The sequence below is a fragment of the Hemicordylus capensis genome, chromosome 2 (assembly GCF_027244095.1).
Source record: "Hemicordylus capensis ecotype Gifberg chromosome 2, rHemCap1.1.pri, whole genome shotgun sequence".
NCBI lineage: Eukaryota > Metazoa > Chordata > Lepidosauria > Squamata > Cordylidae > Hemicordylus > Hemicordylus capensis.
The window spans coordinates 361,732,589-361,876,767 of NC_069658.1; the positions used below are offsets into that span (position 1 = coordinate 361,732,589).

Here is a 144,179-nt window from a genome sequence, read left to right on the forward strand (position 1 = left end):
CCCCTGCTGCTGCCTTGATGTCATCGGATCAGACCAGGTTTGGCCGAGCCTGAATCTGGGCCCAGCTGAATCAGCTTGAATCTGGTCTGGATTTGAGCCAAGCTGGCAAAACTGGTTCTGTGCACATCCCTAGTAATGAGTTGACTATCAAGAATGCTAGCTGGCCTGCTCTTTTGTTGGCCAGATAACTGGATAATAATCCAGGAAACAATGGATGCTTCTGAATGGAGAAGTAATGGCTTTGAAGTTTTCTAATGGGAGAAGCCACAACTTTCTTGTAAAATGGCACATACTCACTTCCATCTGGGCTCATCTATGTGAGTGTCAACAGCATTAAAAGCAATTAGAACCACAAACCAGTTGGTGGAGATAATCTTCTAGTCTTTCTCTGTGCTCAGATTATCTTGATGTTTAAACCAGAAACACCATTTTGTTCCCTGCTCCCTTTTAGTAGGATAGAACTTGAATCCATCCACCCACTGACTTCAGTCTTTAAATACATCCTAGCCGACCCCACACAGAGCATCTGTGCACTCTTTGGGGCCGGCAGTTACCTCTCCCCTACTTCTGCCCCAGTCTCTGCTTCTGGGCCCAGCTGCCTCTCCTCCCCACCACCACTTCTGCCTCCCCTTTCTTCCCCACTCCTGGGCCTTGCCTCCAGGGCCGGGCCGGCAACCAATCCTCCTGGGTGTGCCTCAGCCAATCAGACGTGTCTGCCACCCAGCCAATCAGCTGGGCACTGGGACGCACATTCCAAGCCACACCCAGGAGAATTATATATATAGATCAAATCTAGCCTTCCTGCAAAAAGAATGTAGCATCAAATACCTCTGACCAAAAAAAAAAAAGCAAAGGAATTGGCTGGGGAAAGAGTACAAGGTGTTTGGTTTTCCCCCTAAAGAAAGTTAAGCATTCTTTCAAAAGGAAATTTTTTGAAAAATATTTTCATGGATTCTCTGAAGAGTAGGGGCATTGCTACTACTTTAAGGGAAATATAATCAACAACAACAACCCCGCCCCAAATAAAACACCACCCCTTTTCTAAAAACCGAACAAACAGATCATTTCCTGCAGTGCCTACAGAGACATCTAAAGCAAAGCAATACTGCCTGGGCTTCAACCCCAGTCCCTACTATTCAGATTCATATGAAATGCTCTAAATCCTATCATGCAATTTATAAGTACAAGGACAGCCTCCTCAATTGATCATGAAAGAGAAATGTGAATTGGGGAGGAGTTCATTAAGAACCATTAACTGATCTTTATGCTTAACTATGTGCTTAACTACTGTAGGTTATGTAGGGGTGGTTTTTTTCCGGGGGGGGGGGGGTGTTGGTTAGGCTTCTGTTTGTAAACTGTGTGCTGATCTGTGGCTCTAATAAAGGAATTGAATTGAATTGAATCCTATCATGCAATATATAAGTACCCAAGGACAGCCTGCTCAGTTGATCTTGAATGAGAAACGTGAAGTAGGGAGCGGGAGAACGATTGCTTAGTGAGGAAAGAGAGAGCAGATTTGCTGGCAGTTTAGTGACTTAAGTCGCAATGTGTCCATTGGTTCAGAATGTTAAATGCAGCACACTGTGTGGGTGGCAGCTTAGAAGGGCAAATGCTATTAGTGAAATGAGAGTGTGGTGCTGCTGGCCCCTGGGCTCTTATAACGCTGTCTGAAGACTTGCTTTGCTTACTATAGGAGAAAAGAAGGAAATGAAGCTAATTGCTCAAGGTGTAAAAACTCTTCACCCACTCTGACAAAGGAGCAGCACTTCAGTATGCTGCTATAGAAGAACATCCACATGTGACTCTCAAAATGATGCACTATTAGTACTTCATATTATATTATTCAAAGATCCCAGTGCAATTTGCCACATAGATTGCTCACATGGCTCTGAAAGCCTTGGGTTAGCTCTCTGCTATGTAATTGTCATAAACTAATTAGTATGAACATGACTGTGTTGAGAATAACTGAAGTAAAAGCAAGGGGATATGGGGGAGGGGTGTCATCATATAATCTAGTTGGCCAGCACTTATTCTCTCTCTTGTTGTTTGTAGATATTGCTAGAAATTACCTCCCAGACTCATCCCCAAAACCAGAGACTAGTCTAAAATAACTGCATACTTTACAGGTTAAAGGGTTATATTTGGATAAGGTCAGCTTCCAAGTGCTGTTGCCTGTTATGTTTTGATGGAAAAATTTCTGGGTTCATTTAATGAGTAGCCGCCCTCGGGCCTCACCGTCCATCAGGTTCAAGCTTTTATTGATCACAACATGCTGAGTGTCTCTCTTCCAAAAGCGCACACTCAGGCTTTGGGCAAAAGTCTTTTATACTGTTTACATACAGACTATAGGACTGAGTACAAAGCCTATCAGAGGCCAAAGTTTCATGGTATATACCAATCATACTAGTACAAGCAGAATAAAGCTTAGCCATTGGTAGACGAGCTGAACCAATTACAAGGCAGAAACCAGCAATAATGCACCAATCAGCTTTTATCTGTGCTTATGCCTAGTCAGGCAGAGCAAGCTGTGGTTAATAGGTGTTTATCTCTACTCAGGCAGGGCATTGTTTCCAATAAAAGGGGCTCTTGTAATGGCAGGGTGCAGAAACTTGTGACCTTTAGGGCTTATGTAGGTAAGACAACTAGGTGAAAGGGGATAGTGGAATTTTCCTTCATCAGTATGCCGGGGGTGCTGAGTTGTTTAGTTGTGCTTTTTGTTCTTCTGCAGCTCCTGTAGTTTTTTCAGAGCTGCAGCTATTGAGTGGAGCATCTGCAGATTCTAAGTGTACCAATAAAGAGCAGTTGTGTTTTTAGGCCTTTTTGTTCCCTCTATTTTTTCTGATACCAACACAGAACTTTTGTTGACAAGGATGGGTTCTGCTGAGAGCTGAAGACCAGCAGGAAATGTGGATATGTTCTCACTGGTCTCTCTCTTCATGTGTAGAGTTGCCATGCCCCCCAGAATTACAGGTTTCAACCAGACTTTAAGCATCTCACCCAGATTGCTTAGCCCACCCGAATTTGCCCGGATTTCAGCTTTCATTTTTTAAAAGTGGGGGAGGCTAAGCTCTAGCCCTTGTAGAAGCTGAGTTATGGAGCAAAACAGGCGCGTAACAATGATAGGGCAAGGGGAGACAGTTGTCTGGGGGCCCCACTGCCTGGAGGGGCACCCCAGAGGCACCTCATGTGACTCCCCATTGCCCCCTGCCCAGCCCCATAGCCTCTCAGCCACTTGCCCTCTTCGCCGTCTCTCCTGCTTGTTCTGCTGGCTGCAATCGAAGCAGCAGGCAAGCTGCAAAGAGCTCCTTTTCTCCCGCCTCTCAGCTGATTGGCGGGTGGGCGGGGCTTCCACGGAGGCCTCCGTGTGGGCCGCAGTGAAGCCTGAACTCGAGTAAGGCCCAAGCAAGCCAGGAAGGAGGAGGCAGCCAGAGTGTTCTCTGCAGCAGAAGACCCCTTGCTGCCCTGCTTAACCCAGACCAACATTTGCCAGGTAGAGTGTGAACTCCTTTTTGTGGTTACCTTTCCCACCCCCCCACCCCCCACCCCCATATATAGGGATCTGCTTGCCATAGGGCTTGGATATGGGGGGGGTCGGGACCGAGAAGTCTCAGAATATTTATTTTGAAACAGCTTGGAAAATTTGCTGACTTAAAAAAAACTATCTAAAAAGTCCTATAAGTGGCTTGTTTCATGGCAGAAAATTGCAAAAACTTCTGGAACAGTATTTTATTAATTTTATTTATTCATTCATCCTCTCTAATAAAACGCTTGGTGTCCGTCCGTGGACGGACACCAAGCGTGCGTTCGTGCCTGGCCTGTTCTGGGCATGCCCAGAACAGGGCAAGGGAGGCACGAACGGCAGGACCCGGCGGCCATGTTGGGGCCGGGAGAAGGAGAAGTGGCCGCCGCCTACGCCAGGAGGAGAGTGCGGGAGAGGCAGCGGCGCAGCCGTGGCCACGGCTAGAGGTGGCGGTGGCCGCGACGGGGCAACTGGCGGCGGGAGTGCGGGTGAGGCGGCGGCGGGGCCAGAAGCGGCCGCCGCAAATAAAGGAGAGAGGCGCCAGGGGAAGAGGCGGCGGGGAAGCTGGCCGAGGTGGCGGCGGAGCCGCCGCCGAGGCCTGGCGCCGCCAGTAAAGCCGGGCGGGGGGGGAAACCTTGGGGCCCGATCCCACCATTCCCGTCCCCCCGCCAAATTACTAAGGGCCAAATTGGCCCTGAAAAATGCCGCCGCCGAACCGCCCTCCCAGCTGCCTGATCCCACCATTTGTACAGGAAAGAGGAGCTCGCCAGCAGAGCTCCTCTTTCTGCAAAGGCTCTTCTCAAACTGGCGCTTTGAGCGGAAAGGGCGTCCTTTCCGCTCAAAGCGCCAGTTTGAGAAGAGCCTTTGCAGAAAGAGGAGCTCTGCTGGCGAGCTCCTCTTTCCTGTACAAATGGTGGGATCGGGCAGCTGGGAGGGCGGTTCGGCGGCGGGGGCCGAAAGCATTACTAGCGCCCGTTTTTCAACGGGCTAAAATTCACTTGTTCATTTATAAATGCACTTATGTTCAAGTTGTTTTGCAACCCAGAAGGTCTGAGTGAGAACTGTGAACCATGTGTGATGCTTTTATTTTATTTTTCTTGTGTGTGAACTGCTCCCCAATAACTTGCAGGGACTTCAGGGTAAATCTGGCCAACATGTGAATGCAGCACCTCTATTCCAGAGGAGATGTGTCTTAAAGGGCTTTAAAAGCCTCCTGTGAAAAACCTCCTGCAATCAAACTTGACTGAATTTGTTCAGAATTCTGAGAAAACAAACATAGGTTCACCCTGCATGGTTGAAAGTCTCCTTTGCTAATCTGCAGCGAGGGGCCCATTTTAATAATTCATCTTTCTAGTGTGTTCTAGGCATTAAAAGTAATACAAATGTATAGTACTCAATGTATATCACTATATATTGTGACGTGTGTGTGTGTGTATTCAGTGAAATGTATTTGCAGGCAGCATACTTATTTTGGAATATCAGACTTAAATCCTTGGGGGCCTGGGGTGTGCGGAGGCCCTGGACTTTGGGCGGGGGGGGGGCATTTTAAAATCTTGTCTCTGGGCCCACTCCAACCTTGCTACGCCCCTGGAGCAAAACATGCAGTCATTATTCCGGGCAACTACTGGACTTGGATTAAGAGAGGAAGCACAGGAGGCCGAGGCTCGCTGGGAGGGTTTCACTTTCACAAGTACTGTAATCCCCTGAGGAATGTTGCCTTTGTTTTTGTATCAGCAGGGGATCTCTATCAGGCAGTTGAGAGGATAGTTTGCTTTTGATGTAAATCACTGCCTGCCTACCAGGCTGTGTATTTTAATATTTAAGGACTTTCTTGGCTTTATGTTCAATGCATGCCTATTTAGTAGTAAGCACCGTTGGTTTCAATCAGATCTTCTCTCAAGAATTTCAGCCTTAATTAAAAAGCTGTCCTTTGTTTGTTTGTTCTATTGCTACTGTTAACATGTCAAGCAAAATGGTCAGGCAAAGATTTCTTCCCCAACTATTGTTGGTAGATATCCAGAGCAAATACAAGTCAACCGGAAAGTGCAGTTAACTGAGGACTTACAAGACAAACAGGAACATGCTCTGCATGCTGCTCTGTCAGCACCTACTCTCTGTTCATTTGTGCCATGTGTACAGGTTTTTGAAAGGATCTCTAGATCTGGACCAATGTGGGGATCCCTCCACTATTATTGAGGTCACTGGACCTGTATTATATGAGGCTCAATATGCAAATGCAGGGGCAGGGCCACCATTGTGCGGATGGGTTCAAAGAACCCAAGCCGCCAATGGGAAAGGCCACCGAAGCCCACAGAGTGTCATGGCTTGGTCTCCAGAGAGCCCCAAATGAGCTCTCCCCCTCAATTTCAGGCAGCGTTTCTGCCTGACAACCTTTATTTCCCTTTCTCTTCCTCCAGTGAGGGAGACTTTTGTTTTTCTCTCCCTCCAGTGAGTAGTTTTTGGTTTTAGGTTTGTGTGTTCCCTCCATTTTTCCTGCTATCAACACAGCACTGCCAATATAGTTATTGGAGGACTGAATCATTCTGCTGCCTAGCAGCCATAACCAGGCTCCTCCATTTTCTCGCAGGCCAGGCAAAATGTCTGAGCCAAGGCTGTGTGGCAGCCACCTGGAGACAGAAGCAGGAGTGGAGTAAGAGAGAAAGATATGATAATGAGTCAGCTCAGCTAGACATACCTAGCCAGAGCATATAGCACAAGTGGTCAGTTGCTTTCAAACCCAGAGAGCATGATATGGTGCAAATATGTTCTTCTGTCTCATGAATTCTAAGTCTGTTCCCTCCCCCCTTTTTGATAGGATGGCATATGGTTGTTTTTTCTTATTGGAATTATCTGTTTCTGGTTATGAGCACTATTTACCAGCTATTTAGTCTGTCATGGGATTTACTAAGTTAATTCAAATGATATTAAGAATGAAAATTGATTAGAATGTCAATCTTTTTTGTTTCCTTTTCAGTGTCAGACAGCTAAATATGGCTGATAGACATAGCCCACCTCTCTCACTGAAGTATTTTTTTAGTGCTAACTGGGCAAAGAGGCACCTTTTTAGCATGGTGATTCTCTTTATTTTGCAGAGGGAGAGTAACTGGCCAGGCCCTATCCACCCCCAGCACAGCACCCTTCCAGTGACTGTTGCTGGTGTCTACCTTATGTTTCTTTTTAGATTGTGAGCCCTTTCAGGATAGGGAGCCTTCTTTCTTTCTTTCTTTCTTTCTTTCTTTCTTTCTTTCTTTCTTTCTTATTTTTTCTCTATGTAAACTTCTTTGGAAACTTTTGTTGAAAAGTGATATATAAATATTTGCTGTTGTTATTGCTGTTGTTTATGTTGTCAGCCTCCTCAGAACTGGCTGCTGGCAGAAGTCTATTTTCTCTGACAGTGGCATGTGTGGGAGGGAAGGGGTTCATCCATCACATCCACCAGCCAATCAAATTGTGCATAGACCATTGTCTTCTCCTGAATTAATGTTAATAGTAAATAAAGTTCAGTTGAAACAAAAAATATGTTGTCACTTTCTGTAATATTCCATTAAGATGCTGGCAGTATAGTTTCAGGTTTAATTTCCTCACATTTTAGCTGTGCTGTTTGCCTGGCCTCAGTCATCACTTTCCTTAGGCAGCTTTCATTAATTAGAATCTGAGTCACTAAAATACTTAAAATGTCTTGGGAATAACAAACAGGGGATTAGTGTATCTCATAGCAATTTGCCACACCAAAAAGAGACCAATGGCCCATTTAGAATAATCTGCTGTCTAATACCAGCTCATACTGAAATACTTCTAAGGTAGATAAAATGTGCCCATAATGCATTTGGCTAGTTATACAGGATTATATCAAAGCAAAGAAGCATTTCATTCTGACCCCAGGTGAGCAGAAGCGTATACCCAAAGTATGAGGATTGATAGACCTTTTATTTTTATCCTAGTCAGAGCAATGGAGCAGGTGCTAAAGTAATTTATTTGAGTGTCTAATTCTATTTTGAGTCTGACTTTTCTTGTCAGCCCCATAGAACTTAACAGTTCACAGGTGTTCACAGGAACAGCTTCAGCACACTTTAAGGGCAGGGGGGAACCCATTAGAAGGGTACAAATTGTGACATATTAATATTCTCTGCCTAGATTGCAATTCATTGGGGAATACAGTCTTTCAAATGCAGATCTGGGGATCATTATTCATACTTTCATAACCTTGAAGCTACACTACAGCAATGTAAGGCTCTGTACATGGTGAAGTAGTGCAGAATGCAAGGGCCAACTTCTTACAAGAGTGTATTGTTTTCAGCAAATTAGGGGAGAAGCCATAGCTCAGGGTGAAGTACACCTTTTGCATGAAAAGGTACCAACCCCCAACATCACTAGTGAAAATGATCTCTGGTAATATGGCTGAGAAAGACTTCTGATCTACTGATGATACTGGCCCAGCTGGAGCTGTAATTGGACTCAGTATGAAGAAGCTTTAGTTCATATGGTCATGTATATTACACTAGTATTCTTTGATCTGTGTTAATTCCATATACTAGACAAAGGGGTTGTTCACATGACCAGGCAGGTGGGCAGTGGGGAAGGCTGGTTGAACTTGCCTTCCCCACAGACAAGCATATGACAATTACTGGGAGATGATCCAAGCAGCATGCATTTTCACGTGGTGCATTGTGGATATCCAGAGGCTGGGACGCATCGTCCCAGCCTCCGGATATCCCACAATGCACCGTGGGATATGTGTGATGCACTGGGGGATTCCCCCAGGAGATGGGCACTCTGGGCATCCATCTCTGTGTCCACTGGAGCTGCATGTAGCCCCAGTGAACACACAATTTTGGAGCCCAGGTTAAGGTCTTGCTCAAGCCCTTAACCCTGGCTAAGAGGCGGGTTTAAAAGCTGGGCTAGGTGGTGCTGCCCCATTAGGATCAAGCCCAATCCCGGTGGTTCTCACGTGCAGCCTAACTTCCTTAGCCTGGGTTAGAGTGCACATGAGAACAATCTCATAGTTAAATTAGTTATGTATACCAGGCACAATTCAGTGTGTTTGATATTATCTATTAATGCCTAAATATAAAAATAATGCCATTATGCAAATTTGAAAAATGTTACTTTAGTCACAAAAACTGAGATAACACACTGTTATGTAAGATTTTGCTCATCTTCATGCTCCCACTGCCCTCAGCTTTCTACTTAAAAATCAGAACTGGGTTGGAAGGCATCAGGCTTGTGAATGTGTCAGAAAATAATAAAATGTGCCTTTTACTGGTCTAGCTAGCATCCTCACAACCCACAAAGTTTGATGGCCCAGATTTCTCAAAAAGAAAGATGACAGATTTCTTATTAAGGTAAGGAAGAGCTTGGCCAAAGGTTTTTTGTGAAATGTATGTGCTTTCATCTCTCTTTTTTAATACATATACACTGGCAGTACAATTTCCCTATTTTTCTCCTCTTCTCTTTTTCTATATTCTATGAATGCAGGATGAACGCCAATAGTTGAATGACTTACCAAAGGATGAAGCATATCCTTGTGCATGCATGCATTGTGCCATTGCAATGTGAGCTATTTCAAATTCTGTTTCACAGCCAGAGGTGATCGTACTGAAGAATAAAGGCAGCCTGGCAATACGAACTGCTTGCCACATAAAATCAACAGGACAGTAATCAGATGGGATGGAATTAATGCCACTCTGATACTCACAAAAATGTATTAAGTAAATGCTGCAAATACACAAAACAAAAAGACAGCTGCCCAGAAGACGCAGCTGTAGAGAGATATTAAATCTGCTGTGGTATGGCTTGCAGCAGGAGCAACAAGGGAATAAGAAGAGGTCATCACAGTCATGAAAAGAAAAGTGCTGGGTCCTTAATTCTTCAAATCACCATTTTTCTTTCAGAATCAGGCAGCACAGGAACATTACATCTAGATTTCTTGATCACTAAGGATTTTCAAGTTCAACCTCTGTCACTGACTATAGTGTCTATAGAATTTTCTTTACATAAAAAACATGACATCTTGATGTATCTCCAGCCACTGTTTGCAAAGGAAGGGGATTCTATATTTTCCTAAAGCAACTGATTTCTTTGACCATCTGCTTTTACAAGTATCATTTCCTAATGAAACCTAATGTCCTAATGAAACCCTCTTTTCCTGGATAAGGCCACTGTGCAGAATGCAGATGAAGTTCTAAATTCCACTGTAGTCATGGGATTTAAGAGCTTAACCATTAAGCTTAACAAGAATGCATATTGCTTAACTGGTTAGCAGGGAATGATGTACAGAACCCATGTACTCTGCCCGTTTTTAAATTTCCAAAACTTGCCCCCTTAATATTTTTCGCTCAAGACTTAGCATTATCGAATGCTTTTAAACTTGCCTCGAGTGCCATTAAATCTGGGGATCTTTAAAAATAACAAAACAAGAACAAGCAATTGGGAATAATCACTCACATTTGGTGCAGCAAAATGTGGGTACTTGAACACCACTCACACTGCCGCATTGCATTGTTTAAACCCACCTGGAGCTGTTGCAGAACAGGGCTGTTCCACTGAAAGTTAGCAAATGCAGCTGTGTGGTGCAACATCTATGATTTCCAGTGGACTTTGTTACGGGTGTTCACGGAGCCGGCTGGCCCAGTTCGGTATGAGTGTTAACTGCACTCGAACCTGATCAGACCAGTTGGGTCCGGCCCCCCATCGAATCCCCCCCGGTCCGGTCCGGTTGGGGGGGGTGTCATGTTTTTTTTAAAAAATACAAAAAATTATTACCTTTAGCCCCTTCGGGGGGCTTCCTAAAAGCCACGAGGGGGGGGGTCCGTGAAGGTTCCCTCTCCCTCCGCCAGCCTCGTTTATCACTGTCACGGCCTCTGTAATTCAGCACGGCAGCCATTTTCCCTGTTGCCGTGCATGCACAAATGGCCTCTGCAAGGCCTGGCATGGCTCAGGGCCTCACAGAGGTCATTTGCACATGCATGGCAGCCATTTTCACATTAATGTGTCTGAAGAATGATAATTTGAGCCTGGTCATTTGTGTCTCAAGTGAAATTCTGGATTAATTTGTTCTATGATCCATTTGTTTGTTTTCCTGGCTCTCCATGGTATCCTCAAAAGTCTTATCCAGCACTTCTCCTATGGAGATCCTACCACTCTCTTTTTCTTCTTTTAAATAGAAGTTATGTTTACAATGCCATTTTTATTTTCATTTGGTCTCTATTCTTCAAACCACCACCACCACCGGATTGTGAGACCCTTGAGGACATCACTAAATTAATGTTTGGGAGGAAAAAATGCTATAAGTTTTTTCTCTCTCTCTCTGAGCACATGAGAGGACATTTTAGTAACTAACAAAATAAATCTATCTCTTATTAAATCCTTGAAAGGAATTTAGATGAAAAGACCTTTACATTACTCCAACTTCTTGTGTAGACTTGTAGAAAGGCCTGCAGCCAAGAAAGAAACTTTAAATGGTCAGATCAATCTGATTTTCATGCTAATCTTACTCTGCCAAGGCTGTAGAGGTTTTTTGGACTGGACTTACAACAAATGGCATGAAGATGTCCTTTCTTCTGGCTCCAGCGTTGAAGGAGCCTGGTCAAAATGCCTTCCAGTAGCCACTCCCTATTTGAATGAGGCTGTTCACATGAGCAGCCGTACCTGGGCTTGTGCCAGAGTAGGGCTGCTCATGTGTCCAATCCCAGCACTACTGGGGATTTTTACTGGGGCATAAGGGCATGTGCCTAGAGCACCTGGGTGAGGGGGAATCTGGAGGGATATCTGGAGGCTAGGCTGCATTCCCCTGGCCTCAAGAATGCCATGCTGCCAGGAGCAGTGTGGCTCACATGGGCGCACGAGCCACACATCCCACAGCAATACAGAGATCATTTGTGGGGAGGGAAGATCAGGGTGCCCTCCCTGGCCTGCTATAAGGTTGTGAGAATGTCCTTATTGAATGAATGAAATCTATTGTTGTAACCACCACAGGTCATAACATACATAAATCATAACACTGTGATTTTAAAAAGAGAGAGATTCCGGCTAGTGTGAGGCATAATCCCAGAAAGATCTTAGAACATACATCTGAAGAAGAGCATTTGACGCTCAAAACACATTAGGCAGTACTGAATAAATCACTTGTTAATAATAATTCAGCACCTTTGGGAACCCACCCAACCCCTCCTTTTGTCTTAGCACAGCTGAAGCCACCATTTTAATTCCTCTACAATGCCGGAGATGTAAGGTTGCTCTGAAGTGACGCTACATCAGAGGCATTGTGGGATGGGGACTCTACCTGTCCCAGTGCTTAGAGGAGTGCTGCTGCTGTCTTCTGCCCTCCACCTGTGAAACCCACAAGGGGGCCACCTAGTGCGCTTCCTGGGCAGTGGCAGGCAGCAGTGCTGAGAGAAGAAGCAGGATTACAGTGGAAGGCCAAAGGAGACCAAGTGGCAGTTCAGGTATCAGCAGCAGCGAGTCCACCCAGGGAAATACAACAAATAAGTTGAAGATTTATATACCGCTTTTCAACCGAAAGTTCCCAAAGTGGTTTACATAGATATCATACATACATACATACATACATACATACATACAATGGCTCCCTGTCCCCAAAGGGCTCACAATCTAAAAAAGAAACCAATAGAGCCCCAGCTTTTGTTTGATATATTGATGCTATGTCTTGAAGCTGAGCCTGCTCCTGTGTAAATGTGGGAATAAAGGATGAAAGGAGGCTTCAGCAGCAGACAATGTTTACCTAATTTTGACCCTCTTCAGATGTTCAGTGGAAAAGTGTGGTAGACGCTTACACATACCAAAAGTGGATTGGAGGTCCCAACCTGGCCCATCACTCACTGCCTGCTCCACCTCACTCATAGGTATGTTGGTGTTTTTCTAAAGCGGCTATTGGTGTATTCTGATGGTGGGTGCATCCATGATCGAGAGGCTCACGTGCCCAAGCATCTCGATCACAGAAGCACCTGCCATCACAAATACTGTGTTTGCCTCTTCAGCCTACAAGGGGCTCATCCCTGAGAGGCACAGAGGAGGTGGTGAGTGACAGGCCAGAGTAGGAGTTCCTACTCGCTTTGGGGCATGTAGGTGTGTACTGCATCATTTTGCTGAACATCTGAAGAGGGGCTTTTGTGTTAACATAATGAGAAAATGGCATCCCATTCTTCACCTTCATCCTAACTAGGTTTGCCAACTGACCAGGAAAAAAATTGCCCCATTTTCCTCCCCTTCTGCTTTTAAGCAGGATTAGATCTGGAGAACCAGGGTCTTTTACACACATCAGGCTTTATTGCGAGTTTACTGGGAGGCTTTACTGCAAACTCAAAGTTGTCACCAAAAACCGACACAAATAGTGGATCTTTTTACCCCCAATATAAATCGGGCTTCACTCTAATGCTCTGTGAAAAACCCGAAGTGTGTATGAACTGTTCCCCAATAACTTGCAGGGACTTTGGGGTAAATCTGGCTGCTATGTGAACATACCCCCTCCATTCTGGAGGAGATGCAAGTTAAAGGGCTTTAAAAGCCTTGTGTGAAAAATTTCCAGCAGAAGCTTGTTCACACAGGGCTTTTAGTTTGCATCTCCTCCAGAACTGAGGATGTGCATTCACATATTGGCTAGATTTACCCTGAAGTCCCTGTGAGCTATCAGGGAGCACTTCATACACAATTTGGGGTTTTCATCACACATTAGAGTGTAGTCTGATGTATGTCCAGGGTAAAAAAAATCCACTTTTTGCATTAGTTTTTTGGGGGCAACTTCAAACTCTCAGTAAAGCCTGGTGGTAAAGCCTGCTGTCTGAAAATGCTCCAGGTGAAGCACTTCACTGCATAGAGATAAACATTGTCACTTACTTATGTCTGCAGATCAAAGTTTTGTTAAAGGCATGGGAGCAGAGACACACACCCCCGCCAAAAAAAACCCCTCCAGAATCCTGATCCTAACTTATTTCCAAAGGCTCCATTAGTACAAACAAACAAAATAATCAAATGTTGAAGAGCAAAATTGTTTGTGTATCAACATTATACAATGGCCACATGAATGATGACAGTCCTTTTTTTTACTTGGTATTTAAAGGACTGCACAGATGGTGACTTCTTCATGGTAAGCAGCAGTATGTCTATTAAAATGACTCATGAAGCTAAGAGATCATTCTAATCACAGGACAAAGACAGAGCTGATTTATTATAGGGAATTTTTTGCTTTATTGAAAGGCCATTGAAAAGGAAGATGTCTTCTGAAAAGTTGACATTATAAAAACTATGCTAGTGGGATACATGATATAGTCATCATGATTGTGGTTACATGCCTGTCAAGGTAAGGGATGCTCCTGGTAAGAAAGCTGACCTTCTTATGTGACTTATGGGAAGTTTAATGTGCATTTCATTTTCTTCCTAGTATGTAACAAAGGTTCAGTAGTATTGAATCGATGTTAATATCGGTCCCTTTCAGACTCTGTTAAGGGCTAAATGAACTCAAACGGGGAGGGAGCAGCACTGTAGTGGCAGGTTCCCCTCTGACTTATGGGCATTCATTAGAACATCTACATTAGACAGACAGGGTTTTTTTTTTAAATGTGCAACCAGTCACGAAAACCAGTACAGTTCAAAAAGCCAAGTCATGCAAAAGTTGCACAGCGTCTGGTGATATACAAAGTGACTGGTAACAACGAGAAAAGTAAAGTGAATAGCCTAGACCAGGGTCTCTTAACCTTGGGCCCCCAGATGTTGTTGGACTACAACTCCCATAATCCACAAGCAGCTGAGGATTCTGGGAGTTGGAGTCCAACAACATCTGAGGGCCCAAGGTTAAGAAACCCTGGCCTAGACTCTTCTAAAACCCAGACCCTGATCAAACATGCCAATTTCTCACTCCCCCCCCCTCCACTTCATCAAATACCCTTCCTGGAGACCCCACAGAGTACCCTGGGGGTATGCAACAGAGACCACAGCTTGGGAATCACTGAATTGCTCTGATGTAAGAAACTGTTCTTAAATGCATCTTCAGGCTCCTGCCTTTAGGCTGGGATTTGAATTGCTTTGTACCATAAGCACAGATAGCCTGCAGCAACTGCCCTTTTGACAGACAAACACACAGTGGGGGGGCACACATCAGAGGAAGGGCAGTGGTTTATTCTATCTAGTAATCTTTTATGTTTGTTACTGAGAAGTTTGTCCCAGTGGGGATCAAGTAGAGAGTGTCTGGCGGGGTGGGGGGAGTGGAGTCAGAAAGGAAAAGTCGGGGGAGAGGAGGAGAAAATGGAGTTGTTTCTGAATAAACTCTTAGTTAAATCGACATAAGATTACTTTGTGTTGTTGAGGGAAGCCGCTATAAAACAGGCAGGTGTTCTGATCACATGACCCAGGAAGCTTCACTCCATAATTCACAGAGGAAAGCTTGCCTGGAGAAGCTTCCTGGGTTCCTTAGAAAAAGTGTTCCAGTCCCTGCAGAGGAGGAGCAATGACTGTGGGAAGGGAAGGCACCTTTTGCCAGAGAGGAAGAAGGGAGTCGGGAGGACAAGCTTTTAGTGATGGAGTGCCTCTTGGACATAACACAGATGAGGAGAGTCAACAAACCTCTTTGTTCCAGCAGGGCTCCTCTGCCTATGAAAGCTGCATGGAAGACAGCAGAGTAACTGATGCAGCTGTCATGATCTCTCAAGCTCCAAGCAATAGGCAGGACTGACATGGAGTGGGAGAAGCCATTCCATGTCAAGAAAGTCAGTGCCAGCCACAGAGATGCTGGACCCAGCTCCTGACACCAAGCTTGAGCCTAGGGGCATGCACGGAACCATTTTTGACAATTAGGTTTGAATTTTAACCATATTTGAACCGAATCGCCAGTCTGTGAACCGGTTTGGTCAAACCTGCCAGCAGTCCGTTCAATTGAACCAGGTTGAACTGGTTTGACAAGGGAACCAGTGGCTATGCTTGTAAAGGGGAATCAACAACTACAAAATATTTATATACTGCTTTTCAACAAAAGTTTCCAAAGTGGTTTTACAGATTGAATGAATGAATGAATGAATGAATGAATGAATAAATAAATAAATAAATAAATAAGATGGCTCCCTGTCCCCAAAAGGCTCACAATCTAGAAAGAAAGATAAGATGGGCACCATCAACAGTTGCTGCAGGTACTGTGTTGGGGGTGGATAAGGCCAGTTATTCTCCCACTGCTCAATAAAGACAATCACCACATTAAAAATGTGCCCCTTTGCCCAGTTAGCAGTTACCAGTGAGGATTCCCCTTTACAGGCAAAGGGGAATCCTGCCTTTAAAAGGTTTCTAAGGGCGGCTGTGGAGTGGGAGATGACACCTTACCAGCGCTGGCTCCTCTAAACTCCAGTGCTCACCCCAGCAGCATGGCCGACTTCCGCAGATGCATGGAGGCCAGAGCCACATCACGTCTGCCCTCTGCAGGGGTGGTGGGCTGATTAGGATGGTCCGCCCCCAGAGGCTTATGGATCCTCTTGGATTCCAGACAGCCCTCGGGGAGTTTCTAGTGTCCAGAGCTGGTGACCCTGTTGAGGCCCTGGTGCATCTCTGGAATGGAGAGATGGCTCAGGCTGTTGACACGGTTGCTCCTAAACGCCGTCTCCAGCTTGGTGGAGCCCGATCTGCTCCTTGCTTTTCCTTGTAGCTTAGGGCGATGAAACAACTCGTATGACAGCTGGAACAATGCTGGAGGAAGAGTCGTGATGAATCCGACTGAACACGGGCTAGAGCCCATTTTAGGGACTACTCCGTGGCAGTGGGGGCGGCGAAGAAACGTTTTTTCTCTGCCTCCATTGCATCTGCTCAGTGCAGACAAACACAGCTGTTTCGTGTGGCAAAAACATTGCTCCACATATCCCCCCAGGTAATGGGGGAGGAATCATCTACAGCTCATTGCGATCAGTTTGCTTGCCACTTTGCAGATAAAGTCGCTCGCATCCGAGCTGACCTGGACTCCAGAGTTTTGGCAATTCTGGCAGACGTGCCTCTGGTACCATCTGGTCCCGTTGTGTTGGATTCTTTTCAATTGGTGCAGCCTGAGGATGTGGATGAGATCCTGGGCAGTGTGCGGGCGACATCGTGTGCTCTTGACCCTTGCCCTTCATGGCTAATAAAAGCTGCCAGGGAGAGTACAGGTAGATGGTTGGAGGTGACTATTAATGCTTCATTAAGGGAGGGCAGGATGCCACCATGCCTCAAGGAGGTGTTGGTAAGACCATTATTAAAAAAGCCCTCCCTTGATCCCTCCAACTTGGATAACTATAGACCTGTCTCTAACCTGCCCTTTTGGGGCAAGGTGATAGAGCGTGTGGTGGCGTCCCAGCTGCAAAGGGTCTTGGATGATACGGATTATCTGGACCCTTTTCAATCTGGCTTCCGCCCTGGGTATGGGACTGAAACTGCCTTGGTCGTTCTAGTGGATGACCTATGCCGGGAACTAGACAGGGGGAGTGCGTCCCTGTTGGTTCTGCTGGACCTCTCGGCGGCATTTGATACCATCGGCCATGGTATCCTTCTGGACCGCCTCTCGGGTATGGGAGTCAGAGGCACTGCGTTACAGTGGTTCTGGTCCTTTTTTAAGGGGAGGGTCCAGAAGGTGGTGCTGGGGGACTACTGCTCGGCCCCATGGCCATTGGCCTGTGGGGTCCCACAGGGTTCGGTCTTGTCCCCCATGCTGTTTAACATCTACATGAAACTGCTGGGAGTGTTGGACTGAGTTGTCAGCAATATGCGGATGACACTTAGCTCTATCTCTCCTTGTCATCTGATCCTAGGGAGGCGGTGGATGTCCTGAATCGGGGGCTGGAGGCTGTGATGGGTTGGATGTGGGCTAATAAACTGAAATTGAATCAGGACAAGACAGAGGTACTGTTGGTCAGTAGGAGAGCCCAGGGGCGTAACGATAGGGGGGCAGGCAGGGCACGTGCCCTGGGTGCCACCCCAGCGGGTCATGTGGGGGGGCGCCAAAAAGTGGCATCCCACCCACCCACCCCTGGATCACCCGCCGAGTGTGGCGGCGGGCGGGCGGCAGCGATTCGGCGGTGGCGGGCGGCGGCGGGTCGCCCGCCGAGTGCGGCAGTGGCTGGTGGCGATTGGCTGTAGCGGCCCGAGCGGCGGCGGATTGCCCGCCGAGGAGTGCAGTTGGGAAGCGACGCTGGGCCAGACGGTAGGCCTCGGCATTGCTCTGCCTGCACTCCTCGGCGGGCAATCCACTGCCGCTCAGGCCGCTACAGCCAATCGCCGCCAGCCACCGCCGCACTCGGCGGGCGACCCGACGCCACCCGACGCTGCCGAATCGCCACCACCACCGGCGATCTGCCACCTGGGGCACCGCCGCGCCAGCACAGGTATGTGGGGGCGGAGGGGTAGGGGCGGGGGTGCCGTTTCAGGGCCAGAGTTTGCCCTGGGCACCGTTTCCCCCCGATTTCCCACCGTTTCCTCCCAGTGGCGACTGGGACAGCCAATCAGGATGAGGAGATTTTACTGGCTCTGAATGGGGTTGCACTCCCCTTGAAGGAGCAAGTACGCAGATTGGGGGTACTACTGGACCCGGCTCTGCTTTTGGAAGCTCAGGTGGAGGCGGTGGCCAGGGGTGCCTTTGCATGGCTTCGGCTAGTGCGCCAGCTGTGTCCCTTTCTCAAGAAGGAAGATCTGACCATGCCTTAGTCACGTCACAGCTGGATTTCTGCAATGCGCTCTACGTGGGGCTACCCTTGAAGAATATCCAGAAACTGCAGCTAGTGCAAAACGCAGCAGCTAGGGTTTTATCCGAAGCTGCCCGATGGGAGCACATCACACCCATTCTGAAAGAGTTGCACTGGCTGCCTGTTCATTTCTGGGTCCAATTCAAGGTGCTGGTTTTGACCTTTAAAGTCCTTAATCATTTGGGCCCGGGTATCTGAGGGACCGCCTGCTCCCAAGGGTTGCTGCCCACTTGACGAGGTCATCTGAGGGTGCTCTGCTTTTGGTGCCGACAATGAGGGAGGCTCGGCTGTCGTGTACTCGGGACAGGGCCTTCTCTGTTGCTGCCCCCAGACTTTGGAATGCTCTCCCAGTGGCCATTTGCTCCTCAGACTCCATCACAGTTTTTAGAAAGCTTGTTAAATCTTGGCTTTTTTTATCCAGGCTTTTACATGATTGTTTTTATTGCTGCTTCTATGTGTTTTTACCCGTGTATAGTTTTTTATGCTTGTATTTTATAGATTTTAAATTTGGTTTATTTTTATATTTTTAGCTTAATATTTCTATTGTCATTTTATTGTATGTTTTTTTAACTTTTGTAAACCACCTTGAGATTGTTTTTAATGAAAGGCGGTATATAAATCCAACAATAAATAAATAAAATAAAATCACCACCCCCACAGGCTGCACTGCTGGGGGGAGTGCCAAAGTTTAGAGGAGCTGGTGCTGCCTCCGCTACCGGCAAGCGACCTTCTCGTCGCCACCCGAGCTGCCCTTAGAAATCTTTTCAAGGCAGGATTCCCCTATTGTTCCTGCAGGCAACACACCAAGTGGGAATTGACAGGAAAGCAATGATTGCTCAGCTCTAGGCCTGGATGCTGCCCTTTGGAGGCTCACTGATTACCAGCGAGGGAGCAGTCAGGGCCAGGAAGGAAATTCTGCAAGAATATGGAATGTTTCTTGCCATGCCATGCAGCTGAAAACACTAGAAGATTTCCTGCATGGTTGGGCACCAGGTTCAACATAAGCAGTACAGACTGCGTAAAGCTGCATGTAATTTAGGAAAGCCACCATATTCAGCTGTAAGTGGGCCACAGATTTAGAGCCACATTCATCATTAACAGTGGTGAGCAACCACACCTTTGTGTCCTCTTGATTATTTAGGAGCTGGTGTGGCAGAGTGATTAAAAGAAGAGACTGAATTGCAACTCAGGACTGCATCAGTTTGAATCTCACCTCTGCCATCAACTGGAATAGAAGGAATAATCATAACCTATCAGGTTGCTGTAAGGACGGCATCAAAGTACTATGCATACACAGGGACCCTAATGTCACTAGCCCTGTTTGAGTGTTCTGTAACTGAACATGTTGTATCTCAGGGTGAAGGGAAGTGTGCCAGCCAGCAGGTGCATAGGGACAATGGGGCAAGGAGGGATGAATGTCCTTGGGCTATGGGGATGGGGGGGCACCAAGGTGTACCCCGGGATTAACCTCACCACCTCACTCTATTGTCCGCATTTCTTCCCCCCGTTCTTGCAGCTGTGGCATCCCGCCACTCACACTGTCACCTTGTTCTTCCCCACTCGCCACACTCCCTCCCCTCTGCCACAGAGGCCAGGTGCACAGGCATGCGCTGGGAAGGAAAGCGCAGTGGCCCCCTCACCCTCTCCAGCCCACAAAGCACTGGCTTCACACCAGCTGGATGCAGGAGAAGACCTGGTCTTGTGTTAGCAAGCATGCATTGTCCCCTTTGCTAAGCAGGGTCCACCCTGGTGTCCATCTGTATGGGAGACTACATGCATGAGCACTGTAAGATATTCCCCCTCAGGGGATGGGGGCACTGTGGGAAAAGCACCTGCATACTTGCATGCAGAAGGTTCCAGGTTCTCTCCCTGGTATCGCTAAGATAGGGCTGAGAGAGAGACTCCTGCCTGCAACCTTGGAGAAGCTGCTGCCAGTCTGTGTAGACAATGCTGAGCTAGATGGACCTATGGTCTGACTCAGTAGAAGGCAGCTTCCTAGGTCCCTCTGTGTGCTGAAAAGGGCAAGGGGGGCTGCCACACTTTCCTTCCCAGTACACACCTGCATATCTGGTCTCCACAGCTGTGGAAGAAAGAATCAAGGCATCAAACAAATGGGAGAAATGCCACCACTGGGGGAGGGGAGAGAAGTGCCAGCAGCAGGTGGGGGAGAAACGTGGTAGCAGTTCCCTGGACTACCACCCAGCCTGCTATGTCTCTGCCAGTTAGCCACTCCTCCTGGCACAACACACTCCATGTCCACATCACTGATCTCCCCACATTCAGCTTGTGGCTGCAGAGGCAAGCCCTGAACTCAGGCAAAGTTTATCCTGTCATTGGTCAACCCAACTGCCCAGTGTTCCAAATCACAGGGAGAAACTCTCCCTGGATTCAGTGCTTGCATCTACAGACACATGCTGAGTGTAGGCAGAGCAGAGGACAGAGCTATTACTAGCTGGCACACTCCCCTTTACCCTGTACCTGGATACAACATACCATTTTGGGGATGCCTAAGCTACCTCGCAGGGTTGTTGTAATGATAAAATGGGGATGACTGCATCTGAGCTCCTTGAAGGAAAGATGGGCTAAACATGTAGTAATGGATTTTCTAGCACCTCTGACATCCGGCTCTCCCGATGGTGTAATGAAATGTCAAAGCACCTACTTAGCTTTCATCTAGCTTTCATTGTAGTATTTCGTCTCTCTTTCTGGTACGTCAATCATGTATGACAGGTCAGCCAAAAGCAGGGAATTGCCTCCCCAGCTACTTTGCAAGCCTGATCTTATTGCCATGGATACTGCTGCTGACTGCAGTCGTTCTGCCACTATGGCCAGATTTTCTCACAGGTGCAGATCTTTATGCATATAATAGAATAGAATTTAATTTTCAGGCAGATGCTGTTTACAGAAAACGATTGTGAAGAGTCTGTCTTTGCTTAGGGTTACGCTTTAGCAATGCTGTCTCCGATCTTCTTGTAATTACTTTATATTGTCTAATTTTTATTTAAGTCTGCTGTTGGATCATTCTTTCAAACTGCAGCATGCAGAATTCTTGGAGGGATGCCCATTCTCTTATCTACTTCCATCTCTTTCTCTGTTGCTGTGGAGAAATGTTTGAGAGTCAAATTGCTTGGTTAATATCTGCTGTCTTTCTTTAATGAAAGGATGGCCTTTAATGATCTTGATAAGGCCAGTGCTGATAAGGAGCATATAGATGCTTGCAACCTTCTGACATTTGCACAGTTATTAGCCGTACAAAATAATTTGAATATAGGAATCAATATACTTTGAGTAGCATTTCACCTGGATTGATCCACCTAACTAACAATCTATTGGATGAACCAATGAAATGCAACAACCTGTTCAGGGAAAAGGGGGTGGGGGGAGAGAAGAATGTAACATGTAACAAATCTACAAAGGCAACCATTGTCAAGTTCAGATGCATACAAGCACATATTACTTTTATGCATCTTATAGGGGGATATAGAAATGTGACAGACAGATAGACAGAAAGAATTTGGAGAAACAGCCCCATTTCAGTGAATAAAGGGGTAAAAAAAACCTCAAGCTACCCAGAAGAGCAGTAGTGGGATCAGCCTCGATCCCAGCACTTCACACGAGTAGCCCTACCCAGGTAAGGCTGCCCAAGGCTGGGTGTGGCTGCTTGTGTATTATTATGGTTCAGGGGTGGCCAGCCTAACAAGCTCGGGGGGGGGGGGCACTGAACAAGAGGCAGTTGCCTCCAACTCCTGGCAGCTCCATTGCTCTTCTCTCTTCATTCATCCCTGCATCTTGTTCAGCGCCCCTCCCCAGCTCATTAGGACCGACAGCTCCTGCTGTGGTTCCGTATAATCTGGAACTTAGTCGTACAAAACAACAAGGTAGTGGTCCTGAACAGTGGTGCACCCAGGTGTTTGGGAGCCCGGACCTGAAGGGCTTCGGAGTGCGCCCCCCATCACAATGGGGGGGGGGGGAGGAAAAAGTCCCCGCTTTTGCAGTGTAAAAAAAAATGCTGCTGCCTGGCAGTGGCACTAGCTCTGGGGAGGGGGGGCAAGGGGGGAGAGTTCCCCTTTAACGAGATCTTTACCCAGGGGGAGGGGGAAATGGGGCACAGCGGTGGTGGTTGCAGGTAGCGAGGTGAAGAGGGGAGAGTTACCCTGTTACCAACCAGAATGGGAGGAGGCGACCTTCCAGCTCCACTCCCTCCTCCCAAGTGAATGGACGGCCTCTCGCCTCTCTGCTGAGCATGCCGATTCCGGCCTTCCTGCATGTGGAGGAAGCAGAGAGGCCCATCCAGTCATTTGGTAGGAGGGAGTGGAGCTGGAAGGAGGTTGCCACCTCCCATCCCGGACAGTAACAGAGGAACTCTCCCACCCTCCCTGCAACTGCCACCACCGCACCCCATCCCACCCTCCCTGGGTAAAGATCACGCTAAAGGGGAACACTCTCCTCCTCATTCCCCCCACCCTCCCTGCAGGTAGTGCTGCTGCATCACAGCCACGGGGTTTTTTTAAAGGCATGCTGGAGTGGTGCCGGTGTAGGGGCAGCAGCAGGGTGGCATTGAGTGGTTGCAGGAAGCCCCCTCGGACCTTTTGATGCCCCTCCAGTGCTAGGAGGCCATGGGCCAGCACCCCATGGCTCGGGGGTAAGAGCACCTCTGGTCCTGAATGACTGAGAACTCTTTCCGGGATTTGGAATGTGCTATATGCCTCAAAGTTTAGGGGAGTTTGAAACAGTTTGAATCTGTGCAAAAGGAGAGGTGAGCTAATCAGCCGCCCACATGATTGCCGGCTCCGTGATGGAGTTGGAGGGGGCTGGGGAGCTCGGGGGCTGTGCGGCCCCCAGAAGCTTCAGTATGCCCTGCACGAGTGCGCAGGGCATACTGGGGAGACCCCTGGAGCTAGGAGGCAGCTTTTCGCCTCCCCTCCTGGGGTCTACTCATGAGTAACCACAGCACGGAGCTGTGCCACGGCTACTCACGATTTTTAAAACCAGGTTTATGGAGCCATCGCTCCACAAACCTGGTTTTAGGGGAGGGGTACTTAGGCGGGTTACCCGCCTAGGAACCACCAGGCTCGCAGCCGAGCCCAGTGGTTCACATGATGGGGTGAAATCGGGGTAGCCTCCGCTAGTCCGATTTCACCCCAATGTGTGAATAGCTTCCTTATATGCCCAGTGAACAAAGACAGTAGATTAGTTATGATTTCCACACTCCTAGTAGTGCTTAAGAGACAGCAACCAAAAAGCAAAGGCTGAAACATTTTAGCCTGCCTCGCACATCATTAGTGAAATCTCTCAGGTTGGCTCAGATTCCAGAATCTTTCTTACTAGGGAGATGATGAGCAGCATGAAGCAGAAGGCACAGCTTGATGTTCTAACTCCACACAGCTCTTGCAATGCCAACCGTTTGAGAGAAATCCTGATTTGACTTGACAGCTGGATAAATATGATGGGAAGTCTCTGAGGGAGAATAAAGTCCAACCTGATCCATTTTTAGCCTACGTTCTAGAAGGCTTGTGAGAGCATTCAGCATTCCGTGTGCGTCTGTCCATGTGCCTGTGTTCGTCCATGTGTCCATCTCTGTGTGTGTCCCCCCATATCAACTTTGCAATGCCTGGACCAATATGAACCAAATTTAGGGACACATAGGGACACCTCAATGGCATAGTTTGTGATGATGTCACCCACTCCATTTCAACATGGCAGATGTATGAACATTTGAGGAGCACGTGGGCTAACTTGTGGATTGTCTAACTGATTTGAAACAAATTTGGTACAGCTATAGTGAGTGACACACAGAGACACCTCAATGGTGTGGTTTGTGATGATGTCATCCACACAAATGTAAGATGGCAGACACATGAACATTTGAGGTGCAATTGGGCTAACTGGTTAACTACCTAACTGATTTGAACCAAATTTACTACAGGTGTAGGGACACATAGGGATGGCTCAAGGGTATAGTTTGTAATGATGTCATCCACACTGATTCAAGATGCTGGACCCATGAATGTTTGAGGTGGAAGTGGGAATCGATTTGGACCAAATTTGGTACATTTGTAGGGACACATAGGAATACCTCAAATACCTAGTTTGTGATGATGTAATCCATCCCAATTGAAGTTGGCAGATGCATGAACATTTGAGGCACACACAGGCTAATTTGTGAACTGTCTAACCAATCTAGACCAAATTTAGTCCAGTTGTAGGGAAGTTAAAGTAGGCATCAAAACATAACATGACACCTTCTTGCCTAGTGATGACAAAACCGAAAAGAAAAAAACACCAGACATTCTGCTCAACTAATATTCAGTGTTTGACAGGCTGTTTATTCCAACAAAACCCAAAGTATGCATAAATCAGAATAAAGGTGATTTTCATGAAAGAACCAGCTGCATTACAAAATTTCTACTTTTTAGTTTATATAAGTGACAGGAATAATTTTTGTTTTGTTTTTAGATGTGGAGGGTTTTCCTTATCAACCATTTGCCATTTGAGAGTTTGGTTTAACATGAATGGATCTGCAGGTAGATATAAATGTAATCTTAAAAGTAATAATGTTTTATTTCCGTCATCCTTGAAAGACTTGTAACCCACACAATATTTTCTGTATGCTAGATAAAATAACAACGGGAGACTTTCTTGGTTCCCTGGGCTAAATGCTGATTCAGACACTACTAAATTGCTGCATGCAAAATGGTCTGCTGACAGTAGGATGACATGTCCACGTGGAGAAAGAAATATTGTTCTTCCCCTTTCCCCATAATGTCTAGTTAAAGTCACTGCATGACATGATCTTGTCAACATGCTGTGACTGTCCTTTTCCCCGCGTCACTGACTGTCTCTACTGGGAGACATGAAATTTGCAGCACAATGACATCATGTCACACAAGTTTCACTAGACATTACAAGTGCACCCTGAACTAGTCATTCCTCACAATGCTAGAGTTCTGATGGGTGCATAGCATTCCCCTGCCTGTACAGACTTCCTCATTCACATCAGTAGGACAGCTGTATATGCACACAAAGTGTATCAATTGCTCTGCACACAGAGCTGGATTACACTCCTAGAGTCGGCTTAATATGTCATTTTTACATGCTGAAGTATTGAGATTTCTTCAAGTAATTGCACACTGTGGACCAATTCATAAGCTACTGGACAGGTGTGGCTATCACTTCTGTATAGGTGGATCCCATTCTACTCCAGTAATTTCTGAATTACAGGATTATGTTGAACAGACAGATCATGTGGGAGGCTCCTTCCTGGAGGCCACGCCTACCTGGAGACCAACAGTGGAAATGTGGGGACTTCTTGTATGAGCTGCCTTTGCCATGTAATTCTGCTATTCAACTATTACTAAATCAGTAGGTAATCCAGCCATGAACATAAGAAAAGCCCTTCTGGATCGCACCACCTGCCTAGTCCATCACTGTTTCCCACAGTGGCCTACCAGATGCCCTGGAAGCCACACAAAACCAGGAGGTGAAAGCATGCCCCCTCTTCTGCTGTTGCTTCCCTGAAACTGGTTTCTGAAGGCATCTTGCCTGTGCCTCTGAACACGGAGGTAGCCTAAAGCTGAAAAACTGAAAAAGGACCTGGTTGGGTTCAACCTAATGCACAAGTGGCATCGGAACTAGGGCCTAAGGGGGAAATTTTGATTGGATAAAAACTTCCAAGAGCTTTTAGCTGGATCCTAACTATTTAAAATCTTCTCCTACTAGGGTGGGACCACACCTTTGAAGCTGGAGGACATCAGTATATGGCCATGCTGACAGGATATGCAAATTTATAGTAAGTGTTTATGCCATCTTTTTTATTATTTACGAGAAGTGTTATGAGGATATTCAATATATTTATATAAGCATAGAACAGCTAGCATGTTGATACATCATGTCAATACATCTGAGTATAAATACTATCTGCATGGCTGGATTGCTGTATATCTGCTCTTATTTATTATATATTTATTTATTATTAATTATTTAAAAATTTATACCACCCTTCCAAAAGGCTCGGGGCAGTTTACATTAAAACACCATTAAAATCAATTAACAAAACAAAAATTATAAACTACATAAAATAAAAATTAACAATTAAAACATCATAAAACACCAATTAAATAGCCAAAACAGTTTAAAAACAAGTTTTTAAAAGCTGAGAAAGCTTGGTTAAAGAGATGCATTTTCAGTAGTTTCTTAAAAATTGCCAGAGATGGGGAGGATCGTATCTCAGCAGGGAGCGCATTCCACAATCTTGGAGCAGCAGCTGAGAAGGCCCGTCTCTGTGTAGCCACCGAACAAGTTGGTGGCAATTGGAGACGGACCTCCTCAGATGACCTCAATGGGCGGTGGGGCTTGTACTGAAGAAGACGTTCTCCTACATAACCAGGGCCCAAGCCGTTTAGGGCTTTGTAAGTTATAACTAGCACTTTGTATTTTGCCCGGAAACCTATTGGCAGCCAGTGTAGGTAGCTCCATCAACAGAGAAAAAACGTGGTCTCTCCGAGATGACCCAGAGACCAACCTGGCTGCCGCATTCTGAACCAACTGAAGTTTCCGGACTATGTACAAAGGCAGCCCCACGTAGAGTGCATTACAGAAGTTCAGTCTTGAGGTTACCAACAAATGTACCACTGTTTTGAGGTCATTGATCTCGAGAAATGGGCGCAGCTGGCGTATCAGCCGGAGCTGATAGAAAGCACCCCTGGCCACCGCTTCAACCTGAGAAACCAGAGAGAGGTGTGAATCCAGAAGTAGTCCCCGACTGTGAACCTGTTCCTTTTGGAGAAGTGTGACCCCCATCTAGAACAGGCAGATCAAAATCGTCTCTAGAGTTCTGACCTTGCACAATAAGTACCTCTGTCTTATCTGGATTCAGCTTCAGTTTATTCTCCCTCATCCAGCCCATTACTGCTTCCAGACAGGCATTTAGGGAGGATATGTCAACTCCTGAAGAGATTGACATGGAGAAATAGATCTGGGTGTCAACAGCGTACTGGTAACACCCAGCTCCAAATCCCCTGATGATCTCTCCCAGAGGTTACATGTAGATGTTAAAAAGCATTGGAGAAAGTATGGAGCCTTGAGGAACACCATACTTAAGCTCAGATTTTGAAGAGCAACAATCCCCAATCGACACCATCTGAAATCTGTCCGAGAGGTAGGAGCGGAACCACTGTAGAACAGTGCCTCCTGCCCCAAACATTCTCAGACGTTCCAGAAGGATACTATGGTCGATAGTATCGAAAGCTGCCGAGAGATCCAAAAGTCACACTTCCTCTGTCAATTCCCAATTGGAGATCATCCATCAGGCCAACCAAGGCAGTCTCCACCCCATATCCCTCCTGAAAGCCAGTTTGAAATGGGTCTAGATAATCAGTTTCCTCCAAGACCGCCTGGAGCTGAGAGGCCACCACCCTCTCATTCATCTTGCCCAACCATGGGAGATTGGAAACAGGCCTATAATTGCTCAACTCTGAGGGGTCTAATGCAGACTTCTTTAGAAGTGATCTGATAATTGCCTCCTTAAGACAAGGAGGCATCCTGCCCTCCCTTAGAGAGGCATTTATAATTTCCACCAGGCCAACTACAACAGTCTCCCTGCTAGATTGAACAAGCCATGTTAGACAAGGGTCAAGAGAACAGGTGGTAGGCCTCATCACCCCAAGCAGCTTGTCCACATCCTCAGGAGTCACAAACTGAAACTGATCCAGTCGAATCACATAAGAGGAATAGTTGGACACCTCCAGTTCAAACATCAAATTAATGGTGGAGTCTCCATCTAAGTTGGCCCGAATCCAAGAGATTTTATCTGCGAAAAACTCTTTAAACACATCACAGCTGGTAACTGATGATTCCAAATTCTGGTTCAAGGGAGGGGGCGCAGATACTAGTCCCCTCACAACCCTGAACAACTCCTCTGGACATGAACTCACAGAGGCAATACAGGCAGAAAAGAACCGCTTCTTTGCCACACGTATTGCCTGAGCATAGATCTTTAGATTTGCTCCATGTTGTAATCTGTCAGATTCGAGTCGAAGCTTTCTCCACTTGCGCTCCAGTCACCTACCTTGCCGCTTCAGCCCCCGTAGATCTTCCGTATACCAAGGGGCCAATTTTGAAGCGGGTCGGAGGGGACGCTTAGGACCAATCATGTCTACTGCCCTGGTGAGCAAGTTGTTCCAATTCTCAACCAGGGCATCAACAGGATCACCAGCAGAGTCAACATTGAATCCCTCCAAGGCTTCTTGGAATCCCACCGGATCAAATAACCTCTTCGGGCGGACCATTCTAATAGGCCCCTCGCCTCTGCGGAGGTGGGAAGTGGTTGTAAGTCCAACCTTAACCAGATGGTGATCCGTCCATGACAATGGTGATATCACAGGGGTCCCCAACCAAGGAACACCAACCTGATCAGAATAAAAGACCAAATCAAGTGTGTGACCTGCCATATGTGTCGGTCCAGAGTCCGCTTGGGATAGGCCTATAGTTGTCATGGCCGCTATGAACTTCTGAGCTGCCCCGGAAAAGTTGGTCCCAAAACGAACATTGAAGTCCCCCAGTACCAGAAGTCTGTGAGACTCCAACACAAGTTCCGCGACCAAGTCTGTGAGCTCAGTAAGGGACTCTGTTGGGCAGCGGGGTGATCAGTACACCAACAGAAGTCCCAATCTATCCCTGGTCCCCAAACTTAAGTACACACATTCAATATGGTCTGATAACCTAACAGGGATCCTGGTAAGGGAGATGTTATCCTTATAGACCACAGCCACTTCACCTCCCCACCCTCATCCCCTCACCTGCTCCTCTACAGAATACCCTGGAGGAAGAAGCTGGGACCAGACTGGGCCACCAGCCTCCTCCAACCAAGTCTCAGTGATGCACATCAGGTCGGCCCCTTCATCCATGATCAAATCATGGATGAGTTCAGATTTATTTTGGACCGACCTGGCATTGCAAAGGAGCAAGGTAAGGCTACGTGGGTTACTGGCAGTAAAGAGCTGAGAGGGCAGCTGGAAGGGAAGACGGCTATTAAATTTCTGGCTCCCCTTCCCTTGAAATGGCCTGCTGACCTGCCAACACTACTTCTTTTATTCCCCACCACCACCGGAATAGCTGCCCAGCATTCCACGAAGGCGCCCCCTGTCTCCCCATCTCCAGACAAACCTAAACACATTACAACTACTTCAACCAAGTCTCAATAACAAAGCTGGCACACATACTACAACTCCTCTTCAAACAGCCAGCTAAAAATGGTATAGCCCAGCTCTCAGGCCGGCCCCCTTTGGCAGCTGCCCCCCTGCAGGCTTGCTGCACTGCCTATGGCAGCCCCCTTCCTTATAAAGCTTCCAGGGCCCTTCCTCTCACAAAGGACTCTGAGCAAGGCTGTCGTAATCAATCAGTGCCCGCAGGTAATGTTAGTTCAGGCACTTAGAGGAAAGAAGGTTCCCAATCAGTCAGCAGTGTTGTGCTGGTCTGAGTTGTCCTGGCCAGCAGACCAAGAGTGGAGGAGGCAGCTGAGAGTCTCCACGCTGTCCAGCAAAGGAGGCTAGATGATAAACAGCCAAAAGCTCACCTCCTCTGATCTTCTGCAGATACCAGGGGTGTAACTACCATTAGGCAAGGGGAGGCAGTCATCTTGGGGCCCCACTGCCTCAAGGGGCCCCCCAGAGGCACACCACATGACTCCCCGCCCACCCGTGTTGCACCCCCTATGAATTATGTTGCGTCTCTTGGAGATCGGCAGGAGCAGAGAGTAAAAGAAACTCAATTCAATGTGAACTAAGTATTCACCGTATTCATAATGGGGATGTGAGTGTGAGTACACTATATATTGTGAAATGCGTTTGTGTGTGTGTATCAGCGGGGGCCCCATCTTAAAATCTTGTCTCTGGGCCCACTCCAACCTTGCTACGCCCCTGTCAGATATTGTCTGTGGCAGCCCCCTTCCTTATAAAGCCTCCAGGGTCCTTCCTCTCACGAAGGACTCTGGGCAAGGCTGATGTAATCAATCAGTGCCTGCAGGAGATGTTGGTTCAGGCACTTGGAGGAAGGAAGGTTCCCAATCAGTCAGCAGTGCTGTGCTGGTCTGAGTTGTCCCAGCCAGCAGACCAAGAGTGGGGGAGGCAGCTGAGATTCTCCACGCCATCCAGCAAAGGATACTAGATGATAAACAACCAAAAGCTCACCTCCTCTGATCTTCTGCCCATTATCATGTGCATTTTACCTTTTAATATTTTGTATACTATGTTATGCATCTGGGGAGAGAGGAAGAGTAGACTTGCTTGTAAATGAAGTTGTGTTAAAAACTTAGAAGGTATAAACATGCATGCTTGCTATTGGTGCTATGGGATGATAATGGTAGTTTATGTATTAGTATCAGTGGTATTCTTCACTAGTGGCATTTATGTATTGAGAGAGTGTAGTATCTCTTTACAGAGATAGTTTTAAATCTTAGTAATTGCAAACTAAACACCTGGCTCCATATGAGAGCATAACTGCTGCTTGGGGACTACAAGTATTCCTATAATAGTACTACTGAGGAAGGCCTACTATAGGCCGAAATGCATTTGGAGAAAAAAGGAAGGATATTCCCTATATATGGACTGCAGTGGATGTCAGTGCCCCAGAAAGGACTGTGTACAATTCTGGTCATCACATCTAAAAAAGGACACTGTAGAACTGGAAAAGGTACAGAGAGAGCAACCAAGATGATCAGGGGCCTAGAGCACCTTTCTTATGACGCAAGGCTTCACCACCTGTGGCTATTTAGTTTAGAAAAAAGATGACTGCAGGGAGACATGATAGAGGTCTATAAAATCATGCATGGAGTGGAGAAAGTGGATGGAGATAATTCTTTTCCCTCTCACATAACCCTAGAACCAGGGGTCATCCCATGAAATTGATTGCTGGGAAATTTAGGACCAACAAACACAAGTATTTTTTCACACAACATATAATCAGCTTGTAGAATTCTATGCCATAAGATGTGGTGACAGCCAACAACCTGAATGGCTTTAAGAGGGGCAGGCCCACAGGGCAACAGGGCATATTCCTGTGCACCCCTGTGCCCTGCCGCACTCAGCAGCAGTGAATACTTGCCCCCTTAATTACTCATTCTGCTCAAAACCCAGTGCCTTCCCCACATACATTCTACCACCCTATCAGTGCCTCCAGTCCTGCCCTGAAGAGGGGTTTGGATAACTTCATGGAGCAGGGGTCTATCAATGGCTACTAGTCGGAGGGCTATAGGCCACCTCCAGCCTCAGAGGCAGGATACCTCTGACTACCAGTTGCAGAGGAGTAATAGCAGGAGAGAGGACATTAACTCCTGCCTGTAGGCTTCCAGAAGCTTTTGGTGGGCCACTGTGTGAAACAGAATGCTGGACTAGATGGGCCTTGGGCCTGATCCATCAGGGCTGTTCTTATGTTCTAATTTGAATTTTATATGATCATCTGATTTAAGGACAACTGGTCTTCAAACTTTCCAGTAACTAGATTTATGTAGGACTGACCCATGAGTCATGATATTTTTTGTATCTTCATTTGGGGGGTCTTGGCAGCAAGGCTGTTTGGGGGGGGGGGTGTTGGAATTTATTACATATTATAATATAATATATTATATATTATATTTTCATTATTTACAACATTGATAGTTTTTTTTACCTTCCATGCTTACTATTTTTACTTAAGTATCTAGGTGGTTAGACAGTGGTGAGTTCTTTGGGGATTTCTGGTTGCCTATAGCTATCAGGACCAGTAGCAATCAATAGACTTATCCTCCATGAATTTATCTAAGCCCTGCTTAAAGCCATCCAAGTTTTATGTGGCAGAGAACTCTAGAGATTAACTCTGCACTGTGAAAATAAGGAAATGGGGGAAGAGCACCACTCACATAAACATGGATCAGGCCTGTGAATGTGGGTGGGGGGAGTGTATGTATTTTGACACTTCAGCTTCTGAGGGGGGTTGTGTGTATGTGTGTGTGTGTTTGTTTTTGTTTCTGTTTTGTCCTTATGCAGATCTTATTTTGAGATACAAATGAGATTCAGGTACACAAAACTAGATTCTCCATGACAGTATGTTTGGTTGGACAGTTTATAACTTCAGTATGTTCTAGAGATTATTCACATGTGGCACTCCAATAATGTTAACAAGTAATTCCTCCCAGTGCATATACCCTAATTACCTTCAGCAGTTTGATCTTGCCAAAAATTGTGACTTTTCCTGGTAGAAATCCAAGACTTGTTTTATTTTTGGAGACTGAAAATGCAACTGCAGAAGGAGATTCACTCATCACACTTATTTCCTAGAGGTCTACTTGTTCATCAGAGGTTCTTTTATACATACCCAATGAAATTAAAACCAGTATCCAAAATCTTCCCCATAGCCTGAGATGATTCAGTCATATATAGCTGCTGTCTCATCATATTTGTATATAGTAGTAGCAGCCCGTCCAGGCAGAGCGGGGGTGGGGTGAGCAGTAAACAAGCCTCAGGTGCAGCTCATTTCCACTCACCAACCTTTGTCCCAGCTGCCTCATTCTGCCTCTCCTCCCACGCCACTGTGTTAACCCCAGGCGCACGTGGGCGGCTCATTTGCCCATTGCCCCAACCCAAGTGAATGAGCAGCCTGCACGTCTGGGATTACCACGATGGCAGGGGAGGTGAAGCAGAATGAGGCAGCCAGAGCAGGGAGAAGTGAATGGGAATCAGCTGCATCTGAGGCTTGTTTACCCCCACCCCCTGCTCCACCCATACAAATCATTACTGGCATAGAGATGTCAAATATGCATTTCTCCCTTACATTCAAGTTGATCAAAGTTCACTGAATTATATCACCTGTTCTCATTTATAAAATGCTGCCATAGATACAAGAGGTCGGGGAGATGGAGTGAGATGAAACAATAGTTGGACTTGAGACTATGTGGACTAAAACATTCAAAAGCCTAGAACAACCTGTTTTTGAAAGCACAAATTCCAAAAGCTTCACACAAACACATCCCTGCTATCACATGTCTCCCTTTAACCTAAAGGCCACTGAGGAAGGAAAAAAAAAATCCTGCCAGAGATTTTGAAGTGAGGTTTGGGCTTATCTCACAGCAGTTCTTAAAAATGATAAACAAGTCTCCAGCTGCCATCCTTTATCACTTACTGAAGATTTAGTTGCCTGGCATATGGGGAAAGCATCATTAAAGGGCTATGCTTACACATACACACTGCAGACAATTCTTCACACTCTTGATCAACTACAGGTAGTTTGGCTCTGCAGCTTTATTTTGAGTGCATAGGCACATTAACACTTCCATAGCCTAAAGCAAAAGACATTCTTTGGTTCATTTCTCAAAGATTCTCAACAAAGAGTCACAAACCATCCAGAATTCCTATACTGCCCAGACGGGTCAGATGGGGTGGTATAGAAATATAATGAACAAAATGTCCAGTGGGCCCTGCCATGCATGGATGGAGGCCTTTGGGCCACCAACAACATTGTCTGCATGTACCCCACACCAGAGGCCTCTGAGCATATGTAGTGAGGTCCCTAGAACAGCATGCAATTTCATCATCATGTTCAATGATGTGTTGGAGGACTTAGAAATGTGCATGGGGGCTTAACAACATGAACTCAGGCCTTGTCAGAAGTTTCCAACAGCTTCCATGAAGTCTTGTTCAGTTCAGACCCAATTCTACCCTGACCCAAACATCAAAATTCAGTGTACATTCTGGTTGGTGGGAAATTCAGAATGCCGCTTCCTGCCTCCGCGCCTGAGCAGTGTGGCGGGGGGTGGGGTTGTGCACCCAGCCTGAGAAGCAGGCATGGAGGCTGCCAACTTGGCCCCCTCCACATGACCAGGGTCTGGCCAATCAGGAGAGGGGGCGGGGGAAGAGCTAGCCCAGCAGCTTCCATCTTCGTCAGTCTCTTGGCTGCCCGGCTGTCCGATGGCCCAAGATGACGTTGGTCTGGTCCAACTTGCTCCCGAGGACATGTTGGAGGGGCCAGGGGGCCCCCCTGTGCTTCAACAGGGCATGTAAGAAAGTAAATGAGGTGGTTGGGAGAGTGATCACCGCCTTAGGTGGGGCAGTAATACAGCACCCTGACATACGGGTGCAGGACGTAGCCCTGTACGTGGGGGCGGGCGGAGTGCATCTCTCTGACCAGGGGAATGAAGTGTTCATCCAGGACTTGCAGTGTAGTCTTCAGGAAGTGCTAGCAGGGTGGGGGAAGTGGGGCTAAACAGAGGTTTGCCCCACTTCTGTGGCAGGAGAGTGCGGGTGTTGGGTAGGTAGATTCAAGGATCAGTGTTTGGCTGGAGGGCCAGTTTGGGTGAAGGGTGGTCAAGGAACAACCTTTCAGGGCTTCGATGGCCCGTAGGGCTGGGAATGGGCCCCCACATGAGGGGTGGGCACGACTCACTGGCTCAGAGCTTTGATAGCTTGGGTTGGGGGGGGTGTTGGACCACCACCATCCCACTCAGTGGGGGAAACCCCACGGTGAGAGGAGATCAGGACCTGGAGCCTGACCAAATCAGGACCTGGCCCTTTGCCCTGGTGTGGGGTGTCCTTTACTAGGAAGGGCCACCACACAAGAGGAGTACCCACACTCTGATTAGTTGGGACCTCCTTGCAAGTGCTGTTATCTCTGTACAATAATAAAGTGGCCCTTATTTATTCCAACTAAGCGTGTCCTGTCTTCATTGGGGCCTGCGGGTGCAAGTATCCTTTCCAGGGGTTTTGTTGTTTTGTGAGCTCCCATCCCGATGCTCTGAAGACAAACATATGAACTGCAATTGAGTGTATTCTTCCCACATGACAGGTGCCTCCATAGATAGTCCTCTCTCTCCTCCCTTGAATAAGCTAGGAATACTACTACAACCATTTACACATTATATGCCTGCTGCACACACACGACATTAATCTCTATGAATACTGAAACGTACCATTTCTTTTTTAAAAAAATAAAGACAAATGCACATCTAAGGCATGTACATAAATGGAATTCATTACTCTTTTGTCTCCACTTCCTTGGCAGGGATTACCAAGCCTGGTCTTTAGAAATTGCTTGATTCACTTCCACAGGTAAACAGATTCATGATTTTCAAATACTTATGATGATGAGAGTAACGTAATGATCTAAACAAATAAGCATTTGTGCTACCAAAGCAGCTAATTTCGTTGAATATTTCATGCAATATTAGTATTAGGATTACTTGTTCCTTCTTATCAAGGAAATATGAATACCAAGAGAAAGCAGGTATAGTGCTGAGCTGGAAATAGAGCAAAAAAGATTCAGCCCCCCCCCATCTCTTCAACACACACACACACACACACACACACACACTTCAAAGTCAAGCCTGAAACTGCCTTCTGCATGAATCTCATCAAAAGCTATAAAATCCGCTCTGAACAGCCTCTCAACTATATTGTCTGAGTGCCAATTCCATAGAATAAGGTCATAAATAAAGGCACGTTTCTTTGGACAAAGTCCCATTGATGTCCCTTAGCCTCAGTGATGGGCCCAGTTCTTTGGGCGTGCTTCCTAGAGACACTCATCAAAGGTTATTTTTAGAAAACAGTCTAAACCATTTTTACTTAAGGAAAACCAACTAAAAAAGTGACTGAGCAAAAGGCCTTAGAAAATCCAAAGTCGGCATCAGAATTCCATTTGTACTTTGGAAGGGACCATTATTTCACCAGATGGGCCAATATTTTAAATCTCCCATAGGAGCAATCATGATCTGGAAGAATAAGGAAATACTTTTGGATATGGAAAGGGAGCATTAAATAAAATGACAGGCTATGAAATCTGGGGTCCTGGGGACACTTGAAAGAAATGATCCTCAAGGAAGAATAAGAACAGACAGCTGAAAGATGGAGACCAACCCAGAAGGGTACAATTATGTCCATGTTTTATGGAATGTTAGTGACAAGAAAGAAGTAATGAAAAGTTCTTTGTATTTTGTGGCTTGAGAGCTGTGTTGGAATGGGATTATGTTCTCCTTGAAAAGGTTATAGAGAAAATCTGGTGTTGATCTTCAATCTGCGTCTCCTTTGAAGCCTGATAGCAATAGCAATAGCAATAGCAATAGCACTTACATTTATATACCGCTCTATAGCCGGAGCTCTCTAAGCGGTTTACAATGATTTTAGCATAGATCTCTTAGCTCTAGTTAACACTGCCACGAATCAAATGCACCCTTACAAAGGTGCACACCACACACACAAAATAAAAATGGCCAAAGAAGCCCATCCAATGAGTATGGAAACAGGTTTCTTTTTTAATTCATCAGCTCTATTTCTGCACAAAAAGCTGTTATTGTCAATGGCCCAGAATCTAGCAGGGCTCAACAAGCAGTGCTTCTGCATACAGGCCTGCTCAACTTAGGCCCCCCAGCTGTTTAGGGACTAGAACTCCCATAATTGCCAATAGCCAGGGATTATGGGAGTTAGCTGCCAACATCTGCAGGAGGGCTGGAGTTGAGCAGCCCTGAGCACCGAAGAGATGAGCATCTGACAGCTCATACACTTCTAAGGCAAGAAGTAGTAAGGAAAGGGCACCAGGCTTATAGTCCAACCACCCTTTCTCCTTCTCTGCTTAACAGCTCTGCTCATATCAAAGTCCAGGAATGGCTCTGCAAACACAGCCATGGGCATCCTAAGGCATTGCTGGTTACTTTGCCAGTCTGATTAAATCCTGTAAACAATAATAACAGCAACAACACGTATAGCTTATTTGAGCAAATCATTAAGAAAATTGCCTGCTTTTCCATTCTTTTTAAATAACTAGAATTGCAGTAAATAGGACCACTTGAAATACAAATTAATATTGGCATTTGCAAACTCTTGATGATCTCTATGTGGTGTTTTCCAGCTTGCCTTTGCACTTGTAGTATTAGTAATGGTGTCAGTCAGTTTAAATCTCATGTCATCTTTTGGTCGTCCAGTGGTTTAGGGGATTTTGCTTGGTAAATGTTGATGAAATTTTTACTTACATAGCTCTCAAAATCAGGAAGGGCTTCAGGAAGAGATCCAGATGATTCAAATTAGCTAAATTAAAAGGAGTTGTAAGTCCATTTTTGTTCAGTTCAATTGCTTTTTACAATGCAGCAGGTAATTTGCGAGTCCCAGTAAATAGAACAAATGCTTCTGTTAGGTTAGGTTTATGGAGATTGCTCCCATCAAACAAATATAGCTCTTCAGAGATGGGAGCTTCTTAGGTATGGAAATCTGTTCTTAATGCTAAAATGTTTGCTGCGAGAAAACCTTTCTCTTCTAGTCTTCAAGATCAAAGTTCTTCTCTGGAAAATCAGCAAATACTCCTTTCAGTAAGTGGCATAAGTGCCACTGTGGTGAACACATCTTCTTGGAAGTCTGGCTCATTGATCTACCAAGTGCTTAAGCAGGCATTCAGCTCCATGCAGTGCACCCTCAGGCTCACTCTGTGAGAGGAGAGTGAGCCAAAAGTAGACAGAAGAATCTGCTGTGTCTTGCTAGTCTAGTGAGCTGTTGGGACAAATCGGAGAAGACAGCATGCAGCCCTTCAGGGATGAATTTCTACATGACTGCAATGTCTGGGAGCAGATGACAATATGACTGCACATAGCACTGAAAGTGGCACCATCTCTGCTGTTCCTAACACAGCCTGAAAAGTAGCTGTTGCACAACTTCATGATCAGGATCTTTGTAAGAAATTCAAAAGCAAGCAGCCACATGAGTAGCTAGATATCTTTGAACTCACATCTTAAGGCAGGGTGCACATTCCGAACTGCTTTGCTTCAACTTGTGCTAACTCCACATCTTAGACTGCTGATGTGAATTGAAGAGTAGAGACAGCAATGGTATCTGGTGGGGCAAGACTCTTTGGGACGTGACAAACACAACAGTTTTCCAGTTCATGGAAATAATTTTGGATTCTTTAGTCAAATTGTGACACAAGAGCATTTGGGAGGAAATCAACCTCGCATTTTAATGCTCCTGTGCACCAGTTAAGTGGGCTAAATGGTTAAGGCAGGGGTTCTCTCCCTTGGGTCCCCAGATGTTGAACCGCAACTCTCACCATTCCCAGCTACAATGGCCATTGCAGTCCAACAACATCTGGGGACCCAAGAGAGAGAACCTTTGAGTTAAGGAAGACACTTACCCTTCCCGAAATATGTCCCTGAGGGTCGAGCAGCCCTGAGGGTTGTGCTACAGAAGTGGGGAAGCCTCTGACTGCATTAAGAGCCATCTCCCACTGAGTCCTCACTTTATTAGGATGTCAGCTACTGCCTGTATCTTTGCCTCTTTGGGATGCCTTGTTTGTTTTTTCTTTCTTCATGTGGGTTGCTAGAGTTGTCATTCTTCAGGACTCAACTCCTTCCCCAAAGTCACCAGAAATTAAATTTCCAGGAGGATAATTGGATGCACCGTGTCTCTAGAGCACTTGCTTGTAAATGGGTACACAATATTAAGGTACTATCCAGTGCACAGCATATAGCAGGTGGAATCTAGACCACAACAATGTGTACTTGTGGGTGGGGTATGTGGGCAGGAATCCTTAGTATGAGAATTAGCTTTTACTAGTGTATCCCTATTTTCATCTGAGAAACATTGGACGGTATAGACTTGGCTCATCTGCTTTGGTAGCCTGGTATAGTGTGCTCTGAATGCATTTTACTACCTGCTTTCCATTTGTTACATGTTTGTAGTTAGAATTATAAACCATGCCTCCCAGGTTGTTTGGCCATAATCCCATACACATTCACAGGCAGTACCCTATTTTTATCAGTGAAATGTTGGAGGGTGTGTGATGAGGATCACTTTTGCAGTCATTTGGACAGGGTGCTCCACTGAACTAACAAAGTTGACAGTTTCATTTCCTGTATGTGTGATATGAACTTGGCACTGAGTCAACCAAACAGCACAGCACTTGGAAGAAAACTCTGGTGCAAGGTGCGAGTTAATTGTAATATTGCAAAGGGCAATGAAGGTCTGTTAATTAGAGGGACAGGAAAATATAGAGCACAATAATTTAAATATAGTCTGACTATACTGTTCTATGAGCACAGATCACCATAGCTGAGAGTGGCATTTATACAGAATTATCATGTATATAGAATAATTATTGTTATTACTGCAGTAGTTGCTGACATCTTCAGAAATAAGAAAAAAAGTGGCCTGCTGAGGTATGCTGAAATATAATCCCTTTTCATTCTGCTATGGACAAAACTCACCATGCATTAGAAGACACACACTGATTTCTATTAGTATTTTTAACTCCTGCTATCACCATCATAATTGAGGAGATATTTTGAAATGGAAATGTCTGACACTCTATATTTTATATTTTGAATAGATCTTTTACAATTTTACAATTTGGCAGTGTTTCCCATCCTCCCAGTTGATGATGTTGGAGATCTGTCCCCTCTTTTTAAAAAGAGGTCTTTGAATTAAGAATGACTTAATTCTGCTGACTCCCCACTACTGACTCCTCCTTTCTTCTGCTCAAGACCGGGTGCGGCATCCAAGCTCAGAATTTCTCCCTAATCTCTTCAGTGATAGAAATCAACACACACACTCCATTTGTGTTTTACAGGTCCATTTATGCCTGACAGGCCCAGGACTCAGCCATGAAGCTCCTCTTAGGAGGAGGAGGAGGAATCTTAGAAGGCTTCAGAGCCTGAGATTCATGAGAACCTCATCCTAGGCCATCTCAGGAAGTAGTAACTAGAGAAAATCTAGAGACAGAATAATTCCCAGAAACAGAACACCATCTATCACCAGTCCCTGGGATGTTCTCCCTGCTTGTTTCCTCAAAGTTCATTGAGTCTCCTCATCCTCACTGATGAGATGATGAGATCCTCATCCTCATCCCCATCCGAATTCATGATTCAGGGCCACAGAATCACTGCTTTAACTGTGATTTCCCTGGGAGGTAGAACATGAGCCACACTTTCCCCTTCAGCTATATTTCAGAACACAACAAGCTCCTGCCCAGTGCTGCTGGGGCAATATTGGCCTGGCCTCATTCCTCTGTAACCAGTTCCCGTGTGAGCTCTCTGTGGTCTTGACAGCGTGGCTGCAGTTTCAGACTCCTGTTGCCACTTATCAGTCCTGCTTCCTACCCAGAGGTATCAGGATTTCCTTACTAACTGAAAATACTTCATGGCTCCACTGGGCAGTGATTTCTCCCTGGTAGGAATGTGCATGGAACCAGGAGGGGGAGGTTCAAAGGCAGGGAGGGCTGACTTTAAGAGTGGTGGAGGGTGCACTTACCCCTCCGCCGGCACTCTGTTTGCAAGGGGACCATCAGGGCAGCAGCGTACCTCCCTGCCCCCGCCCCATTGCCTCCTCAGCCCCTATGTCACTGGAAGTACCTGACGCGCCTGCATGCGTCTGCGCTCACACGTCATGCTCGTGCAGGTGCGTCAGGTACTCCCAGTGATGTAGGGACCAAGGAGGCAATGGAAATACCCTGCCTCCCCAATGGTCCCTTTGCAAATGGAGCACCAGCGGTGGGGGGGGGGCAGAGGGAGGGATAAGTGCACTTTCCCCCACCCTTAAAGTCAACACCCCCACCTTCAAACCAGCAGTTCCATGCACATCCCTACTGCCTGGGCCTCAGTCTCAAACAGACATAGGCCTTCTCATAGGGCACCTGATGGACCTACCTGTGCTTCTTCACCACTCTCCTTGGATCCACTGGCATGTGTCTTCTGAGCTAGCCGCATTCTAGGAGCAAGTTGGAATGGCCATGCTTATGACTTCATTGTGTGCTTCAGCTGTCTGCTGGATCCCAGGACCACCCTGTCCTTGTAGCTGATTTCAGCCATAAATAACGCTAGTCCTCCCAACCCCATGGCTAAGTCCTTTTTGTTTCTCTGTGATTGTCTCTATTTTTCCTACCATTATCACCTGAATGATAATGAAAGGTGGAGAGTTGTTCTTGAGGTAGAAAGCATGAAATGTCTCCTTTGCTAAGCAGGGTTCACCTTAGTTTGTATTTGAATGATTGGCTGAATGTTGAGTGCTGTTAAGATATTCCTTTTAGGAAACAGGGCTGTAGCTCAGTGGTAAAGCATCTGCTTTGCATGCAAAAGGTCCCAGTTTCAACCCTGACATCTACAGGTAGGGCTTGGAGAGGCTGCCTAGGGGCATAGGGTCTATTGGACAATGGGGTACATTTGCAACCAGGCACAGAGGGTCAACGGGCCCAACAAGACTCTACAGACCCCTGGCCAGGGTGTGAAATTGCCCCCCCCAATGTTTATTCCCCCCCCCACTGCCAGTGGCATGACTCTCAATCATTGCCAGCAAGCTGTTTCTCTTTTTTCAAGCAGGAGGACGACTACTCTAATAGAAATTTGTAATAAACCCTCCCCACCCCGATAGCATACCTTCTTGTGAGGAAATTAGTCATTACAAAAAGTATTAAAAGCTTTAAAAATAATAAGAGGGAAGAAAAATGCTCTAACAACATAGATCTTTTGCTGTTTTCCCCTGCCTTTTCATTTGTTAGGTGCTGGTTGTTGGGCTTGAAGACTGCTTGTAGCCTAATCGTGTGTGTGAGAGAGAGAGGGAAGGAGGGGAGAGTGCACAAATGGGCAAATAGGGATAGGAACATAGCTAGGGGTTGTATGCACACATATATCAGGTCACAGTCATAAAGGAAAGGAAAGGTTGTGCCGTCGAGTTGGTGTCGACTCCTGGCGACCACAGAGCCATGTGGTTTTATTGGTAGAATACAGGAAGGGTTTACCATTGCCATCTCCTATGCAGTATGAGATGATGCCTTTCAGCACTTTCCTATATCACTGCTGCCTGATATAGGAGTTTCCCATAACACACACCAGCGGGGATTCGAACCAACAGCCTCCTGCTCTCTAGGCAGGTTGCTTCCCCACTGCGCCATTAGGTGGCCAGTCACAGTAGTAGGCATATGATAAAAATGTTTCTGAGCTAGGGGAATGTGTGTGCACAAGTATGTGTGTGAAAGTGTATGCATATATACACTTTCACTTGGAAATGTATGCGTATATAGTTCCCCTGCTAACTGGGCAAAGAGGCACCTTTTAACGTGATGATTCTCTTTATTTAGCAGGGGAGAGTAACTGGCCCTATCCACCCCCAGCACAGTACCTCCAGTGACTGTTGCTGTTGTCTATCTGATGTTTCTTTTTAGATTGTGAGCCCTTTGGTGACAGGGATCCATTTTATTTATTTATTATTTCTCTGTGTAAACCACCCTGAGCCATTTTTGGAAGGGCGGTATAGAAATCGAATTAATAATAATAATAATAATAATAATAATAATAATACATGAAGAGGCTGTGATATTATATGCACAGAAATGAAAGAAAGGGCATGCTAAGAATCTTGTTTTCATGATGTCCTTACAGTTTTTCTGCAGAAAATATATGGGGGAGGGAGGAAATAAAGAAGATGGGGAGAAACGGGGCTCATCTTCACTTTTTGTCCTTAGGCCCACTCCAACCTTGCTATACCCCTGAGGCCGCTTTCACACATAACAGAAAACCAGAGGCAAACATACCAGAGGTTTAAAAAGGTGGTAGTCCGAATGCAGAAAACCACAGATTTGTCGCTGAACTGTGAATCCATTTTAGCAATTTGTTCCTTAAGTCTGTAGTGTGTTTTGCCGCCAAGGCCTCGGGTTTGAAGACGGCATCGTGTCATGCAGATGCTGCCGCCATGTCTTAACTAGGGTTGAGGGTAGGAAGCTCTTCTCTCTCTCCTAATGAACTGATTACTGCGGCTGTCCTTCAAGCCATGCACGCAGTCAGTGCCTCCCCCTTTGCAGTCTCCCAGACTGCATATCAGATCATCTGAGAGTGCATGGTGTGGGGTGGGGGGATAAAGGCAAACTGCAGGCCCATTGGACATGCAGCTTGCCCTTGTGTGTGAAGGTCAGAGACTCCTGCCTGAAACCTTGGAGAGCTGCTGCCAGTCGGTGTAGACAATACTGAGCTAGATGGATCAATGGTCTGACTCAGTGAGGTCATTCACATGACAGGGGGGGAGGGAGAAGGTTCGGTAAACTCACCTTCCCCACCAGGCAGTGGTGGCTGGTCAGTAAGGGCAAGAGGGGCAGTGCCCCCCCCCCGCAACAAAAACAAACGCGTTAATAAAGGTTGAGACTTGCCAGCATCCAGGGAGCAGGGAAAGCAGGGAGCTTCTTCTAGACCCTTCTCCCCTGCCTATAACTTTTTGTTTTTGTCTTATTGGCTGGGACAGCTGCTACTCAAGCTGCTCCAGCCACTCTGATTCCTAGCGGGCTCCTCCTGGCACTGCCCATAGGAAGAACTGAAATAATGAGTTAAAATGCACTTCCTGGTTGCTTCAGGGGTTATATTTTAAATACACTTTCCTCTTCTTCCTGGTGGCAGCACCAGGAGGAGCCACCTAGGCATCAGATAGGATGGAGCAGCTTGAGTAGCAGTTGTTCCAACCAGTAAGACCAAAAGAGGAAGTTGCAGGCAGGGGAGGAGTTGTTGGAGGGAGCTCCCAGCTCTGGAGGATTCCCTGACTGCTGTTAAGTCTGATCTTTTACTGGCTTGTTTATTTGGTGTTGTGTGTGTGTGCAATCCCTGCTTTCTCCCTTCTCTCCCTTTTTCTGCTTTTCAGTTCTGCTTTTTACCCTTCCTTTCTGCTTTTTGCCTTTCTCACTGCTTTTTGGCCCTGGCTTTTTTGCTTTCTGCCTTCTTCCCCTGCACCTCACAAAATGTTTCTCTTTTCTACTTTCACCCCTGTTTTTTTCCTCTTTCTGTTTTCCTCAGTGCTGGCCCGCTGGTGTGGAGGTAAGTGGGGAGTAGGCTTCTGCCTCAGTGACCAGGTTATCCCCTGCCTCTCCTGCTCAAATGCCCACCAGCCGCTACTGCCACCAGATGAACGATTACTTGTTTGGGGAGTGCAGCGTGCAGCTCCAGAAGCCAGTATGATGCATTCCATGGCATGTGCAATGCACTGAGGGATTCCTCCAAGAATTTGGTGCTCTAGGCACTCATCTCTGTGTGCAGCCAGACTGGAAGCAGCCCATGCTTGCACTCAAGAAGGTAGCCCGGGTTAAGGGAGCCCTGGCTCCCTTAACCTTGGGTAACAGCCAGGCTAAAAAGCCGGGCTTAGAAGCTGGGCTCGGTGGTGCAGCCCCACTGGGATCAGGCCTATGCATGTCAGTTCTTGCAACACATTTTGCTGTATTGACATCAGAAAGCAAGCTAAGAAGTGAAAGCCTGGAATTATTACAAGCCAGGATCATTGAAACACTCCCCAAAGAAACCAAACTAACACCAAATTCAGACATAACAGGAAATCTCTGCCTCTGGTTGTCCCTTCACCTCTGTAACCACCTCTGTCCCTTCACCTCCGGTTTCCTGGGATGCACGTCCGAATTCGGGAAACTGGAGTTGAACGGGAGAAGGAACCCATGGTTTCCCTCCCCAAGCTCCACTCTGAATCGTCTGTTTAGAGCGTAATTTGGGCTCTTCCAATTCCGGTTCTGTGGTGCCACCATTGCTTCCAAACGGTGGCACCACCGTTTCAGCCCCACGGAGCTGGAGTTGAGGGAGGAAGCTCCTCCCTCACTCTGGCTCAAATTGCTGTGTGGGCTGTCCTTCTGTCAAGAAGGAAGCCCACACAGCCAGCTTCCCCACCTCTCTATAGTCTTGCTGACTGCAGAGAGGCAGCTCTCCTGCACATCTGAAAGGGGACAGGAGATTCTGCGTTACATCTGAAGGGAGCCTAAAAGTGAGGAGTCCACATAGTGAATGGGCAATGCAATGAACGTGCATGTGAATGAACATTACCCCATTCTGTAGTGAGGTTAATAGCAGCCAAATGTTAACAAAATATCTTGGAAAGGTACAGAGCAAGCAGTTCTGTCAGTGTAAGATAAGAATCAAGCACAAGAGCAGCATTTGTGTAAAGTGTCACCAAAGAGAAATGGGAGCATTAATGTGAGATACAAGATAAACGTTGTCATTCAGCCTTCAAGTTAGCATACAAGCAAGTGAGAATATAGCTTCAAGGCATATATAAAACAAAATCTTCTGGCCCAAAGTCACCCTCTTTCACCACCACAGCAGACAAAGTGCTATATGAGAAAATAAGCACAGGGAGCAGGGATTGCACCAGAGATGTTCAGCCTTGGAGCCTGAGGTGTGAATCACAAGTTCAGCAACCTCTTACAATATGTCTCTTGCTGGATGTACCACTTCATTCCTGAAAGAGACAGAACCCTCCTCCCCGACATGCATGTGCAGAGATTTTTCTAGCGGGGGGAGAGGGCAATCAGACATGTAATCTTGCAGTAAGAAGTGGTGCCATCTGGCAACAGACATATCATGTGAAGCTGCTGATCATGTAGCCTGGGTCTCATTCTTCCAGGACAGAATTAATATAAGGCAAATGCCATGAATATGTCCTCCTGTGTCTTTTCAGATCCACCACTTTTGAATTGCAGTGCTGTTTCATTCATTTTATTCTTGATTGCCCATGAGTGAGATTCCTATTGAAAAGAAGTTCCTATTTGTGTTTGTAATTCAGGAATACTGCCCCCCAAATAGAGTAATTATGCCTGCTATTTTGGATTCTACTCATGTTTGTGTAGACAAATATAGAAATATTTCTCTAAAGCAGCTTGCTCTTCTAGCACTCCTCATTTGAATTTCAGGTTAGTATATATTTCTAACAACAGTTGTCAGGAACTATTTGTTATTACCCATTATTTAGATGGGTGAGAGTTATTTACTACTGTGCATATTTCTTTGGTGCCAATAAGAGTAGAGGAGGAATTGTATTTCCACATTTAAAACTAGATGTCAGGAGTAGGACTAGATACCACGAGTAAAACTAGATGTTCCCAGTCCATTTCAGATTCAAAGTGCTGGTTTTAACCTTTAAAGCCCTAAATGGTTTGGGACCAGGTTACCTGAGAGAGCACCTTGCCCCATATGTCCCAACCCAGATCTTAAGATCTTCTTCAGAGGCCCTCCTCCTAGTGCCCCTGCCAAATGACCTAAGGCAAGTGGCTACTAGTGGGAGGGCCTTTGGGGTGCTTGAACCCCACTTATGGAATAGCCTCTCCAGAGAGGTTGACTGGCTTCATCAGTTTGTTTGTTTGTTATTTACTGAGTAAATAAAAAAAATTATTATTATTATTATTTCTTGTTTACACAGTCAGACAGGTATTATTGACTGGTTTGTTTTATCCAGACATTGAGTCCTTCCCAAGGACCTGGGATGGCTAAATTTTATCATCAATACTGTTGGTGATTATAGATATCATCGCAAAATATAGGCTGTTCCCAGTATAGTTGCTTTTTGTAATTGGCTGATGGTGATTTCTGTGGCCCCTATGGTGTTGAGGTGCTCTTCAAGTTTTTTTGGAATTGCACCTAGGGTGCCAATTACCACTGGGATTATTTTGGCCTTTTTCTGCCACAGCCTTTCAATTTCAGTTTGTAGATCTTTGTCTTTTGTGATTTTTTCTATTCTTTTTCTTCTATTCTGCTATCCCCTGGTATTGCTTTGTCGATTATTTTGACTTGTTTTTCTTTCTTCTCGACTACAGTTATATCTGGTGTATTGTGTGGCAGATGTTTGTCTGTTTGTAGTCGGAAGTCCCATAATATTTTTACATCTTCATTTTCTTCAACTTTTTCAATTTTATGGTCCCACCAATTCTTGGCTACAGGTAGCTTGTATTTTTTGCAGATGTTCCAGTGTATCATCCCTGCTACCTTGTGATTCCTTTGTTTGTAGTCAGTCTGTGCGATCTTCTTACAACAGCTGATCAGGAGGTCCACTGTTTCATCTGCTTCTTTACAAAGGCAGCACTTGCTGTTTGTTGTGGATTTTTCGACTTTTGCTCTTATTGCATTTGTTCTTAGTGCCTGTTCTTGTGCAGCCAGTATTAAACCCTCTGTTTCTTTCTTCAAGTTGCCATTCTTAAGCCATTGCCAGGTCTTGGTGATGTCTGATATTCCAGTTATATTGTGCAAATATTGACCATGTAGTGGCTTGTTTTTCCATGTTTCTGCTCGGTTCCTGACTTGTTCTTTCTTGTAGGCCTGCTTTGTTTCATTGGTGTTGAAGAGTTTCTCATTATTGACCATTTTAAGTGCATCTTCTTCACTGTCCTTGATATATTCTTCAAGGCCTCTTTTCTCCTCCTCTACTGTTTGATGGACTTGCAGCATTCCTCTTCCACCTGAGCTGCGAGGGAGGTATAGCCTATCTACATCTCTGCGGGGGTGCAGAGCATGATTGGTGGTCATTATTTTCCTGGTCTTACGATCTAGCGTCTCTAGCTCTGCCTGGGTCCAGTCTATTATTCCTGCAGTGTATCTGAAAAAGGTATAGCCCAAGTGTTTATGGCGTGTATAGTGTTCCCGCCATTGAGTTTGGACTTGAGGATTTTTCTAACTCTCCTGATGTATTCACTTCCTATTTTTCTTTTAACTTCAGTGTGTGCGATATTATCAGCCTGGAGAATGCCCAAGTATTTGTAAGGTTCTTTCTCTTCCAGGTTCTTGATGTTGCTTCCATTGGGCAGTTCCATTCCTTCTGTTTTTCTTATTTTTCCTCTTTTCATTATTAATGCAGCATACTTGTCTAGTCCAAACTCCATTGCTATATCTCTACTGAATATACGAACACTGTTTAGCAGTGATTCAATTTCTGACTGGGACTTTCCATACAACTTCAGATCGTCCATGCACAGCAGATGGTTGATTTTACTGGATGTTTTAGATGTTTGGTATCCGAGGCCTGTTTTGTTTAGTATTTGTGAAAGTGGGGTCATGGTGAAAACAAACAACAGAGGGGATAGTGAGTCCCCTTGGAAAATACCTCTTCTAATGCTAACCTGTCCAAGTATCTCACCATTGATTGTTAACTGTGTACTCCACATGCTCATTGCTTTTTAAATAAATATCTGAATGTTTTTGCTGACACCAGTTGTTTCTAAAAATTTTAGTATCCATGTGTAAGGCAATGAGTCGAAGGCTTTCTTGTAGTCAATCCATGCAACACTTAGATTTCTTTTTCTTCTCTTGCAGTTTTCTAAAATCATTTTGTCAATCAGCAGCTGGTCTTTTGTGCCTCTGGTGTTCAGACAATTTCCTTTCTGTTCAACTGGATGCTGTTTGTTAGTTAATAAGTGTTGCATCACTTCATCTGCTATGATTCCAGTTAATAATTTGAACATGGTTGGCAGGCAGGTTATCGGTTTAGAATTACTTGGAACTGCACCTTTTGCCGGGTCTTTCATAATGAGATGAGTTTTCCCAGTTGTTAGCCATTGTTCAATATCACCTCCTTGCAAAATGTGATTGAACTGTTTTGATAGTTGTTTATGAAGGCTTGTTAGGTGTTTAAGCCAAAAGCCATGCAGTTCATCGTCGCCTGGTACAGTCCAATTTTTAATTTTCTTTGCTCTTTCACTTATTAATTCTGGTGTTATTATTAGATCTTGCATTTGTTGGTTACATTTTTCAACCTCTTTCACACAGCCTGCTTTTTTATTATAGTCTATTGGATTGTCCCATAATTTCCCCCAGAATTGCACTGTTTCTTCTTTATTTGGTGTTTCTACGTTTCTTGCAGTTTCTCCTTCTATGCTTTGGTAGAAACGTCTCTGATTCAACTGGAATTGGAGATTCTGCCTGTGTTGTGTAATTCTAGCTTCGTATCTGCTAATCTTCTTTGACACTGCTGTTATTTGCTGCTTTATTATTTCCAGGACTTCTCTAATTTTCCTTGAATCTAGATGGTATTTTTGGATCGGATACTGTTTGGAGTTTTCATTCTTCAGCTTTTTGTCTTTCATATCTTTCAATTTACTAGCATCTGATCTAAACCTGGAGATTTTATTTTCTAATCTAATCTTCCATTTAGGTGATGTACTGCTTTCTTTTTTTACAGGTCCACTGATCTTATATCCAAGCTCTTGTGTTGTTATTGTTGCTGCACTGTACATTAGTTGGTTTGTTTCTTGCAAATTATTGGTTGTTATTTCTGCAAGAGCAGCATTGACATGTTTTAATGCCTGAGCAAGTTGTTTTTTGGCAACTGTTTTTAGAGCGGGAAGTCGAACCCTGGTGGTTGTTTGGTTCATGTGCTCAGTTATTTTTTGCTTTAGTTCTTGTTGCTTTTCTGTTGAACGGCATTTGGGTTTTTGAGGTGAACGCAAAGGGGAGGTTGCCTGGTTTTGATTTTGAAACAGTTCAGCAACGGTGGTATCCTCTATTTCCAACACCTCCTCCATCTGCGCCTGAGCAACTGCTTCAGTTGGTGGTAATTCTTCTTCCATATCTTGAGCCTGTGTTGCTCTTTGCAGTTCTTCCAGCTCAACTCCTGTGAATACTTTATTTCTTATTATGTATCTTCTCTGGTCTGCTAGCCTTTGTTCTGTTATTTCTGTATCTGGATGCTTCTCTTTCCAAATTTGGTACATTCTTTTTAAATAACCTCTTCTAGTTGGACTAGACTTCTAATAGCAGATCATTATTTCCTTGTTGGCATTTTTCGTATATTTTTTTCGGTTAAGCGACGTTTCTTCCAGTAACCTTGCAGTCTCCAGCCCTGGTTGCTCAACTGAAGATCCTGAGTCCTGTAGCCCACTTGCCACCAGATGTCCAGGGACTATAGCACCTGGAGTGGTCCTTGTTGACCCGGGCGATGACCGATCTGGTATAGATTTATTAAAGTTACGTCTCACCATATTGTTGATGGGAGAGGCACTAATGATGGCATTATTATTATTATTATTATTATTATTATTATTATTATTATTATTATTATTATTATTTTGATCCCAAGGCTGCAATCTTATACATACTGTACTTAAAAAGGCACAAGCTCCATGAAAATGCAAACTTCATTCCAATAAACTATGCATAGGGCTGTGCTACATACCTTTGGAAATGGGTGTAGGTCTAACAGATAAAGCATCTATAGACCTCTGTTTGTCATCTCTGGCCAGGAGCCAACAGACTTATGAACCAGTTTAGCACCTTTTCAGTGTCTCCCATCTCAAGCTTGCCCAGCTTCCTTAGCAAAATAACACATTTAACCAAATGCCTAATTTGGGACCACAGCCCAATTCCCAGTGTCTGAACTCAGTCTGACAAATGTTTAGTGACAGTTAAGCTTCTTGGCTAAGAAATTTAGCTGGTGGTTCCTTGAGTGGTATGAGAGTCATGCTGAGAAACTCTGTGGTGCGCTAAAGGTCTGGAGCACATGATAAATATCCTGGATGCTTATTCAGAATGACCAAATGAACATTTTCTACCCACGGAAGGGTGTCTGTGCCTATTTAGCTATGTAGTACCCCTGCAGGGAGCTGACCCATGAAATTCTCCCCATGGCAGTAAGCAATTTGATTTGGCTGCTCAGAACCTTTCATGGTAAACAATTCAAGGGAGAAGAGTTGTTGTCACTCAGGCCATTTCAAGTTGTAACTGCATCACTATCCATTTGAATACAATGAGATTATAATTGCTGCTTATAGGCTGCAGAATGACGTCAAGATTGTGAGGAGGAAAATGCTGATTGCTTAATGAGTATTGCTGGGTAGTGTTTAGTTTTTCCATTCACAAAAGAAAATGGGGAAAAAAACCCACCCTGTTCTTTCTATGTAAGAAAGGATCAATTATCTTCCTTCTGATAATTTACAGACCTCTCACTTTTCATTTTGGACAAAGGAGCACAGAGAGGAGGAGGAGATTGAATTCTAGAATTGAAGCTTTGACTGTCATCCTACATGATCAACAGAACAAGGAAACATGGGACTTGAGGTGCAGTCTTCCTTTCGGGGGAGTAAAATAATAACCTATGTTTTGTATGAAACAACAGTTCTCTAGTGTCGCTTTATTTCTTTTCACTTCAGTGCTGACAAACATGATTTAAAAATATTCCCTTTGCCTGCTTGTATATTGGAGTGGAGCTGTTTTGTTGTTGTTTACAGCTAGAATGTATTTTTAAAAGCTTTCATTGAAAATGATACAACAGAGAACTTGTCTGTGCCCAAATCAGAAGTTCTTATTTACTAGAAAGGTGTTTAATGTAGAGCATCATTTGAGAATTGAAAACTGTATTGATAGATTAGTTTAAGAGTGGCTTGGGAGTAGCCAGTCCCTGATGATTACTATATTCCAGTTCCCCCATCACAGAAGCAGGGGGATTTTGTGTGTGTGTTTACATATATCCCAAATGGTGCATTTTTAGTAATTGGGGGGGGGGGGAGGATGGGTACATACATTTGCAATGGAAATGTGTGGGTGGCAAACAAAAATTCATCAGTGTGCAGAATGAGTTTTGTTCTGGGCGGCAGTATCAAGGCAGTGTGTGTGCACCTGCATACAGAATGGGACCTTCCTGATTCAACCTGAGTAGGACCTAAAATGAACTGAGTGGACATCCAAAAACCTGTTAACACACACGCATGTGCACACCTTAGAGGGAATATTGGTAGCAAAGGAGAGATGCGCATAAAGGACAAAATTTTGGATCTAAGTTTCCTATGGAAACAGATCCAAAAATTCCAACTGAAGATGGCCCAGTAAAAGCCAGGGTCAGACTTAGCCAAAAATCAAACGGAGGCAGAGAGGTTCAGCCAGGATCGCCATGGCATTCAGCATCACAGGGGCACATTAAACTTGGAAAACAGATCATACAGCAACAGTAGGAGTGCTCACTGCATGGAAGAATTAATGAGTATCAAGCATGATGGTGAAATTCTAGACATGTAAAAGTTAAAACCAAAAACCACCTCACAGGCTGTTAAACAGAGAGTCAGAACCAGAGGAGGGTCAGATTTCAAGTCAGAACTGTGATTTGGGGAGATCTTGTCTTTACTCCTGGAGTTATCAGTTCTAAATCTATCAATGTTGAGAGCACTTGATCCCAAAACTTGGGGTGACTTATCTCTAATGTATCAGAATAAATTGGGTGATTGATGCCTGCAGCCCCATTCCCCCGTAATTATCAATAGCAATAGTGGGACTCATAGCTGGCCCAAAGTACTTGGGCACCTGAGGTGGGGCAGAAAATGCTACCTCACTCTGCTACCTCACGTCCCCCACTCCGGAAGCATTTTTGAGGGGCCTGAGGTGCTGCTTGCTGGTAGCCTCTTCTACTCACCTTGGCCACTTCTCACAAGATAGCTGGGGCAACAGAAGTAAGCCGCCAGAAAGCAGTGTCTTAACTTTAACAAAGCTTTGCAAAGGTTGGAATAGGAGCTCCTGGTCCAACCCTCATAAAGTTTTGCAAGAGCTCTGCATGAAGATGGAAGATGCCAGCATCCACCGTCCTTCCACCAAGGCTTTGCAAAGGTCAGTCCAGGAGCTTCTGATCCAACCTTTGCAAAGCCTTGCAAAGACTCCATGCAATGAGAGAAAGTTGTCAACGGTCCCTGCCCCCCACCCCATGTGGAACCTTTGCAAGGGCCAGATTTTCAGGCCAAGCATTGCAATGCTTTGCAAGGGTTTCACGTGAGAAGGCAAGTTTGGCAGCAGCCCCCTTCTTGTATTGAGCCCTTGCAAAGCCTTGATAAGGGCTGGATCAGGAGCTCCTGATCCAGCTCTTGCAGGCAAAGTGAGCCCTTACCCCTACCTAGTGGTGGGGGGAACTGCTAGTCCTCAGCCACAGTCATATGTATTGTGGAACTCCAAGTCCAATGGACCTGTGGTTCCACTCCATACCCCACCTCACATTCCTGTCTAAATTTGGATGTAATGTAGAGAAGGGAGCATGCAGTCAGCAAGTCTACAGAGAGGAGGGGGAACTGATTGTGTGGGCTTCCTTCTTGCATGAAGGACAACCCACACAACCAATCATGGCCAGAGAGAGGGAGCAGCTTCTCCCTCAACTTTGGTTGAACTCTGTCCCTCAACTTTGGTTGAAGCCTGCAGTTCCAAATTCAGACATAACGCAGGCTGCGTTGAACCTCAGGCTGGGGCAATGAAACTCACTACAACCCAGGGGCTCAAATTGGAGTTACAGAGGGAAAACCTTGGGTCACGCACATCATGGGACAAGTGTTGCACACATTCAGATGTAATGGTTTGACAACCTCTGGCCCCTTCAACTCTGGTTCTGCATTGCATGCAAATGCAGCCCTCTTCTTCCTGGCTGTGTCCTGCATCTATTCAACAAGCAGAGGACAGGGAAGTGGGAGTAACAGGAACTGTGTTTCATCACTTTGTGCCCCTCCAACTTCCCCACCCTCTGCCTTGTGACCAGGAAGAGGAAGGGATGCACCAGGGAGAGAGGAGGAATAAGGGCAATCAAGATGGGTGGCATGCTGCAAAGAAAATGTTTGGGGGGTCAGCTCTGAGTGCAGGTGGGATCAAGAGGCCAATCCTCCACTTCCACCAGTCTACTGCTCCAAGTGACCACCTCGCTTCTCCTCACTAGCAGATGCCCTTGGTGTGACTGTGTTTTAAAAAAATTCCTGCAAAGATGTTCCTTAATTCTCTCAGAACATTGTTGCATGCATGAGTCACAGCAACGGATGAAGAAAATCTGGCAAATGGAAACAAACTAGCAGACCCTAATAAGCCTTTCAGAAGCTGGTTTAGGTTTTGCTTTTGTGCAACAAAATGTATTTCCTGGGGATTGTCAAAGCATCATGGCAATTCATCTTAATTAGCATGATTCACACTGCAGTTTGTGAGGGCTTGGAATCTTAGAAGATTCATGCACAGAAATTAATTGTGAAAAACAGTCCAAATAGAACAACTCTAATTGTCTCTCAGATTAAAATATCATTGTAGAAAAGAGTAAGTGTTAAAAAAAATATTCCAAGAAGCCAGGCTCATTTTCAACAACAGCACACAAAGCTTAACAATGCATGTATATAGATATACAGATCTATATCTCAAAGGATTAAACTACATGTTATGTGAAGGCACTTTCCAGATTACCCGCTAGAACTGTTGTAAAATGCTTGGGCTTGCCAGGATAGAATTGAAAACGATCCACAGAATCTACAATGGAAAATGCAGCTACATTTTTGCAACAGACATACAATGTTATAGCATTAAATCGCAACGATAAAATCTGAAACAAGGCATCCAAAATGTGAACAGCACCCTGCTGTCACAACACAGGAAGTACAGAAGCACACTTAGCAGATAAGTTGTAGGGGTTAATCTGGAAAGTACCAAAGTGCATTAGAGCTGTAATGCTTGGTTAAAAAAGAAGCACTGTGGGGCCCCATCTGAATTGGGATCATGGGGTGGGGAGTAGGGATGTGCACAAATCCGAACTGGATTTGGACTGGACATGTTCAATTTTGGCACCCCTCAAGCTGGGCCAGTCTGGTTTGAATTAGAATGGTTCAGGCCCAGTTCAAGGGTGGTGGGGGGTGTTAAAATTGGTTTACATAAGTAATGACTTACAACCACCAAGAGCTGCGATGGCCTTAGGGTTGCTGCGACAGCCACAGCAGGGAGTCTCCGGCTTCCCTTTCCCCTGCCAGCCTCCTCCGGAGTCTCCCTGGGCCAGTTTGGCCCATTTCCTGCCTGTTTTGGCCCTCTGTACACACATGGTGGCCATTTTGGGGGGACCACACACATGCATGGCATAACTACATTATAATGGGCAGTTTATTCAGAGCATACTGTATGGGCAATGAGAGGACTATTCACTGCAAACCAATCCCACAATACTGTAATTCCCTGAGTTGGCAGCTAGAGAGAAACTTAAAGGTCCTGGAGCTAGCCCATCCACCATGATTGCCAGCACAAATGTCTGGCCCAACAGTATCTAGGATAAATAATCTATCTATCTATCTATCTGTCTATCTATCTATCTATCTATCATACCACTTGATATGTATATCTCTAGGTGGTGTACACAATTTAAAAATTGTGTACTTTACTACTGAAAGCTATTCTAAAGAGTATCTTGGTTTTTAGTGCTGAGCTTGGAGTGCTCATGCTTAATGGTGTGTGAACCTTGTAAAATAAAATCTGTGATAGGGGTGCCTGCAATAGGGGTGTGCATGAATTGAAATTTGCAGTTCGGTTCTAATTTGGTCTGAATTCAAATTGAACCGCTGGTCCGTGAACTGGTTCAGTCAAACCGGCATCCGTGGAGGCCAGAACTGCACCGCCGCCATGTGGGTGGGTTTCTAGAGGGAGCACTGAAAACTTAGGCTGAGTCGGGGGGGTTAGAGGGGCAGTGGTGATGGCCACCAAGCCCGTAAGAACCTTAATCTACTTTTAAAAGTGCCCTCTCTCCACCGCCTCTTCCCCAGCTGCTCTTTTAAAAACCTTTCAAGGATCCCCCCACCCCTTAGCTTGTAAAGGAGAATCCTGACTGAATTCCACTTTACAAGCATAGCCCTTCAATCCCAAACCAGTCCGCCACAGACTGGGCTCAGTTAGGTTTGGTTGTGGACTGGAGCACCTTCGGACTGGTTCACTGTCGAACTTTCAGAACAGCCCGTTTTGAGGCTGAACCAGTTTGGGATTGAATGGTTTGTGCACACCCCCTAGCCTGAAATCAACACAAGGACAAGATTCTGTTGGTGTCTATTTTATGTTGCTGGGTGGTGAAATGAGTTTCAAATTTCTCATGAGATTCCTCCACAGGTCCTGACTGCAGGACCTTTAAGTTTCTTAGTACCTGATTCTAAGTTTTTCAGTACCTGATTGGTACTGCAGGCTGATATAACCACAGGAAACACTAATGCATTGAAGCTGACTGCTACATTCCACGCCATCTACACACGACATTGGAAAGGAACGACATGCATAGCAGGAAATGTCACCACAAAGCTGATTGTTATGCTGCTGTGGTTGTTCCTTATTCAATTTTCATATTCAGCTGCAAGTGGCTGAAGACGCGCATAGCAGGAAATGTCACCACCAAGCTGATTGTTATGCTGTTGTGGTTCTTCTCCCTTGCCACACTCTTGCTTTTGCCTCTTCTTTATTTCATAGTGATTTTGGGAGGAAAGAAGTGAAGCAAAGCAAACCCCCCCCACACACACACATATATATACACAGAAAGATGTATCCCTGACGACGAAGGCTAGAGTGTGCTCAAGCTGAGGGGATCACTTGAGAGTCATGGCTGTCAAAGGAAATAAATTCGACAGCTAGGCCCCTGTGATGGGCAGAGCAGCAGCGATAACTTTTATCCTTCAAGCACTGTTAGAGATATCACAACTGCAGCTGTGCAGAAGGGAAACTACAGCTCATTTGTATGGATGAAATTCTATTACACACAGATACCGTGATAATCCCCTTTACCAGGGGCTAATTAATTTTATTCCAGAGGTTTCTTTGAGGTACCATTTGCAAATTAAAGGACCCAGATTGAGAGGGAAATAAAACTTGAGGTTCTATTAGAAACCCCTCCCTTCTCACACTGTCTCTGTATCTGCTCAGAAGAAGGGCAGCCCTTTCAGAGAATATATATTTCAGAAGTGTAACGTTTCAGATAATGAGCTGGTGCCCAGAGAGAAGTTAATGTTAATTGGAGAGCTGGTAATTCATGGAAGGAAGAGCTGAGGAATCAATCTCTTCGACATCCTTTAAAGGATTGGCAACATGTTCCTGCAACAGCCAGAATGAAGACACAGCTGCGCTGCTTACTGGACTGTGACATTGCCAGATGCTGGGTGTAAAGAGAGTGATTTTCCCTACAAGTCCTGATTTGTGTGTGAATATATGTGTGTGATTTGTCTACTCTCAAAGCACACGTAAGCTGCTAATAAGAGCGTGTTTTCTTGTTCTCATTTGTTATGGCTCTCTCTGCTGCAGAGCTTGGCTCTGATGGTGGAAACAGGGCATAGGTTTGTATCATTCTGGGCTCCACCCCAGAATGGGTTTTCAGCACTAGTCCTGCAATATGCTCTGCAGGGCAATCTACTCTGCTTTGGAGCAGAGCAGGCAGAGCACAACTTCCAGGAAAGATGGCATGGATCCCGAGCTGGTTTGAGACCTGCCTGGTATGCCACTTCACACAGCAAGAGGTTTTTGGCCTACTTTCCAAAGGCAGGTATGAAATCACCTTGTTCATTTGTGCATGGCTACCTCTAAAAACATTTGTGTGATACAAACCAAATTTACAGTACCTGGGAGAAGACCTTAGGTGGTCCAAATGAAGGTATTTCCCCCCATCTTGAAACAAGATGCCAGCCAGTCACTGAATGAATACCACCCCTTTTGGAATTCATTTCTTTACAGTTTGATGCAAACCAAACTGAGTACATAGGAGGGGGGTACAAAGGTATCGTGAGCAGGGTGGGGGGTCTTGTAAAACACACCATGTTGAAAGAAGTAGACAGTAGGCCCCATTAATGCTACTTAGACTATTAGATTTCCTGCTTTAGAAACTGAAGATATTCTGCACACTACCACATTAAGGCAATACCTTGTATGTGCTTCCTTTCGCGGCTTCTAAGTGCAACAGCCAGATGTGAAGATAAGAAAAAGAACAGGAGCTTTAAGACAAACTCTGTCCGTACAGGCATGGAGGGAGAAGTGGAATTGCCCCCAGCCCATCTGCATATTTGGCACAATGTCTGAAAAAGGCACTTATGTATGTACCTACAGCTCTATACATGGAAGCTCCCTATTCAGACCTTGTGCCAAATGTGTGGAGGGGATGTAGTTGGCAGGCACATTGGCATTGGTCATCGAGCAAACAATTGTTCACATAGCAAACAAGATGCAGGCGGGCTGCCGCATTCTGAACCAACTGAAGCTTCCAAGTTGTCTTCAAAGGCAACCCCAGGTAAAGCGCATTACAGTAATCCAAATGAGAGATGGCGAGAGCATGAGTTACCGTTGCCAGGGCCTGCTAGTTGAGATAGGGTTGCAACTGGTGGACCAGCCAAAGCTGGGCAAAGGCACCTCTGGCCACGGCCTCCACCTGATGCTCGAGCAGGAGCCATGAGTCCAAGAGCACCCCCAAATTGCAGACCATCTCCTTCAGGGACAACGCAACCCCATCCAGCGAAAGACTCAAACTCGGCAATTGGCCAGGTCGAGAAGTAAGCAAAAGCAACTCAGTCTTGGTGGGATTAAGTCTGAGCTTCCTTTGGCCCATCTAGACCTTAACAGCCTCCAGACACTGGGCAAGCACAGAAACAGTATCTCTAGAGTGTCCTGGGGTGGCAATATGCAACTGGGTATCATCAGCGTATTGATGGAATCTCACCCCAAACCAAAAGATGACCTGTCCCAGCGGATTCATGTAGATGTTAAAAAGAATGGGTGTGAGAACTGAGCCCTGAGGCACCCCATAGAGGAGTAGTCACTTAGGGCAGAGCACTCGCCACCAATGCACACTGACTGAAAGTGCCCACTAAAGAAGAAATGGAACCACTGCAAAACAGTGACCCCAATACCCAACCCGTGCAGGCGCTCCAGAAGGACACCATGGTCGATGGTATCGAAAGCTGCTGAGAGGTCTAAAAGGATGAAGAGAGGGGCACTACCCTCATCAAGGTCACAGTACAAGTCACCAACCAGAGTTACCAGTGCTGGTGCCATGCCGTGGCCTGAAACCTGACTGGCAAGGATCTAGAAATTGGGTTCATCCAGAACTCTCTCAAGCTGGGCACATAAAACCTTCTCCAAAACCTTCACAAGAAACAGAAGGTTGGAGATTGGTTTATATATCTACAACCTCAGGGTTGAGAGAAGTCTTCTTCAAGAGAGGGCGCAAGACAGCATCTTTTAAGGCTGCTGGCACAGATCCCTCATGAAGAGAAGAAGTCACTAACTCCCGGAGCCAGGATCTTACATTCCTGCCAGCTGCTCTAATAAGCCAGGAGGGGCAAGGGGTCCAGGCTACAGGTCACAGCACCCATACCAGAGAGAATCCTGTCCATGTCCTTGGCCTCAACAAGCTCAAAAGTATCACTGATGACATCACAAGACAAAGTAGCCATCACCTCATTGGATCCTGTGCAAATGGAGTCCAACTCCCGCCGAAGGTGAACAAAATGCAGATTAGATGCATCCAAAGGCTTGGCTAAATTCTGTGGGATTTTTCTTTCTCTTTTAAAAATACCATTTGAGATGTGGAGAAACCATTTTTGGAGAAATTTCCCCACATTGCTTTGCCAAGTGGTATGCTGGCCAAGAAACACAAGCCAAAAGCCCCACTAGATGTGCAAAACTAGTTCCACAGTTCTTTGAATCTTGGCCACAGTTCAAAAATATGGTCAAAATGTTCAAAATCTTTAAGGTGTGTCTGGAATATTTGCACAACCATTAATCCAAATAAAATTAGAATCATCCCATCCCTCAAATGCTCTTTGAACACCGTGAGGAAAGGGAAATCCTCCCTTCTTCAGCTATCCAGATAAGAACTAACTTATCTACTGCATGAACTGATCTTGAGAATGTATCTCAAGAGACTATACATCTTGCTCTATTTATTCACACAACAGAATCTGTCACAGTAGGACTTCTAATAGTAATGACTTTGAAGACCAGACTGCTGAGAAGCTTTTCTCTTTTTACTTTGAAGATCACAGTTTCAATCTCCAAAGAAGGCAGACATCACATACACATAGATGACTGTGTTCAGGTGTGCACATGTGTCCACTTACAAGGGATAAACATTTCAATCACAGTTTGTCTGCTGCCACTGAAGGTTCAGTTAGTACGTAGGGCAACAAACGTTCTTTGGAGGTGACTGAAAACCTCTTCCATACATTTGCAGAAAGACACAGCTGCAGGCAGCTTGGCAATCGTATCTGAAACAATGAGCCATGCGTCAGAATTTTCTTTTCTTTATGTCCATTTTCATTTTTAAATTGAGTTTTATTTTCATCCATGTTGTTTTGCTATTATTTTAACTTGTTTTCATTGTCCAATATATATTTTGTTAGGTATATATTTAAATACATGGCTATATATAATGATATATATTTTGATATATGGAAGGCAATGAACAGGAAATTGAACCCCCATTTGTTGCCATCTGTTTCATTAATTCTATGGGGCATTTGTTTCAGACCAAATGAAACTGCGTACAAATGGGGCTCATACAGGGGCAGTCCAAGATATTGTGGCACTTGAGGCAAGGCACCAAATGCTGCCTTGTCCCACAACCCTGGTCGGGGTCAATCCCCTTTTACAACTGACCCTTACAAGTTATAAAGTGGAGGGGAGTTGGGAAGGAAGGAAGGTTGTCAAAAGCTTCCTCTTCTCACCTTGTATTTCTTGCTAGCTTTGCAAAGAGAACTTAACCGCCCTGCTGGATCAGGCACAAGGCCTACCCAGTCCAGCATCCTGTTTCACAAAGTAGCCCACCAGTTGCCCCTGAGAAGCCCACAGGCAAGAGCTGAGGGCATGCCCTCTCTCTTGCTGTTGCTCCCCTGCAACTGGTATTTAGAGGCATCTTGCCTCTGAGGCTGGCCTACAGCCAACAGGCTAATAGCCACTGATAGACCTGTCCTCTATGGATTTATCTAAGCCCTTTTTAAACCCATAGAGGCTGGTGACTGTCACTACATCTTGTGGCCAAGAATTACATTGGTTGATTGTGGAAAAAGTACTTCCTTTTGTTGGTCCTTCAGTTTCATGGGATGACTCCTGGTTCTAGTGTTGTGAGAGGGGGAGAAGAGTGTAAGGAGGGGGCCTCCTTGCAATGCTTGTAAGGGTCAGATGGGTCCCAAAGAGTTTCCCTCCCGAAACCATTTTTTGTCACCTTCAGTTCTGTTAGGAATTCTCTCTGGTAAGATATACCCTTCTATTACAGCAGAGTGCACACAGGCAAAACACAGCAGAGTCTACCCAGACGTGTGTTTGCTGAGAGCAAAATAAACTTGGAGGCAGTTCATAGTTTCAAATCAATCAAAGGAGTCTTTATTGGAGAACTCCATTCTAGATAGGAAAGTGGAGAGATAGAATCTCTAATTTATCTAGCTAGCTGGATGCAGAGAGATGCTGAATGCATCTCTGCACACATGGTGCAGAGAAAGAGGCAAGCGTGTGTGATAGAGGGAAGAAAGGAAGGAAGGAAGTGAGAGAGAGGCAGGCAGGAAGGAAGTCCCTAAGAGTAGCAATCTACATATCAAAGTGATAGTGTCAGAGCAGTAGCGAGAAGGGATGACCAATGTCTTGACCCCTCTAGCCCTTTGACTCACTAATCTGTCCCCCTCTGTCATTGAGACATGAGACAGCACAGAGTCCTTCACTTACAGCACTTCCACGTGGACTCCATGGTCTGATTCTTCTGTGCATTTCTGACAAGATACAGCCCTTATGGGTGGTCTAGGTCAGATCAGTTTTATACGGGATAGGAATTTGTTTGTTTTTATTTTGCTCAGTACATTTCATTCATTTTACAGATCGAAGCACAAAATTGCAAAATGAACTTTTACAATGATTGATTGAGTGAGTGAGTGAGTGAGTGACTGACTGACTGACTATCAGATTCATAACCCCACCCCCCTTCCTTAAAATGTTGAATAAGGTTGTGGGGAACCTTAGCTGCCAAGTACGTTAACTGATTGAGCAAACTGAGTTTTGTATTGTGTGTTTTTGGTTGGTTGGTTCCTTAAAGTGTCAGCAGACAGTTTCCTTTTCCCTGTGTTTTAAAGAAATGTCACACCGGTTCATATAAAGCCCATGGGCTGGTTTCCATTGTGTTCAGAGGAGCAGCTTGATATTTGGAGAACCCCACTCACCTCCTTCTCTTCACGTTTCTACTTCTTTATGGACGACAGAGCTATTTGGTGTCTTGTTTTAAACACCACAGATTATAATGCCACTAAACCGAAGAGAACTAGCCCTGAATATGCATTGCTCATTCTAACCACAAGAACTAAATCACCAGCACATGAGGGAGATCTCCACTAACAACTCTGCCCATCACAAATATATTTGCAAGATACAGCAACACGGCATAGTTTTGGTGTCACTGTAACAGCTATTATCAGACGTACATTGCATTTAATTCAAGCTATTAAATGATCAAAAGGGTGAAGAAGTTGTACTATTAAAAAGAAAATATGCCACATTCATCCTCTTTACTGTCCAATTGCAGTGGTTTCTTTGAGCATCTCTTTAAGGAGTTATTTATAGCAATGGTTTCTCCATTACTGTTATTGCTCATTTACTGGAACCTCCATAGATGTATGTTTTGCACTCTCATGCTCCTCCGTTAACAGGGCTTTGAGGGGTGGTTACATTTTTAAAGAAGTATGTTCAGAATATAGGCTACATCCCCACTTGTAATTTAGAAACCAAACACAAAGGCAATATTCCTAAACCCCTATTAAACTGGTGCAGTAGGTAATCCATGAAGATCACTGAAGTAGTGATTATCATGGGATTTCTATCATACACAGTTTCTGTCAGTTTCTGTCTTGATCCAAACGAAGCCTAGGTACATTTTCGGCTTTGCTCAGTCTGTAGGATCATTTCACAGTGACACATTGAGGCTGTGCACATGAGCAGCCAAACCCAGGCTTGGGCAGCCCTGACTGGGTTAGGCTGCTTCTGTGTAGAGCTGGGATCACGGATGATCCCAGCGTTGCCTCCTCTGCAAACCTGGGAATTTACACCAGGCTTTAAGCTAGGTTAAGGGGCATGTGCGCACCTTTTATCCCATACACAGTCAGGTGCATAGAGCGCCCAACTCTCGGGGGAATCCCCCAATGCACCATGCTCATTATGTGGTGCATTATGGAATTCATGAGGCCAGGAATTCATGGAGGCTTCCAAAGTTCCATGCTTCATGGAGCAGCATGAGTTGTGTGGGTGCATATTGGAGCAACAAAGCAGACATCTAAGATTGTTGGGGGGGCGAGTTGAAAAGTCCATCCCTGCCTTCCCTCGTGCTCACCTGCCCTCTCCATGCCTATTATGGTCATGAGAACAAGCTTATTGTATGTGCACTACACATTCTTGGAAGAATCTTTCCAATAAGGGTCATTGTCTGAGATGGAGAGCAGAATTTGTGTCTGCTGCAGCCGTGTACCCAGGATAGTGATTTCCTTTATTCCACTGGAGTGAATGACACTCAATCACTTGGGGGTACCAATGGTCCCTTGCTCCTGCCCCAGTAGCCCCAGCAATCCTGGCCAATGAGATTTTTGAGCCACCTTCTTTTGCATAGTCTTCTGTCATTATTTGCATAGCCCATCCTGGGTTCAATGTTTGGTCAGTTTTAACTCTCTGGTACATGAAAGAAGCAACTCCAATATTTCACTCCTATAATTCAGTCATTTTTCATTCATTTTTTAAAAAAAAATCTGGCTGCCTTCTACAGCTGACTAAAGAGATTCTCCAAACCAAATGTCACACCAATAGGACAAATCACTGCAATTTTATAATAAGTAGAATTACTGTAGTTCTGTTAGATTTTCCCAAACACAGTTGACAGTTCCTCTGGGTACCCTATTCTTCTTCCACTGGCTAGACATTGCTTGTGATTCACTGCTTGCTCATATATTTTTCCTCCACTGAGTAAAAAAAAGGAATTTTTATAACTGCCTAACATAGTCAATTTTCACCAAACCAATGGAAGGCACATCTCAGTGGAATAGTTCAGTTTTTGAAATAATTTCATCCTCCAAACATTAAGGTACTTATTTACCAGCAAAGAAACAGAAGAACCTGTGAAAATCGCTCTTCCAGCCAATAGTTTGAAACTGCTCTAGCTTTGCCACTTTTCATCCGATTTCTCTCAAATTAGGACAACTTGTACAGATTCCCCTTACCTAATTTCACATCGATAGGGCCAGTCATATCAATTTTTATAAGGAGTACCATTGTCTTTATTATGGCAGGACACTAAATAGGCCATCCCTGCCTAGATGCAATCTAGGCAGCTACTTACATGCCTGCATAATAAAGAAGTATTGCATAGTAGAAACATATAGTCACAACAACGTGGAATATTATTCTCTCTTGAGTCTGTTGGAATGTGCTTATTGGTGGGATGATGAAGATCACTCATCAACCAATAGTTACATGCATTTAGAAACTCTTTGTCCCATGACACTCAGAAGAACCAGTCTGGGTTTTGCTATGCTCAGAACTATTGAGGGCTAAACTGATACTGTCATAGGACTATCATGCCCGTGTGCTTGCTGTACTTACATTTGTGATTACATAAACCAGGTTTTCTTTTTACAATATCACAAATTTTTCTCCAAAGGCAACTGGCTTTGTAAATGGTGCCTTGAATGTCTGCCTTCCTGGAAAACATAAGCAGCTGCCATACTGAGTCAGACCACTGGTCAGTGTAGGTCAGTTTTGTCTATGCAGATTGGCAGTAGCTCTCCAGGGTTTCCAGGTGGGGGATCTTTCCTAGCCCTTGCTGGAGATGCCAGAGATTGCATCTAGAGAGGGATAGCCCTTTCATGAGCTGAAGTGAGGCATTTGCCTCAGGCAGCAGATTACTGGGACACCAGGGGGGATGGCAAAATGGCTTCTGCTGCCACCACTGAAGACTAACCTGACACTTGCAAGCTTTGCAAGGAATGTGGGGAGAAGAGCAAAGACTGCCTCCTCCTCCTCCTTGCAAAGCTCTCAAGAAGCGCAAGAAGAAGCTGCTGACAACCTTCCCTGCTCAAGTCTGCAAGGGCTGGTTTTTGAAACTGAGATGGCTCCCACCAAGGGTGTGGGGCAAGGCAGAATTTGGCCCATCGTCTCAGGCACTACAGTACCATCTCTGAATCTGGGACTTTCCGCATGCAAAGTGCATGCTTTATCACTGAACTACCACTCATCTTATTTAAAAACAACCAACACATAAGTTCAAAACAATGATGGGCTAGAAGCTACAGAATTGCCTGTTATGGCAATGGCCACATTCACACATATGCCAGATCGGAGGTAAATGTGGCCGGGGTTTCAAATTGTAACTCTGAATTGCAGCGCAGACACCCACCAAACTGTGGCCCACCAAACTCCAGTTGCAAGAGAGGTGAGCCCCTCCCTTCTGCTCAGCCTCTGAGGCAGATGCCCGCAAGCTACACAGCCAGACTGTGGAGAAAGCATCATCATGTCAGTCACCTTGGATGACGTTGCGAGGGGTTCTTTCTGCAAACATCCCACCCCCCAGTGAAGGAACTGGGCCTCCCTTCCCCAACCTTTCTGTGAAAAAATTAGAACAGCAGCTCCAGAATTCCTGCTTGTGGCGGCCCCTTAAACCAGGACAGAAGTGCCCCCTGCCTTAATATGTTCTCCCCACCCAGAGAGGGGATGCCCTAGCTATCCCTGCCATGAGGGATTATCCATGGCATACTTACTTGTATGGATGGTGTAGACACAAAGGTTGGGTACAGACCTTTTAAACTCATCCAAAGTTCCCAAGCTCGTGCCAGCGTTGCATCATATGTAGATCTGTAGGTGTGGGGATTCCTGGGAGAGAAGTGCACCAGTTTCCTGAAGCCCCGGGACAGTGGGTTTGGCCTTCGGGGCCACAGACTAGGGTGCACATATCCACATGGGCAGGTGGGTTGGCACGGTTCAGGGTTTGACAGCAGCTTGGCAGCAGTCACCAAGACCGGGACAGCACTCACCCAAATACCTGTCCCTGTGGCTTTGCAGTATGGAATATCCTGGCTCAATATTGAGTTCCCATAGGCTGCCACTCTTGTGAAAGAGCAGTCCATGGAATAATGGGGTAATTTTGAAGCATGAAGTGAGAGTACCACCTCGTGCATTTTATCTTATTCCTCACTGATAGTTCTTCTCACGAGTAAGCCTAGGGACCGATAATGCCCAAGGGAAAGGGTCTGGGCCCCGCTTCCCCAACCTATATGTGAACAAAATAGAACTTTGCTGCTCCAGATCCCCTGTTTGGTTCTGCCTTTTATACCCAACCCCAGTTCCTCCTCCCCCACAGGCATCTGCTCTGTGGGGTGCCCTACTTTTGTTGCCACTTGTAGTGCTTGTGCTTCCGAACGTACATTACTGTTGCTCCCTTCTCGGGGAGCAAAGCACTTAGTGCCTGTCCTGCCATCCCGTGCCCTTTCCCTAACACTTGCCAGGTTGGAGGAAGCAAGGGACAGAGTGGGAAGAAGGGATTCCCACAAGTGACTGTGCAGCTTGACAAGTCCTGGACAGAGTGTGGTGTCATCCCTGTAGCCTGGCAACACCATAGCTGCAAAGCTGACAGTAGGGGCAGGGCTGGTTCTCCAAGAGGCTGCCAGCAAAAAGTGCCTAAGGCTTGAAGTAGCCACATCCTCTGGCAGGTCTGTGCTGCCATCTCTATGATTATGGTTTGGAAATCACCAAGAAACCGCAGCTATGGCTGCATCAGGAGTCGAATGTAACACCTTGGTGGCCAAACCTCAAGTTCCAGCAGCAAACCTTAGAGATAACCAAAGGTTCAATTTGGAGTTTGGCAAGGCAAACTGGAGGTCACCTTTGGCCTGTAACCACAGTTTTGGGGGTTCGGGAATACTGGAGTTCCAACCTCGGCCACATGTAACTTCGATTTGGTGTAGCATGTGAATGTGGCCAATAGTAGAAACTGAAGCAAAGAAAGGGCATCAGATATGCCTTCTCAAATAAACTGCAAATTATTGATTCAAATTAAAATCAAGCTGTTTATTATATATTCTACTACTTCAAAGGTCATCAGTGCCAATTTCTCCTTCGAGAAGGCTTGTTTACAAGCCAACTGAGATTTGCCATTCTGGTTCTTTAATTGCAAAATCTAGTCCTATTTAAAAGCTTAACCATTCTCCAATCTTTTAGAAAAACCGTCAACCCATATTCCATGCTATCTTCATATCTTTTATGCTGTAGGCTCATTGGTCCTGCTTTGAAAAGTTCTACCTCCAGCAACTGTGAGGAATTGGCATAATTATGGGACCCACTGCTGTCATTCTATTTGAATTTACATCCTGCAGAACTATCATTTGCATTCTTGTCTACATCTCTGAGGGCAAAATAGAGATAAAGGTTCTACACATGATCAGTGTGCAGAGCTGAAAGGGGTTCAGTGGGGAGAGCGGGCTTGACCTGCTCTCCCCGCAGATGATCACGCACCCCTCCTCAGGTGGGAGGATCACCCTCTGCTTGCCCAGCAGCTCTGGCGGTCGGATGAAGGGAAACACCACCACACAGCGCCCTGCCCCACAGAGCCCCAGTAATGTGTGGCGCATTCCTCTGAGCCCCCCTCCCCTCCCCCCCAGTGTGGACACATGATCATTAAAATGGAGTTAACGAAGTGCTCGCTCCGTTAACCTCATTTAATGGGGAGGGCATTTAGGTGGGCCTGCCACCTTGAAGCCACTGGGCTCATATGCGAGCCCGGTGGCTCTCATGAGCGAGCAAAACTGGGCTACATGAGCCCAGCCTGGTTTTGTTTGCTTGTGAGAATAGCTTCACAATTGAGGCAATAATTAAACTTTCCTTTTGTCTCTTTAGCCCTCTGATGGCTGGCCAGTGACAGTAGGTGCACGAAAAGGAGGAATCATGACAATTGACTGTTTCTGGAGCAAGTTAGGCTTGCTCAGGAGAATATCCCAATAAAACACAGGAGACTGCAAAGAACATTTTGCTACATGGAATGGAATAATATGGAAAACAGCAGAGAGAGCTATGGAATCAATCATTCATAGTATGGGAGGTGGCAGCCAGGCTTCAGTTAATAACTAGTGCCAATCGGAATCTCTTCCCCAATGGATGGAAATGGTGATTGGCTGGTATTTGTCCACACTGATTCAATGAGCCAGCTGCATGGGTAGAACCTGACTGAACTCTAAATATGCTTACATATGGTTGGTTGATTGAGCCTACTTTCCGGATTAAAGTAGAGAAAGGGGCCACTCCTAGGAGTGGAGCAGATAAAGCAGATTCCAGATGGTGTCACTTGGAGACTGTTGTTCTGAAAAATGAAAGCTAAAATGTGGAGTTCCACAAGGCTCAATACTGTCTCCAATGCTTTTTAACATCTACATGAAACCGCTGGGAGAGATCATCAGGGAGTTTGGTGTGGGATGCTATCAATATGCTGATGACACTCAGATCTATTTCTCCATACCAGCTTCATCAGGAAATGGCATGACCCCCATAAGTGCCTACCTGAAGGCAATATTGGGCTGGATGAGAGATAACAAGCTGAAGCTGAATCCTAACAAGACAGAGGTATTGTCTGTAGGGGGTTGGGATCCGAGAGATAGTTTAGATCTGCCTGTTTTGGATGGAGTTACACTCTCCCTAAAAGATCAGGTTCGTAGTCTGGGATAGGCTTGTGCATTTCAATTCAGGTACAAAATGTTTTGTGCCCAAAAATGGCAATTTCGGAGGTTTTGTAACCAAAACAAAATCAAGAATTTAAAAAACAGATATTTTTGTTTCCAAATTGAAATGACTGTGTTTCAGACAGAATGCTTTGTTCTTCGGAAAAGCATTGCAATTGAAATTGACTTCTCTGACACTCTCCACTCCAGCTGAGGCACTGGGTGATTAGCAGAAGATAAGATATGCAAAAAGCTGTTGAACATGAATGGTTTAGTTAAGTATGTGTGGTTGAAATACAAACTGACCTTGCAAAGGGATTTGGAAGACAGCATTTTGAGACAGAAATACCCAAATATCTTTGGGAGCTCAATGCAATTCCAACGCTTTTGCTAAAAGCCATGGTATAAATTGTGTGGAGAAGCTTTTCGAGAAGCTGGTTAGGAAAGTTCTGAAATTACACAGGTTTTTCTTTCCAAAGATTTAGAAAGAATCTCTTGACTTGTTCAGGGCTCTTTTGAAGAGCTATTTGGTTTTTCCTCTGATTTTTATGAGTTATAGTGGTGTCTAAGTTTTGTTGCCCAAGTTGAGCAGTCTAATGTAATTTAGGCCACAATGTAATTTGGTGGGACATGATGTCTAAGCCAGTGGTTCACAACTTTTGCCATTGCAGGGACAGGTCATCCACATGGGACTACAGGAGACAAAAGGAGGGGGTGGGGAATACCTCTGTCAATCTATTGACATCCCCAGGAATCTTCGTTGCTTCTCTCTTTCTTGTAACCATGATCCATGGTTTTGCACTTTCTTGAGTACCCAGAATGTTGGGGGCAATATGCTAAATCATTGTAAACCGCTTAGAAAGCTCCGGCTATAGAGCGGTATATAAATGTAAGTGCTATTGCTATTGCTATTAAATGCAGTGATGATAAATCTCAACAATTCTGAAAAGTAGGCTGATTTGTTTGGGCTACGGCTCACTCCACTTCAGTTAAATGAACATTTGAAGCTGTTCCATAGTACCAAGGCAGTTCATTGGTCTATCTTGCTATCTCAAATGACCTGTGGTCACTGTTCCACGGGGAGGGAGTGTTTTTATTGAAAGATTGCTTGAATCCACAAATGGGTTGTGCTGCTGTGCTAGTGCCACAGGGACAGGCTCCCAATCACTGCAAAATTCAAATAACTGTGCCAAAAATTTAAGTGTCGTTGTTGTTCATCATTCTCTTCACTCTTTCAACTTGTTTATGTGAGGATTCGGGGGCAAAACAATGAGTTGGGTGGCAGTGTCCCAAGGGTGGTGCACCCAGATTCCAAATAGGGCAAAGGGCTGATTTCTTAGGAATTTTTGAGGTTTTCGCGCCTTTAAGGTTTTCCCCCATAGGGAATAATGGAGGTTTCAGCAGCCCCATAACTCCACCTGCGGGGCACTGGGATGGCCCAAAGTGAGTAGTGGTGTACTGTACAGAGGGTGCCAACCACCCCCCTGGATTGCTAACCCATTGGGGTACTGGGCTTTGTTGTTTCTGAGGTGATGAGTTTAGATTCTCTGGTAGCAAATGAGATTTTTAATGAAAAACCATGAATCCACTCTCATATGCTACTAGAGAATCTACTCTTAGAACATCTCTAGAACAACAAAACCCTGTACTTCATGGGTTGGCAACCCATGTGGGTGGGTGGCGCCCTATGTGCACTACACTGCCACTTGCTCTGGGCCACCCCAGTGCCCCTCAAGTGGAGTTATGGGACTGCAGGAACCTCCATTAAACCCTACGAGGAAAATCTGAAGGACACATAGCTTCATTAATTCTTTAAAAATCAGCCCTTTGCCAAATTCCTCTGAAAAAAATTGTGGTAGCTTCCTTGTATCAACTGGGCACTACCACCAACCACACTCCAGTCTGGGCTACCCCTGCCACACACACACACCCAAATGAACTTATACTTTTCCTGAAACCTCCATCATACCCTATGGGGAAAATCTGAAAGCCATCTGAATCTGAAACCTGAAACTTCAAAAATTCACCAAAAATCAGAAGTTTGCTCAATTCCTTTGAAAATTTTGTGATAGCTTCCACTTATTGGGCACTATAACCCCCACCCACTCTTTTGACCATGTGACCCATTTTTTAATCTGAATTAATTCAGATTCAGATTCGGATTAATTTGGATAGAAAACAAAACTGGGGTGATTTGGAAGGCTTATTTTTGGACAAAATACAAAATGGGGTTGATTCAAATTTGGTACAAATTGAAACAGAAAAAATACAAAACACGCAACCTTAGTCTGGGAGTGCTCCTGGATCCCAAACTCTCCCTGGTTTCTCAGGTCGAGGCTGTGACCAGGAGTGCTTTTTATCAGCTTTGGCTAATATGTCTATTTCTGGAGACAAATGGCCTTAAAATGGTGGTACATATGCTGGTAACCTCTGGGCTTAACTATTGTAATTCGCTCTATGTGGGGCTGCCTTTGAACATACTTCAGAAACTACAATTAGTACTGAATGCAGCAGCCCAAAGGGACCATATAAAACCAATTCTAAAAGAACTGCACTGGCTGCTGCTATGTTACTGAACGAAATACAAAGTGCTGGTTATTAGCTATAAGGCCCTTAGCAGCTTACTCCAGGTTACTTAAGAAAGCGCCTTCTCTGTCATAAACCCTGTCGCCTATTAAGATCATCTGGAGAGGTCTGGTTATGGTTGCCGCCAACTCATTTGGTGGCAGCTCGGGACTGGGACTTCTCTGTGTCTGCCCCAGGGCTTTGGAAAGCACTCCCTGCTAAAATAAGAGCATCTCTTTCTCTGTTTGCTTTTAGGAGGACCTTGAAAACGTACCTGTTTTCTCAGGCTTTTAATTGAAATTGAGATTTTAAATTTTAATCTGCATTTTTATCTATTGTGATTTTTATCTGTTTTTATGAATTTTAAATGTTTTCTTTTATAATATGTTTTAATCTGTACACCACCTAGAGATTTCTATACTAGGTGGTATAGAAATGCAATGCAATGCATGCATGAATGAATGAATGAATGAACAATATTTGCCTTGAGGAGCAGCCTGAGTGGGGCTGAGATGAGTCCTTTGTTCCAGTCTGCTGCTAAGTAAAAACAACTAAACAGAAAACATCCAAGGATAGATTCACACTTCCCACCTCCCTTTCACAGTTTTGTGTGTTCTTTTGTTGCAACCAGCTTGCTGTGAGAGCCAAGAGGATCCGGGTTATATGGAGGAAGATATTGTTGTTGTTATTATGTGTTCTAGCCCGTATGCCAAGACAGATCTTACTTTGAGGTTTGCTGAGCTTTTAGTCCATGATTCTAAAGCATGTTGGATCCCTCAAATGAACAGATTCCGATTTGATCTTGCAGCAAGGTGACTGGAAAAAGCAATTTATAATAGAGGGGGGGATGTTTTGAGAAACGACAACCCAAAACATTTTGAGCTGTTTTGAAATGTTTTGTGCATCCCTACATCTTAGGGGATGGGGCTATGGCTCAGTGGTAGAACATCTGCTTGCATGCTGAAGAACTGGGAGGGACTCGAAGAGCTGCTGCCAGTCAATATAGACAGTACTGGGCTAGACAGACTTATATTCTGACTCAGTAGAAGGCAGCCTCCTATGTTCCTAAATACCCCTGTTTGAAAACCTATTCAGTGTAGGCCGGCAGTGCTAAACTAGATGAATCGATCATCTTACTCAAGAGAAGGCAGCTTCTTCTGTCTCCCAGGAATGCAGAAGCTCAAGGCGCCATTTACAACATCAATTTCCTCTGGAGAAGAGAGAGAGTGTGAAACCCTGGAAAATCAATAGTCTTTCTTGGTATAAGGCAGCTTTATGTGCTTCTGTCTTCCTTTTGCATCCAATACATCTTGACTGCTGATAGGCTCTAGCTGGGGGAAAGAGCACTGTTTTCCATTATGACATTGTTTCCAAATGGCCCGAGATGTGCTAGCATGCTGCATGTCAAGCCTGTAAAAACCTAACCAAGCACAGATGGCTTGATACTGTTCTTGACCTGAGCTGTCACATAGCAGACATGGCCATTTTGATAACACTAATGAAGAACAGAGGAGAAAAAGCTTGAGTCTTGCCCCATCCTAGCCCCATACTTTAACTTTCTTTCTTTACACTTTACCAGCATGGAAGATATATTAGGGACTGGCAAATAATGTCTTCGAGGAGAGGTAAAAAGATTATTTGTAGCTTTCATTTACTGTGCTGTTCAGGGAGAAAAAGCAAAGCAATGACATTTTATAGACCACACTTCTTAAACTTGCTTCTCTTATTAGCTTTTTTAAAAAGCAGAATTATGTGTCACTTCAGTTAAATGCCAGTGTAATTTCCTTTACATGGCACATCTTACAGCAACGTTTATATTGCTGGGTTGAATTGGAGTGGTCTAAAATGTATGGGGGCTCTACTTCTCTCCTCTCTCAGCACTATCTTGGAGATTTCTGGGAGGGAACATGGAACCTTCTGCATTTAACCATGAAGGTGCTCTTCCCAGAGCAGCACCATCCTCTAAGGGGAATTTTATTTGTTTGTTTGATTGATTAATTGATTGATTTCCATACTGGAAATCCAGGAAATCCAGGGTTTCCATACTAGAAATGCATACTGAAATATCTTCCAGTGCTGCTCACACATGGAATCTCCCATTCAAATGCAACCAGGGCAGACCCTGCGTAGCAAAGGGGACAAGTCATGCTTGCTACTACAACAAGAACCAGGCACACAAGAACCATGCAGTAAAGTATAATTAAGAATGTTAAGAGTGTCATGAAATAAATATTGTTTGCAGAAAGGCAAGTGCAGACTGCTTTCTACTCTCCAGCTGCTTGTTGTTTGTCTGCCCGACCTCCAGTAATGAACTGGACTAAATAGTAACTAAAGCACCATTCAAAAGCTGGCCTGGATGAAGGAATGGATTAACCAGATACTCCACAACTAACAGCACAATGAAATCTAATTCTTCTCCCACATCTCCTCCCTACCACCCACTGTGCACTTCACTGAGAAAATGCTGGGGAGAGCCAGGGATGCAAAGCCTGGGGTGGGGGCATGGCTCACCACACCACCTCAAGCACCAGGAGTGGGTGTATGGAGTAGCCCTGGTCACTAGTGCTGGGAAGGTTGCCTCTTCCAGAGTTCTTGGTGCCTAGCTCATATCCATAGCAGTGTATCAGGTGCCAGACGTCCCTATATCGCACACCCACCACCAGAGCAGTAAGCCATACATGTGGATAGGTGGGAGCAGAATGGCATTTGGAGGTGAGTAGGTGCATGGAAGGGAGGGAGGGAGGTCTGAAAGGAGAACTTAAATTCTTACTCTCCTTGGATTTTAGTGTGAGCCAGAGATCCTTCAGGACTTTAATATTTGCCTTGTATCTGAGGCAAACATTATGAGCCACCAAAATCTACATTTCCAAGCCATGAAGTACAAAATCCAGCAACACCAGTAGTAATGGCAGAAACAGTGATGGTCCTCATAAGAACTGAAGTATGTTACTGGCTCTGCCATGCTTTTCAAGAAAGTCCAGTACCCTCTCCTACATCAGCTGACTCACAATGGCCAACCTCCTGACTAAAGCTCTACTTGCACAATGAACAAACTAGTGGGTAGCTGCACTACATCATGGGGATCTTCAGAATGGACTATTGCACAAAAAATTCCCTGCAAAACCTATGAGGCATGCCACAGGTTGTGTACCTTGTTGCGCACATGCAAACATGTTTGTGCTAGCATGACAGTAGTCTGGAATGCAAGCTCCCGATTCCATGCAACCAGCTAATGCAACAGCCTTGCCATCGCGGAACACATTTGCGTAAGTGCCTTGTCCGTCTGGATGGCAGCGATATATTTAAAAGTATCTTTTACCTTATAATAATATTCCAGCTTATGAGTTGTTGAGCCATGTCATCTCCATCTTTGCCATTTTGACTAACTTCTTTAGATGGTCATGGAAATGTCTACATTTGAAAAGGACCCTGTATCTGTGTTTCAAAGTCCCCTTTACTACATTAAAAGGAACCAACTACTGTATGAGGTTCTCCCTGAATCAGTTCAGCTTTGGGGTTTCATGCTCCAAATCTAGCATTCTATTCACTGCTATATTGACCTTCCTAAAATGATCTACAGTAAAAATGGAAAATAATGTCTCCCTCAGCTCGCTTACTCTTTGTACCACTCTATCGGTTTCACAGAGAGATTTATATCCTCTAAAGAAATGTCTCTGCAAAAACAAAAATGGAGCGGGGGGGGGGATCTGCATTCTTGGTCGATCTATTTCCTGTGTGTGGAAAGCCGGATGGTTAAGCAGACAGAAAACCTGTTTCTTATTGCTATAAATTGGGATTGTCAAATGAAATGGTGCCATTGACCTTAATAATAAAACTATCTATTATGACTAAAATTGGTAATGGCATCCCATATACACCTTGTCAAAAAGAAAAAGAAATGACTTTCACCACAGAGTCTGGGAATCTGGTGTTTTGTATTTTATCTCCATTTTTATATCATATCCATTCCAAAGAACTTGAAACAGCAATGTGCCAGTGGGCAGCCATTGGAACAGAGACTTATGTTTCTAGAATATTAAAGGTTAAATAAAATACATTACAGGGGCCAACAGTCCTAACATAACATGGAAAAGATGCTTAAAGTCCAATGAATTCAATAGAGTTGCTCTCACACACAAACTAATTGATTCCTCCGTTGTGTGAGAGCAGCCTGAACAGGTAATTTATTTCAGCGAAGGAAGAGGAACTGAAAATAGAAAGATGGAACTGCAGCCAAGAGGCTTAAAAGCTTCAGGCATGTCAGCAAATAGAAGCAAAGAACATCCTTATCTATGTTTTGATAGAACATCCTGGGTCATGGTGCCATGCAGACCCAATCCCATTGCTATTAATTCATTAGTAGTGAAACCACCAATGACCTTCTTCTTAACTCAAATTAAGTAGAATCCAGCAAAAAGCATCTCATCTCAGAAGAGGTTAGTACAGAACGTTCACACACAGAAAATAAGGGTTGATTTCCTTGTGATACGTAAACAAGAGTTGTGACTCAATTGAACTTTTAGACTTTGGGCCGAGGGCAAACATTGTGCCATTTCTGCTGAATTAACGTAGTCCATCTTGCTCTTACCTGATTATCACTGTTATAGTGTAGGACAAACTAAAATCAATAATAACAATTTCAGAGAAAGTTAATAACAATGAAGTCAACGGAAGTTATGTACAACCAAATTGATTTCACTGGGACTAGAGCACCCGAGTTAGCATTTCAGTTTCACTGGCTTATATACCTCACAGAGGATGGAGGACAGGAACAGACTCCACCTGTGCTGCTGTGAGGAAGTAAAAAACAAAACAGGCCCGCACTGCTGTATAAGCGAGTCTGTTCCGTTCCTATGACCTCCTCCCAACAGAACCTGTGATTGCTCAGGGGTTCATAGGAGTGGAACATACCTGCCGATTGACTGAATGTTACATTTATATACCACCTTTCATTAAAACAATCCTACAGCGGTTTACACAAAAATTAAAAACAAGACTATGCAGCAGTGTGGATCTGCTTTTTACTTCCTTGCAGCAGAGCAGGCAGCTTCTGTTCCCATCACCTGTGCAGTATGTGAGCCAATGTTTTTAGCACCAAAGTACATTTAACATTAGCCCAATACGGACATTATGTCTGTACACTCGTACATGTGTTTGTGTGAATGACTGTACCTGTGTTCATTTTAAAAGTGAACCTGGGTACAGGCCCCTCAAATGCATGGTACAAATAGGAAGTGTACTGCTGTACCTGTGTTCAACATAACATGTGAATGTCTGTACCTGGGTACAGATCTGTACCTGCAGTGAACTCTTGTTGTACGAGTGTTGAACATAACGTGTGAAAGGAGCTGTTTTCACCATTTCACCTATTTTCTCCATTTCTTTTTTCCCTCCCTACATTTGTTAGTCTCAGAACAGTTTCCAGTAGGGATGTGCACTTCAAAGATTTTTGTTTTGAGAGCCCTGGTGATGTTCAGGACTCCTGTTTGTTTGGGACCCATTTGGAGCCCCCATTCACTTTGGGATCTGTTTGGAAGATCCTGGAGCATTTCCAGAGAGCAGACTTTACTGTGAGTTCGAAGTTGCCCCCCAAAACCAACACAAAAAGCAGATTTTTCTTTACCCTAGGCATAACTCAGACTACACTCTAAAATGCAATGAAAAACCCAAATTGTGTATGGAGTACTCCCCAATAGCTCGCAGGGACTTTGGGGTTAAATCTGGCCAATATGTGAATACACACCCTCCACTCTGGAGGAGAAACGTGCTAAAAGCCCCATCTGGAAATGCTCCTGATTCTTTCTCCCCCGTTCATTTCCCCCCCCAACATCTCAATTTTACAAGTAATTTTTGCTGTTGCCTGTGTAGGCAGCAGCAGGAGCTGCACTACACAGCAGCTGCTGCTTCTGCTTCTGCTTCTGCTTCCCTGTAGCTGCCCCAAGACTCAGCATAGCACCTTTTTTTTTTCATGATAATGACCTTTAAAAAAAATATCTACACTACCCCATGACAATGCAGCAGGAATGCAAATTCAAGATGGCGCCTGCCAGGAAGTGGCGGTACTGTGGCACTCCTGCCGCTGCCATCACAAGTGGCACTAGAAGCTACTTGTAAAAGTAAGATTCAACCAAAAAGAAAATAATGAATGGCTACAAATGGGGTTAAAAAATTAATCCCTTCAACCCCATTTGTACCATCCAAGCTTGTTCATTCAGAACAAATGAATTCATTCATTCCCTCATTCATTCTGAAAATGAACATACTGTATCACCCTAATTGTGAAATGTACTAAAAGGGCACAAATCCCATAAAAACCATTGTTTATACTAAGTTGTCCCAGTCAAAAGAAACCAGTCCACATGTTGTAATACATTTACCAGTGAGCTCATGCAAAAAGCTGCAGAAATGTGGCAACTATAATTAATAGCTAGCACATAATTAATCAATGGAATTATCTGCTAGGGACATGGTGATGATCTCCAACTTGTATGGCTTTGAAAGGGGCTTAGACAAATTCATGGAGGACAGGTCTATCAATGCCTACTGTAGACTACCTCTAGGTCTAGAGGTGGGATGCCTCTGAATACCAGTTGCAGGGGAGCAACAGCAGGAGAATGGGCATGCCTTCATCTCTTGCCTGTGAGCTTCCCAAAGACATCTGGTGGGCCACAGTGGGAAACAGGTGTTGGACTAGATGGGCTTTGGGCTTGATCCGGCAGGTCTATTCTTCTATCCACATGATTCAAACTTTTCCAGTATGGGAGCTGACAATTCTGAACCCATCATATATGAATTGAACCTAATTCAATTGAGCCTAATTCATGTGTGAGCCCTGTACACACTCATCACCTGTGGCCACAACAGAAGAAATTAAAACAGCAGCCTCCGCCCAGGTGCTCCTTTATCTCATCCCACCTGCCTAAAAGGTGACTGGCACTGTTGAGACCAACAGCCATCTGCTGGGCTTGTGGATCTGATGATCAGGGCCAGGGCTGGCCCATCCATTAAGCACACCTAAATGGTCACCTGTGTGGGGGAGGGTACCACTATGCCTATCGGTCTAGGGAAGCCACCATGTCTACGGCCCCCAAGCTTGCATGCCTGCAGCACCCGCCACCACCTGCTCCTGACTGCCTGCTCACCTGCCTACTCACTGCATCCACTTTGTCGGGCACCACCAGCTTAGGCCTTTGCTAGACCTCAAAGTGCTGCAATACATTATAATGACATCAATGAGTTCCATGAAGTACCATAGTGTGTTATAATGATGTGCCTTGGTGACATTATTATAATGTGTTGTAGTGCTTTGAGGCCCAGGAAAGGTCAGCATGATGTATGGCAAATTAGATATAGAAGGGCACCGCTTGACATAAGCAACACCATTATGTTTAACTAAGCTCAAGGCTTTGCAAGAAGAGCAAAGTTCTCGAGACTGTTTACTGGTACTTTTCCCTTTCCTTAAAGTCAAGGTAACCCGCTAGTGCTGAAAGATAAGGCTGGCTGGCAGTCTGCACACATTCCCTAACCTTGGCCAGTCATGATGATGAGATTGCTATGCAGCTGCATTTTGAAGAATACTTTTGACTATAAATGTGTTGCTTTCTGTATGGTCCTTTGTCCTGCTCTGAACGTTAGTCGAACAGTACCTATGCTACTTAAGAGCATAATAAAGCTTTGATTGTAAGTCCTCTCGTCTGGGCTGATTATTGGGCTCCATCTGCCCAGGAACGAACCTCCCCTATTGGGTCAAGGCTACCCCCAATACATCAAGCAGATGCAATGGACTTGGCAGTCATGAAAGCAGATACGTGATCAAGTCCCCTGCTTGCTAAACCTTGCTCATCACCATGCAAGAGGCACAGGTTTTTTTCACGCCCCTGGTTCAACCAGGAGTGCCGAACAGCAAAAAAGGAGCTTATTTTAGCCTTTAAATCTTATGTCAAGGGTGTCTTTAGACCTGGACCCCAGGTCCTCTCCTCAATGAAGCAATCTTATAAAAAGTTGCTAAAGTCAAAGAGACTACAACATACACAACTGAAGTGGTCTAAATTGATTGCTGCGGCTAATTTGAAAAACCAGTCTCGATTTTGGCGCCTGGTGACGACACCGCAGGTAAGATCCTCGGTGGTCTCCTCTCCCCTCATTCCTCATGAGGTTTGGGAGCGCCATTTCTACTCCTTATATAGGTGGGTTGATTCTTCAAACTATAGTTTGGATGTAGATATTTCTTCCCTCCCCAGCTGGCCCCCTGTAACTTGTGCAGAAATTGAAGAGCTGATAAAATTAGTCAAACCTGCTAAAGCCCTGGGCAGCGATTGTATTAATATTGAGATCATACGTCAAAACCTGGATTGGTGGGTGCCTGTCCTGGCCTCCCTGTTCACATACATAGATAGAACTGCTAAAGTCCCCTCAGATTGGGGTGTAGCGATAATAGTTCCTATCTATAAAAAAGGGTGTCGAAGTGATCCATCAAACTATCGACCTATAAGTTTATTAAGTATTATTTCAAAATTATATGCCAGACACCTTTTGGCTAAACTTACCGACTGGGTGGAAGCCCATAATGTTCTCGCCCCTGAACAGGCGGGCTTTCGCCAAGAGCGGTCCACTACGGAGCAAGCATTTATACTACAGCACTTAGTAGAGAAATACTCTAGTAAGCCAGGCTCTCCTCTGTACACGGCTTTTATAGATCTGAAAGCTGCTTTCGATTCGATCTCCAGAGAAAGACTATGGGCAAAGCTGCATGAGCTATCTTTGGATAAGCACATGTTAGTGCTGATTTACAAGCTTCATGAGAACACCCGCCTAAGAGTCCACCTGAGTGCACAGGGCCAAGTCTCGGCTGAAATTCCCAATTCCAGAGGGGTAAGGCAGGGCTGTATTTTGGCCCCCATTCTATTTAATATATATATCAACTCTATTATTTCTATCATGAGTGTCCCCTCGATCCACCCCCCCCAAACTGGCCCATAAACATCTTGCCATTTTGCTGTATGCCGATGATATGGTCCTTATGTCCCTGACACCGGTAGGATTGAGACGGGCCCTTTCATTGCTCAGCTCCTACTGTGCTGAAGAGCTTATCGAAGTAAATTATCAAAAAACTGAAGTGTTAATTTTTGCCAAGTGCCCCAAACGCCACACATGGCAAATGAATGGTCATTACTTGGAACAAGTTAAAATCTTTAAGTACCTGGGCGTGGTTTTCCACTCCTCGGGCCAGCGCCAGGCACATCTAAATTATATTGTGCAGAACGCCCAAGCCTCAGCCCACCTAATTAGATCTTTTTATTTTACAAAGGGGCTCTTTGTATTCCAGCCGCTCTTAAACTATTTCTCGCCAAGGTCTGCCCTTTATTATTATATGGTGCTCAGTTGGGCCCTTTTGGCAATTTCGTCACACTGGAAGCTATTCAAACAAAGTTTATTAGATCTATATTGCAGCTTCCCAGATGTGTTCCTAATGTCGTCATTAGGCGCAAGGTGGGCCTTGGCTCCTTGGAAGTGGAGTATTGGAAATGCATTTTTGCATTTTGGTTAAAATTAGTCTTTTCTCAATCTGGACTTGCCCCCTTGGTATTAACCGACAATTTCGATTCTACCTGGAAGCGTCTTGTTAAAACAAAATCCCAATTTTACGGGTTTTCACTGGATATGCTTATTAGTTTGGGTTATGATTGTGCTAAGAAGTCTATTAAACAACGTATTTCTGACATTGATCTACAGTTAGAAGTTGCCAAAATCCCAAAAGGTGTTTGCCTTGGAGATCAGCTTTTTAACACAAAACCCGCTGCATACTTAAATAATTTTTTTTTCCAAGTTCAGGCGGGCACTATCTTTAGCAGGTTAAATGCGCTCCCTAGAGCGGTGCTCCAAGGGAGGTTTAGGGGGGTTCCTTCTGCATCCCGACTTTGCCCTTGCGGGTCAGGCGATATAGAGACTACTGAACATGCTATTTTACATTGTGACCTCTACAAGAATGACCGATCAACACTTATCTTGCCGTATCTTATGATGTTTCCTGGTTATCCAGATGAGTCTCTCTTAAAAATTGTATTTTCAAATTTTAATCATAAATATACCAACACAGTGGCTAAGTTTTGTTATATTTTATGCAAATTATGTTCTGTTGTGTATGATAATGTTTCCAGTCAATGACCAAACTAAAGTATGTTCTGTTCTGATACGTGATCAAGCAGGCAGACAAGAGGTGGCACCAGTAGCATGGGCCATGGACAGGTAGGTGAAGAGGCATGTAATGGGGACAGGCATCTCCATGTCCTCTGCCTCCCAAGGAGGGGGTATCAAAGGCAGGGTTTGCCTGAGGCACCAAAACGTGCCTCAGGCACATTTGAGACGGTCCTGATCAGGACCATTTCCTTATCTAACATAGGAAAGACCAAATATATTTTAGGGATGTGTGAAACGTTTCGGATACAAAACATTTTTTACCCAAAACAGCCTGTTTCGGGTGTTTTGTAGACAAAACAAAACACCTATTCTCCAGATCCAAAAGTTTTGTATACAAAACAAAATGTCCCTGTTTCGGCTACAAAACGTTTTGTTGTTTCAGACCTCCATTTTGTGGTGATCTCTGAGTCAGTCTCCATTTTGTGTTTGACAGCTCTTTGAATTTCCCACCCTTCCAGCCTTCTGATCAGTGACCTAAATCATGGGCTGACCTGCTGACAATTCCCTCCTTGTTCCCCATTGGCTCTTTTGCTTCTTGCCACTCTTTACTGACCCCACATTGGCCAGGAGAAGGGTTGCTAACCCATGGGGTGCTGGGTTCTGTTGTTTCTGTGGTGTTCTGAGTGTAGATTCTCTGGTAGCATATGAGAGTGGATTCTTGTTTTTCACTGGAAATCTCATATGCTACCAGATAATCTATAATGAACACCTCAGAAACAACAAAACCCAGTACCCCACAGGCTTGTGGGGGTGGGGGTGGTTGGCACCCTATGTGCACTACACAACCCCTCACTCTGGGCAACCCCAGTGCCCCCCAAGTGGAATTATGGGGCTGCTGAAACCTCCATTATTTCCCGTGGGAGAAATCTTAAAGACACGTAAACTTCAACAAATCACAAAAGATCATCCCTTTGCCCAATTCCATTGAAATAATTCTGGAAGTTTCCTTGCCCCCATTGGGCCCTACCACCCACCACACTCTGCTCTGGGTCATCCCTTTCCCCTTGATTTGAAGCGATACATTTGCTGGAATCCCCATTATTCCCTATGGGAAAATTATTAAAGATGTGTAAACTTTAAAAAAATTCACCAAAAAAATCAGCCCTTTGCCTAATTCCTTTGAAATTTGGGTGGTAGCTTCCACCCATTGGACACTACCACCACCCCCACTCTTTTTGCCCTGGGACCCTTTTTAAAAATCCAAATCAATTCGGATTCAGAAAATTTGGCTACAAAACAAAACAGGGCTGATTCAGATTCAGAAAATTCGGCTACAAAACAAAACGGGGATGTTTCGATTCGGATACAAATCAAAACAAGAAAATTCCAAAATGCACACCGCTAATATATTTGTATATCTTTTTCATATTGCCATATCATACAATTGCTTAATGCACATAGTCTTGATTCAACAATTTTCATTATCAAGGTCTGGACAATTTCATATTCATTCATTCATTCATTCATTCATTCATTCATTCAATTTATATACCACCCTTCCTAAAGTGGCTCAGGGCAGTTTACATTAAAATAAAAAACACATAATAAAACAATTAAAATTCAAACTAGATATCATTAAACGTCAGGCTAAAATTTAGGTCTTTAAGGCTCTCCTAAAGGCCTCCAAGGAAGATAATTATCTTATATCCACAGGGAGCACGTTCCACAACCCAGGGGCGATAACTGAGAAGGCCCAATCCCAGATTTCCACCAGATGAATTGGCACCTGAAGATGGATCCCTCCTGATGATCTTAATGAGTGGTGAAGATCTTGTAGAGAAAGGCACTCTCTCAGGTAACCCGGGCCGGACCTAAGCCATCCAGGGCTTTAAAGGTAATAACCAGTACTTTGTACTCCACCTGGAAAGAGATCGGCAGCCAGTACATCTATTTAAGAACAGGCATAATGTTGTCTCTCCAGGATACCCCAGAGATTAATCTGGCTGCCACATTTTGAACTAACTAAAGTTTCTGAACTATGTACAAAGGCAGCCCTACATAGAGTGCATTGCAGTAGTCCAGTCTGGAGGTTACCAGCTGGTGTACCACTGTTTTCAGGTCATTCTCCTCAAGGAATGGGCGGAGTTGTTGAATCAACTGTAGCTGGTAAAAAGCACTCCTGACCACAGCCTCAAGCAGAGACACCAGGGTGGGACCCGGATCCAAGAGCACTCCCAAGCTATGAACCTATTCTTTCTGGGGGAGTGTAACCTCATCTAGAGCACGAGGTTCTATCCTGTCTTGCAGATAATGCCCCCCAACAATGTGCACCCTCATTTTGCTTGGATTCAGTTTCAGTTTATTATCCCTCATCCAGCCCATTACTGCCTATAGGCAGGCATTTAAGGGGCTAATGCCATTTCCTGATATAGATGACGAGAAATAGATATGGGTGTCATCCGCATACTGATAACACCTAGCACTAAATCCCCTGATGACCTCACCCAGCAGTTTCATATTAAAAAGCATTGGTGACAGAATGGAGTGCTGAGGGACTCTATATAGTAGTTCCCGTTTTGAAAGGCAACTGTCACCATATGCCACCATCTGAAATCTAACTGAGACATAGAAGCGGAACTACTATAAAACAGTGCCTCCTATCCCCAAATCCCTCAGGCCATCCAGAAGGATACCATAGTCAACGGTATAAAAAGCCTCTGAGAGATCCAAAAGAACCAGCAGGGTTGCACTCCTGCTGTCAGTTCCCTGGTGAAAGTCATCTATCAGGCCAACGAAGGTCATTTCAACCCCATAGTTTCCCCTAAAACCAGTTTGAAATGGGTCTAGATAATCAATTTCCTCCAAGACCACTTGGAGCTGTTCACCCACCACCCTCTCAATCATTTTACCCAACAATGGGAGGTTGGAGACATATATTTTTATCCGCAATTGGTGTCCATCTTTCAGTCATAATCTACCCATTCTAATAGTGAAGTATCCGTGTGAGAAGGAAATGGTTCAAGCCAACCACTTGTACCAAAATTAGCATCTAAAGTTAATGCAGGTATTGCCAGCAAACTTCAGTACTCTTACTGAAAGAGGATGCCCATGTGGCCATACAGATTGTTTAGATGTCAGAGTGGATGTCAACACTAAATGATCTTCTGGGTGTTGATAGCAGCATAGACCAATTTATAATATTCCTTTCTTTTCCTGAATGATTTTCATGATATAAAAACCTATTGGTTGGAAGGCTTCAAGAAGCTTCATATTGTATTAGTAAAGAACAATATGTGTGTGTGTGAATATAACAGAAGCACTATGATTACAGTATATAGGTTACTTGTATATTGAGATTCCTTTCTACTAGAATGTCATGCTGATGAAGGATCTGGTTCTGTGACTCTGTTGGCACACAATGTTATACTTATTTTGATCTGAAAATTTTCATATTTTAAAACACGTTTTTTAATAATTTGGAAAGCTGCTTATAATATTATTAACATCATCATCATCTCAATAAGCATGAAGATTATGCAGTGAAGATTATGGACACAGTTTAATGATCATAGAATTCTGGCCTAACTTTTCAGGGTTAATGAACTGAAAGGTCATTCTACATCTCTCCCAGATCAATGACTGCTATGGTAATGAAACTGAAATAACTGCAGCTTCTCAGGCAATTGAATGCCCATGTTAATAAAGTGGGGGCGGGGGACCCTACAAAGGCTTTTCAGTTTATTTTTGTTTTCCAGACTGAAGGATTCTTTGCTCCCCCTTCATGTATGTGTTTATTGAATCATTTTTGCCTATTTTGTAGGATATTGCAGAAGTTTCCTGCTCATGTGACCATATATATTGGAATAATAAAATGTATTAAATATTCAGCACGTTCTGTTTGCAAAAGAAAGTAGGACAAGCCAGTGTGCCATCCATGATATAAAAGCCAGGAAACGAAAAGTTTGGCCTCCTAAGAAACAACGCCTCAGTCGTTTTTATCCTCAGTTACAAGGTAAAAGGTCTATCAGATATCTCCCCAAATATGTAATCCATCAGATATCCTGAGAATTTAACTCCCGATTCTATTATTTCTGTTGATTCTTAAGATAATGTTGCAGGTGCAGAGGCCACCCAAGATATTGTGGCGCCTGAGCTGAGGCACAAAATGCTGCCTTGCCCCATAAGGGGCCAACTCCCTCTCAAAACAACCCTTGCAAGTTTGGCAAGAGTATGAGGAGCAGGGAGGAGGAGATGCTTCTAGCAGCCTCCACCCCTCCTTATGCCTCTTGCAAGCCTTTTCAGGAGGGAGAGGACAGGCGCGCCTTACAAAGTTGTCAAACTTCAGATTGGTTCCCAAAAGCTGCTTTGATGACAACAGTGGGGGGCATCTTGCTGCCCTGCTGCTGCCCCAGTGATCTCTTGCCTGAGGTGACTGCTTTACCTTGCCTCATGAAAGGGCCACCCCCGTGAAGGTGATCTACAAGAAACCCTTGAACATGCTTTCTTTCAGCTTCTTTCTTAATAAAAGCATTTAGCCATCAAATGAAAATGAAAATGAAAGACTGAATGAATAATACGCTGCACAGATGCCAGTATCTGAACTACAATATGAGTGCATCCTGCTTGGAGGTTTCAATTCAGAATGCTTGTAGAACATTGGCCATGAACATATCCATTGCAAATAAGGAGGCTTTTACCAGGTGAAAACCCCGGCACAATTCTAATGCTGACATTGCTCATTGCGTTAGAAGCTTTTCAGGTGGCTATTGATGTGTAGCTTTACAGTAAGGCCTAAGCTTCACAATATTTTTTTTACATGTCATGAAAATATTATGGTATTCTGAATATGCAGTCTAGACTATTCTGGATCTAGGACAGTAGTAGTAGTAGTAGCAGCAGCAGCTAGGGGTGTGCACGGTCCGGGGTCCCCCCCAGTCCGGCACGGGGGGACTGTTACTTTAAGCAGGGGGGGTTGGTAGTACTTACCCCCCCCCGCTGCTCTTCCTCCTCCAGTGCTGGTCCTTTTAAACATCTTCTTGGGGAGGCAGAGTTCCTCCCTGCCACCCCTGCCCCCGTCGTTGTTCTTAAGGCTTAAAAGAGACTAGAGCTAGCGGCGCACATGCGCCCTGCACGGCGCGCGCGCTTGTCTCTGACGCTGGCGCACGCGCGCCACATACGTCACACGTGATGGGGGAAGAGCGTCTTGGGGGTAAGTACTACCACCACCACCCCGCTTAAAGCTACATGCCCCCACCCATCCGAACCTCCGGACCGCCGGACTGCTGAACCGGTCCGGAGGTCTGTAACAGTGTGCCTGAACTGAACCATGCACACTACTAGCAGCAGCACTTTGATAACTCTTCACCCTGTGTTTATACCCTCCGTGTACTGTTTCACAATTGTCTTAGTAAGTTTTCCCCCAGACCTATAGCTGCATTTGGCATCTCACCTCAACTGCGACAATATAGTGGGCTGCCTTGCTCATAAGAGGACTGGAATGGACTGAGGATTTATCAGAATCCAGTGAGACCTGACATGGAACCAAAAAGCTTTGAGATGCAGCAGGCATTGGATGGGGAGGAGGTGAAATTCTCAAGTGGACAGCAGCCTAGGAGGAAGGAGGATAGCCTATTGACTTACTAAAGTTTGTATTAATTTTTCCCCTCTTGGTATAAGGGAAGGAAACAACACTCTGGGCAAGCCTTGAAGCTGTACTCCTTCCTGCCAGTCTATGCTGGGAAGACTTGCATCAACTGCTGCGTTGAAGCTGATGCTTAACATTATGGATGTGCTGAAGTGATGTACTCAATTATAGTTTAAATGCAGCTTGCCCATTTATGGATATAGGTTTGCTGTGTTCCACAGAGATGGCTGAGTTTTTATCAGAAACATTTTAACAAAGAAACTAGAAAGCAATCAAAAGGATTGATTGCTCACGGCAGGATTATATGAAAAGCCCAATGCTCTGTTTGCACAGTTAGGTCTCTGTTTTGAACATATTCAATGCCATTCATTTCTTATTCGTCATGATGGCAGGGTAGGACTGAGAGGGGAAAAGCATGGAGAGTCATCCGAAATACCCATTTAAAATTATCCTCTCCCATTACAAGCACTTAAGTGGAACAAATCAAACAAAATTGACAATGTTTGCTGGTGATCGCTTCACTTCCTAATAAGCTTCCTCTCTAAAGCATTTTAATTTCTTTTTACTAATAACTCGAAGCTAGATTCTCAACCAATATGTATCAAACACACATCTTATGATGATGCTGGTGTCAGAGCTGCTTTATGTCATTTTTAAGGCAACCATTCTACAAGCATTCCAGTGGCAGCTCAAAGCTCCTTCATCTCCAGTACCAACTGTGCATGAAAGAGCCCCTAAGCTGTATCACTGCACCCACTGTCTAAAGACCCCTGTCTAAAATCCTGAAGAGCTGCAGCCAGTCAGTAGCCGCATTCGCACGTAACAGGGACCCGGAGTTGCAGGGACCTGAGGTTTCCTTACCGTTACATCCAAACACGTGCAACTCCAGTCTCAGTCGTTGCATGACCCAAGGTTTTGCTCTGGAGACTCCAGTTTAAACCCTCGGTTTATAGTGAATTTCCCTGCTCAAGACCAAGCTTCCATAGAGCCCCTGCTCCATCCCAATGCAGCACTGGAGGCTGTATTCAGCCAGACTGGAGTTGAGAGAGGAAGCTCCTCCCTCGCTGATTGGCTGTGTGGACTGTCCTTCAAGTAAGAAGGAAGCTTTCACAGCCAGTTCCTCCTCCTCTCTACTGTCTTGCTGACTGCAGAGAGGAAGTTCTCCCTGTTGTCCAAATGCGGACAAGGGGGTGGGGGTGGGGGGAGTGGAGGGAGTGAGACCACGGGCCCATTGGACCTGTGGTTCTATCTGATGTGTGAATGTGGCCAGTGTAAATTACAGTGAGCTAGATGGGCAAATGGTCTGACTTGAGATAAAGTAGCATCATAAATTTAAGCCACATGTGATAACAGTGGTTACAGTGGTACACTGGGACTGAGGAAATCTGAGTTCAAATCCCCCGTCAACCATGAAGTAAACTGTATAACCATCAGTCAGCCACTATGGGCATTCTCCAATGACAATTTAGTCTAACATGAACAAAAATAGTGATAAGAAATTTTCCAGGGCATCCAGATGATGCCAAAGTACATTGCACTATTTCTTAGCAACATCTGCTGGCCATTTTCTGAAAACCCATGAAAAATCAATGAAAGCCCTGTCCATTTTTAATACTATTTTTACAGTAGTAATATTTAAAAGGGACAGTTCTTTCATGGATTGTCAGCCAATGGCCAGCAGATGGCGATAAGAAAGAGCAAAACATCCTTTGATGTCATCTGGATGCCCCAGAAAATCTCCGTAGCAACTTGTGTCCATGTTAGAATAACTTGCCATCTGGAAATACCCTATCTCTCAACCTAAACTGACTCCATAAAATTACTTTGAAGATAACATGGGGTGGGGTGGGGGTTGTATGAACTCTTTGGAGGAAGGGCAGGTTAGAAATGTAACTAATAATAAAAGTGTATCCAGATGAGCAGTTTATCTCATGATCAGCTAGAGAAAATTGTGTAAGAATATTATGCAGTTTACACCACCTTCCATGATCTTTAACTTTTGCACTGAAAACTTCCCTAGATTTGTGCCACAGAAGCTTAAAGTGGGGTTGGGCTACTTACTGCATTTTCAAGGATTTCTTTGTGACCAAAAGAACATCTTATTTTTGGAGATTTTCAGCACTTTTGAATACACACACACTGTTCTGATCTGCCCAGGGTTTCTTCCCCTTCTTCCTCATCTTCACTCCCATATCTCGGTCTCATTTGTCCTATTAGCTTTGGCATTCCGCACAATTTTGCTGATAATGTCATAATGCAATGTCTGATGTGATGCTCATAAACAAAACCATGCAGGTTACACGACAGCCAATTGGATTAAACAGCAGTGAGGGCAAATTAGGCTGAGAACAGCAAAGAAGAAAAGTGGCACCAGGAAGCAGCAACAGCCAGGGAACAAAAAAACCCAACATGAATGTACAGGAAGGGAGGGGTGGTGGTGGTGGTGGTGGTGTGTGTGTATGAATCTATTCAGCTGGATCAAAATGTATTACTTTCAAAGCAAGTATCTAAATTAGAGAATATTTGACTCAGTGGTATATCGGAGATTCTACTTATGGCTGGTCTGAACAGAAACCTTGCTTAGAGAGCCAGCGTGGTGTAGTGGTTAGAGTGCTGGACTAGGACCGGGGAGACCCAAGTTAAAATCCCCATTCAGCCATGATACTTGCTGGGTGACTTTGGGCCAGTCACTTCTCTCTCAGCCTAACCTACTTCACAGGGTTGTTGTGAGGAGAAACCTAAGTATGTAGTATATAGTATACCACTCTGGGCTCCTTGGAGGAAAAGCAAGATATAAAATGAAATGAAATGAAATGAAAAAATAGATAGATAGATAGATAGATAGATAGATAGATAGATAGATAGATAGATAGATAGATAGATAGATAGATAGATAGCTGGTGTCCCTGGCCATGAGTCCCACCCTTCCCTTCCACTATTTAAGTGTGTGTGTGTGTGTGTGTGTGTGTGTGTGTGTGTGTGTGTGTGTGCGCGCGCGCGCATGCACGTATGTGCACTGATTTTGTGCCAGTGCACATTTTTGCTTTCTCTTGGTGTTTGTGTGCGTGTGTTTGCCAATTTTGTGCCATTGCACTTACATACTTGCAAACTCCTTTTGCCTCTTCAGTTTGTGTATTCCATTTAGTCATCATTTTACTGGGTAGAATGTGTGGCTATGTTCTGCTGCCTATTCTGTTTTGGTTTTAGGTTTCAAAGGTTTCATTTGGGTTTATTTCATATTTTCCATTTAGGTTTCATTAGATTTTCATTTGGTTTCATAGAAAGGTTGCTATAGTGGTGTTATCATCCTATAGAGTTTGGGATAGATAGATATAGATATAGATAGATGATATAGATATAGATATAGATACAGATATAGATATATTTCAATGAACATATGGCCTGTGCTTGCACTTTGGTTCATGATATTTTTATGAGAAGCTCACAAATAAGGCACCCTATTGAAACAGGCTAAGCAGAGGACAAGCAGCCTATTGATCCTCTCTGAGCTGATACAGCATTTCTAGTTAAGTCAGCACAATACTGATGCTTGGAAAATATTGGAATTCCCAAGAGCTACTGGAGTTTTCAGCATGGATTTTATGTTGGAAAACTGATAGCATGCTTGGATCATTGAGTTTGTTCATGCATATACCTTCCGTTCATTCGAGTTTGAGAATGCATTGTGTTCAACAAGATTATTATATAGATGAGGGCCTGTCGAATTGAACAGATAGGGGTGGATCCACCTCTTCTATTTCTTACTCTCACTCTCCCATCCATTATGGGGGCCATTGCTGTGAGTAGAACAAAGAGCACTGCTTTCCCAAGACTAGCACAGTTTGCTCCCGCAAACTGAACTGACCCACCAGTCCCAAACTAGCGAATGATAAGGATTGCTTTCCCCAGACTCTAGATCTAGAAGCTGCATTTTGGATGGAGGCGGAGGAGTACGGAAGCAACATTGCCTAGGGTAAGCAAATGTTTTGCCCCTACCTTTTTACCCAATTATTTTATCCTGTGGAATGCAATGGGAGTTATTGATAGTCATGCCACCCACTCCATACTAAATCTTCATATATTTAGCAGAACAGGGCCTTCTCTGTTGCTGCCCCCAGACTCTGGAATGCTCTCCCAGTGCTATTCACTCGTCGGTCTCCACCACAGTTTTTAGAAAATGTGTGTGAAATCTTGGCTTTTTACCCAGGCTTTTAATATGATTGTCTCCACTGCTGCTGCTTTGTATTTTGTATGATTATATTGTGCTTGTATTTTAAATCTTTTTAGTCAGATCTATGTTTTTATATTCTAGCTTAATATTTTAATTGTGTAATTTTTATAGTCTTGTTTTAATTTTTCTGTGTGAACTACCTTGAGATTGTTTTAATGAAAGGTGGTATACTCATTTAACAATAAATAAAATAAGATAAATATATGATACTTTCAAAACACTATCCCATTTTTTTAAAAGTGAGCAAACATAGACCTGCATCAATTTTCATTGTTATGAATTCCCAGGAATTCTCAAGAAGCCTATAAAGAAATGGATTAGTCTGAGTTCGGTGCTAATGCAGAATTTGGTTTGCCTCTTCTGAATCAGGAGTGTTCAAGTTGCTCAGAGTGGTTTTGAGAGAGGAAACATGTGAGTCAGTCTCCACCTGTCTCTGGATCCGTGACAATCATTCATGTGAAAGTAACCATGGAAACTGGTCATGGAACATGCAACGGTGTGGACAAAGCTGTCATGTTAAGCAGGATTTAGAACCAAAGTGAAAAGCAAGAAGGGGGGCGGGGTGGCAGAATTCTGAAAGAATCAGGAAGTAGCAGAGGTTTAGATCTGAAGATCTTTTCCCTTAGCTGCCCTACTTGGGAGGGAGCCAATCGCTACACCTGTTGGATACTTGTTTGCAAAGTAGTTGAAACACTGGGGAGGGGACCTCTAAACCAACAAATGGCTGCAGTCACCAAGTGACAAGCAGGCTGCAGGCATGTATGGACATGGCAGAATTATGTTTCTGCTTGCCCTACCCAAAGGCGTCCACCCTCTTTAAAGAACAATGCGCTGAAACTTGCTGCATTCCCTGGTGTTCTCCACTGGTCTTTGCAGTCCAAACTAGCTCTGACAAAAGATTTTTGGCAAGACCTTTTCTTCAGTTGCCCTGGAGCTATAGAATGACTGCCCTGAAGAGGCGAGGTAAGGCAATGGATCTCCCTGATGCCTTTTCAATGTTTCTGAAGAACCTTTTTAATTTCAAAGAGCATATGGGCTGCTGTGCCAGATTTTCACAGGGATCAGTTTGGGGCACGAAGATTGACAAGTCTGCAAGGTCTGCACCTTTGTAGCATCCCCGACAGAAAGAGATTGCATGAGAAGGCTGACTTGCTATTTGCCAAGAAAAAAAAACACCCACGAATAACCCAGTTGCTTACAGTCATCTGCAGATTACATTTCTTTCTTCCCAGAGATGTTTCAGAGAGTTGGGGAAGCAAAGCTGCAAAAACCTGATGAGACAGAAATATTAATTTGATTTTATTGTATGAAGTTTGGCTAACAGGGCACATGAATAAATCTGCAGCCTTAAACGGTTACAATTTCTGCCAGCGCTAGGTTTCTATGGAAACAGCAACCCGTCATGTTTTCAGGAATTTCATTAGTATGGCACAGAATGAAACAAACGTGGCGGGGGTGGCGGGGAGGAAGGGATTTCTCAAGTTGCATATGACACTTCTCCAAAAGAAAATCATCATTTTGGATTTTTTTTTTTAAGGTGTGCTTTAAAAATGCAAATTATGTCATGAAGCAAAGCTAACAAAAGCCTCTCTCATCTAGGGTCGGGGAGGCAATCAGATGCAAGCAAGCAGGAAATATATACAATAAATTAATATCGAGTCTCGGGTGGCTCAACAGTCAAATGAATCCATTTGCACACAATTACGGATCAGAGTTGGCTCCTGTCGCAACAGATGGAAATGTAGGAAGGGAAGAGTTGCATTGACGGTTAGAAAAGTAGTGTCTGATGAGTGTAAATATCGTGGGAAGAGCTATTCAGTACAGAAGGGTAATATAACACAGCTTATCATTCATGTATTAATGTAATTTGACCTGCAGATCCCTAAAACCTAATGTGCATATCACTGACTTCCTTGAATTCTCCTAGTTCAAAATAATGGTAGACAGTCAGGTCATTCACATGACTGCTATGTGTGGGGATGGGGAGGGTTGGGCAAAGGCAGGATCAGTCCTACCTCCCCCCACCTGACAATTGTGGCTTTCCCCCCAGCCGCTCCACTCACACCCCCACATGATCCTCACTGCAGGGAGTGGCACAGCCATCTGGAGGCTGGGAAAATGAAGCCCACGCTGGGGAAACTCCACAATGCCCCACGCGAAGAGTATGGTGTGTTGTGGGATTTGCCCACTGCCAGGAGCTCTTACCACCCAGCTCTGTGAACGCTAATGCTACAGGCAGTCTGAGCATTCGTACGATTGGGGAGTGGAGTAGAAGGGCGCGCTCACACCCTTCTACCTCACTAGAAGCCTGGGTCCAAAACCCAGGCTTCCCTAGTGAAGAGTGGCAGCATTGGGACTGATCCCGATGCTCCACACGAGCAGCCCTACCCGGATAGGACTGTGCAAGCCTGGGCAGGGCTGCTTGTGTGAATGGCCTTCATTATTCTTAAGAATCAGTCACATATGCCAAAGAAGGGAGAAATCTGTTTGTTCAGCTTAAGCCTGTCTAATAAAAAGAAGAAGCTCAAAGCAACAGGAGCCAACAATGTTTACTCAGCTCTTACCTACAAACTTAGGGATGAGTCTGGGAATCTCACTCCTCTCCCCCACCATTCGGGTGAAGGCAGCTTTGGGAATCAATGAAAAACATACAGTCGGTGGGTGAGTGGGTGGGTGGGAACATTTCCCATACTGTGTCTAAATCTGAGCTCCCTGTGAAGTAAGAATGTATCATTTAAGCCAATATTTGGGGGGACATTAGAAAAGGTAGGACAGTGGGTCTCTTTGAGGCCCTCTCAAGATCCCCGCTTACAGTCTTCCCCCTTAGGAATGGTGTCTTAGAAGGAGCCAAAATCTAGTCCATGTCAGTCTACTACTTTTTCATGGGTCCCTGCGTTTAGGGCAGGGCTGCACAACTTCTGGCTTCCAGCTATTTGGGCTACAACTCTCATCATCCCCAGCCACAGTGTCCAGTAGTCAGGGATGATGGGAGTTGTAGTCCAAGAATAGCCTGGCCAAGGAACAAAGTGGGCTGCTCACAGTATAGGCTGGAATCTCTCCCCCCACCCATCTATTTTCATTGCCAGAAGTTGTTGTTGTTGTTATTATTTTTACATTTATATCCCACTCTTCCTCCAAGGAGCCCAGAGCGGAGTACTACATACTTGAGTTTCTCTTTCACAACAACCCTGTGAAGTAGGTTAGGCTGAGAGAGAAGTGACTGGCCCATAGAATGAACTGCGCAGGTGCGCCTTGCAGTTGGGAAGCGACGCCAGGCCAGGCGGCAGGCCTCGGCGTCGCTCTGCTGCACTGGGCGATCCGCCGCCGCCCGCCACCGACGCGCTCACTCCCGCCGCCGCCCGCCACCACCGCGCTCACTCCGGCCAGCTCAGGGGGGCGCAGGTATGTGTGTGGGGGTGCAATTTCAGGGGCAGAGCTTGCCCTGGGCGCCGTTTCCCCCCATTACGCCTCTGCATCCTCATAGTTCATCAGCTTAAGAACAACGGGTGCAAGAACCTCCTTGGAACCTGATTTATTCATCACTCCACAGCTTATATCTCAGGGCAGCGGGGAGTCCTACTGCGGACTGGGCAAGAGCAGTATGTATAATTGCTCCAGTCTTGGAGGTAGGATCACCCAATAAAGGGGAAGCTCATCTTAGGGTGAGTAGATGTTTGCACCAGAGAAGAGGAAGGTAGATAACTAGAGTGTTTCTTGCAGATCAATAAATCAAGTCATGGCTGTATTTAAACTCACCCTATGTCTTTCTTATGTGTTTTTATTATCTTATGGGCCTAGTGGAAGCAGAGGCCTTATTTGCAATTTTATTTTTGCTTTCTTCTACATATCTCCCTCTGGATCCTACACTACAGATTTAGCTGGGTAAGGTTTTATTACATGTTCCAGTTTGCAGTTATGTGCAGGCAAATTTGAAGACAAATTTGAATGTAAGAGAATACAGTTGTGCAGGAGGCTAGCAACCCATTTAGCATCATCAAAGGGAAGCTGATTTTTTTTTTTAGCACAGCACCAAAATGAAATCTCAATAGGCCTCTCTTGAGAAGCAGATTCAAGGCCCATCAGAGTCAATGAAAATGTTCCTTTTTGCTTCAGTGGGCTTTTGATCCATTTCAGGAGAAGCAACCGAACTTGCTGTAATCAGGCCCTTGTGAATACTCTACTTGCCAAATTTAAAAAAAAGAGGTAGATTTACACCCTAATCCCAAGAACTTTTATTTGACATCAAAAGTCCCATGGATTTCAGATAGGCTTCCTTCTAGGCAAGTGTAGCTAGGAATGGCATAGTGGGGGCCCATATGGACGAAGCAGGAGGATGGTAAAGAAGATGCAGGTGCAGTTCATTCCTGCTTTCCTCTCCCTGCCCCAGCTGTCCCATTCTGCCTCACCTACCTTGCTGCCATATTGACCCCAGTTGTGTGGGCTGCTCATTTGCCTGGTACGAATGGGTTCAAAGAACCCGGGCTGCCAATGGTAGGGGCCACTGAAGCCCCCAAGGAAGTGTGGCTCAGTCTCCGGAAGAACCCCAAGAGAAATCCCCCTGCCCACGCCTGGGCTACTAAGAGCCCCAAGCGAGTGCTTCCCCATCCTTTTCAGGCAGCATTTGCTGCCTGGAAGCATCTATTTCCCTTTCTCTCCAGAGAGGAATAGAAAGGGAGAATAGGTGCTTTCCAGCAGCAAGCGCTGCCTGAAATCACATGGAAACGCTCGCTCAGGCTCTTAGGAGCTCGAGGCCGCACCCCCTTGGAGGCGGGGAAGCCGCTCGTGGGCATGGAGGGGATTCTCTCAGAGTTCAGCCACGCCCCATGCGTGTGACACCAGGCACACAGGACATTGTTAGAGGGGGCGCCGGGCAGGGCCGGACCCAGGCCACCGCTTGACTGGCTCCACGTCTGTGCACCTCCAGCTTGTTTGCCGGCTCCATCTGTCCGGACTGCTACTACGTTGGGGTGATAGACTTTTCCTGCCAAGCTCAACCTACTACACTTGATTAAGAAAGGTCCACACACTTTTTCCTTTTTACCTTTCATACAGAGAATAAAGCTAATAATATCATCCAGCAATTTAATATTTTGACGTTTCCAGAATATTTTTAAATATTTCTAATAATTCAGATATGGATTTCTACATATATCTTTTTAATATATGCATGTCAAGGCTCACTTCACTTCTTTACGTTCTGCTTCACTTGTTTATTCTACATTCAAAAGTTATTTTATTGCAAGGTATGAATGAGGCGGGTCTCACGATCAGTGAGACCCGCTTTATAACAGTGAGTGGGGAGAGTGGGATTAGCTCGCTCTCCCCGCACACAAGCAGACAGTCTGCTCTGGGCACCCGAACTGGCCACCCACACGAGCTGGCGGGTGCTGAGGGGGAGCGGGGGCCAATCGGCCCCCAGAAGCTACAGCATGCCCTGCGCGAGTGTGCAGGAGAGACCCCCAGAGCCGGGAGGCTGGAGAGACCCCCAGAGCCGGGAGGCAGCTTTTCGCCTCCCCTCCAGGGGTCTACTTGTGAGTAGCCAAGGCACGGAGCTGCACCATGGCAACTCACGATTGGGAAGCCCAGGTTAGCGGAGTGCTCACTCCGCTAACCCGGGCTTAGGAGAGGGCTACAAAAGCGGGTGACCTGCTTTGACTCAACTGGGCTCGGCTGCAAGCCCGGTGAGTCTCACGATTGGTGGAAAGCGGGTTAAGCACCCTTATGCTGCTTTCCACTAATCATCAGAATAGCTCCAATGAGTTTGAACACAGGAGACCATGATATAGCAACTTAGGTCTAACAAAGTTTGTCATTGTTAACTTTCAGAGGCAGTGGTGCTCTTACCTCTGGACTTCGGGGCCAATGTCCAGGGCCTCCACACCACCTGGGGCCCCCCAAATCTTCTTTCGTCTGTCCTGGGTGCTATGGTCACCACTGGCCCACACTGTGCCAAGCGTCCAAGTGTGATTATGACCTGTGCCGGGTGCTTTAGAGACAGAGAGGGCAGTGGGGAAAGAAATATGTGCGATGAGAATAGTAGAATGGTGTTAAATTTGCAGAGCAGGGGGTAGGGTCCAGCAAGGGGGAAGCCTCCAAAGGCCTTTAGGTCCAGGCTCCAAAATTACCTAGGTGCACATCTGTTCAGAGGAGTGCCTTCAGCTTCATTTTGCTTCCTGTAGGCATATACCGACAATCTGGTCAAGGCATCACTTAGGAAACCTCAGTGAAAAAATAGTGTGCAGCCTTTCTATTGCCCTACCTAACCAAAATAACGGCAACCTCTCGTCTGAAGTGCTGCATCTGCTGAAATAGCCCTTTCTGTGCAGGTGCCTTTGTCCAATATGCAGTACAGTAGCTACTGCTCGGGTTGCCAGCGTGAAGAAGCAGTTCTGCTGAAACCTGACATTAGCACAAAAGACCAAGACGGCGGTTCTCTTCCTGCTCTGTAGCTGGCACAAAAGGTCATGACAGCACAGGACCATAGGGCTGCCTTTTCAGCACACTCTGCCTTTGGAGCTGGGCACTTGGGTGGCTTTGCCTTCAGATTTCACTGGGAGTTCAAAACCTTCCCTGTATCCTTCAGTCATCCTTGCTTCTCTCTTGGCAGGCACTGCAGAAGAGATTCACAATGTATTTAAGAGAGAGCTGACCTGAGGCCACAGTTGTCCTCAGGCAATGAAGAGCAATTGTGGAGGAGGGAACAGCGAGCTGACAGGCTTGTTAGAACAGTTACAGGTACTGTAGGGTGTTTCTCTCCCTTTTGGTTTTTAGAGCCGATCCACCATTCACATACCCAGTGGAGCTAAACACAGGGAACCTGTTCTTGCACTCGCAATCACAGCACAAGCCTTCTATGCATTCACACCTAAAACAGGACATTTCAAGGGTAGGCTTATCTTTCCCTCCCGCCCCCTTTCCAGGCAACCTGATCTACATAGCATGCAAATCCAGAAGCTAATTATACAAATCAAATGTGCTAAATCAGCATACCTCATTTGCATTATTTCCAGCAGGTGCTTCAACTCTTCCCAAGTACCAGAAGCATTAAAAAAGAAAGAAAGAAAGAAAGAGGGGGATGGGTGGGTAAACATGGTTAGTTATCTAACCCATTTGATCTGGGTCTGGAGATGAGCATGGGTTCTATTCTCCATTTTGATGTAGCCTGTTATTAAGGGAGCAGTTTCTTACAAAAAGTTCCTTGAGTAAATAACATTATCACAACTACAGTGCTGCTGTGTGATATAATTGAGGGAGGGAATGTAATTTATGGTGGAAATCTGGGAAATTAACTACAATTCCCTAGCTACCAGTACCAACCTCAGGCAATTCCAAGCAATACAGCAAATATATAGAATGAGGAGAGGTATTATGCCTCCAGTGTCAGTCTCCTATCTATAAGCCTCTCACCACCCAATATTCCCATTTTAACTGGAGAGAAAATGAAACCAATTATTTACCCAAAGCCTTTGATTCAAGAAGAAGAAAAATAGTCACCCATGTGACATTTGCATGGCAAAACATGCTAGATATCTTACTGTGCATCTTTAAAATTTATTTTATACCACATAAGCCTTCTGTCCCGGCCTTGTGCTGTTCAACATCTTCGTAAATTACTTGGAAGAGGGAGTAGAAGGGATGCTTATCAGATCTGCAGGTGACACAAAACTGGGGCAGGATAGACAACACCTTAGAAGACAGAATCAAGCTTCAATCCAATTTGAACAGACTTGAATATTGGGCCAAAACAACAATAGTTCAACAGAGACAAATTTAAAGTCCTCCATTTACGTTACAAAAAACAAAATGCAAAGTATAGGATGGGGGAGATCTGGTTTGGCAGCAGTACGTGTGAAAATGATCTAGGTGAAGGGGGTGGTGTAGGGAAGAGAAGAGATGCGCTGGGGAAAGAGAAGCTGATGTTGTTTAACTCTTTCCTTCATAGGCATTTATCCACCCAAAATTGTTTTTCTTCCCAGGAGTGAAAATATATGGGGTCCTGCACAGCTGCTTAATCTAATGAAAGAGAGCTCTTAGTTAAAATGCTTGTGAAATGATACATTCTACTCTAAGAAAACCTAATTAGGAAGTTACTTAAAAGTCAGAACTAGATTACTTGTTTCTGCAAAAAAGCAGCAACTATAGCAAAGATAATCAAATGTCTCAACATGTTAAGAGGAAAGTAGTATACACTACCAACCACCTAAAGTGGTGAGGCGGGGAAATGCTTGACTAACAAGCAGAAGGTTGCCAGTTCAAATCCCTGTTGGTACTATATTGGGCAGCAGCAATATAGGAAGATGCTGAAAGACATCATCTCACATTGCGCAGGAGGAGGCAATGGTAAACCCCACCTGTATTCTACCAAAGAAAACCACAGGGCTCTGTGGGCACCAGGAGTCGAAATTGACTTGACGGCATATTTTACTTTAATTTAGTATACACTACATTCTTTCTAAATACTCCATGGTTAGATAACTTTCGGTAATCTCAACCTAAATTGTGTGAATTCTGCAATTATGGACAAACATAGTGAGGCTGTTCTCACAAGTGGCACAGCACAGATTATCCAGGAGGTGATCCATGCTCCCAGCAGCATTTCTCTGATTCTCTCAGGGGAAGGTGATTTGGAGCAGTGGATCCCAGCACTCCCACACAGTCTAATCCCACTCCTAGACCCAGCTCTTAGCCAAGGTTAAGGGCATAAGCGCTCCCTTAACCCAGCTGCTGGGACTGTGTGTCTCCACGGGCTGCATGCCCAACACAGAGATAGGTGCCCAGAGTGACCATCTGACAGGGGATCCTGTCAATGCACCACGCTTGTGGTACAGTGCATTGTGGGATATCCAGCAGCTGGGAAGCATCATCCCGGCCTCCGGAGCTCCGCACTGTGTGGCACAGCACAGGTTATCCAGGAGTGTGATCCATGCTCCCATGAGCATTTCTGTGATTGTCTGGCGGGGAGGTGATTTAAAGCAGCCTTCTACCCACCCAGGCGTCTGAATGGCCCCAGTATGTATGCAATACAAATTGGCTTCTAATAGTATCAGGTTATATTTTAAAACCAGGTGTCTAGCCCTTATGGCTGCAAATTTTGCCTTGAAGGTGTGGGCCTGCCTAGTGAAATGATACATCTCGAGCAACTAGAATAATGGCTGACTCAAAGGTGCAGAGGCCAGGGAGTGAAGCTTCAGTGCTCTGTATAGCCTCTTGCCTTTCCCTGTGCCTAGAAGAAGCAGAGTGAATTATACCACATAAACTAACCAGGACACATTTTCTCAATCAACGAATTAATTAGGTCCCTGAATTAAGTGTTTTATTGCTGTAACATTTTGATTACCTTGGAGCAGAATTTTGCTTTTAAAAAATGGCACAGTGTACACACAATTCTGCCTAAGCCCAGTTGTCTTGCATGAGGGTCCTAAAAACCTAACCTGCTTTTGAAAACCATCCTCATTATTACCCTATTTCACTAGATAAGGATTTGTCTGGTATATATCCAGTCAGCCAATCATCCTGCATTTTTTTCTTTCCTGTCTTCAGCTGACATTTCTCCCCTCTGCAGCTACTGATATCTGAGCCTTGATAACACTCATAGCCAAGTTCTCCAGCTTTTGAATGCAGGCGGAAATGCATCTAAGAGCAGGGAGGAAGTGCTGATCGATACGTACATGTTGTATGCGATATGTGACCCATATCTCTGGGAAACCTGTCTGCTATTATTCCTTATTAGAAGCAAATGACAAGCCATTTTCTAAGTGTAAACTTTTGCTTCTTGCAATGCCTGAACAATTATTTGTAGCATAATTCACCTCTCCCCACCCTCGCCACCCTTTTCATTTTCTCTAGGATTCCTCCCACTCAAATAGACATTATGTAGGCAGCCTTGACATTCTCTCCATTGGTATGATGGAAGAAAATATAAAGAACATTGCACTGGGAAACAATAAGCACGATTTGAGAGAGTAACACAACACTCTGCATTCTCCTCAATAATATTGTTACCTAAATCAAACACAAATCAAGCAGAAAGCCAGGACACTACAAGTCTTTGGTTTTTCACCCACCCACCCGAGATTAGAAAATGAGGCCCAAGGATCAAGTTTTCCAAGAAAGCTGGTGTGGCATTGCAGCTATCAGACTGAGCTATGAATAAGAAGTCCCTGGGCATTCTTCACACAGCAGGCTGTACCGCGAGTGTACTGCGAGGCTTTATTGTGAGTTCAAAGTTGCCAAAAAAACCTGACACAAAAAGTGGGATTTTTTACCCTGAATATAAATCAGCCTACACTCTGACGTGCAATGAAAAAACCGAATCATGTCTGGAATGCTCCACAATCTTGAGGGTAAATCTGGCTGATATGTGAACGCACACCCTCCATTCTGGAGGAGATGCGAGCTAAAAGCCCTGTGTGAAAAATGCCCTGGTGTGAATTTTGCCTTTGCTGCTTTCCAGAATAGGAAAACTATTCTGTCTCAGGCTCAGCCCCTTCTCTACAGTGTGAGGATATATTAATCTACCTTACAGGTTGTTGTAAGAATTACGAGATCATGTTTGCAAAGTGTGTGGAACACTCAAACGTGCTATTCAGATGCTAAGGGTTGTTATTATACAACCCTACCCAAAATGCAAGTGCACGGGCCAAATGAATATATTTTGGCTGAGAATGCAATAGGTCTTTCCATATCCAATTCCTCATAGAAAAGGGAAAGTTGAGATGAAAGCATCTTGCTTTGCTCCAGAGGTCCAGATGTGATGGGAAATCTACACACACACACACACATACACTTTGAGGCACCAGTGCAGTTTTCGCCACTCAACTGCAACTCAGCTTCAACCCCCACAGTGTAAAGTCACACACCATCCACTTCCTCCATCCATACCAGTGTGTTGAATGCATCTTCCATCCTAAGGAGTTGTGTTTGACATTCCCAGAAGCATATTTTACTAAGGAATTGGAATCCATGAATAGCTATGGGAGGTTTATCTTGCAATTCTTTCTTCACTTTCAGTGTTCAGGTAGGTGGTTCTTTAAAAATAAAAACAAATGGCATGATACATGCCATTAATCTTTACATTTATCCATAATTTGTACATCTCTATATTCTATGGCTAAATCTCTGTCAGTCAAGAACGAGGAAGCAACTTGTGAACTGTTGATGGAAGGACTGGGGGTTATTTTGCTATGGGCTTGTGTCCTCACCCCATAACTTGGGTTATCTGTTTCTGAACATTCATGGCCATCTCCTTTGTAGCTGTCACAAGAGAAGGACGCACTGTCTCCTTCAATGCCACAGACAACAAATGAAAATGTTTTCCCACAGAGTTTGCTTTCCTGCTCAGAGCTGCAACCTTAACTATACACTAGGGATGAAGAATAATATTGAGATGGGGGAGGATCAGAATACCATTAGAAGTGGAGCCTACTCTGTCCTGAATTTCATCTTGACTTCTTGTGGCTTCTTGCCAGCTCTTTTCTCTACCAGTTTCCCTCCTCCTCTCCCCTTTCCCTACAATTTCAAAAAGTTAACAAATTGTGGAGGTGGGGGGAGCATTAGCCAAAGCTAAAGCTAGCTACTTTTCAGCTCTTGCTCCATTCTAAATTGCTTCTGCTGAAGCAGGGTTGGACTGGGGGCACTGAGAGGGTGGTGGAATGTATGTGGGGAGGGTGCCTGGTTTTGAGCAGAATGGGTGCTTAAGGGTGGGAGTATTCACTGCTGCCAAGTGTGGTGGGGCTCGGGGCGCCCCGTGGGTGGGATGCACCGGGAATATGCCCTGTTGCCCTGTGGGCCAGTCCAAGCCTATGCTGAAGTAAACCATGGGAAGTGTCATTTGTTTAGTCCTCATGATTTATCACCTCCTGCTTTATCACTCAGAGTTCCTAATAACAATGGAAGGTTTAAGCATGCTCAGAAGCAGGGAGGGTGTCAGGAATCCGCATAATTAGGCAGCTGGCAAGAAACCCAAGACCATCAGAAGGGCACACTGCTGAGTTATGAGACCATGATAGGCCCATTCAAATGCCAAGTGGAACAGCAGGCAGGCCTACCTGAGATTAACCTCGGAAGCCAAGAATCATACTGCAGACAATCCAACAACTGCAGTTCCATTGCCTCCACCTGAAATACCTTTCCCTCTTCCTCTTCCACCAAGCATCTCACTTGCCTGGCAAACATTGGCCCTGATATGAGAGGGCACATGCTTGTGGGAGGAGCTTGAGTGCAAACCCCAGGTTGCTGCATTTGAATGACACAATGGGGTCAGCGAGTGGAGCTCTGGTTCCAGCAAGCTACCCACCTTCAAACTGAGGGCTCAATCCTCGATTTGAAGGTGGCAACAGAACCACGGTTGCGGGAATTCCCCCGATTCAGATGATGAGTAACACCAACCTCAGGTGAGTGTTACTGAGGGTTGCCATGCTGTCTGAACTGGGGCCATCTCTATTCCCAGACCCTTTGTGTGATGGTGGTAATTATTGACTCTCTTGGGGCCCACCCACATAGGAGGGGTTCCATAGAGGATAGTTTGTCAAGGGCCCTCTGTAACCTGGAGCCAGCCCTAGTCAGAAGCCTTTGCTGTCCAGAGCTAGAAACCTTGGGAAAGCCCTTCCTTTTTGCATTTTAGTTCTTCCCCTTGTCAGTTTGTATGTTGGGTAAAGTGAAAGAAGGGAATCCAGCAGTCATGAGCAGTAACTGGCCCTATCCACACACAGCACTGTACCTCCAGCGACTGTTGCTGGTGTCTGTCTTATGTTTCTTTTTAGATTGTGAGCCCTTTGGGGACAGGGATCCATCTTATTTATTTGTTATTTCTATGTGTAAACCACCCTGAGCCATTTTTGAAAGGGCGGTATAGAAATCAAATAAATAAATAAATAAATAAATAAATAAATAAATAAATAGTGACAGTGAAGATACCTTCCCCACCCAGGCTCGGTCTTTCCAAATTCTGAAGAATTCTTGGAAGAAGCTTTTTGAAAGAATAGTCTGAAAAGGCTCCGCAGCACCCATCCTGCTCCAGACTGAGATGGGTTCACTCATCTGAACTTGTTCTTCACCCCACATATCAATACGATGATGTAAAATCTAGTTGTAATTCCTTTTTACTCAACACACAGAAATGGTCATTTGGAACAATGAAGGGGATGATAGCAGAAAAGCAATGGGCTGTGTGTTCATTTAAACATACCATCATGCGAGAGAGAGAGAGAGAGAGAGAGAGAGAGAGAGAGAGAGAGAGAGAGAGAGAGAATGTGATGGCCAAAGTGAACCCTGCCCCCCACCAAAAAGTTGAGAACAAATGTTAGAAAATGGCACTTGTGAGTTGGAGAAAAGGAGGGGAAATACAAAAGTGCAGGTGAAGCTGAGAAATGCATCTAGAAGGCATTTTTTCTGGGTACCTGAGTAATGCAGAGGTAGTTGTGGGGATTGCAGCTTGGAGACATCCCTCAGTGGGTGGAAAATAGCCATCCTTGTTACAATCATGGCTGCCACTGTCTCAATTTCCAGTGAAATAACCAGAAAAATCATCTGTATAATTTTCCCATAGAAAAATGATTTCTATGGGGACTTCTGTAGAGTTTTCTAAACATGGCACTCAGCATAGCTTGAAATTTAATGCCATATTTTAATGCAGATTTTTCAATGAAATGCAGCTGAGCCTGGACAAAAGGAAAACTACCTTATTAATCCAACAGAAAAGCCAATCTTTGTAATATTTTTCGCACTCAATATCAAATACCAATTCAAGTCATCAAATACCAGCCACAAAATCATTATTCCAAATGAAAGCAGAATAAACCATAATCAGATATTTAATTCTAAAAAGCTACTAAGAATATCTCAGAAGGCAGATATGCTGAGGAGTCCCTAGAATGGTAACAACTGGAATAAAATCTGAATCCAAAAACAGAAGCATAAGAAATAACAGTTAACCCTCTTTTTATCCTCTTGAAATGTCTATGCCCCTGGTTTTAGAACTTTGTCTCAGCAAGATAATAGTGTTTGTCTCAACACTATGCAATAAGCTCTTGGAGTCGTTCTCTCTGTCTTACATGGAGGTAATTACGTTTCAGCAATCTCTGATTCATTCTAGTTTGGAAGCACTTTTCCAGTTTGGAAGCACTTTTTAATTTCCCCCCCTGTGCACTTCCATTTGTTTAGTTTTGTTTTAGTGTACAATAAGCCAACAAATTGCACTGCATCGATTTCCCATTTCATATGACACAGCTGCAAATTACTTTACACATGCACAGAGCAGTACCAGAAATGCTTTTTAAAACCGTTGCAGTCGCAGAGAAAAAGAGCAGATTGAGAATAGCACGCCTCCCTTTTCTTTCATCCTGCACCTCTCAGAAGTGACCCCTGGAGAAACAAGGCCCTCTGAAAACATTTGCCTTAGTGTGATTGAACGGGAAGGAAGGCTGTGAGGGGGAAGGAGCAGATCTGAGAATACACTCTCACTAGTGTTTAACTACAACCCAGCTTTGAGGAGACAATGTGTGTGTGCCTGAGGAGCTGAAGCTGGAATATTAGCAAATCCTCCTAAACATTGATTGGTGATGCTTTGATTTGATGAAGTGGATAAAGTCATATTAATATCCAAGGCTTTGGAAAACAGCATGGTGTCATTGGTTTTCTCTATGGGTGGTGCAGAAAAACTGCTATAAAGGCTATGAAGCAAAGTAAAGGCTGCTGCTGTTGTTTTTTCCAGGACAGATTCTCCTCTTTTCCTTCCCACGCTCATATACACATCATCCACCCACAAAGGAAAGGAACATCAGTTAAAATGCAAAATGACCCCACAGGTGGAAAACAGCTTTCCATGAGTTGAGTGTTTATTTTCTGAACCACCGTACATAAAATCGTATCATTAATTTTTTGTAAAACTATATGTTTCATATAGCCATATGCTTCCCATTGTAAATGTTTACTAAGTTAATGAATTTGCATGCCATGTTCTACAGCAACTCTGATCAGTTATTATGTTGGCACTACTATGTGAGGTTAGATAACCAAAAGCATTTATAACAATGGTGGTGTTGAGTTCAGCAGATAATATACTACGGAACATCGAAGTTTCGTGCTTGATAAGTGCTTCTGCATTCTTTTCCAATTCTGGCTCAGTAAGGCTGTATCAGCAGTTAGACCCAACTTTCTCTCATTACTACAGGTGATCAGGAACTCAATCCATCTCATTGGTACAGACTAGGTCACATAGATGCGCAGAGGTGCTCTTTCCCCTGGACTTCCAGGCCAAAGTCCAAAGCCTCTACACCTCCTGAAGCCCCCCAAATCATGTTAGTCTGCCCTGGGTGGTGTGGTTCCCATGCCAGGTAGCCAAGAGTTACTGTGACCTGTGCCAGGTCATGGAGTGTGACCTCTGCTTTACAGGCAGAGTGGGGCGTGGGGAAAGAAATAGCTCACGAGAGTCCCAGCAGACTATTTAACTCCCAGCCCCATCACCACAGTTGGACACTCTTCCCTGCTGGGGCCATTTTAGCCTACAATTGTCTCTATTAATCCCATCATTGGCTACAAGGTGGGGCAGCAGGTGGGGGCACACACAGGTTGAGCTCTCCAGGGGCATAGCAAGGTTGGAGGGAGCCCAGAGACAATATTTTAAAATGGGCCCCTCACTGATATACACACACAAACGCACTTCACAATATATAGTGCACTCAGACTCACATCCCCATTATGAATACGGTGAATATCCAGTTCACATTGAATCTAGTTTTTTTTTACTCTCTGCTCCTGCTGATCTCCAAGAGACTCAACATAATTCATAGGGGGTGCAACATGGGCGGGTGGGGAGTCATGTGATGTGCCTCTGGGGGGCCCCTCGAGGCAGTGGGGCCCCAAGACAACTGCCTCCCCTTGCCTAATGGTAGTTACGCCCCTGGAGCTCTCCCAGTATTTAGGGTAAGTTTCCCTGCTTTCTCCTGCCCCACAACCGCCATTCCCTGACAATTGTTTTAAACGTTAAGGACTTGTCTCCAGATCTCCTCTATATGCTTTGTTCTCACCATACTGGGTTTTCTCTGCTAAATAAGGGGTTGATTTGAATTCCCCTACAACACCAACATTTCCAAGCCGCTGGGGCTGTTGTACACATGAAAGCCAGACCTGGTGATGTTGCGCAAAACTTGTGCAACTACTTAAAACAGTGTACAGGGACTTGCACAACGCTACTTCCATTGGAAAGATCCTCCCTATACTTCTGTCACAACAAAAGTTACTAAATTAGAGAAAATGCATGTATACAATATCCTGTAAAGGTTTCTTTAAAGTTTTGGAGCTTTTGTAAAGGCTTTTCCCTCAGATTTACCAATATGGATTCAGCTTTGAATAAATGGAAAAATGGAACTGAAGCTGCATACGTCATCTGAGTTTGCCCTCTGATCTCCAGCTATAAAAGATGCGGAGAGCAGAGAAGGAAATGGAGGGTGGAGAAACAAGCAATGTCATTTAACAAAGAGCGATAAATTGCTCCAAAGAATAGGGTTAAAAATTATGGTGGTGCTAGACTGTGAGCGAGACCTAGCTGTCAGCAAATTAAGTTAGCTGTTATACAAAAAAGCCCAGCAGATTTAAGTAATTCTAAGAAATCACCCAGGCTAGACTAATACTCTCCTGCTTTGTTGGAAGCATGTGCTGAAGTAAGCTCATAGTAGGCCCACATCTTTATAACAGAATAGACCTGTAGCTTTGCAGGTTACATGTCAATGTAGCATTTTGGGGAGAATTCAGCCAAGCAATGGCTGAATTCTCGCTCTGATAATGGGAGTTCAAATGGGAGTTGAACTGCCATTCTTCCGCTACAAAGGGTTATGGCCCCAGAAGCCTAGAGAGTTAAATAGAAAACAAAGCAAAGAGAAAAGCTTTGAAAATGGAGACAACACAAGGATTCCAGATGACTGAAAAGTTGCAAGGTCCTGAGTATGAGATCTGGTCTTTCAAGATGGAGATGCTCCTCAAGAGTCATGGACGTGGCAGTGTTCTGCACACCCAGTATCCTACAGATGCAGGAAAGGAGTAAAAGGAATGAGACAGAGGAGATGAAAAGGCATCAGGAATGATTTGCTTGGAGGTGAGTGACCCAATCTTGGTGCAATTAAGAGATAAAGAAAATGCAAATAATATGTGGGAAACTCTGAAGGGACTATATAAAAAGAAGTCTGTGGTTTCTAAAATGCATTTAGTAAGAAAACCAAGCAATTGTTGTTCTTCCAACTTAAAGAACTATCTCCAGACCTCTTGCTTGGCTGAATTCTTCCAAAAGTGGCTCTGCTCTGCTACTGGGAGTTGAACTGCCATTCTTCTCTTACATGTTGGACACCATTCACCTGTATGAATCTGCCAGGCCCCTCAGAAGGGCCGGCTCTAGCTCTGCTCTTGGCCCCACCATTTAGTGGGCGGGGACCAAGGACAGGGCTTTTCCAGTACTGGCCTCCTGCCTTTGAAAAGCTGTTCCAGAAGGTCCCCTTTTGGTCCCCTTGGATTAATTTAAAACAGAATCTCAAAACCCTCCTTCTCACAGAAACATTTTGGGGGGAAACTGGCTGTATTTGTGTTTTCAATTTTAATTAGTTTTTAAGACCTTGCAGCTATTTTATCTTGTCTAATTGCTCTTTTTGTTGTTTGTTTGTTTTTTATTGTGTCTTTGTTTTATTGTGGTTTATTGTATTGTTTTATTGAAAACTGCCCCAAGCATCAGAGTGCTGGAGGAGCAGAATATAAATATTTCAAATAAATAAGTATGTAAATATGTATAATGAGTCAAGGAACAAAGAAATCAGGTTGTTTAAGACACCTTGATCCTCAGAAGCCCCCCATCTGTTATATTTAAGGATGGGTCTTTTTCCATGGGTCATAGCACAAATTATATTCAATCAATCAATCAATCAATCAATCTTTATTACAGTCACAGACCAGCATAAAGTATAAGGGTGGTTACATGTTGAAAGTTAGAGTAAATAAAAAGTGATTGCATATAAAATGGTACATATTAATACTAGAAGGACTAAATATACTAAAAAATAGTAGCTAATACACCAAAGGGATGAGGGCCTAAATGCCTGGGAAATAGTAAAAGTCATAAAAATGCATGAAGGGCATAAAAAGGGGAACATAAAAATGGATGTAAAAAATTCAAAATACATAAAAAAACAGAAATCTATAAAATCCTGAGTAATAAAACTGGAAAGCAGCCAAATAGAGGTTATAAGGAGCAATAAAAAGGGAGGCACATGATAGCAGGGCCTGCCCAGCGTCACCGAGAGTCAGATTAAGACTGATAGGACTCACTGCCCGTCATCCAACGACGAATGCCGATCACAGCCGCACAGTACCTGGCGACGCTATATGTGATGGACACAAATTATATTTAAAAGATATTGCAGAGTGTGTATGGGGTGGGGGAGAGGCAGAGGGAGAGGGAGAGGTGAGGGTGGTCATTATGATCTAATCTGTGGGCAGTACATGAAAAACCAAGATCCTGGCAGTGTGCACGCTCCCATGGAGCATTTCACATGAGCCAGGGAAAATCAGTAACCTCCAGTTGGCAGATTGCCAGCCTGGCATTTACCGGGGGGGGGGGGGAGAGGTGAGGGTGGTTATTATGATCTAAGCTGTTGGCAGTAAATGAAAAACCAAGATCCTGGCAAATCACATGAGCCAGGGGAAATCAGCGATCTCCAGTTGGCAGGTTGCTACCCGGAGATGGGGAGGGGGAAGGGATAGAGAGAGTGGGGAGAAGGAGAGGGAGAGGGAGAGAGAGAGGGAGAGTAGTCCCTAAAGTATGTCTGATCTCCAAAGGGAGATAATATTATGGAGCTTGAATATTCCCTAAGTGTAGACAAGGTAACAAAGATTAATAAGAATTCCATATAAAATGTAATTGTGTGGTAATTATGTGGATCTTTAGTGAGATTGGAAATATGTTTCCTTTTCAATTTAATGTTATTATTTTATGAAGGCTTTTTGAAAGTCCAAAGGGAGAATGATCCAATACAAGAGCTTGTTTCTTTTAACACTGTGTAGGGAATCAACACAGGCCTTTCCTCTTTTTTTCTGCAGTTCGTTTCATTAGTTCTGAAACCATTCATAAGTCTAATTTATCATTTCCAGAAATTAGGCATTTTTGTGCTTGTTTCATAGAAAAAGCATGTGATGATAAAGAAAGAGGCCCCCTGTTGATTATGGCACTGAATGCATTGTTGCCTCACATAAACAATTTTTCCCCTGTTGGGTCTGTAGCAAGATGACAGTCAGAAAAAGGAATATTTGGCTGTAACGTCTCTCATATTACTACCTGAATTATGCTGTTAACAAAAGTCAGGAAGAAAACCAAAAGGAAGAACAAACTGGTAGGTTAAAAGGATGATTCAAAGGAAAAGTAATAACTTTATTTCTGACTGTTGTGCACAACCAGGGGTCACACAGAAATAGCAACACAAATGAGAAGATGTGTGTAGGGATGTGCATAAAACCGGTTCTCCCGGTTCGGTTCGGGTCCGGACCGGGCCCGGACCGGACCGGGGAGGTTCGGTTCTGGTTTTGCCGGACCACCCCCCTGGTCCGGTTCGGTTTCGAACCGGTTCGGATCCGAACCGAACCGGTTCGGATCACAAAAAGTGGCTGGTTTTGAAGGGGACATTGTGTTCTACCTGCCACCCAAATTTCAAGTCGATTGAACCTTCCTCTGATTTTTTACAAATTTTTTTTTTAAATTAATTCTTGCCCATAACTCACAATGTGGAGCCCTTAGGGGCAAAAAAGCTGGGGTGGGTGGTAGCCACCCATGGGTGTCCTCCACCCCACAAATCCCAAGGCAATTGGTTGCTCCTAGTATTATTGGTGAATTTTTGAAGAAAATTTTTTTTCCATTGCCTAGAATGGGGGTTTGGGGCTGCCCCAGACCCGCCTCTGTGGGGTGGCAGCACCCCCAAAGTGGGTCCGGGGCCATGGCAAAAATGCCCTCAGTCCCTCCCTGCAATCCCCGTAGAGATAGGAGTGATGGTTCTGTTGTTTTTCTGAGGTGTTCTGAGTGTAGATTCTATGATAGCTAATGAGATTTCCAATGAGACACCATGAATCCACTCTCATTTGCTATCACAGAATCCACACTCACTCAGAACACCTCAGAAAAACAACAGAACCATCACTCCTATCTCTATGGGGATTGCTGGGAGGGACTGAGGGCATTTTTGCCATGGCCCCGGACCCACTTTGGCGGTGCTGCCACCCCACAGAGGCGGGTCTGGGGCAGCCCCGAACCCCCATTCTAGCCAATGGGAAAAAAAATTTCTTCAGAAATTCACCAATAATACTAGGAGCAACCCAACAATTGCCACCCCATCTTTTTGGCCCCTCTCTCTGGGCGCCCTAACACGTAACACCTAGTCAGTCCATCTTAATGCCAACCTACTACCACCACTCCTATCCAAGCAAGTAAGAGGAGGACACTCAGAGAGACAACACCCACTCTCTGATCTAACAAAAAGGCCACTGCTGTGCTGCCTGCCAGCACAGCAGCAGCAGCGGAGCAGCACACTAAGCACAAGAGCAGCACACACAGAGAAGAAGCAGGAGGCGGAGCAGCAGAGCAGCAGACCTGCCGCTCTGCATGATGGGTGACGTGATGCCCAAAGAAACCACCGCCTCACTCAGTGCCTGCCACTGACTAGGCCCGACAGACAGAAGCCAGCCAACCTGCTCTGCTCTGCTCTGATGCTCCCCATGGATGATGCACACACACCCTACATCTGCATCCCAATGACCAGACCAGACCAGACCAAGTGCGCAGAGTCAGCACAGGCCAGCAGCCACCAGCCCAGAAACAACAACAGCTACTACTGCTACCACCACAACCAGTGTTGCCGCTAAAATAACATTCCCAGTCCAGTCACGCGCGCCACAGCCTGAGCCTAGCACACAGCCAACAGCTGCTGCCAGCCAGTGCCTGGCAAGCCCAGCCAACATGAGGAGGAGAGAGCTAACAAGTAGACGGCGCACGCACATCACCAACCCATCACGACAGCGCAACTGCAAGGGGAGAGGGCACAATTACAGGCAGGAGGAGGAGGAGGAGGCAAGGCAATCCTAGCACAGATTTGAAAGTTTAAAATCCACCAGGACATCTTCTAGAATCTAGACTTCTGTTTTTTCTACCACCAGCTGTAGTGTCTAGTTAGTCAGTGTGCTGTGCAGCTGAGCTGAGCTGAGCTGAGCTGCATGTGAGGAAGGGTGATTGTAGCTAGTTCTTTAGTTTCAGCAGACTGAGCATTGAGCATGGGCAGTGGCCTTGGGAAGCAACACAATTACACGACACTCACCTGCTGCTGCTGGTTCTAGAAGTTGCCTCTTCTCGTCTTCACCTCTTCGTGTGTGTGTGTGTGTGTGTGTGTGTGTGTGTGTGTGTGTGTGCAGTGAGTGCATGCCTTTTGCCTTGCTGGAAAGAAATGCTTCTCTGGTCCACCACCACATATCTGCTCAAGGACACAGAGGCCCAAGGCAGAGGTGGTGGTGGCACCAGTGTGAGTGCATGTGTGCTGGTGGTGTTTGCCACCACAGGTGTTTTGTGTGTGTATGTGTGCGCTGCTAGCTAGGAGGGGGGAGGGAGGCAGGGAGGGAGGCAGGGAGGCAGGGGGGAGGAAAGGGGAGGGGGAGAGGGATGTAGAGGGGATTGAAGGGGGGAGGGTCCGGCTCAGAGTTGGTCAGCCACATATTTGTGCACACACGTGCTCACGTGTGTGCTTCGGTGGGAGAGACCAGACTCTCATCATCTGCCAGACCGGGGTTGGGGGCAGGTGAGGCGGTGGTGGGCTGGAAGGGAGGGAGGATGGAAGGTGGTGAAGAGGAAGGGGAGAGGATGAGAGGGGAAGGATGGAGGGAGGCATGGGGGGGAGGAAAAAAAACATGTAGACAGACACACACCACACTACACACAGAAAGCATCCACACACAGAGACAGTGCTAGGCATCCATTCACACAGACAGACAGACAGACAGACACACAACAGGAAGAGACAGACTGAGCCTGCACCACACACACACACACAGACCCAATTCCCCCCCTGCACAGTTATCAATCAATATGTTGTGTTGGCAGCAAGTTCATTGCTATTCTGATGGTTTTGGGTTTTTTGCCATCAGCCAACATCAACAGTGACCACAATCAAGATGAACATAAGATGATAATAATTCATTCGTTTCATTTCAAAAAATCACCCAATCATTTTCTCCATGTAAACCAAGCCCCCCACACATGATTTCTGGTGACATTTTCAATAAAATCAATTCATTTGGCATTCATCATTTTGTTCTCCCTTTGTCACCTTTTTTTCTTTCTTTTGCATAATTTTGAGGCTTGATTTTGACATGGGGTTTTTAAAGAAAAAATTATTTACATGTTTATTTACTAGTATTTACATATCTACACTGCATTTTTGAACGTATACCCGCCGCTGCCGCTAAGTCTAGTACTCCGTGGGCTGTGCTACTTTGGGGGGGTGTGCCGTGCCCACGCCAGGTCCCCAAATGCTGACAGGTGGATAGATAAAGGGCCTGTGCTGGTCAGCATTGGGTTTCTTTTTAGGTGGGCGTGGGCATTGTAAACATCTGGCCAGTCGCAGCACTACAACTACTACTACAACTGCATCTCTGTGTGGGCACACTACACGCTGCGACTGGCTGGCACGGCTCAGCATCTGTCACGTCAGCTCAGCTAGAGGTGGAAGGGGGGAGGGTAGGGATAAGCAGAGGTCGAGCCAGGCAGGTGACCAACCATGGGGCAACCCACGGTAATCACTCGCCCGTCTCAAACTGCAGCTTGGGGTAGCCCAACAGGGGGAGGTTCACCTTAAGGAAGACCAGCTGCTCCACCAGACCAGGGTCCAAGCGGGAGCGAGAGGGTGTCACCACGTCCCCGGCACGTGAAAACACCCGCTCGCTCTGGACACTGGTTGGGGGGCAGGAGAGGAGGCGCACAGCCACCACCGCCAGGTCCGGCCAGACTTGGCGGCGGCTCGCCCAGAACTGTGCGCAGTCCACGCCGTCTCCCTCCACAGGCTCCTCCAAGTACTGCGCAACGCATTGCTCAGCACTGGAGGGGGGCCTGGCAGGTCGAGCCTCCCGCATACCAGGCATGGCGCCATAGCAGAACCGCTGAAACCACTGGGCGGATCTCGAGTCGGTAGCAAATGGCTGCTGCGATGGCGCCGCCTGGGATGCCGCGCTGCTGGACTGGGAAGAGGGAGGGGAAGGGGAAGCTGACGCCGGCTGGCCGCCCATGCTGCTGCTGGGTGCGGGTTGGGCCACGAGGGCTGCCCCCGCACCACTACCAACACCCTGGTCTCTGCGGGCCCTAGCGGCCTCCTCCTCCCTAACCTTCTCGACCAGGATGCCCTTCCACCTGGGCAAGTCGTCGGCACTCACGGCATTGCCCTTGAGGGCTGGGTGACAGAGACAAGCGAGGACATACTCCTCCCTGTCTCCCAGCACATCAACGAGCCGCTTGTCAACCCCAGACCTCAGCCTCCCAGCCAGAGCACGACCCTCTGGCGTGGTCAGAGAGATATGGAGTCCACCCATCAGCTTCTCGAGACCAACAGCTGTGGGCAGCGCCTGGCTCAAGGGAGTGGTGTCGCCACACAAGCCCTTCGTGGCAAGCTGGAAGGGCTCGAGTGCCGACACCGCCTCGGACATCTGCTTCCACTCTGCGTTCGAGAAGTCGCAGACATCCAAGGACTCGTCCCTCGCCAGGGCGACAAGGGCTCTCTCCTGCTCCAACAGGCGCTGGAACAGGAGGAAGGTGGAGTTCCACCGCGTCTCCACATCCGTAGGGATGAGATGGCGAGGAAGGCCAAGGTCATCCTGCTTCTGGCGAAGCAGTCTCCTGGACGTCTCGCTGCGGTGGAAGTGGGCGGCCAGCTTGCGGGACTTATCCACAAGCGTGGCCGTGGCAGCAACAGCAGCTGCGATGGGGCGGGCCCCCTTCTCCTGGGACGCCTTCAGCTCCTTAAGGCCAAGGGCGTCCCTGACGGTCAGATGGAGCGTGTGTGCCATACACCGTATGTTCACACAGTCCATGACTGTCTCGACAGCGGCGGTAACGTTGGCTCCATTGTCGGTGACAATGAAGCCGCGGGAGAGGTGTGGACACCCGCCAATCCACTCCTCTATCTGGCGGTCGAGTACGGCCGCCACCTCCTCCGCGGTGTGCCTCGTGTCCATCGTCTCCACGTGCAGGACGGCCCACCTGTGCCGTAGTGCAGCGGGAGCCGCGCCGGACCCGGAAGCATCGCCCGCGGAGGTCCCCTCACTCTCCGGTCCCCACCAGTGGGCAGTGAGGGCCAGGAAAGAAGCGTGCATCCCACTGACACTGGTCCAGAGGTCAGTCGTGAAATGCACGCTTGTCCCGGCCGGAGCTGCACGCAGCTCGGCCGACACGAGCTCCCTGCACCGGCGGTACAGGGAGGGGACCACGTTCCGGCTGAACGTCGTCCTTGAGGGGATGACGTATTCGGGAGCCAGGTATTGGAGAATACGGCGGAAGCCGTTGTTCTCGACCACCTGAAACGGCTGGTCATTGGTGGAAATCATCTCCCCTATGAGGCGGGTGAGGTGATGATGGTCCACGCGAACAATACGCTGGCTGCCCGAGGACTGCGTCCACCGCTGGACGGGCAGTGTAGCCTGCCTGCTGGCTGGCACACTGCCGCTGCCCGCCCTAGTGGCAGATGCACAAGGCGCACTAGCGCTGCCAGCCTGTCCCCTGAGACCTGGGTGGTGACGCTCTAGGTGTCTCCACAAAGGCGTCGTACCCAGGTGCGCAGGGTCCCTTCCACGGCTGACAAGCATCCTGCAGTGGACACAGCGGGCGTGGAATGGGTCATCTTGAGGGACCTCAAAATGCACCCATGCACCACTGCCCTTGGCCTCCTGCGCCCTGGGCGCCGTCCTAGGCCGTTTCTCGCAGGGTGGCTGCAGTCCTAGGGGGGGGGCGGCCGCCGCTGCCTGCCCACTGCTGCCACCCAACCCGCCCCTTCCGCCCTCCACAGCGGAGGAAGGGCCCGGCTCAACTGGCATCGGAGAGGCAGGCCTCTCCTCCACCACCTCGCCAGACCGCTCCCCACCAGAGTGCCGGGCTTCACAAGGGGGGGCCCCACTGAGCGGCGAAAGGATAGGGGGAAGGGGCCCCAGAGGGAGGGAGAACCTGGCTGCATCGCTGCCAGCCGCACGGTCCTCACCGCCCTCTACCTGCTCTTCCAACTCCACAGTCTCCTCCACCTCAACAACTGGCGGTAGCTCAGCAGCACCTGGTGCCGCCGGCGAGGAGGGACCCGCCACAGCCCTAACAGTGCCTCTGCCTCTGCCGCGATTGGCGGCAGCAGGCGTGGGGAACTGAATCCTGCGCACCAAAGATGGGGCCGGAGCAAAGAATTCTCCAATGGGGAGAACTGGGCTGTCCTCAGGCTCCCCGCGTCCTCTCCCTCCCCGTGCCGCAGGCGCACCCCGCACCTGGCCTCTCCCACCTCTGCCTGCCAGCCTTGAGCGAGCCCTGCCCGCCACACGGCGCTCAGACATGCTGCTAGGTCAGAAGGAGGGAGACTTTAGGAGGAAGGCCAGACAGGGTCAGAAAAATAATTTGGAGGGGCTTAGGGGCCAAAAAAAAGGCAGCTGATTTGGAGGCGGCGGGGGGGAAGTTTGTTTTCAAAAAAGGAAGCCAATTGGGGGGAAAGGAAGACTTTTTGATATGGGGGGGAAGCCAATCGAAGTGAGGGGGAGGGTGTCCTTTTTGAATTTGGGAGTCAACCACCAAGCCAATTGGGGAGATGGGTCTGGGAGGGGTTTTTTTTAGAAAAATAGGGGGTTAAAGGGTGGAACCCCGGTGTGGGAGGGTGGCACGGGCAGTTGGGTGGAGTAGTTGTGGTGTGGGTGGCAAGTTTTTAGCTTTTTTGGGGGGGGAGAGTGGATGGGGGGAGGGCACAGCACCTACCGGGGGTGGGGGAGGGATGCAGTCAACGCTTGGGAACCTGCAGATCAAAGGAGGAAACCCTTATTTAGTGAACTGGAACACAAAGTGTGGGTTCTGGGGGGTGGTTCTCAAGTAATGCTCCTGTGGGGGGAGCATCAAACTCAATGCAGCCTATTTAGTGACTCTAAATTGCACACAACCAAAACCAGAACCCAGTCACACCAACACAGAGGTTGAACCCACCCACTCTGTGACTCTGCCTGCCCAATGCCATGGCAAGCAAGCAGCAGCAAACACTTGATGGCAGCCTCATGGATTGAACATCATGATCATCATCATACGTGTTGGCCCAGCATGTAGTGGCAGCATCAGAGCCCAGCCAGGACCCCACTCAGACTGCCCCAGAGGCAAGGAAGCACTCTGGCATGGCATGGGCCCAGCATGTAGTGGCAGCATCAGAGCCCAGCCAGGACCCCACTCAGACTGCCCCAGAGGCAAGGAAGCACTCTGGCATGGCATGGGCCCAGCATGTAGTGGCAGCATCGCATCAGAACCCTGGACCCCACTCAGACTGCCCCAGAGGCAAGGAAGCACTCTGGAAGGCACCTGTTCAAAAACCACCTGCAAGACGCATGCAATGCAACGCAACACACAGCAGCAATTTCTTTACTGGGCATGGGCATGAAGACACAAGTTTTACAACAGTACATCTCCTCTCCAAGGTTCCCTCCCTCCTCCCCACACCCAAATGCATTTCAGAATAGGGGTGTCCCTATTTAAAACCGCCAGCTAGGGAGAGAAAGGGGCAACAAAAGGTGCACAATCGCACACGCACTAACCCCTCTTCTTCCGGTCCTTCTCCTGCCGCTCACTGCTGGTCACGGATTCGCCGCCGCCAGCCAGCCACCCTGGGCTGAGACACAGCAGGGCGGCCGCACGAGGCACACAGGCAACCGGGGTAGTTCAACAACGATGGAGGGGCAGAAGTGAGGAGACAACACTATTTGTGTCGCTCAACTCACCCCCAAGCAGAGACAAAATCAACCAAAAACTATAAAAAGAAAAAAAAAACCGATGGCAGCCGCCCGGTGGGTAGGCTACTGTGTGCGGCTGCAGCTGTGGGAGAGGAGGTGGAAAGTGAAGGGGAGCAGAGAGAGAAAAGACTAAGAGAGAGAGAAAAGAGAGGGGGGGCAGGGACAAAGAGAAAGAGAGGAGAGAGAGAGAAAAGAAAGAGAGAGAGAGGAGAAAGAGAGATGATAGAGAGAAAGAGGAGAGAGGAGAAGCGCAGCGCAGCAGGGAGGGGGGATTCCGGTGGGGGGGGAGGACACAGCAGTAGCAGCGGTCCAAAGAGGTAGGGGGAGCAGAGAGGGTGTGTGTGGTTGGGGGCTAGTGTGTGGCAGGGGGCCTAGGGTAAGTGGAGAGAGTCGGGGGCAAGGAGAAAAAGAGGTGGGGTGGGGGGAGCAGAGAGGGTGTGTGTGGTTGGGGCTAGTGTGTGGCAGGGGGCCTGGGGTAAGTGGAGAGAGTCAGGGGCAAGGAGGAAAAGAGGTGGGGTGGGGGGAGCAGAGAGGGTGTGTGTGGTTGGGGCTAGTGTGTGGCAGGGGGCCTGGGGTAAGTGGAGAGAGTCGGGGGCAAGGAGGAAAAGAGGTGGGGTGGGGGGAGCAGAGAGGGTGTGTGTGGTTGGGGCTAGTGTGTGGCAGGGGGCCTGGGGTAAGTGGAGAGAGTCGGGGGCAAGGAGAAAAAGAGGTGGGGTGGGGGGAGCAGAGAGGGTGTGTGTGGTTGGGGCTAGTGTGTGGTAGGGGGCCTGGGGTAAGTGGAGAGAGTCAGGGGCAAGGAGGAAAAGAGGTGGGGTGGGGGGAGCAGAGAGGGTGTGTGTGGTTGGGGCTAGTGTGTGGCAGGGGGCCTGGGGTAAGTGGAGAGAGTCGGGGGCAAGGAGAAAAAGAGGTGGGGTGGGGGGAGCAGAGAGGGTGTGTGTGGTTGGGGCTAGTGTGTGGCAGGGGGCCTGGGGTAAGTGGAGAGAGTCAGGGGCAAGGAGGAAAAGAGGTGGGGTGGGGGGAGCAGAGAGGGTGTGTGTGGTTGGGGGCTAGTGTGTGGCAGGGGGCCTGGGGTAAGTGGAGAGAGTCGGGGGCAAGGAGGAAAAGAGGTGGGGTGGGGGGAGCAGAGAGGGTGTGTGTGGTTGGGGGCTAGTGTGTGGCAGGGGGCCTGGGGTGAGTGGAGAGAGTCAGGGGCAAGGAGAAAAAGAGGTGGGGTGGGGGGAGCAGAGAGGGTGTGTGTGGTTGGGGGCTAGTGTGTGGCAGAGGGGTGTTGGGGGGAAGGGGAGGGGGCAACAACAAACAGCAAAGGAGAAACTGGAACAACTCGGGCAGCAGCAGCGATTAGGCTGGATGGGGTGGTTGGGGGAGGAGCTGGGCCTGGGCTAGGGTCTGGGAGGAGGGAGGGTGGGGGGGCAGGCGGGGGGGGGAGGAGGAGGAGGAGGGTAGCAAAATATATAAAGCAATATATATCAAGAGAACACAAGCCAGAAGTTTAAAAAAAAAATGAAAAGAAAGACTATAACCAGCAGAAAAAACTTGGGTGTGGGGGTGTGGGGAGGGGGAACCAAACACAGACTCTGAGGGGGGCCACTAAGTGAACAGAGACAATTAAACCACAATTGCTGCAAATTAATAATAGCAAATGAATAAGTGGAACCAAGCAAAGAAAACTGGACTCTGTTTGGCAGCAGCAAACTTGGGAGAAGGCTGGATGGGGTGGGGTTGGGGTGGGGTGTGGTTGGACTTGGAGGGGCAAGTTTGGAGCAGGGAACCAAAACTGATTATATGGGACAACAAGAAACAACAACAGAATCCTCTGGGGGTGGGGGGGAGGGATTCAGGGAACCAACTCGCAGGGCAGCAGCAGTCAGCAGAAACAAACAAAATGGTACAATTTAAGCAAAACCAGCAAGCAATATATAAATGAAACCAATGGAATGCAATGTGAAAATCAAAAAGTTGGACAAAAACAAGGCAGGACACAGAGCAATAATTAATGGAAGAAGATTTAAAGCAATGAGGATGCAGTGGGTGGGAGTGGGGGAGGGGGAGGGTAGGCCCAAAGGATGAGAAGGGAAAGGGGGGGAGGGGGGAGAAAAGCAGACAGACAAGGAACAGGGAAAATTGGGGGAAATTAAGAAGAAAGTAAAGTGAAGTAACACACAGTATACAGACAAGAGACAGACAGAGAGAGGAGACACACAGAGAGTCACAAAGGGCAGGTGGACAAAGGATTAGACAGAGAGCACACACAGAGAGACACAGGACACAGTCAGGACTCACAGAGACACCAGAGCAGCCAGCAAAGGGCAAGCAGGTCTCAGAGATGATCCCACAACTGCAGCCAAGAGAAGTTTCCAGAGAAGAGGCTTGGGTTTATATAGGTTTGAAATTCCCTCCTTTGGGAGCCCCCACCTTTGCACTCCCCCCACGGCCAACAGGGTGCCAGCTCTCAACAGTGCAACAGCCAAGCAGCCTACCAGACCAAAGGACTCATTCTGGCCAATCAAGGATCAATAGCGCAGCCAATACAATGCCTGGAAATAGCATCACAAAATGGATGCAAGGAGGAGCAAAAGTTTCGGGAAGGAGACACAAAATGGAGGACACACTTGGAACTTTAAAGAGACACTCCAGAGACTCAATTTCATTCCCGAACCGGTTCGGGAAACCCGAGCCGGTTCGGTACCGAACCGGCTCGAATTCGGTCCGGCTCGGTCCCCGGAAGGGCCCGATTCGGTCCGGGATCGAGCCGCCGGATCCGGACCGGTTCGGACGAACCGGTCCGGATCCGAACCGAACCGCACATCCCTAGATGTGTGCAGTTAGCATATTGAACCTAATTAATCAAGAGAGATTGACTAACATGGGCGATACAGGACCTGGGTGGTCCTGCATCGCCCATACTGCTATAGGTGTCTAAAACATTGCCAGTGCTCCTGTGCTAATACATAAAATTGCACAATTACACTTGTGTCATGCAAGTGCAATTGCCCAATTTTACATGTTAGTGCAAGAGTACTCTTGTGCAACAGTGCTGGCATTGGTTTAGGTGCCCGCAACAGCTGGGGCACTGCAGAAACTGCCCACTGTACACTGAGCATTATGTCAGCCATTATTATTTAGGGGCCATTTTTCATGTTTTTCCATTTTCTAGTTTACAAAGTAGTTCACTACATTTTTTAAAAAAACCTCAATCCATTAAAAGCAATAAAACCAATGAAACCTAAAACAATTCAACAGTCTGCAAATCAACAGCAGCAGCATCAATCCCACAGACAGGAACCTTATATTCAAAGCCCTGGTAGACAGAGGCGTAACTAGGGAAAACGGCGCCCGGGGCAAGCACTGAAATGGCGCCCCCCCGTGCCCCCCATCCCCCCAACATACTACATTATACTTAGGTTTTTCCTCACAAGCGCCCGCTGCCGCCAAGCCAGGCCACTGACTGGCTGCCAGGCACCAGCAAAGCAATGGGGGGGGTGCGGGCGGCGCGGAAGGGACCGCTCATGGGGGAGGGGGCACTGACGCACTCCCTTGACTGCTGCAGCGCTGCTGCACTGAGCAGGAAACATTTGTATTAACAAATTTAAAAAAAAAATTAAAAAAAGTTTTTTTGTCATGGCGGCGCCCCCCACGTGACCAGAAAAGATGGTGCCCGGGGCATGTGCCCCCCCTGCCCCCCCCCTATAGTTACGCCTCTGCTGGTAGAACCAGGTGGGCATGAACACAAGCTTCCATATACATCTGGTCCAACTGATCCAAAGGCACATTTATGCATGTTGCTTGACTGCCCAATGCATTGCAGAATTTTGTGAAAACTAGCTGGCTTTTGTGCTGATTTATTAATGCAGAGGACAATGTACGGATCTGTCCTCTTTATTTTGTGCATGTCTACATCTGAGGAACAGTTCTGAGTGAGCAAGTATTTTCCTGCACACCTAAGAAAATTGCTTGGTTCTGACATTTGTATATATGAGGAGATTCATAAGCGAGGCAAAAGAATATATATAAACTATAGCATTGTTATCGAATGGATCTACTTTCTTGTTTAACAACATTTACTAAGTAATCAATTTTTGGAAATGACAATTGTTCTTTCGTGATTTCTTATTTTAATTTAACTACTTAATTTCACCATCGTTACAATTTCTTACTTTATGAACAAGATATTGCTGCAGATGGGAAATCTCCTGCATGGAAAATCTCCCTTGGGGTTGCATGCAGAATGCTCAACCAAATCTGAAGGCCTGTGGAATGCAGCATGAACCTGTGTTACTCCGTCAGTCCATTTCATCATGCCTTTCCTCAGCAGATGATCAGGGGCATCAGCAATTATCATATGTTCAATGAGCAAAAGAGCAGGAATCCACCCACACAGCCACATGCCTAGCTTTGTGTAACAAGACTCCTCAGCCAGATGAGCCCTGGAATGCACCATGCTGCCACTGCTACCTCCCAAGAGTTCCTGAAGGAAAAGAGACTTTCCCTTCCCACTAGGTTGCCCTGCAGTGACAATTGATGGTTCCTCCCAGTGAACCAGCTCTCCAGCCACTACCCTTCCAAACAGTAACAAAAGAGTTATGTTAAACATATAGCTGCATTTGCTCATACTGAGTCAGACCATTGGTCCATCTAGCTCAGTGTTGTCTACACAGACTGGCAGCGGCTTCTCCAAGGTGGCAGGCAGGAATCTCTCTCAGCCCTATCTTGGAGATGCTGCCAGGGAGGGAACTTGAAACCTTCTGCTCTTCCCAGAGTGGCTTCATCCCCTGAGGGGAATATCTTGCAGTGCTCACACATCATGTCTCCCATTCATATGCAACCAGGGCATACCCTGCTTAGCTAAGGGGACAAGTCATGCTTGCTACTACAAGACCAGCTCTCCTCCCAATGCAGGTGCGTATTGTTGCAATGCAGCAAACATCAAGTATATTACTGGCATTAATATTAATTGGCAGATGTTTAGTCATGATATATTTTGTGTCATAATATATCCCTCAAATATTTCAGTTGACTCTGTGACATGTAGAATAACGTTGCAGAATAATTCGGGTTATTTTGTATTGTAAGATGAATGAATCTATTCTGCAGCAATTTTAATACATCTCTTTCTCTCTCTGTTTCTCATCAAAGAGGCCTGTATAAACACCTAGATTTGGCCTATCCACGCAAGTGGGTCCCTTATATCATTCTGGGTGAATAACAACAATCTCTTATCATCCCCCTGCAACGATAAGCAGGAAACAAGACAGGTTTATCAGGGATCCTACTGCAACATGTTATCATCGCCTGCTGTCAATTAGCATGCTAATTATTTCAGTCAGAAGGAACACACCCACACATACCCCCACATACATACACACATACTCAAATACTACCATCTATGGGCGAAAAAACCATGACACTTGAAATGGAGAATGAATACATCATTTCCCCTCCCCTTTCACCCATCTAAAAATAGTACAAAATGGGATCTGCAATTTAATGTCAGGTTACTATAAGCTGTGTGGCAGTTTGCAGAACACAGGCTGGTAGCTTAGCAACAGGGTGCAGCTATTTGAAGCAGTCCCTGAAGAAAGAAAGAAAGAAAGAAAGAAAGAAAGAAAGAAAGAAAGAAAGAAAGAAAGAAAGAAAGAAAGAAAGAATTTCGCTAGTACAGATCCCCCATCTAAAAATATGTTACTAAAATCAGAATTCTCATAATTCATCATAAGACTATTTAATGTATACTCAATTCACTCTTTTAGACTTTAATCCTGTAAGAAAATGAGAGGGGAGTAGGGAGGTGAATCTGCAAGATATGCAAACCTGGGCAGAGGGAGGGAGGGCAGGGTAAGAGAGGGCCTCTGTTGATGCTAGAGATCCCATATCCTTGCATAAAAATACTACTGGGGAGCAGGGCCGGTCCAAGGATTCCTGGCACCGCAGGCACAGCCTGACTTTGGCACCACCTGCCAGCACAGGTACCCCCACACACACACTCCCTTTGCCTGTGCAGGCAGACATCTCCCATCAGCCAAGCACACGGGCGGTCCCCATTGCCCACCCATCCAATTATATGCTCTCCTTACTTCTCTGCAGCCACTCCTGCCACTGCCAGGGCAGCCAGCCTGCTGTGGTGCGTTATAATGATGTCACTGTGTGTAATATGTCTAGGTCATTATAATGTGCCACAGCAGGCCAGCTGCATTGCAGGAGTGGCACAGCAGCCATTAAGGAGAGCAAGTAGATGGGCAACACAGGGATGGGAACACACACTTGTGCTCACTCGCCCACTTGCCCGCTCACTCAGACAATGGGAGATGTCTGCCACAGAGGTGGGGCATCTGCATGGGCAAAGGGGGCAAGTGGTGTCACCCACCACCCTTGCTGAATGCTCTCCTTGTCCTCCTTGTTGCTGTGGCCATCAGAAGCAGAGTGGCAGGCAAGCGTCTGTGCCTCAATGGACTATACTTTTGGCTCATAGAGCGACACGTGACAAAGGCCATCAGCGCCCCTCCCCACTTGGCACCCTAGGCAACTACCTAGTTCACCTAGTAGATTGGCCAGTCCTGCTGGGGAGTCAAAATTACCCCTGACTCCCCAAGCCTCCAAAGCTCAGTTCAGGCCACGGGTGATCAGGAGTATTGATATTCCTGGCAAAAGAGGGCAGCTTTTTGGATAAATAGTGTTTTCTGACACAGCTAAGAAGAAGCTGGGAATCTGCCCTCAAACACTTGTCTTGGAGGTTAAGGGAAGCTGAACACTCCTTTTCCTCTCTGAAGCAACTAGGGATGTGCAAATAGGTTCAATGTCAAAAAGGTTGGACATCAAACAGGTTTGGTTTGACGGCTCAGTGTCAAGTCGAACCACCACCCCAGTTCAGCTTGACATCAGACTCACACACACACACACACACACACACACACACCCAGACATTAGGCTATTGGGGGGGGGGGGGGGGTCACAAGCTTTATCTTTTTTAAAAAAATATTTTTTAAAAAAATATTTGTACTTACCCCTGCCTGGGGGCTTCTCTGAGGCCGTGGGGAGGGGTGTCTCCAGAGGTTCCCCTTTCCCCCAAGGGGATCCATTATGCCTCAAATCATCCTGTTTGGGTGGTCTTCGGCCTGTTTGGGGCCTCACCCCTGTCATGGTGGCCATTTTGGAGGCCACCGTGCATGCCCAATGGGCCTCTGCCTGGCTGGATCGTGACCTATGCTATGCAGAGGCCCATTGGGCATGTTTATTGGCCTCCCAAATGGCCACTGTGGCAGGGTGAGGCCTGGAACAGGCTGAAGAGTACCTGAATAGGGCGATTTGAGACATAATGTTAGCCTGTGGGGGGAGGGGGAACCACTGGAGACACACACACCCCAGGGCCTCAGAAAAGCCCCCCCCCCCATGTCATGGGCATGCTGTCAGACTCCGAGGAGGAGGAGGAGGCAGGCATTGTGACAGTGGAGGAGGGAGTGCAGCTACATCAAAGACAAAAAGTTGCAGAGGCAAGCGGGACCGACTCACGGGACGTTGAAAAAGAAACAGAGCCTAGTATGACAGCTCCTGTGGAGGAGGCGCAGCCAATCTCAGCTGCAGAGAGGCGTCAGTCGAAGAGACAGGAGGAGATAAGGAGATGCACATGTAGAACGGCTCGACTAACAAGGAGAGCTGCTGAGTCAGGGACCCATGATTGAGAGCACATGGCGTCAGCCTATTTAAGACGGCTTTGCCGCAACCACATTGCTGGTAGCAATGTTGTGCTTTGGTGAGCTACCCAGCTGTGTTCCTGCTTGTTTGACTGTGCTTTGACTCTGGACCGTTTGCACTCTGTTTGTGGAATTCTACTTGGACTTGGATTGACTGACTGGACATTCTAATGACTCAGACTGGCTGTGGTTTGGACATTGCTTACTGTTTGGCTTTGACATTCTCCTTTTGACCCTTTGCCTGCTGCACGCTCCGTCTGCTGATATATAGCTCTTGATTCGCCTGACAAGTTTACAACATACGGGTAAGTACAACATTTTTAACCCACCCCCAAACCAAACCAAACCTGGGGGGCAGGTCGAGGGGGTGCCAGACCAAACTGGCCCGATCCAGTTCAGGTCCAGTTCAGACTCGAACCGAACTGGGCCAGCTGGTTTATGCACACACCTAGAAGCAACCATGGCCGGAATGTAGGAAGAATTGAAATAGGTAGCACTCTTTGGCTCCCGCAAGTGGGACAAGGGAGTCAGACCCTTTCCTCTTCCTCTGAAACTACTATGAGGGAGGCGGAAAGCAGGATTTGATTGGTGTGCTGTCTCTGAGTCCAGACTCCTTCTCCCAACCTTGAACCCCAAGTGAGGATAATGAGCCCCCACATTTCTCCTCTCAATGACCATGGGGTTTATCCCATTTCAGCTTCAAAACAAATCTGTGAAGGAGGTTCAGCTGAGATATAGTTATTTTAGCAAGACCACCCAGTGTGCTTCATGGCTGAGTGGGGATCTGAATCTGAACTCTTACTCAGGTCTTCTTGGTCCCAGTCCATCACTCTAGCCAGTGCCACACTGGTGTACATGGAATATACTTGGAACATATGAACTGATGGTTGTGACCAATTGGTATATGGAGACAGGGGGTACCTTCATTGACTGTGGGGCAGCTATTCCGGTGGTGGTTTGGAATAGAAGTAGTAATGTTGGAAGGTCAGCAGCCATTCCAGGGGAAGGGAAATCAGAAGTTTCATAGCTCCCCCCGCCCCAGTTGTCCTGCCAGCTCTTTGACTTCAGGGAGCACTACCGACAATCCATATAGCTTCACCTTTCTCCTTTGCAATGCCAGGTCGGTCCAGAATAAACCCAAACTCATCCACAATACTGACCTGGTGTGCATCATCGAGACTTGTTTGGGGGAGGCTAGTGGCCCCATTTGGTCCCAGCTTCTCCCTCCAGGGTATTCTGTAGAGGAGCGGGTGAGGGGATGTGGGCGGGGAGGTGGAGTGGCTGTGGTATATAAGGATTACATCTCCCTTACCAGGGTCCCTACTGAAGTATCTGGCCATACTGAATGTGTGTACTTAAGTCTGGGGACCAGGAATAAATTGAGATTTCTGTTGGTGTACTGATCGCCCAGCTGCCCAACAGAATCCCTTACTGAGCTCACAGACTTGGTTGCGGAATTTGCGTTGGAGTCTCCCAGACTCCCAATGGGATTCCAAAAAATCTTGGAGGGATTTAATGTTGGCTCTGGTGGTGATCATGTTGATGCCCTGGTAGAGAACTGGAACAACTTGCTCACCAGGGCAGTAGACAAAATTGCTCCTAAGCATCCCCACTAACCCACTTCACAATTGGCCCCTTGGTATACAGACAATCTTTGGGGGCAGAAGCAGCAAGGTTGGCAACTGGAGTGCAAGTGGAGAAAGACTCAAATTGAATCTGACAGATTACAACATAGATCACATCTAAAGATCTACAGGTATGCTCAGGCAATACATGCAGCAAAGAAGCAGTTGTTTTCTGCCCGTATTGCATCTGCGAGTTTACGTCCAGCAGAGTTGTCCAGGGTTGTCAGAGGACTAGTACCTGCCCCCGCTTCCTTGAATCAGAATTTGGAGCCATCAGTTACCCACTGTGATGTGTTTAATTAGTTTTTTTGCAGATAAAATATCTCGTATTTGGACTGACTTAGATGGAGACTCCAATTGCTGTGGTGTCTGAATTGGAGGTGTCCAGAAACTCCTCTTATGTTGTTCGACTGGATCGGTTTCAGTTTGTGACTCCTGAGGATGTGGACAAGCTGCTTGGAATGATGAGGCCTACCACTTGTCTTCTTGACCCTTGCCCAACATGGTTTGTTTATCTAGCAGAGAGGCTGTTGTAGGAGGCTTGGTATAAATGCTTCTCTGAGGAAGGGCAGGCTGCCTCCTTGTCTTAAGGAGGTAATTATTAGACCTATTTTAAAGAAGCCTGCATTAGATCCCTCAGAGCTGGGCAACTATAGGCCTGTCTCCAACCTCCCATGGCTGGGCAAGGTAATTGAGAGGTTGGTGGCCTCTCAGCTCCAGACGGTCTTGGAGAAAACTGATTATCTAGACCCATTTCAAACTAGCTTCCGGGCAGGCTCTGGGGTGGAGATTGCCTTGGTCGGCCTGATGGATGATCAATTGGGAATTGACAGAGAAAATGTGACTCTGTTGGTCCTTTTGAATCTCTCAGCGGCTTTCAATACTATCGACCATTGTATCCTTCTGGAACATCTGAGAGCGTTGGGGGTGGGAGGCACTGTTTTACAGTGGTTCCACTCTTACCTCTCAGACAGATTTCAGATGGTGTCAATTGGAGACTGTTGCTCTTCTTAATCTGAGCTAATGTATGGCGTCCCTCAGGGCTCCATACTGTCTCCAATGCTCTTGAACATCTACATGAAACATAAGAACATAAGAACAACCCTGCTGGATCAGGCTCAAGGCCCATCTAGTCCAGCATCCTGTTTCGCACAGTGGCCCACCAGATGCCACTGGAAGCCACAGGCAGGAGTTGAGGGCGTGCCCTCTCTCCTGCCATTGCTCCCCTGCAACTGGTACTCAGAGGCACACCCTTGAGGCTGGAGGTGGCCCACAGCCCTCTGACTAGTAGCCATTGATAGACCTCTCCTCCATGAAGTCATCCAAACCCCTCTTAAAGCCATCCAGGTTGTTGGCTGTCACCACATCCTGTGGAAGAGAGTTCCACAAGTGGATCACGCATTGTGTGAAAAAGTACTTCCGTTTGTTGGTCCTAGACCTCCTGGCAATCAATTTCATGGAGTGACCCCTGGTTCTAGTGTTGTGTGAGAGGGAAAAGAATCTCTCTCTCTCCACTTTCTCCACGCCATGCATGATTTTATAGACCTCTATCATGTCTCCCCACAGTCGTCTTTTTTCTAAACTAAAAAGCCCCAGGTGTTGTAGTCTTGCCTCGTAAGAAAGGTGCTCTAGGCCCCTGATCATCTTGCTTGCCCTCTTCTGTACCTTCTCCAGTTCAACAATGTCCTTTTTAAGATGTGGTGACCAGAATTGTACGCAGTACTCCAAGTGTGGTTGCACCATAGTTTTGTATAATGGCATTATAATGTTAGCCGTTTTATTTTCAATCCCCTTCCTAATAATCCCTAGCATGGAATTGGCCTTTTTCACAGCTGCCGCACATTGAGTCGACACTTTCAACGAGCTGTCCACCACAACCCCAAGATCCCTTTCCTGGTCCGTCACCGACAGCCGAGCTGGTGGCAACTGGTGGCAACCATTGGGAGAGATCATCAGGGGATTTAGTACGGGGTGCTCTCAGTATGCTGATGACACCCAGATCTACTTCTCCATGTCAACATCATCAGGAGAAGGCATAACCTCCCTAAATGCTTGCCTGGAAGCAGTAATGGACTGGATGAGGGGGAATAAACTGAGACTGAATCCAGATAAGACAAAGGTACTTATTGTGTGGGATCAGAACTCCAGAGACGATTTTGATCTGCCTGTTCTAGATGGGGTCACACTTCCCCAAAAGGAACAGGTACGCAGTCTGGGAGTACTTCTGGATCCACACCTCTCCCTAGTTTCTCAAGTTGAGGTGGTGGCTAGAGGGGCTTTCTATCAGCTTTGTCTGATACTCCAACTGCGACCATTTCTTGAGATGAACGACCTCAAAACAGTGGTACATATGCTGGAAACCTCCAGATTTGACTTCTGCAATGCGCTCTATGTGGGGCTGCCTTTGTACATAGTCGAGAAACTCCAGCTGCTACAGAATGCGATGGGCAGGTTGGTCTCTGGGTCATCTCAGAGAGACCATATCATTCTTTTGCTGATAGAGCTACACTGGCTGCCAATAGGATTCCTGGCAAAATACAAAGTGCTGGTTATAACCTATAAAGCCCTAAGCAGCTTGGGCCTTGGGTATTTAAAAGAATGTCTTCTTCATTATGAGCCCCACCGTCCATTGAGGTAATCTGGAAAGGTCTGTCTCCAGTTGCCACCAGCTCGGCTGGCAGCCACACGGGGACAGGCCTTCTTGGTTGCTGCCCAAAGATTGTGGAATGCACTCCCTATTGAAATATGATCTTCCCCATCTATGCCAATTTTTTAAAAGCATTTGAAAACTCACCTCTTCAACCAAGTTTTTTGGGCTTTTTAAATTTTTAGGTTTTAATCTGTTTTGACTTTTTAAATTGTTTAAATTATTTTTAAGTTTTATGCATGTTTTAACTTGTTGTATGTTATTGTTAACCACCCAGAGATGAAAGTTTGGGGCAGTGTACAAATTTGATAGATAGATAGATAGATAGAGTAATTTGTTTGGGTGAGCCTTTCAAGACATACTTCACAGATAATACACAGGGAACTGTCATGATGTATTTACATGACAACCCCTCAGTTGCCACTAGACTTTCCATAGAATTTCCCTGTGCTCCTCTTTTTGGCTCTCAATATGAGTCCCTGAACTTTCCCTCATGAATCCATTCTGTGACAAGAGACCATTATTGTGCAAATGTACTCTCAGCATGGTAGCTTGATGGGTCTATATTTTCTTAATAAGTGAAGGGTAATAGGTTAGGAATACCTGTTTGCAGAACAATGGTAGTAGCTTTGGCTGTACTGTAGTTGCCCAAAATATGAGACAGAACATATTGTGAAGAGGATGATGTAACTTTATGTAAGAATTGTTACTTCAGTTTACTTGTTCTCTTTGTTCGCTTATATTGTTACTTGTTCTCTTTCCTCCCCATCTCTTCCCCACCCCCCTTTGCATCATCTCTAGTCGATTGTAGCCCAATGGCTTTTTAATCTATGTACAGTACATAGACAATTTTAGGTGCATTATAAAGTAACAGTAATTATAACAATAACAATGTACCCCTTCAAGTCATCTGGCTGGGACCTGGTCCATGTCTCCTCTATTCATGAAGTAAGAACTGCTAGGCCACACAGCAGGGTCTTTTCGGTGGTGACACCGAATTTTGGAGAACTGTCTCCTCAAACTGCCTGCTCCAAGGAGCTGCCTCCCTAAAGAAGCCCACAAAACTACTTCATTGTTCACCTACTGCAGCAGATATACGTTTTTCTATCTGCTGATTACTGGTGCTCCAGTAATCTGCCGCCTGAGGTCATTGTCTCAGTGAGCCTCGTGAGAGGGCTGCGCCAAGTGGGAGGGTTAGCAGACTGGTTATTTGTCATGTTAATTGCCATTTCAAATATCCTGCTGAAAGAAAGAACAACGCTGTCATAATCAATAAAGGACATTGCATGGTCCAACATCTTTAAAATTCATCTAAATGCACCTCTTTTACAATCTCAATTTCAGTCTCAGAAGAAAAGAAGGGGAGGAAATGCAGCATGCGGAAACTATTCCATCCTTGACACCAAAATGATCAAGAGGGTTCCACCGTAATCAGCAGACCTATTGAATCTAGGGCTAGTATGTAACTGCATTTAAAATACGCTATGAGCTATTCACTCAGGGATACCCTTTCATTGATCATTAGGTAATTCATTCCCATAATTTATTTTGTGTTAGGATCTCAGAGTCGTTTTAAATGTGTTTGCATTCATCCAGCACAACTCACTGCTTCCTTTGTTTTTTGGCACAGACGGGTACATTTAAATAGAGCTTCATAAGCTTGTCTAGAATTGTTAAGCTTGGCTTGCTCTTTTAAGGGTGAATGGTAGTAGATGGATTAATTTCCTCTTTTCGGTAACAGGATGAGATTGCATCCGCTTAGTGGCAAATGAGAACCCCTATTTTTTATTTCCAGTTCCTCAAGCCATGACTAAGGATGGCAACTGAACTGCAAAAGTACCATCTTTTTTGTTATTGAAGACATTTCAGCCGCTTAAGGACATCTCTGCTTCCTAGTGTTGAATAAACATTGCTGTTTCTCTCCTGTAATTGGATAGCCATGAATCTCTTCCTTGACAATACCTGCCACCCTCTGAAAAGAGACCATCATTTTGATTACCCTGTGGGAAAGGTTCATGCATAGGTTTATCACATAAAAACCTTAGCAAAGTGCACAACTGTCAAAAAACCAGGGCTTTTAAAAAGTGAAAGCAGACACAAAGGCCACATTTGCACGTAACATGAAAACTCAGTTAAATGTGGCTGAGGTTTTAATACATGAATGTCGGAATCCATGCAACTGTGGTTTTGTAGAAAAAGTGACCTGAAGTTTGCCTCGCCAAACTCCAATTTGAACTTTTGGTTTGTAATGAGTTTCACCCTCGTAACTGGTGGTTTTTCAGTGGCAGTGTTATGTCTGAATGCAAACGCCACCATAACTGCAGTTTTGTCTAGTTTCTGGAACCATAATCATAGAGAGGGTGACGCAGACCTGCCTGGGATCACACCTGCTCCATGCCTGCGCCACTTCTCACTGGCCATATCTCCAAGCACTTGCCCCGCCCCCATCTCCGATCCAACAAAGCAGTTGCCTGGCAACTAGGACACTGCCTCGAGCCATCCCAACCTTGTCAGCCTATCAAGTGGCAAAGTCACACGGGGCATGCCCTCCATCCTCTCCCTTGTCCCCTCCCCCCGGCAATCAGGCGAGAAAGTGGATAGGGTGGCAAGATGGGAACTATGTGTATTGCTCTCTGAAAATGAAGTGATAAAGATGTTTACAAGCACATGCACTTGAGGTGGCAACACAATTAGAGTACTGGGAAGGCAACATATGGCACAGCAGTGATACTCGAGGTCGGGTTTAAAGGGCAGCCACAACCAGGAATTATAGAATGGCTCTGCTCTATTTTTTGTACTATGATGTTGGGGAAGGGGGACCCATCCCCTTCCCCTTGGGGGAACATGTGCAGTCCCTAGGCTTACTCATGAGAAGGGCTGCACAGTAGAATCAGCATTGCCCCAGTGAAAGGAGCAGTTCCTCAATTGTGATGATGATGGATGTCAGCAGACAGCTTACTCATGACAGTGTAAGGCCATGGGGATACCCTTTCACAACTCATGAGAAGAACTGTCTGTGGGGACAGGGATGTAGGGGTATGCAAGGAACCAGTTTGGCCTTTTTGTTTTGAATCTGAATCATATTAGAACTGGCCCGGCTGAACTAGTTCCAGTTCAGTTTGACCACTGAACAAGGCTTAACACTTTCAGGGGATATACTTGTAAAGAGGAATCTGGTGCATTCCTGAAGTGGCAGCAAGGAAAGGGGAAGTTGCTTACTAACCCCAGCCACTCACCACTGCTCACCCTCTCAGTGTGGCAAGCACGCTCCTCCCCCTTTTTTACCAAAACACCAGTTCAGCAGCAGCTCAGCATGTGTGTGGAGCCTCCGCATGTGTGTGGAGGCATGCACAGAGATAACAAAAATGGCCTCTGTTCTTGTGTGGAGGCTAGAACCAAACTGCTGCCAAGCCAGCAGCTTGGTAAAGGAGGAAGAAGTAAACTTGCCGTGTCGGGAAGGCGAGCAGTGGCAAGCAGCCGGGGTAAGCAGGTTCTCGCCCCCTCTTGCCACCACCTCGGGAATGCCCCTTACCGTCCCAAAGCAGTTCACCTGAATCGGGCCCGGTTGGGTTTGATCATGAACTGAACTGCTCCAGGTTCCATCCGCGACTGAACCTTTGAACTGGCCCCAGTTCAAGATGAATCAGTTTGGACTGAACCATTCGTACATACCCCTACAGGGGTGTTGGGCTGAATCGCTAATAATGTGCAATGCCATTCCTTCTCCCATGAACCATTCTCTCTTTTAAAAAAATAATTTTAAAAAACAACAACCAGAAGAAGGGGGTAAAACTGGCCTGTTTCAAGCCAGAACTATACAAAACGTTCTAGATCTGAAGCCCTCCCTAGGTCCATCATTCCACCCCCATGAGAAGGGAAATGACATTCCTTTCACTTTATATCATTTTTGTCTTCCCTTTTGCGGAAGCTCAGTCAGTAAACATGAAAGTACTTTGAAGATTTCTGTTTGTGTGGTCAGAAAGCATTTCTCACTTTTCCTTCAAGCCATTAAGAGATTAAAACATGTGATGTCCCTTTAATCCATTTTAAAAGGTCTGCCTGTTCCTGCAATGAACAATAATTGACTACTATGGGGGGAAATCTGCATTTAAGTCGGAATTCAGATTCAAATTCCGAATCCAATCTGATATCCGACATCACCAGAGCCCATAGAATCTGAAACTGACATTGTCAAAGTTGGATCACATCAGATCCAAATCCAAATCTGAATTTTCTGAACGCACACAGCTCTAGTTTGTTTGATTGTCACATGTAATCGCCAGCATATCTTTTTGAATTATTTTCCCCTCAAAGAAAGAAGACTATCCATATATGAAAAATGTCACATTTGAAGTAACCCTTAAGCACATTCTTAAAAACCAATTTCCTCTCCATCAAAAGACTTCAGCACCTATTAGCATTTCAACAGTGTGAGAAGTTCCATTGTCTTCAAATGAAGTGTACCACTCCTTAAGCAAGTTCAATGCTTTGCTGTGAGAGGACTTTGTGGAAGGCTTAATTACCGCTACACAAATCAAGTCACTGCTTAAATATAAAATTATCCTGCTTTACCCTGCAGTCATTGTATTTGTTCCATTCATTTTGCTCCTGCTGTTAACAGAGCACTTTATGGTCTCGTTAGGTTTTAATTTTTCATTTATTTGCTACTGCTCTGGATAAAGCCCTTTTCACATATGCACATGGTAATTCAAATCAAACACGCTTGTAAGAACATAAGAACAGCCCTGCTGGATCAGGCCCAAGGCCCATCTAGTCCAGCATCCTGTTTCGCACAGTGACCCACCACTGCTTGTGCTGTGAAGTCAGAACTCTCATTTAGATTACTGGAAATGAACACTTTAAGGGCATTCAGTGAGAGTGACAATATTGTGCAATACATCTCAGCGCAGTTGCCAGCTCTTGATACTCAGATGTTGACTGGCCAATCAAATCCTGGCACCTCTCTATGCTTAAGTGTTCAAAGGTGTTTTTCATGGGTGAAATGGGGAATAGTAGCTGGATTCAAGGTGGACAGAGTGATTCATTACAAGATGGAAGAGACATCTCTTGGTGAAGCAACAGGGTGGATATGCAATGTATTTAATTCTATCATATTGTAAGCCCACCTTATAACATGGTCTCATCTTAAGCTGTGTTCATAGGACTTTGCCTTTTGAGGCAGTTCTTCAATAGTCTATGAAGGTGCGGGGAATCAGTAAACTATGGAGATTTATTAACTTGAACACTATATTTTTTCTTTGTGGTTATAGGGAAAGAGTAGTATTTGGTAGGGGCGGAGCCACCATTGGGTGAACGGGTTCAAAGAACCCAGGCCGCCACCCCAACATGCCCCCCACATCTGACATCAGATGCAGGGGGTGCAGGTTTAGCTCCCAAGCGGGGCCGCAGGGCCCCGTTCGGGAGTTAAATGGCCGGTGCTGCGTTTGTGGCGTGGTCAGGAACGGCTCTTCCCTGCAGGGAAGAGCTGCTCCTGGCCACACTGCAAATGCAGTGCCGGCCCCAATCTAGCTCCTGAATGGGGCCACACGGCCCCTTTCAGGAGTTGGATTGCCAACGTTGTGTTCGCAGTGTGGCCAGAAGTGGTTCTCCCCTGCCCTTAAGGCAGGGAAGAGCCACTCCTGGCCGCGCTGTGAACGCAGTGCCAGCCTGGCTCTAACTCCCAAACTGGGCCGCGCAGTACATTCGGGAGCCAGACCAGGCCCCCCGCATCTGATGCGGGGGCGTGGCTAGCCCCCATGTCTGACATCAGACACGGGGGGCGGGTGAGTGGGGCCACAGGTATTTGATGTTCATTCTGTAATGTTGTAAATGAACTGATGTGTAGAAAAGAGAATACTTGACACCAAACATCACAATTATCTCTGAATTCAATATATATCTAAAGAGCTACCTGGATAAATGGATGTTGCTGTCAGTTCACTATTTTTTGATAAGCAGTTAATTGTTTTGAAAGCACCTCTAACAGCATGCCCACAAATCCTTATATACAGAACTAATTAATGCTAAATATTTCCATAATAATGTATGCACTATCATGCTACTGTGTTTTGCAAATGCTATCGTTCATTATGCAGCTAGTTATTTCCCACTTCATCCTGTTTCCTTTTCTCAAATCTTCTTCTTTGTTTCGGATTGGGGGGAAATGATACTGCACAATGCATTTCAGTCCAAGCGAGCAGGTCTCATTCACAGATATATGAATTAGTTTCATAATATGACGAAGAAGAACTTCAGTAAGCATTCAGAAAGGGGCCAATGCAGCCTCACAACACCAGTTCAGATCTTAGAGATGAAAATGGAACCAGAGGTTCTGTGCAAATGCAGCCTTTGATAATATCTCTACTTATATCCGCCCCTTGGGAGGATACTACAACAGCACATAGCATCTTTCCAAGGGACACTCTAAGACAGATATGGCAGCCAGTTCTTGAAATGGCACTACAGAATTACATAGCTTGACATCCAGCCTAACAAAGCACCACTGTAGTTAATGCAGTGTGCACACTTCAAAGAAAGGGTAATTTTTGTTGATCTCCCCATCCCTCTGAAGCTGATTGTGACTCCTACAAATATAGCCCTGAGGACTTTATGACCCTCAGGGACATATTTGTGGGAGTCACTGTTGGCTTCAGAGGGAAGGGGAGATCGATGAAAACCATCCCTCTCTCAATGTGCACACACACCATCGCTACACCTGCACTTTATTAGCGTGGGTGTCAGCCATGGTGCCCTCCTGAGGTCATTCTTGGGGGGGAAATGGTGGCTGCCACTGGTGCAGAAGTAGCAGTGAAAAGCAAAAGGCAGCTTTTGCCCTTCTCACTTCACCCCAAATTTGGCTAACATTCTCTTTAAAGAACATTCAGCTTAGCCTACAAAACCTGAGTAGCAAAGATCCAAAAGGATATGTGAGGCCCAACATCTCCATTTATCTATCAGCATCCTCCTAATTCTAGAGAATATATTTTTGAGATATAGTGAAATCGTCCTTCAGTCTCTGGCAGCATCCTGCATAACTCCCTGTTTCCATCTGCAACACTTGCTGGAGGAACTCTGAAATACAGGGATTTAATGTGAAAGGTTTTCAAGATCAACCCCTTTTGGTGCCAGTGTTCAGGATTTGTTTTCTCCCTTTTTACTCTAGCTGCTGTTCAGCGGCACAGCTTCATGTTCTTTCATTTGAAGTCTTTCACTCATCCACCTGGCAAAGCCATCTCTCTATCCATCCCCTGACATCCAGATTAGTCAACTGTTATAAACAAAGGGTCCCCAGTTTTGCTGTTGTGGAAGAGACAGCCGTCCAAAGGATTGCCAGATCCATAAGCTTTCTTCTGCATAGGTGCTTGTATTGCACACAGCCAAGAACAGAGGACTATTGCTCCAGTGAATCTGAGTCTTTGCCCTGTTCTGCTTTGGTTTGGGGTCAGGTGTCAAGGCAGCAGCTGATTCTGCAGCCGGGAGCACCAGCACAGGACTGTGCTGCTGCAAGTCAGTGATAATTACTTGGTAGTTGAGCATGCAGAAGGCATGTGGGGAAGGAGAATGGGCGGGGGGGATCTAATTTACATGAATCACTACAATGGCCTTTAAAAAGCCTTAGCATGAAAAATGCATGACCGGCCATACATTATTTATTCTGCAATGAATAGAATGTTATGAGGATCAGACTCCTGGGTCAGAGCTGACAAATTTGGCAGATTTAAGCCTCACATCTGTCTGTCCACTAGCAGTGATTACCAGGATGAAAAGGCATAATAACTTTGGTCTGTAATCTCACATTAAAACAATGCACAGGTTTTTCCATGTTCAGCTCCCTCACGTGGATTTGCCCATTTCTCACTTTTATGAGTGCTCAGGCTGGAAGCTGACGACCCATTCCTAAAACAAAAAGCTTCTTTAAATGAAATGTCTATGGAGGAATCTGGCTCAATAGCTCCACACACCCCACTCTGCCCCTTTTGTTTCAGGATTTCTAATGCTGCTACTGAATTGCATTAGGAATTGAGGCGGTGGGCACGCTCCCTCAAGCAGTGCTGCTGATAAATGCTCTCAAGTTCTCTCTCATTCTCTCCATCTTCCCTATTGTAATTCTTATTTGAAATTAATTTGGTGCAGCTTCTGGTCCAGCTGTGTTCTGAATGCTAATGAAGCAGAGCTCCTGCTTCAGCGGTGTCCTTCTCTCACAAGCCAGCCGATTACTCTATGAGGCAATCTGCTCTGGCTACAATGCACGTACAGCCACTTCCTATCACACACACACACACACACACACACACACACACACCTGCTTACAAAACACTCATACTATCAATCAAAGCATGTTTGGTGGCCTTTAAATACTATACAATCAATGGCAGAACACTTCACATTTAAACAGTACTGTAAAGTTTCAGCAGCCTATTTGAACTCTAGTCAAAGACAGATATCGGGGCAGTGGTGTATGGAGGGCATAGGTGGCCTTTGTTCCTACCCCTCCCCCCCCCCCGCCTGCGCTCCACACACAGCACCACTGGGGATGGGCAGTATGTGGGTAAAAGGGGAACCCCGTAGGACTGCTGGAGCCTTCAGTGCTCCCACCGTTTCCTTCAGGGTTTGTGGGCTCGCTCGCTCTCTTTCTCTCTCTCTCAGCTTCCCCATACCACACATGTGTGGCAGCTCCTGGAGTGGCTAGCCAGTGAGGTGGGGGAGGCAAGCGAGGCGGCCCCAGAGGCTGGAGTCCATGGGTTCTTGGAACCCATGTGCTCTATTCTAGCTCCCCACCCCGCTGTAACTGGGGGCTCTACCTTGTAAAGTATCCAAAATGCAAAGTGTCCAACGCTTTTCCTATTTGGAAGCTGTAACAAACAAACAAATGTGTTGGTGTACCACAGTGGCTAAGGCCGCAGTCTTAAGCATACTTACCAGGACATGTCCCATTGACCTCAGTAGAATCTAAGAGTGCTGGGAGCAAACATTAGGACTGTGTAACTGTCTGAATAAATCCTGATCCTGGCAATTCTCACATCATGCAGAGGGTGGCCAAGATTGCATCGAGCTGATGATTGTTATCAGCTTGATGCATTGGAAAGGAGGAAAGGGAGATGGGGGGTTACCTTAAAGGGGGGGGGACAGCTTATGTGAAGAAAATGGCTGTCTTCTGGCAGCTGGAGCTGCAGTATTTCAAAATGCCACTTTCCCCTCCATTTTACTTCCCCATAGTGCACCAGGACAGAAAGAAATGTGCACCCTTTTCCTGGAGCATTCCTGTGGGGCAGTGGCCATGCCTTATCATTATAGGTTCCAGGCATTTCCTCCCTGTAATGTACCAGGAAGACAAAATGTCACGACATTGTTTCCTGGTGCATTATGGGGTGGTACAATGGAGGGAAAGCAGGATTTCTGAATCATTGCCATCAGGGCTGCAGCTGCCAGAAGGCATCTAGTGTCTCCGTCACTGCTTGGGGAGGGTGAGAGGAGGGTGCATGCAGAAAGGCAGAGGTAACATCTGGCAACCTGCTCAGGCACACCCAGCTCTTGGGCTGCCACTACTTGGAGGAACGAATCATGGTACTCTGCTAAATATGTACTTTAGCCTAAGTAAACCTCAACTAGGAAATAACAGGATACAAGTGAGGCAACTGGCAAGAGAAAGCAGGAACAGAAGGAACCATTCAGAGAAGGAAACATGTTTTCCTCAGTCTCATTATCTGCTCCTGCTTATGAAACACTTATTATTGTTATCTGTCTCTGTTTTTCCCCTAATGATGAATTCATAATCATCTAAAGCACAGAGCTAAGGTCTATAACCTTGTTCAAGCAGAGTTTGCATGGGGGTGACAGTATTATGCTTTGAGGACTTGGTTGATACGGAAAAGCTAGAGAAAGGTGTCAAACAGATATTGGTTTATAGGATTCAGGATGAGAGAAAAACAAATTAGAATTATGCATTTACAAGATTCCCCTCGCCCCACATTCAAATAACCATGTACACAATCAACACTTTAATCCTCCAATAACAAGCAGTATAACATATCTCTGTGAGGACCTGACACAGATGGAATGACAGTTACATTTAAAAAATGTAATGAGTCTTGTGCCTGATGTGCAGGAAATATGAAGATATTGTATGTATTTCTTTATTTTAGAATTTACCTGCATGCATGTGCATACACCCTCCTTCTAAGCATTAGGGAAGCTCAAAATGTAATTAAAACAACAATCAATAAAATAATGCCCTCCAACATTCACCAATGAAAACTGGGGCATAGTTGTTAATGTATAGGGGCATCGGCCAGCAACCTGGGAGGCATGGCATACATTTCTGACCATAAACTTGTAACAGACTGAAACAGCACGCTATTCCAGATTACTAAAACAGATCAGCCAACCACAAACAAACCAACCAAGAATACAGAAGAAATATGAGCTATTGATATTGAAAATGAAAACCGCAGTATTTCACTCTAACCCTGAGATCACTTAATGTGCTATTGGAATGCTGCTCTGCCTATAAGACACAACTGTCTGTATGGCAGCAAAAACCTCAGGCCATTCCTGGGATGGTGCTGTTTAAGGAGAAGAGTATGATGCCAAGAGCCCCCCTGGTGTTGAGAGGTGCAGTTTTGGTGCAGGTGCAGTTTCGAAGAGGTTAATTTAAACAAGTTGTTCTAGTAAGAACTAATCTGCCTACTTTATTTATTTATTTATTTATTTATTTATTTATTTATTTATTTATTTAACAAATTTCAAAATCTAATCTTTATTGTTACGGTTATTTGACCAGCAAAACACAAAGTGCAAAAGCTTTACATAAAAGCGAACTTGGTCAAATAAAATAATAAACTGTTGAAACATAAAACAGAACCATAACACCCGAGTAAATCCATTACATAAAACAGAGGGCTCCATGCATTATAATAATCTAAAATTTAATTCAATCCAACCCCATATCTCGCTTCTCAACATTTCTTATCCTAGTCTTATTAGCCAGAAAACAATACTTCGCCACATTATAAGATACTACATCCCAACCGTCTGTCAAAAGTAATTCCAGATAGAACTGCTCAGAACAACTGGGGTATGCTGTTAAAAAAGGACTTCTATATCTCTCCTGCAAAGTTTGATAAAACTGACAATTCAAGATAACATGGGCCGTTGACTCCACTTCCCCAGAACCACAGGGCAGACATGCTCCTTATAGTGGATCTTACAATATCTCCCCTCCCGGACAGCTGTTTCTAAGGCATTACAATGGGCCAGCATCAGAGCCCTCCAGAAACTAGGTACTAATATTTTATTAAGGTATCTTGCTGGGCCAGACAGTGATGTTTGATTACCTAAATTGGTGTCAGCCCCTATCTGGCTTCTGTCCATCTGTTTCTCCATATCCATAATGCATTGGTGCAGACATGATCTCGCTCTCCCATAGCCCAAGACAACCAAAGTATCGCTGGAGAAGCCATAGTAATTCAAGCCCTTTTCCACATAATATTTCCACCTAGACCTATATGTATCATTCAACACTAAGGGTGCTAGTTCTACTGGCATTTAACAAATTTGTATACTGCCCAAAACTTGTATCTCTGGGTGGTTTACAACAAAAGGTTTACTTTACTTTCACTGTCCCTACAACTGGACTAAATTTGGTTCAAATAGGTTAGGCAGTTCACAAGTTAGCCCACTTGCACCTCAAAGGTTTATGCATCCACCATCTTGAATCAGGGTGGATTAGATCATCACAGACTACACCATTGAGGTGTCCCTATGTGTCCCTACAGCTCTTGCAAATTTGGTGCAAATCAGGTAGATGGTCCACTTGCACTTCAAATGTTTACATCTCTGTCAGCTTGAATCAGGGTGGGTGACATCATCACAAACTACACCATTGGGGCATCCCTATGTGACCCTACAGTTGTACAAAATTTGGTTCAAATAGGTTAGGCAGTTCACAAGTTAGTCCACTTGTGCCACAAATGTTTACACATCTGCCATCTTGGACTGGGGTAGATGACATCATCACAAACTATGCCATTGAAGTGTCCCTATGTGTCACTCACTACAACTGTACTTATTTTGGTTCTAATAGGTTAAAAAGTCCACAGGAGTAAAGAAGTAACCTATCCTGCAGTACAGTCCACTCCATTCCATAAATGCCTCCTACTCTTTTCTGCACCCTGCCTCATGTCACCCATAAGGTATTTGCTACAAGTCTTGCATCAAAAGGAGGCCACTATTTTCCTGCGGCCCTCAAATTGTTTAAAGACAAGTCATTAGACCAGCTTCTTTATGGAGCACAGTTGGGCCTTTCCCCAAATATGGAAAATCTGGAACAAGTGCAGTCTAAATTGTACTTTGCCTCCCATGATTCATTTCTAATGCTGTTATCTGTCTGGAAACAGGTATGATTAAGGTTGAGGCCAATGTCTCGATGATTATTTTAGGTTATTGGCTTAGATTTGTTTATCGTCCAGTTGGGTTGGCCCCTTTAGTTTTACAAGACGATCATCGATCTGGATGGATTCAGACTATTGAGGCTAAAATAGCAACATTGGGCATTTCCTCTTCATTTCTACATAAAGTGGGATATGATCAAGCAACATCACTAATTAAACAGAAAATTCTAGATTCTGAGAGACAAACTGATCTTGGTAAGGTTTCAAAATTTTATATTATAGGAGAACGTAGATATTAGTTTCCCCAATGATTTACCTTACACGGCTGGAAATCCCCAAGTATAAAATAGCTTTTACTTTAGCCCCTTGTCATAGTCTACCCTCAGCGGTTCTTGAGGGTTGTTATAGGGGGATTCCCTTCTCAGAGAGGCTTTGTCCTTGTGGTTTGGATCAGATTGAAACTATCGAACATCTTTTACTATTCTGTTTGTTCTACAAGGATATTCGTTCAACATTTATTATGGCACTATTATATAAATTTCCAGGTCGGCAGAGCCATTTTTATTGTTCTTTGTTTCTTTCGGACTCTAAGCTTACAGTTACAAATAGATTTGCAAGATATTGCATTGCTACGATTAATACTCGTTGGCGGTTGGTTAATAAGAAATCTTTGTTGTCTTAATTTTTATAAAACTTTTTATGCTTTTCCCATTTTTGGATAGAACTGTATTTTAAACTCCTTTAATTGTTATCTGGGCTGGTCTGTGACTGTAACAATAAAGACTGACTGACTGACTACAAGTCTTGCACAACATCTGGGTTCTGTCTCCTTTCCTTTCCCCACCCCCATCCCAAATAGGCCATATTTGAACACTGCAGTTCCCTGCGGACATCCAGAGATATTGTGGGTGGGGCAGACACACTGGGTGGGTATGGAGGATAATATGTATTCTCTCCTTACAGTATGCATATGAGCTGGATCAAGGAGATACAACTCTAACCCATTGCTCTTCAAAGCAATTGGTTCACACATTCAACAGCCAGTCATTAAATGCTGAGCAATTAAGTCACCTGAAATCAATTTATTGAGGCAATCCATAAAGGGAACAAGAGCAAAAGGGGTTATGACCTGCTCTATCAAGTGTAAAGTAACTTAATTTCCCATTAAAGTCAACAACTTGAGCTTCCTGGAATTCTTTCCCTACTGTTGGAGAAGAATTAAGGGCTTACAGAAATAGTATCTCAAAATGCTAGTTCCATCACCACAGGTATCCCTCCTTCAGATCAACATAGCTCCTGCTTTCTCACTTCTGCTGTTACATACAAATTGCCCCCTGGCACTATTATTTCAGAGCCAGGTATCCAGATATTCATAAGTTCTGACACTCTGCCTGACACACATCAAGTTGCGTATTTCATGCATTTGCCACCTGTAGTGCTATAACTTATGTCAGAGCAGTACAGACTGTAAACTGACACAGGCCTTTTGTGTTCTGAACATGTATTGGAAATACAGAACTTGCATTTAGGTTTGTGATCCTCTTGCACTTTACATATAATGCTGCTGTCAGAATGGTCATACTGTCAGAACGCTGCCATTAAATCACTAAGAGCATGTCAAGAAGAACCTTAGCTGCCTGTCATGTGTCCAAATATCCACTTGAACATGGGCAACATGATGTCAACATGAGTTGCATTGGAGATGTGTCTCTGAAAGTGTCAGGCTTCAAGTTTGTTTCTTTGAATTTTTCCTGTGTTCTTTTATTTTCTTTTTAATTTTTAATGTTATTTTTAATTTGCAGACCTCCCCAAACTTCCATCTCTGGCTGTTTTAAAACAACATAAAACAGATT

The 144,179-nt window shown here is 45.6% G+C and overlaps 1 long non-coding RNA gene across 2 annotated transcripts; it reads left to right on the forward strand.

Annotated features, from left to right (window-relative positions):
- Nucleotides 1-3,396: 3,396 nt before the first annotated feature.
- Nucleotides 3,397-83,000, forward strand: LOC128341552 (uncharacterized). Of its 2 annotated transcripts, none has more exons than XR_008314444.1 (7): nt 3,397-3,490; nt 24,676-24,743; nt 25,939-26,008; nt 35,245-35,291; nt 50,885-51,004; nt 79,652-79,827; nt 82,807-83,000. It is a non-coding gene; the product is annotated as an uncharacterized LOC128341552 (long non-coding RNA). The 2 variants fall into 2 exon arrangements; XR_008314445.1 differs by having other exon boundaries at nt 50,912-51,004.
- The last annotated feature ends 61,179 nt before the right edge of the window (nt 83,001-144,179 follow it).